Below are 121,896 nucleotides of genomic sequence, written 5' to 3'. Positions count from 1 at the left end.
AGATAAATTTCGTAATTATGGAGTTGATCTCCTTAAGGTAACCTGGAGGGGGAGAAAGCGGTAGCATAGAGAAAAAAAAATTAAATCGAGGTAGCAAATTCATCTTAACAGTGGAGATTCTTCCTTGGAGGGAAACGTTAAGATTCTTCCATCTTTGAATGTCATTCTTGACCTTAACTAAAATATTATTAAAATTGTCCCTGGCAATTTTATGAATGTTTTTATATATGGTAACACCCAGATAGGTGAAAGAGTCCTTAATAGGGATGAATGAGGGAATAGAAGAATTAACTTTAATATTGTTAATTGGCATTAAAGCAGATTTGCTACAATTTATTTTATATCCTGATAAGCTACTAAAATGATCAAATTCCTTAATTATATTAGGGACTGAAACATCAAAGTGGTCTAAATATAGAATAATATCATCAGCGTATAACGAAATACTATGATTATGATCATGAATCTTAATCGATACTTCAGACTTCCTGATGGCTTGTGCTAAGGGTTCAAGAGATAAGGGGGAAAGCGGACAGCCCTGCCTCGTTCCCCGCTGCAAAGGGAATGGGGGGGAAATAACATTACCAGTTATGACTGATGCTGCAGGTGAGTGGTATAATGTCTTAATCATAGAAATGAAGTGTTCACCGAAGCCGAAACATTGCAAAACTGCCCACATATAATTCCCCTCTAGCCTGTCAAAGGCTTTTTCTGCATCAAGTGAAAAGACTGCACAAGGGGTTGGGTGGGAGTCTGCAAAGTCAAGAATATGAAGGAGTCGACGCATATTATCAGATGCATTACGCCCCTTGATGAAACCAGTTTGGTCCTCCTTGATCAGACTATGAATTACCTTCTCCATACGGGAAGCAAAAACTTTAGCATAAATTTTTAGATCACATGAGATAAGCGAAATTGGTCTGTAGTTGGAACAATCTAATGGATCTTTCCCTTTTTTAAGAAGTAATGAAATCAGTGATGTTTTTTGATCTCTATGAAATACCCCATGTTCAATTGCAAAATTAAATGAATTAAGCATAAGTGTCCCTACCAAATCCCAAATTTCTAAGTATAATTCCGGGGGGAGACCATCTAGGCCCGGCGATTTGCCCTTTTGAAGGCTTTTTACAGAGACATGGAGTTCCTCCAAACTTAATGGGGCCTCCAAAGATTCTTTATCCATCTGTGAGATCCGAGGCAGTTCCAATTTATCTAAATACTGCTTACAGACTGATTCATCAAAATCTGTTTCGGCTTTATATAGATTTGTGTAGAAACCTTTAAATATTTCATTAATTGCCACAGGGTTGGTAGTGACCTGATCATCTGATGATTTTATTGCGCTAATATATGCCTTAGACTCGCATTCTCTCAACCTAAGAGCCAATAAATGACTAGGTCTCTCCGATTCAAAATAATATTTTTGCCTAGTCCTATGTAAAATAAATTCCGCCTTTGATTGTGAAAGCAAATCGTATTCTTCTTTTAAAGAGGACAACTGTGTAGCCTGCTGCTCCGTAAAATGTTGTTTTTGTAGGTTTTGTAATGATTGGATTTTATTTTCTAATTGTGTAAACTTGCGGGTTTTCGCTTTGGCAAGAGTAGAAGAGAAAGATATACAGAAACCTCGTATAGCGCACTTAGTCGTCTCCCACAGTTTTTGAGGATCCACACCAGAGGGCATATTAATTTCCAGAAACTCCTTAATATATTCTTTTAAAGAAGTAATGAAAGTCTGATTACTTAATAATTATACATTAAAGCGCCATCTAGGGGACTTGGCTTTAACATCGGAAAGAGGAACACTGCACAGCACAGCAGAATGATCAGATAATAAAATTGGTAATATAGAGATGGAGGAATCAGACGAAATTAAAGATGGGCTAAGAAATATGTAGTCTATCCTAGAGAAAGTCTTGTGTCTATTAGAGAAAAAAGTGAAGTCCTTAGATTTAGTATTCTGAATTCTCCAAAGATCGATTACATTAAGCTCAGTGATAAATTTATTCAGTAATTTAGAGGATGGATTGGCTGTTGTATCAGATTGAGATTTATCTAAAGCGGGATTTATGACAGCATTAAAATCCGCACCCACCACTAGAGGGCAATCAATCTGCTCAAGCAGAGTTTTGGAGATCTAATCAGACCCACAATTGAATCTAAACCATGTTATTTTGCAGCTAAAGTTCCAGACCAGCGTCTTTTATTCACGCTCCAGGTGCCAATATTTATTCACAATTGGTGTTTGGTGAGTTTCTGGGTTCATAGCTTTTGGATGCAATGAATTTTGGCATGTGTCTGAAGCTCCGCTGGATTCCATTACAGGCAATCAGCTCATAGATAGACGTGCAGCGCTGAGGCTTCAATGAGCAGGTAATGTGTTTCGTTGTGGCTGGTAGAGGGTCGATGCGATGTTCCTTTTCCTCTCTTGTGGCCATATTGGGGTCATCTCCATTACCCCCATCGTGTCGGCTGTGTATCTGGAATATATGTGTGGTATGAGATCTCCCACAGGAGAGCAGAGGTCAGGACCACTAAATTAGCTGTGTAGAGCCATTTCTCACCTCTTGCTTTTTTGTCTCTCCATCTCTCTTTATGTTCTCGTTCTCAATTTCCCCTCTGGAGATATTTCACACCGGAGGCTAAATCCAGTTAGGCAATTAGAGAGTCTCTCTGTGTCAGAGATGGAGTCTTCCCCCCGAGCCCACACATCATGCCCTGTGTAAGTGGGCCTCCAGGGCTCAGAGTATGTGTGATGGGAGATAAATGCGGTCTGACCGGGCCTGGGCCTCTGTGGGGATAATAGCTCTGACAGACAAGCCAGGGGTCAGACGGAGTCACTTCAAGAGACGAGCTGATAATTGGTAGAGCGGTTCAGTTGATGTGGTCTACCTTGGATGGTGTGAGGGTCTTTAGAACTTGACGTTATCAAATACCACAGATAGTGTGCTGAAAATATCTCAATCATTGACGTGATGCTTGTTTTTTTTACTTGATTTATTATTATGGCATAATCTTTCATTGTTTTTTAGCCCTTTATTGACTTATTTGTCCTTCTTTGACCAAATATTATGCCATAATAATAAAAGTCCCTTAAATAACAGATGATTTGACTTGATTTAGTTCAGGATTCCTTATATGTGACCACAAAACCAGTCTTAAGTAGTGCGGGTATATTTGTAGCAATATGGGTTAAAATTATAGGCCTAGAGTTTTCTTGTTTGCCAAAAATCATTAGGATATTAAGTAAAGATCATGTTCCATGAAGATATTTTGTAAATTTCCTACTGTTAATATATCAAAACTTAATTTTTGATTGGTAATATGCATTGCTAAGGACTTCATTTGGACAACTTTAAAGGCGATTTTCTCAATATTTAGATTTTTTTTGTACCCTCAGATTCCAGATTTTCAAATAGTTGCATCTCGGCCAAATATTGTCCTAATAAAGTTAAACCATACATCAATGGAAAGGTTATATTGTATAAATCTAAAAAAATGTACACTTAAGACTGGTTTTGTGGTCCAGGGTCAAATATACTATTATAGTATGTGTTAATATTATGAATTAGCTTTTAGCTAATTATTATATTTCAGTTAGTTGCCAAGGCAACATTTTAAGTTAAAAGTTAAGGTTTTATAATATATATAAATATTTATCTAATATTTACATTTTATTTTATTTCAGCATTGTTTCAGTTAAAGAAAAATAAAGTTTTAGTTAACAGTAAATTCTCATGTAGTGTGACTCCAAAATCTTGAATTAGTGTTTAAGAATAAGAAAAAAAGAAAAGAAAATTAGAATCAGACATGAGAAATATTTTTATCAAAAGGCTTATGTATATATTTTTTTGCTTCATGATTACACCTCATGGCATTTTTAGTCAATACAATTTTACAAAGTACATTTCTGAGAACTTGAGACTTCCAGCTAGATTTTAACTGTATTTTCATAATCAAAGCATAATATCAAGACAAGATTTTTTGATGCAAATTTCACGCATAAAGCTTTTTCAAGCAATTACACGAGAGACTGATCCATGAAATGCATGAATTGACTTTAATTTTTTCCACTGTAATCTTGACAGCACACTCTGGTTTTGGTGTGTTACTCTAAGCTCAACATGCATTAATATTAATCCAGTCCGACCACGGAGAAGGTCAAATCCATAGCGTGAGTTTAAAACAGCTAAAATGTGGTATTTCAGTGCATGACATGTGCATATTGCATTACACTGCGAACATGTTATTTATACAGTTGAACTGTTGAGTCTCGCTTGTTTGGAGCCAAAGCAGCTGTTTTTGTCTTATCAGTGCTTTGTGTACCACAGAAGAATCTCTGGCTTGTTTCAGTCTGTTCACAGGAATCAAGGACGTGGGGCTGGCTCACGGAGCAATGCTACATTCCTTTGAGGAATTCTCTCCTGTAACAGTTAACTCCAGAATGTTATTCTGTATATTTGAATTTGAATAGAAATGTTCTTTTAAATGGGGCTTGGAAACAGTGCATTTTTAAGATAATATTTCATTATAATGTCTCTTTCATTTATCCATACACAAATACAGGATTCACTGGAATACTGAACAAAGAAAGTATGTGTAACCTGAAATAGACAAGGATTTGAATGTGTTTTGGATGCATGTTGTTGTTATTATTATTGTCAGGCGTGAGATTGAGTATTTGTATCTAATCCCCTCCATGGTTATATTTATGCAGATTGAGGAGATTTTTTAGCATCTTAACATGGAGGGAAGGAGAAAGAAAAGCAAAGCACAGCATGCTGGAGCGGATGTTTTAGATTTGCAGTGCAGCCGGAGGAACTGATGTTATTCACTGCTTGATTGATGCTTCTTTCATGTGTCACTCAGTTTCTGAAATGCAGTTTATTTGCTGCTGTATCTCATGGATTAAAATGCTAACCCAGTAAATCACTAAAATCAATGCAAATCGGATGCTACGCAATTTATAATGGAACACGGATGTAGCATGTGATCAGTGTCTGGCCTGTAATTTGATCACTTCGTGTGTATTTCACAGAATTTGACATCACAATAGTTTCTCTTCTCATTGTCTGTCTTGCTCTCGCTTGACTGAAATCTTCTCTGCTTTTTGGACTTGAAGGGTTTTTCCTGTTTGGCAGGATTCGTTGTTTGCATGCCTGTGGGTGGCTCTCATAAACCAGGCCGACCGGCTCATTAACCTTCTCCGATGACAGTGTGAGTAGGATCGGCCCGTGTTAGAGCTGTTTACCACGCCCTCCGCTGCACCTGCTCCTCCATCCACCTGCTCCTGCTGGTTACATTGCCCGAGCTCTTCTGTGACGCCTTCAGATTTCATGAAGGAGCTTTGCTGCCATCTAGTGGTGACTGGTACTCAAAGCACTATACAGGAAAAGACTGTCTGCTTTGTTCAAGCCAGGGTGCATTATATCATGTCTGCTTGAAATGTTTTTTTTTTTTTGCAGTAACATCATTTGGCTTCCTCTGTTGACCTCAGGATCTACTGGTGGCGCTCTGGGTAATTTATTAATCATTTTTAATATCTTAACAGATATAAAGAATAATGAAAAGTTCTTGTTCTTGTGATACAGCTCCATCTCCTGGCACAGTGGGTCTTCTGGTGCAGCTACATTATTTTTATTAGTTGTAGTAGTAGTAAAGCACCAGGCCATTTAAAGCTGCACAATGTAACTTCTGGCTTAAGTCATTTTGCTCTCAATAACATATTGTTAATAATTTTGTTTGGTTAAAAAAAAGTGACAGTGTATCTTTAAAATGTATCAGCATATGTAGTGTTGTGTTACAGATGTTTTTTTATTCACTGAGGTTTATTTTTATTTTATATGTATACAGTAGCCCTTTAAGAGAACTGGATCTGTCTCTGGAGATGCTTCTGTCAACTGGAGATACTCTGGTAAGATCATTAGTCTGATGACAGTTTCATCAGTTAAACTGATAGAGCTCTATCTGTATAATAATGTGAGGTTCAAAGGTGTTTTTGTGCTCTGAAGAATGACCCAAGCTATACATGCCATAGACCAGACTTTTACATTTCCTAAAAGAATGGTGCTTGTCCATGTGAAACTCACTACCTCAGATCTTAAGGGTGTTTTAGTGCATTGGTAATAAGAGCCCACCTTCAAGTCCCTGTGATATTTCAGGATGCTTCCTTTAAAGTCAGCCTGATCCGGACGATGGAATGAAATATTAAATAGAGGGCGGGTTTTGTTTTAGCGTACTTCCTCACCATATCAAACTACCGGTTGGAGGGATTGGTTAAAAATATGCCATCAAACTGACTTAATCAGAGAATGAACTCCATTCCAGAGTAGAAGCGATTTTTTTAGATTTTAATTAAAAAAATTCTCAGTGGATTAATTGTTCACAAGACTATCAATGGGGCAAAGTGCATGATGTCAATTTTGATTTAATTTGGACTTTAAAGTCACTCTTTGGAATCTGCTCAGACCCTGAAGCACTTTTCCACGTCAAATCCAGTTTTTACAAATATGAGTGTTGACGTGGATTTAAGGGTTACGCACACTATGATCAAATCTGAGCGTACGCACGCTTTATAGGTGGCCCCAGGTGTCAATCAGTTGGCTCAGAAAAATATAAGCATCTAATATACAAACTATAACCACTAATCCTAAACATGAGCAATAACACTACTGCTTGCTCTACATGCTGCTAGCAGATTTGGCTTATGTGTATTGATTGTTTTTTGATGGCAAGTATTGACAAACAAACTTTAGGACAGGATTAGTTCACATTTTTTAATAACATGGCACAATTGACATACAAGTTTAACTGAGGAGCATGCTGTCGCCTCACCCTTTTTTTGTACATGATCTAGAAAGGACATTTTTTACGTACATGATAAACAGCAAAAAAGTTTCTTACAATCTCTTTGCAATACGTATTGACTACCCACTACTGATTCAGTGGACATTTTAATGTTTGATTAAAAAAAACAACAAAAGTAGAGAAAATTAAAGAAAAAAAAAAAAACACTGCACAACATCTGAATTTCACAGAGTTTAAAAGCGCACAACTATCCTTCCCATGGACTACTAAAATAGATCTCTGCTCAATAAAAACAAACAGTCCATAGCTTGTCCATTGATCATTGTGTAGATACATAACACTTTAATGCACAGCTAGACCAATAGAGAATTGTCCTGCTTTCTGTACTCCGACTTATGACATATTGTGTTGTACTTTTTGCAAATTGACACACTTTTGATTTAGAGGTAATTAATTCAGAGAATTTAGGTTTTGTTAGCTTCTTTAGGAACATTGGTGTATTTGTAAGGATTGTCAACACAGATCTTTATAGCTTGGAGAACAAAAGCATGTTTCTGGATCAAAAGTTAGGGGAACATTTTGTCAGATGTGTGAGTAAAACTTGCTGCAGAAAATCTCCATTTAGGAACAATCACAATCTGAGTAATGTGTAAGCTTGCTCCGCCAGGAGAAGGAGAGGGTTCAGTAGAGACTGGTTGTCCTCTAGAGGAGAGAAAAATGATACAGAGAGAGAGCCCACGCAAGAGTTGCATAGTTGAAAGAAGGGATGTGGTCTCTTGGACAATATGATCCTTCCAAACCATTAATATGCAGCATTAAACTAAAATTAGAGCCTGTGTGCTCGCTCCCCTTTTGATCATTGCCCACTATGTACAGGATTTTAAAGTAAAGCTTTCATAACATCCATTTGCATATTTGTACCTTAAATTTTTTTTCCTCAAGGAGAAACACACCAACTTTACACATATCTACAAGTTCTGCAATGTATTGAGGTACCTGTACATTCTAAGATTATCTTTCCATGTTGTAGATCTAGCGCTTGTCCACTTGCTCGAGATCAGTGTACTGTACATGTTTAAGAATACACATCAACGCAGGAGCGAACAGGATAAAAGAGCATGAAAAATCTCAGTCTTTTGTACAAAAACAAAACTCAACACAAATAAAACAATCAGTAATGCACAATCTATACACAGATATGTTACAGCCTCAAGTGCTTGCTTTTGAGTTCCATTACAGTCCATCGGGGTTCTCACCGCGCCTCGATGTCTTTATGTGTGTGTGAGGAGGGTCTGTCTCTAATGTCAGTGCCGAGTGGGGTAGTCCGTCTGGGAGACGTGGAACGTGCTCCCAGGGATGGGATAAGAGGGGGCGGGGCACTGAGCGATGCGGTGGGAGGGGTTTTGTTGAGGATTCCATTCTGGGCAGCCATGGCAGAGGATGGACTAATGCGGGGGTATTGCATGCCGGGAAGTCCAGGGGCCATTAGACCTGGGTGAGGGAGATGTCCGTCTAAAGCGGGGTGATGCATCGGGTGCAGACGCCCCTGCTCGTAGTCTTCTCTGAGCAAGTGCAGACGTTCTCGCTCCTCTAGGTGTGCCCGCTCTTGTTCCCGCCGCTGTTCCAAGGTCAACCCGTGAGGGTGGTCTCGGTTAAAGTCATGAGGCTCACGATCCCGGTACGAGCGCTCTGCATCGTAAAGCCGAGGCCCTGCTAACCGGTGCAGAGGGTCATTCCGCAGTAGCAGATCCCGAGCTAACGGATCCCTCCGGTGGATATCGAGTCCCCGGTAAGGGTCCCTCATGGGATCCCAGTGAAATGTGGGATAGGGGAACCTGTCTGCCCCTGGGATGGGACTGATACCCATGAAGGGGGCCACCATACGAGTCCTCTCCAAACTACTGATACTGTTTAAGGGATGCATACTGGCCATGCCCATGGGTACTGGCATTGAAGATGGAGGGTGGAGAGCAGCAGGAGGAGGAGGAAGAGGAGGAGGTGCTTGCGGTATGGATCTTTGTTCCGGGGATCTTTCCGTGGGACCATCCTGCTCCTCTTTCCGTTCTTCTTTCACCTTTATCTCACTGTTTTTCTTCTCATAGGTGATATCAGACTTCTTCTCCAGAACATCTCGAGTCAGCCCGCCGTTCACCCGATCTATGCCGCCTGGCCGCATGTAGGGTGATGCTGTAACCCGATTGGCCGGCTTGTCTTCAGAAACCCGGCCGTCGAGGATGACGGGAGTGTCCTTGTCACTGTGGTGATTCTCCTTCACCTTGTGCTCATCTGTGTTGGAGTCTTTCCAGTCCGAGTGCTCTCGTTCTCTCTCGCGATCTTTGGGCTTGTCCTTGTCCCGAGACTCACTAGAAGGGATGTGGTTCCGGGAGGGCTCAGACGACCGGGTGTGACTCGTCAGAGTGAGGGGGTTAACAGGAATCGGGGATGGGTGATTCTGGTTCCTCTTTTCCACAGGTTCCCTAGAGGTGAAACGGATGATTACATTAAAACGGATCATTAATTTTTTTGGGATAATATTCAGCTGGTCAAAATAAACTACTTCAGGGTGATACAAGACTCTTGATAAACCTTTCTGGGTTTATTCTACAATAATGACTGGCTGACTGTTAGGGGTGTTGAAATTAATTGTTGCATTGTGATGTGGACGTGAACGATTCTGCATCGATGCAGTAATAGACTGTACTCGATTATAGCCTGTGACGTCATTTGCATATGTGCTATTTTAAAATCTGAGCTTGGCTTTTTCCCGCCTATGGCACGTGTGTGCATGCGCTAGAGACAAACGGGGCTTCATTGCACAGAATATGCGCTGTGAGACACATGCGCATTGCTTGACAGTGCTTCCACTTGCTGTTGTTTTATTCTTTTACTTTAGATATGCTTTCAATTCTGCCGTTTGGAATGCAGTACGTAATAGTTGCACGAAACTCACGTACTGACAGACTTTCGCGTGCGCTTTGTGTTTGTCCTGAAGCTCGCGGTTGCAGTTAAATGCTCTTGCATCTACTTTTATGATATGAAATTGATGTAAACACAGGGGCGTAGATTACGCAGGGGACGTGTCCCCCCCACTTTTTATAAAAAGTAAATTCGTCCCCCGCACTTTTTCATCGGACAGTTGTGTTCTCGACATGTTGAGGTTTTAATTGAGCAATGTATATAAATGCAGAATGATTTAAAATTCAAAGAGACAAGATATACATGACGTTTACGTTTCCATGGCAACCAGTCACTCAGTTTGTGACGTCACGACATGCCCAGGCTCACGCCCGCGGTCCCGCGCTGTAGCCATCATTCATTAGAGGTCGAGATGAGTTCAAAGCGGCAAGAAACTCTTCACTCCTTTTTTACGAAGAAGTCAAGCAGCGTAAGTTGGCATGTAGTATCCGAATAGTGTTGCACAATGTTCAGTGACTCTGCCTATTGCTCTTGTTGAATAATTAGCAAGTTTTGATACCATTATATGGAGAAAAAAAAGCTGCCTGGACAAACATGCACTTATTTTCAGTGTATTTTTCCGTAAATCTTTTGTAACGTCTTTTATTTTAACACGTATGTATGTTATCAGAACCCTTCAGATAAGAATAAAGATAATGTTGAACTGAGATTTTACAGCGTTTGCAGCATTGTGACACTCTGCCAATTCTACATGATGTATTTCAATCAAGTATGCAAGCACTGATCTAGGACCGATCTTCATTTAGGGCTGCTCTGTCATTAGTGCACTATCTTTACGTTTTTATCTGTTAAGAATGAACAAGAAACAGTCAGCCTAGGTTTATTAGGACGACACGCAAGAAATACAAACTTCACAGCTGAGAAGAACTGATAGAGTGGCTTTTAACACCTGGCTGTTTTTATATTGTATAAAATCTATTAATACACAAGCGTTTGTAGGATTATATATGGACCAATCATAGAAAACACATAATTAGTCAAATATAGAAAAATAAAAAATAACATTAGTATGATGAACAACTTCTCAGCTGTCATTTTTAACTACAGTAGGTAATTATTAGCTTGCATATTGGTTGTTTATTAGTACTTAAGCACATATTAATTCTGTATTCTTCATGACCATATTCTGCATCCCATAATCCTAAACTTAACAACTACAACGACTACCTTACAAGCTATTAATAAGCAGTAAATGAAGAGTTTATTGAAGTAAAAGTCATAGTTAATAGTGAATGTGTTTATCATTCTAAAGTGTTAAAAAATAATTTAGTATACAAATGATTGGTTATTGTCCAGCAGTGTACTTAATTAGTTATTTTCTTCTGTATGTCACTATTCCCTGTATGTACATGTTTCAAACACTGCTTTATTTGCTGTAGACAGAGGCAGAAGTGAATACAGTTGAGAGTGAATGAGGCAGAAAGTTTCAGTGAGGCTTCAGAGTAGAGGGCTGCATTGGGATTGGGACCCAACGCAAATCTCGCGGGAGCGGGCGGTTTGAACTTTGCTGCGGGCGGGAATGGGCGGCTAAAAAAAAACACTGCGGGATCGGGAGGTAGCCTAGCGACATGATGTCATTGTCAACAAAATCAAAGTACTTGAAGTCTAAAGAAACGCGCGGTAGCCTAAGCGTTTTAGATGTCCCCGATAGCCCAGGCTATATTCATCTTCCCTACCAGTGCGTCAGAATACATGCAGGTCAGGGAAAGAAACAAACATGAATCTCTTTAATAATAGCAATACAATACGTTTCTTTTTTTCCTGCGGGACGGGAGAAGACAAAATCAATGCATCTCTATTATCGTGCGGGAATAAATTCTCAGAGTTTTGCGGGAGCGGGTGGGAGTGTAACACACACGTTGCGGGAGCGGGCGGTAATGGTCAGAAATTCGGCGGGCGCGGGCGGGAGCAGGATGAAGAAAACAGTCCCGCGCAGGGCTCTACTTCAGAGGTAAAGATTATTTACAGCATTGTCTATGATAAGATATGTCTTTTAACATAGACTAATCAGACTAATGTATAATAGAACAGAACAGAATAAAGGAGTATGTGAATGTGCAAGTATCCATTACTGTGTGCCATGTACTGTACATACAACACACACAAAATACAATTAGAAATATGTAAACAATAGTACCCTTATAAGGACATCTTTGTAACTTATACTCAAAAAGGTGCACATATAGAGTACCAATATGTACCGTAATGTACAACTATGCAACTTTTTGGGGTAAATAAGGTACAAAGATGTCCTTTTAATGGTACTGTCCCAGTGGCAAGCTGTTGTATTTCTTTCTTTTTCTTTTTTCTCTCTTTCTTTCCTTCTGTTTTATAATCATATATAACAATATAATCATAAAGCATATTAAGCAAAAAGGTATGATTAAAAATAAAACCTGTCAATTAGACAAGGGTTAACTGAAAAAAAAGAACAGGTATAACACTAGACATTCCGCCCCCCCCCCCCCACTTTTGAAATGATGGCTACGCCCCTGTGTAAACAGTTATGTTTTCAGAACAGGACAAAACATCTGATAGGCTATGTAGAAATAGATCTGTGCATTAGTGTGAATGCAGTCTATTAAAGTTGCCAGTATCTATGAGCTCATCAGTAATAATCAAATGACAATAATGCTGATTAAATAAGAAAAACCCATAACTATGATTAACTGTAAACTTTCAATACCTTAAGCACTCCCAGATACTGAAAGTGCTTTTTCTTTATCACTTGTAATTGTCTTTTCCCCTTTATTACTTTATATTTGCTTGTATGTTTTGAAGCTATATTTATTTTGAATTCCTAAAAATAATTAATATATTAATTAATTGGGTAAATTAAAAGTAAAAGTAGCCTGCTTATATAATTTAATAAAAATGCATAAAATAAATTTGATATTTAACCGTGATGCATCGTGATATCGAATTGAATTGAATCGTTGACAAGATAATCGTAATCGAATTGAATCGTGAAACCAGCGCCAATTCACACCCCTACTGATTGTATATGCCACTTATAAAAATATCTCACTGATAAATTATATAACATGACTGCTATGTTAATATCATCTACATAGCTCTACACACCTCTCTTTATCATCCTTGTTGACTGATGAATCCCTCTTGTCCAGGTCACGTTCTCGCTCTCTGTCCCTTTCTCGTTCTCGCTCTCTCTCTCGTTCTCTCTCATGGGAGCTGACTGACGCACTTCGTTCAGGGTCTCCAGGTTTGAGCCAGGGAGGTGGGGTGGGGAAGGACGGCGGAGTCCGGTGGAGTCTGTTCCATGGCTCGTGGGGTCCACTGAAGTGCTGTTGTGCGCTGGGTGCATCTTTGTGGCCAAATACAGAGTTGGGTGCTGGGATTTGTAAAACAAAACCAAAAACCAAAAAAAAAAACCCCAACAACAATATGGTGAGATTTTATTTATCTTTTCTATTTCATGCATGAGTACACTTTGATGTCAGAATATTAAATATGTTGTACTGACTTTTTAAACATTTAGTCTTGTAACTGCATTTAGTCTTATAACTGAAATATATAAATGCTCTGTATATCTGAATGATATAATGTTGACTGAAAGTGAATTTTCTAATGCAAAATAGCTGACGAATTGGCACTTACCAAGTGACGGGTTTCCCAGCCCTCCAAAGGCTACAGTGCTTAATGAGGCCAGACCTCCAAATGAAGACGGTCTGTTGAAGGGCTCTGTCAGTTACAACAGGAACAAGGAATCAGTCAGTGAAATGATTGTGTGAATCACCAATGAAGTATACCCCCCCCTTATAAACTAGCTTTAAAAATGAACATATATATATATATAGTCTTGCCAACTTACCTAAGTGGGGTGCTGGGGTAAGAAAATTGCTAGGATGATGTGGAGGGTGTCCGAAAGGTGCAGCTGAGGGATGCGTGGATCCTGAAACACACAGACAACGATGAAATTTGTTTCAGTCTTATTAAAACAAGCCTAATGTACAGTGGTTCTGACTTTTGTCGTGCCCCCCTTTAAACCTATAAAAAAATGTAAGTACCTACAGGCGAAAAAAACCCCACTTACATCACTTGAAACATTGAAAAATAGCATAGAGAGAATAATAAGTTATTCACTCTCTTATTTATTTTTGTATTTTTTTGTGGGTTTCATGCTGTCTGCTAAGGCATAGGGCACACCAAGGTTATTATAGTTTTGAATTTTTACATTTGTTTTATTTTTATATCGTTTTCAAATTTGCTATAAAATTCAGTTTAGTTTTTATTAGTTTCATTCAAATTTTTGTTAGTTTTTATTTTGTGAACATTTTTATTTAGTTTTATATGGTTTAGTTTCAGTTTCAAGTCGCGCTTAATGTAACGGTGTGTTGAAATATTTAATATGAAAATAAATGTAGCCTAATTTGGTTATATTAGATGTCTTTTTTCTTATTTAACCATAACAGGGTACCCCCAGGATCCTCCAAATGAAATTCAAGGCTTTTTAAGACCTTTTAAATACCATTTCAAATGAAATTCAATGCCAACTTCGTACCTATTCCGACAGAAGTATGAGGGGAAAATGTCAAATCTGTATAAATTTCGAACCCTAAATAATTATATACAAGTAGGCTACTTGAATTAAATAAAACATTTTATTTAAATTATCAGTTATATTTAATACATACGCAACAGCGTAACACACATTTGATTTTTTTTTTTTGCTCTTGGTTGCAATAGGCCTCGCGGTCATTTCCTGGCACAGGCTTGACCCAAACGTAATTCGGATTCCTTGGCCACAGCGGATTAAACCGACACTTTCCCATTTTATAAAATATTACGAAATATGAAATATCCCATTATACAATATTGTGAAATATTATTGCAATTTAAAATAATTGTTTTCTATTTTAATATACTTTGAAAATACTGCTTTGCTTCACAGGAATTAATTACATTTTAGAGTCACATGATCCTTTAGAAATCATTCTAATATGCTGATTTTTAATCAATGTTGGAAACAGTTGTTTTTTTTTATACTGTATTTTTTGGGACCTGTGATATTTAAAAAAATAAAGTTAAAAAGAACAGTGTTTAGTCAAAATAGAGATTTTGTGTTACAATATAAACTATTCAAAATTTGGGGGTCAGAAATTTTTATTTCTTTTTTAAAGATACTTAAAAAAAAGGTTTAAAGAAAGTTAAATAAACTTTATTCAGCAAGGATGTGTTAAATGGATAAAATTGATAGTAAAGACTTCTATTTTGAATAAATGCTGTTCTTTTAAACTTTTTATTAATCAAAGAATCAAAGAAAAAAGAAACACAGGTTCCAAATAAATATGAAGCAGCACACGTTTCAACACTGATAATAAATCAGCATATTAGAATGATTTCTGAAGGATCATGGGACACTGAAGACTGGAGGAATGATGCTGAAATACAGCTTTGATCACAGGAATAAATGCTATTTTATAGTATAGGTATTAAAATAGGAAACCAATATTAGAAATTGCAATAATATTTCACTATATCACTGTTTTATCTGTATTTTTGAAATGAATACAGCCTTGATGAGCAAGAGACTCAAAGTCAAACACCTTGTTTTTGAGTCTATAATATAGGCCTAACATAATATATTATCAAAACAAACTATTTAAACTGATAGAATAGAATACAAACTGAAGCAAAACTTAAGCTGAGATCTGTAAGTTAAATATAAAAAAAGTGAACATATGAATTCTTCTATAGCTGTCTAAACATCGTTATGAAGTACAGTTTGTACAATACTCTTCTGTGTGACTGTACATGTTTCAGAGTTTTGTTACCCATACTCCGCTATTTCCAGCACTTAATCAAGCCACTCTTCTCTAATACAGGAGGACGTTTTATTTCACGTCATTGTGTTTGCGTTGTCTCTCGTGTTGAACGCACCGCAACCATTGAAGTATTCAGTTTCTACAGCGACTCATTTGGTGCACATCGTTCTCTTTCTGTGAAACCGGTTCTAACTCTGTCGTGACATCAGCTCTATAGCGGTTTGCCCGAGCCTTGGTATTCTTTTACTGGCGGCATTCAATCAAATGCGCGGCCGCGGTGAAAGAAGAGCGCGGTCGCGCGTGCGCTCAGTTTAGAGGGAACACTGCGTGGGAGCCCTGTATTTAAGGTAGCCCGTCGGGCAGGGCAGTGATACATTTTGGTAGCCCGACTGGAAAACGCAATAGCCCCGGGACGTCGGGCTAGCGATTTTGCGAGCCCTGCATAGTAACGGGTGCGCACGCTTTCGCGCTTTCGGCGTGGAGCGTGAGGTGCACTCAAAGTTACGCTGCATGAATTTATAATTAGCCTACATTAGTAACAGTTAATTTTGTTACGGTATGAATTTAATCCTAGGAGAGGAAAAAAAAAAAGACCTTTGTAACGAAATCCAAGACTTTGTATACCAAATTCAAGGCTATTAAGGCCTTAATTTGAGATTATCAAATTTAAGGCTTTTTCAATGCTTTTAAGACCCCGCGGGTACCCTGCATAATCATGATATTGTAACTGTCGTGTCTTACGCACACTTTTCCGTGAACAGCCACGCATAGATCATAACTGGGTCTAATGAAATTCAACGGCAATCGTATTTAAAAGTAAAGGCTCATATTTGAATATGTTCTTTATTTATGAAGAATTATTAGCGTGTGCATGATGTGATTTAGCCTATGCATATTTGTTCAAAAGCCTGGCAGAGTGATCACAAGATGCTAGAAGTTTTGTATTGTTTACAGAAAGGATGTGCATTCTCATCTTTTTTTCTGTTAACTATCATGTTGCGCTGCGTGTCTGTTTTTCTTCAAAGCACCAACTTAATGCCTAATGTTGGTTTGATTGCTTGTGTTACATGAGAAAATAATGTTGCCCACCTGATGTTGTAGATTAATGCGCGTGCGGGTCTTTGTCAAACGGTTCTGGGGTGCGTTTCCCAAAAGCAACTATGGTCGCAAGTTACGTCGTTACCAATAGAGTTCAATGGGACTTACCACCATAGTTAGCTAATGATGCTTTTGGGAAACGCACCCCTGGTCTGGTACAGCATTAAATTAGTGCTGCTGTCGGATAACGGGTCGGGTGTTCTGTTAAGTACTGCTGGTGCATGTCTACCAAACAGGACTCGTGCTTTAAACTGCTTTGCGTTTCTCCGTCAGATAACCCCATGTCTGTGATGCGCCATTTACAGGTGTTTCCTTAAACCGCCACACAGCTCTGTATAATTTTCCACCAAGGGGAGAGAACGTATTAATTAATTAATTACGAAAACGATTATTTATTTTTGTTAATTACTATTTCATTTCAGTTAGTTTTTCAACAACTGTTGTTTCGTTTCGTTTTAGTTTTTCAAATATTTTGTCATTTTTATTTTATTTTATTTCAGTTTACGAAATTGTTTTTTCATCAATCGTTTTTGTCTTAGTTTTAGTTTACGAAAATAACCTTGGGGCACACAGAGGCCTTTCCTCCTCACCAACGAAAGTAACCCCGTGTCTACACTGGACGCGAGTGACAAAATAAGTTACAGTAGAACCCATTATAATAAGTGATGCTGTCTGCATGTTGGATGTGGCAACACGACAAATCCCCTTCATTAAACTGATGCCTTGACTTACTGACACAAAGTTAAAATGATTTGCAATAGTCGCTTTGTCGCGTCCAGTGTAGAGCTGTTGCAACACGGCAGTGAAGTTGAGAGCAAGAATGCATATGCCCCGTCATATTTTCTGCCTGGGTCTGTGCGACTTCGTCTATGGCTTTTCTCTTCCCTTTCGCAAAACAGTCCATCTCCCATTCTAAGTTGCGTCTTTTGGCCGTTTACTGTTTTATTTCTTTTCTTTTTCTGTTGATGGCCCGTGCCCCTCCTGCAATACTCGTGCGCCCGCCCCACACTTTGAGAATCACTGGTCTAGCTCAAGGTTCCTAATTCCAGTTCTGATGCCTCCCAGCTCTGCACATCTCTTATCTGACATGCTCAGTTGAGGGGTGGGCCCTATTTGACTGTATTGGGAATCCCTGGTCTAGCTGCAACCTAACAGGCAAAAACTGCCTAGACAATACATCCTTGACAGGAATGAAAATGCAATATATAAAAGTACAAACAACAAGATTAATCTAGAATGCAACCCAATCATAGGCTGCTTTTATTTGGAAGCATTTAGGTTTTGTTACTTCACTCGCTTGCAGTATATGTGGTGAGTAACGAGTATCAAGAAATGGCGACTAAAATAGTTACAAATTAATAAAATATTAAGAAAAAGAAAATCACTAATAGTCAGTCCAGACTACTCAGAAGATTTTGGAAGTTCTGCTTTTGATCTGTATAGTGACAGTGATCAGTGACTCACTTCAGTCAAGAATGAAACTCTATGCCAAGATATTGGTCGTCTGCTCACCTGCTGCTGAGAAAAGCGATGCAGGTCGTGCCAAGTCATGAGGGTGATGGATAGCTCCAAAAAAGGTGGGGCCTGGGGGTCGACATAGGAACTCCGGTTTGAGGCCAAAGTCCAGCTTGTGTGGGTCAACCTGCATCTGCTGCTGGAGAAGGCCAGGTACAAAAGAGAACAAATGTGATACCCCTCACAAAGGACCTCAAAAATAAGAAAGGCTGTATTGTATTCTGCAGATCAGAATTAACAAAGAGGAGAAAAAAAGAGAGGCACAAAGAGGCACATTTCTTTGCGTATGTAATGTTGATCCTGATTGGAGGGTGCGGTGAAAGTCAAATCAGGTTATGTACGCAAATCTCACCTTTACTTTCTGTTGGTGGTGGTAAATTTGCCAGGCTATATGGACATGCATAGCACACCACTTTCCTGGTTTCTGTGAAGACAGAAACACAAGGTAAGAATTTCATGTTCAAACATGACTATTTTATTCCTTTAAAACTTCTAAACACTTCTATTACAGAATATTGGGTACATCTGAAAATATCTTATGTAATATTGTTGAACATTTTATGAAATTTAACTTGGAATGTTAATATTAAGTTTCTTTGAGTTTTCCTATGTTTTGGGCACAGCTGCAAATTAATTAGGGAAAATGTCATTACAAAGTGTTTTCAGTGATAAGGGAGTCATATAGCGTCTCCTATAGACTCTGAGATGAAACCGTCAAGTCCCAGCGCACAGCTAATTAAAGAGACTGCGGAGCAGAAGGCAGGTGCTCGGTGTAAGGTGGGATTAAACTGTAATGAGCTTTTACTCTATTTCCTGCGGTGTCCTGTGGGGAAACAAACCGAATAACTGATAAAGCAGTCTTACCCTGAGAACCGGCCGGAACGGATCTGTCAGCTAGAGAGGAGAGGGAAAAATAGAGAGTGCGAGTGAGAGAGATTAGGGACACAAAGCTGTCACTCAGGACTTTTAATTAGCATCCGAGCATCACTTCATCACTGACCAAATTAAAATGTTAAAATTTCCCTTTCTAATGAAGCATTTCGTGGAATAATTAGGCCAGAATTTAGAGTATTCCCCTTCCTATCACTGCCTGCATACCAATGTGTACAGTATAATGTGACAGACAAATGCAATGCTTAGTTTGCCCATAGTGTCATTCAGAACTAGTTTGTTCGTTGCAAAGAGTGTGTTTGGGGTGCGTACCCGAGGGTCTTTCTGAAGGAGTGTGTGTGGGACGGCTCCAGGCCTGGCTGCCCCGTCTAGAGGGTTTGAGGTCTGTAGTACACAAAGACAAATCATAAGCATTTTCAACCAATCACACGATAGCTAAACCATCTAGTAACATCTCACATACTCTAGCATTACCAGTTACTCTGTTACACAGTTACGATGTGGTACGTCACCAGAATACTATTAAACTGCCAGAATTTTAAAAGACATCTCCGTTTGCATTGAACTTTCAGCGCCGCAACTTTGCAGATATCGTTTATGCTCAAACAGCAACTTTACACACTAACTAACATTAAAAAGGTGAAATCACAATCAACCACCCCTTTAAAGAAGAAACTGACTGTCTGAGATCTGTTTATACTTAGCTAGATCCATTCCATGTGTGCAGGAGTACATTTGGAACAGCACAAGAGATTAGTTTTGGGAGTAGTCTCGACATTCCAACATTTAGCGTTTGATATTGTGATACCTTGGGCTGGAACGCTCCCTGCAGAGATCCGAAGGGCCCCGTCGGTGGGATGACGGGCGGAATGCCAGACACCGCTGGGGGGTAAGAGTGGAACAGCTGAGAAAAGAAAAAGGATGCAAGACACAGTTACGCCATGAGGTTCCTGTTTGATCTTGTCAGCTGTTTACAGTTATACAGTGAGACCGGAGCCTGCAGGTCCCTGTACAAACTAACATCTACACAATACACACATGCTGCATAATATGAAAATACACACCATGTGAAAATAATTCACAACAATTTATGCTTAGTTTTTCTCTCTATGAATGAATAAAAGAATGAAACTACAAATCAATTATTCTGCTGCATATAATGATACAACCTTCATCTGACCTGCAACTGTTGTGACATTAAACAAAGATTAATGGTGAGATGAATTTACAATATGGGTCAGCCCCAAACCAGCTCTGATAGCAATGACTGTTATTATCACAGTGCACTGCATAATACATGTAATTACAGCAGTGCGTGTGTTCATGGGTGGGTGTCACAAATGAATCACTGCTAAATGGCAACGCCGTAATTGAAGGGCAGAGATCAAATAAATTAAAGTTGCGTTAACCTGTTGGACAGGCAGGTAGAATGAAACGCATTTTATCTCTAACAAGATCCCCAGTCACCAGCAAGGCTTTTCAATAATAATAATAATAAAATCTTTCATAAAATGTGATTAATACCTTTATATAGTAATGGCTTTTATAAAAACATTAAGGCATTTAAAGCCTATTGTATATATAATTCCAGATGGATTGCTTATTGCCCCTATTGCTTAAAATTCCCAGAATTCCAGGTATGATGAAATTAAATTATTGGAGCACAAATTAAAAAAGACAACAACCACTACAATAAGGAAGAAGAAAAAAGCCACTACAGCAAATGTCAAAAACATGACAGGTACTTACGCTGTGTCTGCAGAAGGGGTCGACTTTAGTGGGATATTTGTCGAACTGTGGAGGAAAAGAGAAACTGAGCTCAGTACACACAGGAGTCCATCAGGCCTACAATTACTCCTGACAAATATCTTGTGGAGTCATGAGGCTCAAAACAAATACCAAATACTTTAATGTGCTCTCCAGAAAAGTGTTTGGTTGGCAGTAAAATGGTCTCTGCCCTGATTAATGAATGTTAGCGCAGGAAATAGGCCTGCGTTATTTCTGCTGGCCCCGTCCAGGCTGTCGTTTTGCGATTTACAGTGAATTATGACAAGGTTAAAGTGTATTGCTCAGCAATTCTGTGAATGGTCAAATAGAAGCTAGTCGGCTCTCTAAAAATAGTCTTATAAATAGCTCATTTAACAGGGTTTGAGTGGTCTAATTTGGATCCAGAGAGAATGTTTCCCACTCGTGAGTAAACAATGTGGCTCTCGAACTAGTTTTATACTCTCATTAGCCAACAGAGCACCATTCTCAGAGGTTTTTGAGTCTGGAAAGGTTCAAATGCCGCTTTTAAGCCTCTGTGGGCAATGTGGTTACCGTCGAGCTGTGTGGGAGCCTCAACTCACTAATCAGCTCTGATGCCTGCCAACCAAAAGCCCTCAGTCAAAACTCCATCAGACAAAAATGATGTCATTAAACTGGGAATGAATAAACTAGTATTAAGTTCTCAAGGCTTGGCTGGAACAAAAAATGGATCCCCGGTGGCTCTGACTGCCAATTCGAAAATCAGGGCAGAGAACAGAGAGTGCTGAAGCATGCCAGAGAAAAACAGCAGTTTTTCAACAAAGAAAAACCACATTGTGGCGAGAGAGAAACACATGGTTACAATTGAGAGAGCGAGCCACCGCCATGGATTCCAATGTTTACTGAATCAGCATACTGTACTGCACAAGTTTAGAATTCAGCAGTCAGTGCAATACACATGCACAAATTTAGTAGTTACCTACAGCATTCCCAGTTTTTGACCACTGATTTCTTTGTCATCTCTTTTTACACATCATATTGATGGATTTGATTTGTACAGACTCGCTAATAAACCATCATTTGTGAACCGGCCAGAATAATTCATTAAAAATTTCCATGACCATGGGAACCCTGTATCTTATATACGTGCATTTGATTTTATTGTGTATGTATCTATTTTATATGTTCAGTCATCCATTTAATCACTCAAGCATCTCCACCTTATTTTGCAGTGCGGAAATAATCTGCTTTGATTGTGCAAGACTTCCGATTCATTAGCCTCTGTAGGTAAATAACTTGACTAATGAAAAGCAGTAAACTGTAAAATGATTTGAGCTATAAGTGTATTTATTATAATAATGCATTAAAATAATATCAAGCAGCATAATAGACTGTTTCTTGTACAGGTAGAAGCAAATGACACCAGAAACCTTGCCCAATTTACCAAAGGCCTCTCCCGCTCTTATGTTAAAAATATAGTCATTCATCCGTCACCACAATTGTTATTATTATTTTTTTAAAGTTGTGTTCCACTTATCCTCACATTTCTGGCTGGGGTACGCACCATGGGCGGTGCAGGCGTGGGCATGATGGCGTGGGGGAAAGGGTTGAAGGTGTGCTGGTGTGTGTGTTGGTGTGTGTGCTGGTGCTGATGCTGGTGCTGGTGCTGGTGCTGGTGGAACTCAGTCCGCAGGTATGGAGGGGGGCCCAGTGATGCCCCACGATCAGCACTCTGAGACGCCAGGAAACGAGTGTTTAACTCCTGCCGGAGAAGGTCTTGTTCTAGGAGAAGAAAAAATACGAGAAGTTATTATTAGAAGTTAAAAACACACATTTGAATAGTTACTTTACAAGAGCCCCTTTTCAGAAGTGTTTATCTAAATGCAGAGAGAACCATATGATGCATAAAATGCAGATGATAATTACACGATTCAACAGCTGGCAGTAATATCTGATCTTATTTATGCTATGCATTAAAGGACTCTGGAAGAGAGATTGGTACCTGAGTAGGCACTCCCAGCTGGGTGTCCAGGGACCGGCAGAGTGTTTGAGGTGAGAGGAGGAGGTGGAGGCAGAGCAGCAGGCGACGCAAACATATTGGTGTGATGAGGAAGAGTGGAGGGTGGCAGGGAGTGGGGGAAGGTGTGCGAAGCCGTGGGGTTTGCTGGCAGGGGGAAGGAGGCTGCTGCCCCAGTGGGGGCAGGTTGGTGATGGTGCAGATGAGGGGCTGGAGAGGGGCCCGGGGTCTTCCCTGGAGTGCTGCTTCGACTGCTGCTGTGAAGAAAGAGAGAATAAACGATTGTAAAAACTAGGGGTGTTCCCGACTAAGGATTTTCAAATCTTGCCGATATTCGACTGACAGTTGAATCATATGTTTGGGGGGGGGGGGCAAAATACATTACCAAGAGACAGTCATAATTATATATAAAATAATGTTTTATGTTTTGATTAAAAGATAGTTAACATTAAACGCCAGTGAAACCATAATAATTCAAAAATTTTTTACAACAGTGCTCTCATTATAACGTTATGTAGGCTATATGACAGTAGTTATTAATGTTCTGCATTTCTGTTTTGAGCTGCGCGCTGAAGATGACCAGTAGAATGAAGCATTTGATAGCAGTTTATTAATCAGTGGGATTTAACTCATTTATCTAATATAGAATACGCTTTGTTATTTCTAAAATATAACATTAATATTACGACTTGCAGGCTATCTGCACAGAATGCGCCGAATGCATAAGTGAACATGTCGGCGCGGCTCTGAATTAACTCCTTTTGTGGACACTCTAGAAATTCACAGCGTTTTATTATAATAGTGTTCTCATTATAATGTTATGTATATGACAGTCCCAGTCATAGTTATTAATATTATGCATTGTTGTTTGTACTGCTCGCGCTGCACGTTGACAATCACTGTACAATGAAGCGCTTTACTTCAGCGCAATGCATCTTATGCGAGATAAATAATACACAATATATAATCCGGCTGCCATGTTTTGAAATCACTTATACCCCACCTGATCGAAAAAATCCCGTCTTTAACTCTGCCTGTGTCAGTTTGAGTCTTGTTAAAGTTTTAAATCCTTGCCGCCAAGATGCTTTTCTGTTGGTCACGGATAATGAAAAGTGAAACTTAACTTAAATCTATAGGGGTGGTTGGATTTATTCACGTACGTTAAAATATTTATTTAAAGCTTCTTTCTTTTCAGATTCTTATTTACAGCATTATCGTAATAGGCTTTATATTAACTTAATGGGAGAAAACTCCCTTTCCAACCTCTAATCACAAAACTCCTTTGTTCACTAAATTGCTTTAAGAGTAGAAAGCGTCTGCTATAAATTTAGCAAAAGGATCCCGTTTCAGAAACCTGGAAACTGTGGATACAGTGCTGAAGAATGTGTTATTCCTGGAGGGATTTCCCAGCCGTACACGCTAAAGTATTTATCAGAGTCATACGCAATCTAACAAAGAGCTCATTTACAGGCCAAGTAATCATTTAAATGCTAATTATATTCATATTAAAAGCTGCGCACATACAGAATAACACAAAGTATAATTATCATCAGCAGTCCAATGGCAAGATACTGCACAGGGTGAACTACACAACAAATCTAAAGGACGGCGGAGAAGGGTAAGTGAAGGGAGGGGAAGATCTGCTTCTCTGCGGGATACTGGGGTGTCTTGAGTCGAGCAGAGGAAATGTTATCTACAAGCCACCGCCAGCTACAAGGCAGCAGCAACATCAACGTGGGAGGGGAACGAATCAAACCTTCTAATCTCTCAGCTGGGGTTCTCTCTGCGGTGCTGTCAGGCACACACACACTCACACACAAACAGGGATTTGTGGCTCATGTTTACTGGAGGATTGATACATTTTACATTTTAATACAGAAATCACGCTGTTCCGCTACAGTATTTAAGAGCTGGGTCTCTGAACAGCTGTTCAATCAGTGTGTGTAACACACCTGGAGTGTAACAGACACTTCCTGCTAAGCTGTGCTTATAAATTTAACTCCATTACACCCATTTGCTTCCCACTCACCTCAGGCCGTTGAGGGTAAGGCTGCTGCTGTAGGCCGAGATTGGGCGCGGGTGGCACCGTGAGGGCGGTCTGTGCTGCACAGGTTGGGTGGAGTTCTGCTGGGTCGGTAGCACTGGTGATGGGGGGTGGTGGTAGATGCTTGGAGTTCGAGGTGGCCTTGGGTGAGGTGGAGGCTCAGGTGGGTGCTGAGGCTGGGCTGGGGGTGCCTGAGAGGGCTCTTGGCCCTGGGTTTGAGGCAGGGTGGTAGGGGGTGACAGCGGTCTCAGTGGACGCTCTGGGCAAGGGTGCTGGGTTTGGGCTAGGCTTGGGGGCAAGGGTAACCCCCGGTTGGATGGGGGCGGCTGGATGTGAAGGGGGGCGGGGAGGGGAGGTTTGGGATGAGAAGTGGGCACCAGTGAGGGGGTGGCCGAGGAGAGTTCACGGGACGTCTCCTGGCTCTTCTCTTGACTGCGCTCTAGGCCTGACACCTTGGGAATACCCAGGCCTCGCAGCTCCTGGCTGGCATTGGTGGAGAGCGTGTCAACGCTAAAATCTGGAACTGAAGAGAAAAAACAACAAACAAAAAAACAAAAACAACAATGAGTGTTTCAGAAACCACACATGCAAACATATTATGGAAATAGGAGTCTATCGGCTGACTTAACACAAAACTAATTTAAACTAAGGAAACTCTCAAACGGCAGGTCTTTGCAGCTGCTTTAGTGTTTTTAAAATAGCAAAATGAATTCGTAATTCTACTCTGCCAGGTCAAACATGCATCTTACTCATAACCTGATTCTGAGACCTAATATACAATCATCATGAAGAATTAGAGCCTAACAAGCCAACATGTAAGTTCATGTAAATGCCTTAATGTTTTTTATTAGGGAAAGGTCATAAATTGTCTAAAGAAAACTTGACCGGCGCACCCAAAAGCGGATATTAGTGTTTTATTGTACAAATAAATGCACTCCATGATTGAGAAAGAAAGAGAAAGAGACTGTGAACCAAGGTTCAGTGTATTCTCTGGGACCAAAGACTCATGGGGGAACACAGTGCATGCATAACTCCTTTATATGTCTGCCTCAGAGAGAACCACACCCATCTGTCTTTTCTCTCTCTTCACACTGAGCCAGGCCTCTCCATTGCCCGCAGCAAGGAATGCTGAATGAGCCTGAATCCCATGGGTTTTGGAAACCCTGCTATAACAGAACCTCCATGGATTGCTGATCCTTCTCTCATGGGCCTAGGGGCCTCCCAGCATAGCGGCCCATGGGGCCCAGCTCAAAGCATAAGGTCCCGGTGTGCAGCTAAGAGGTAGTGTATGTGATGCAGTCATTAAGGGTCAGTCTGGCCTGCAGCACTCTACCAGATGATGATCAATAAACTGGGAGTACAAGGCACCCCTGGGGAATGAGTTTGTGTCAAACATCTGCCATGAGACATGGGGGAGGCAAGACACAAACACTCATATGTATGCATATACATGCACACAAAAGAACAAACTAAATGCGCACACACACACAAAGGCTGATAATTTCAATGCACAAACCGAAACAAATATACCCATTGAAGTGAGAGATGTAGGCTACCCCATTTGACCCGTGAAAGCTCACAATACCCCCAGGCTCTGGCACTCTAAGCACACTTCAACAAACAAGGGCAGTTCAGCCTCACAGCTCAGAAACAATCCGTCCAGAGGGTGCAATAAGTCACCCTTTATCCTGCCTGAATAACTGGATTTAAGGCCGAGAGGGCTAACAGCACTCAAAGAAAAGCCTTTCACACTTGTTTGTGTCAGAATGAGTTCCCTTTTATAAATGAGTTCCCTTCAGATTATATAGCTCCAGTAGGCCGTCAACGACTGACATGACACGCAAGGACAGACGTGGTCTCTTTACTAGACACACAAAACCGTGGGTGCCCATCTCTCTCTCTCTTCCCTGCACTGTGGCCTTCCTGTAGAGAGTTTTGATGGAAAATATCCAAAGCTCTTCTAAAAGGCTGAACCACAGACAGCTCTGCTGCTCCTCCCTGGAGCGACTCTCTCAATGTACTAACATGCCGGAAAAAAACAAAAAACAAGACAGAGAGTGAAAACACTGCTTATTTTTCCCATAATGAAGACTCCAGGGCCGGGCAGAGAGTTGTGGAGAAGTGTGTTTCTCCACCCTGGGGAGTTAATTTGTCAAGTCTCCTTGATCCCTGGAAACAAACAAATGCAGCTTTCTCTCGCCTCGCCAAAAAAGAGTGAAGAGAGGTGATTTTTATTCCAAATGGCAGCCGTGGAGGACGATGTTTATTAAGATAGTAGAACAGACCGGGAGGCGGACTTTGCAAAGTTCTCATCTGATCACACAAAGTTTATGTATATGTGTGTGTGTTTGAACAGGATTAAGGTCTACAAGGCTCCTGGAGCAGTGTGCTTGGGTGAGGTCTCAATGGACAGCAAAACACAGCTCATTATCCTGAGGTGAGTCCACTCTGAAAGACCATATTCAGCTGCTAAAAACCAGTCCAGGGTGCTCAAAAAAGGGGAAAACAGATATTATCCATATTTTTCCAGATAAAATCTCATTTACCAAGTCTGCATATTACTGCTATGAATTCTAAGGATTTTATTATTCTAAATCCAGCTAAAAGTGAGTGATAAATAAAATACACAGAACAAATATATACTGAAAAAATTAGGATGTATTAAGCCAAATCCTGTCTAGAAAGACATCTGGGGTGAAGCCACAATGTTGACCCAAAACAAACATATTAATCCTGTTTAATAACATGGCAATTATGTAAAAACACAAACTCAATCAGTTTATCTTATATATCAATTAAAGAAACAGTGCACAAAAGGTGGCCAAACCAATTCAAATTTTTATCTTCCCTCTGCTTTCACACTTCATCACTAAGGATGCAAAATTTGTTTGATCAATAGCAGCTACTTCCAGATTGTATTCACAGCATCTACAAACTCTACCATGGTTCCCCGTTCACATGGATTGGTGCTGAGTTCAAAAGTCATCTTTCATACTAGGGCTGTGCGATTTGGGGAAAATATCTAATTGCGATTTTTTTTTTACATATTGCGATTTGATTTGCGATTTTAAATTTGCTAAGTCAAGCTTCAGCTCAATATTGTCAATAATGTGCAGCACAGTATGAGTATCGTTACCCTGCTGAAAAAGAAATTCTTATAATCTCCATAAAAACCATTACAAAATTCCTTTTTGTTTTGGGCATTATTCCAATAGGAATTACTGTTGTTCTATTGGTTGCCATCTGCTAGATTACATCAAAGACTATATAAAGATACTTTGATTACATCCCACCAATAGAATGCATTATAGTTAGAGATCGACCCATATATTGATTTACCGATAATTTTCCCGCTATTTAAGCATTTTTTCATAATTGGATATCGGTTTTGTAATATCGGATTCCCCGATAAACGCCACCATCTTGTGGACGTTTTGAGAATTGCGCGCAGGATCGCAATTGCAGCGCATCTGAGGGGAGACGAGACGACAACAACAACGGCGTGCAGGTACTTGATTTGCTGTAGTTAGTAAACTATTTAATATTACAGTCATTAATGAACAAATTAGATGTATTACATAAATGCCTGATATATAGTTTATGCAACTTGGCTCTAAGAAATATGATAAATAAGATAATCTGTCAAGCCCTGTCCCTATAAAGATATAACTTTGCCTGAAATAACACAGCCATGAATTAGAGCATGTTGGAAATAAAAGCACTGAATTGAATTCTCTCTCTGTGGTCTATTAGTCTCGTGCAGTCTGAGTCACGTAGATAATCCGTCAAGTCCTCTCCCAATAAAGACGTAACTTTGCATGAATTAAATAATACAGCCATGAATGATTGCATGTTGGAAATAAAAGCATTTAATTTAATTCTCTCTCTGTTGTCTATATGCTCATCATTAGTCTCGTGAAGCCGCTTTCATATTGCAGTTCACTCAGCGGTTGATGCTCAAGAAATGCTCAGCACGGCCACTGCATGTAATTCACTTTTTTGAAGCACCCTAAATTGTATTAACACTTACTATATAACCATTATTTCGTTTATAAACATCTAAATTAATACAACTCTATGGAAATTAATTATTTATTATCTCTGCAATCGATGGCAGTTTGAGTAGCCTATAGTTCTGTGTAAATGCGTAGATAAACTACGCTGTCAGCAGCATAATTTAGAGCATGCCAGTTGAGAAATGCAATAAAATACAATGCTTGTTATATTCCAATATTCCAGAGAATATTATTCTGTGAATTAACATTATCCAGTGAATTATTCTTCACTCTTTAGCCTATTAAACAGCTTATAAACCTACTAAAACTGTAGTTAAAAATGAAGTTGATATGACTCCTGTCCTTTATTTATTTTCTCCATTTGAAAACATTAGACTTTCTACATTTATTTTGCTTACTGCTAATATTAGTGGTGCTGCTAAAGCTTTTTATAAATAAAATGTTTTTTATTGTTGTAATACGAAGATTAAATTTAACATGACAGGGCTCTAGACTGCGAATTTTTAAAATTAAAATTTGACGTGGTCGCATTTGTACGAGTGCATGGTCTGCGCTGCGCCAAAGCGTCTGCTTCATACAGCGCGCGCTGCAGAGCCGCGGCACATTATAGCAGGAGTCAGATTTCACTGATCACGTGAAGAGAGGTGCTTTCAGCGCGAGCGTTTCGTGGGTAGAGCCTGGTTTATACTCGCCGCGTCAGCACGAGCGCGAAGGTGCGCGTCGCGGACGGAGCGCAACGGAGGATTTTGTTTTCAAACTAAAGTAAAAGACCGCTTCTTAAACCAGAGAAGGTGAACATGGTGGTGTTCTTGTAGAAAAAACATGCAAGTCCTGTCAGCGACAGCCAGTTTAGTTTTACTTTTCTTTTTGTTTTCGTTTTGAGAAGCTTGTTTTCTTTGCCGTTTACCTCACGTTATGCTATGGAGGCTATCCTTAATTAAAAAAAAAATATATTAATATTTATTTGCTTCCTCAGAGTTTGCTAAACATTCTGTAATATACTCGGTATATAATACAGCATGTGATGTGTCCTATGCCATGCCTCTTCTTATTATTCGTTTTTGTTAATAAATGTTATAAAAGCTAGTTTGTCATTGTCAACGTACTGTTTTATTGTTGTTGTGCTTTTTAATTAAGAATAACAATGAATCCATCTTTTGTTTTAGTCTTAAAAAATGACAGGTGTATAGATATAAACAAAACACAATGATCTTTTCTTGTAAAATGTGACACCAAGATCGCAAATTTGAAAGTGAAAGCGCATGAAAAAAGGAATTCCTGTTCACAATTTAAATCACAAATAATACTGATGAAAAAGAACGAGTTGAATGTTGAACACTTTCGTTAACATATAACTATAAACTATGATAAAAGTTCATCAGCATGCATTGATTAATCAAATGTTGTAGCAAAAACAAAAAAGAAATTGCAACCAAATTATGTGCTCGTGCGACCAACTGAGAAAGTTAGTCGCAAAAGTGAGATCAGTGGGCAGAATGAGTCTAGAGCCCTGCATGAAAGACTCCTAATTCTCAAAACATTTTTTGTTAAGATGACTGAAAGGAGGAAAAACCAAAGTGAAGTATGGACTTACTTCACGCAGTCATTTATTTACTTTATAACAGTAAATAAATATCGGTTCTCGGGCACATAAACATGCAAATAATTGGTATCGGTTATAAAAAAAAAAATCAATATCGGTCGATCACTAATTATAGTTTACATTAAAACCAATACAATTCCCATTATAACCCTTAAATCCTTTACATTTTCTATTGTGTTTTGGGAGGGGTTCTACTGTTTTTTGTTTGTTTTGTTTTTTCTGCAGGGAAGATTATAATGGTATTACTACTTTTACAGAATTACTGAATTTCACAGGAAAGATTTGTTTATTTTTTATAAATAACTGTATTTCTTTAGTCAATTACTGAAGTATTATATGTTACGCAGACTGATTCATTCATTTTTAAAGTATTTGGGATTTTAAGAAACAAGTGGGTAATGTGCTGAATGTTTAATTTTATCCCTGTGAAATTGGCAAGTAGTTATTTACATTTGTTTTAAACGCGGAGCCAGGCGCGAGTTGACACAGGTTGTGCGCGTGCGTCAGGCCTCGTCCATATTGCCAGATGCGCTCGTGAGAGACTTGCGTCATAAATGCCTGCTCGGGCGTCTGATTGCACAGACACATCAAAAGCGTACGATTTGACAGCAAACCGCACGTCTTGGATGCCATGAAAACGCGCGTTCTTAGCTACCAAAATGTATCACTGCCCTGCCCGACAGTTTTTTTTTATATTTAACTTACAGATCTCAGCTTAAGTTTTGCTTCATAATATATGTTAGGCCTATATTATAGACTCAAAAACAAGGTCAGTTATTTATCAGGTTTTTGACGTTGAGTCTCTTGCTCATCAAGGCTGTATTCATTTAAAAAATACAGAAAAAACAGTCATATAGTGAAATATTATTGCAATTTCTAATATTGGTTTCCTATTTTAATACCTATACTATAAAATAGCATTTATTCCTGTGATCAAAGCTGAATTTTCAGCATCATTACTCCAGTCTTCAGTGTCCCATGATCCTTCAGAAATCATTCTAATATGCTGATTTATCATCAGTGTTTAAACTGTTGTGCTGCTTTATTTTTTTGGAACCTGTTATTTTTTTCTTTGATTCTTTGATTAATAAAAACTTTAAAAGAACAGTATTTAGTATTAAATAGAATTTAAAATAGAAATATTTTCTAACAATAGACGTATTTGCTATCAATTTTATCCATTTAACACATCCTTGCTGAAGAAAACTTTTTTTAAAGTATTGTTAAAAAAGAAAGAAAAAAATTTCTGACCCCCAAATTTTGAATAGTTTATATTGTAACACAAAATCTCTATTTTGACTAAACACTGTTCTTTTTAACTTTTTATTTTTAAAAAATATCACAGGTCCCAAAAAAATACAGTATATAAAAAAAAAAAAAAAAACAGTATTTTTATCAAATAGATACAGCCTTGATGAGCATAAGAAACTTCTTTAAAAAACTTTATTGATCCAAACTTTTGAACTGCAGTGTATTGTACAGTAAAAATGTTTTCTCAGGTAACCTAAAATATACATCATTTAGTTACATCAAGGGTCAAATCAAATATAAATAGCACATTAAAGTTAAAAGTTACACACTTTTTTTGTGTGCATGCTGTACAGGTCTGGTATAAAGAATGCTTTTGATCAGGTGCCCGAAATGTCTGCCCAATAGAGAAAAGTTTTGCTTAGCAAGAAAACAAATTTGAGGGAACATTGCTCCCACAACTAAATTGAAGAGTTTTTAAATACGTTAAACTGTATAAGAAATCATTTTTCAAATTGCTTTAAATAGATTTTTAAGAATTCTGCAGATACCTTGTAAATAGTAAAATAAAACTCTTTCCTTGATATTTGTTGACATTTGTGTATTGAAAATGTTTTTGATTGACATTTATGGTCTTTATTTTATTTTGGGCTAGTTAAATTAATTTTCGGGCTACCAAAATCTGAAGAGTACCTGCCCGAAGGGCTACCGGGGATTTAGAAATTTTGCAAGCCCTGAGTATGAATGTATGTGTGAGAGACAAATGGATTTAATTTAGATAGTGCTGCTGATGAATTGATTTTAGGAGTCTCTGGGTATATAATCATGAGAGCATTTAAAGTCCCCCTGTAGTCAAATATTTTATCCTTTAAAACTTATCTTTGATCATCAAAATTACATATTTAAATGTTTTTTGACTGATATAACTGTTTTTACTAGCGGACAACTACAGTGAATACTGTAACATTCGTTGCCGTGGGTTGTAATGCAAGTTAGCGGTCCAAATTCACATTAAACCACGGCTTCATTGTTTTTTTTGCTCTAATTTATGTTTGGTTTTGTGCTGGTATTGGTATATTTTGCATGCTAGTGATAGGAATCGAACCCTTGACGTGAGTGGCTATTGGTTTGTGACGTAGCAAACCGAGGGCTGTTTCAAGCCGCATTTCTGGGAGTGCCATTGGGAAACTACTGTTTTAAGGAGAAAATACTCAGCAATGGTGTTGATTAATGGATTGGCACATGGTTTGTCTAAAAGCGTATTAAAAACACCACATAGACAAATAAACAACATAAAAAACATGATTTTCACTTCAGGGGGATTTAAATGCTCAGTGCCATCAGAAAAGGCTTACATCTAGTCCTGTTCTTCCTTAAAACAGACTAGTTGACTACCCATCCAGACAACCCAATCACTATTAGATTGAAGTTTGACTACTTGATGTAGTTCTGCACAAAAACCAGCACGAACATTTAAGTGAACAAAGTGTGCTTTGAATTCTATCTCTCTAAATAAGCTTGTGTGCTGTCATTTGTAAGTATACTCAGGGACTCCAGACTCATTCTTCCCACTGGTCGCTCTTTTGTGACTAACTTTCTCAGTGCGTCGCACGAACTCATGATTTGGTCACAGTTTTTTTTTTGCTCTACAACATGGGATTAATCAATGCATGCTGATGAACTTTTGTAATAGTTTATAGTTATATGGAAATTAAAGTGGTTAACATTCAACCGGTTCTTTTTCATCAGTAGTATTATTCGTGATTTTGTGAACAGGAGTCCCTCTTTTGCTATGTTATAAGTTGGGCTTCGGATTCGCGATCTTGTTGTTACGTTTTAAAAGAAAAGATAATTGTCTATTTTGCTTACATCTATACACCTTTCACTTTTTAAGACTAAAACAGAAGATGGATTCATTATTATTCTTAATTAAAAAGCACAACAACAATAAAACAGTAAGATAAAATGACAAACTAGATTACAAAATGTTTATTAAAGTACCCATATTATGCCTTTTCGAATATTACCTTTCATGTAGTGTGTCATGTAGCTGTATGTGAACAAACTGCAAAGTTGTGAAGCTGACAGTGAACAATAAATAAAGTTATTGTCTATAAAAAAAAAAAAGTTAAAAAAAAAGAGTCTGCTCGCAATCTCTTAAACGAGTCACCAGGAATTTGAATCTTAGTCTGTTATGGCTGTACGTCACAAAGTAAAACATTTGCATAATGTCTGCCCACGTTCAATGTCGCGAAAAACTTGCTATCACATCTTATAATTACCACAAACTTGTTAACACGACACCACTGAGAAACGTCCTGCTCCAGTCGTGCTTGCAAATCAGTCTCTTGTCGATCAGTCACTTCAACGTTTCATCATCAGACTCCGGCTTGATTGGTAAGGTACAATTGATATCATCTTTTCTATGTATTGACAAGTCTCCAGGGCTGTCATTCCATTATGGCAATGGGCGTTTCATTTCCGACACGCGCTGTACGTGGTAGTCCAATCACAAAGGACTGCGCCATCTGAGCAATCACAGCAGTGAGGGCTCACGGAAAGGAGGGGTTTAGAGAAGTCGTTTACGAATCATTTAGAAATGAGGTAAAATTAAATCTATTTTGAGAAAACTAAAATTTTTTTGACCTTGCATGCCTGTTTTAGGAGACTCATAAAGCAATATTATCAACCTTAAAAATTGAATAATCGGGGGACTTTAACAAAAATAAATAAGATAAGGCATGGCATACACCACATGCTGCATTATATGCCGACTAATAATTTACAGAACGTTTAGCAAACATAAAAATGTAAAACTAAACTTGCTTTCGGTGACCGTGCTTGCATGTTTTTTCCCTTCAATAATACCAACATGTTCACCTTCTCTGGTTTAAGAAAACCATCCGTTGTTTCCTCAGTATTCGTGTCATTTTTGCCGTGTGCACCTTCACGCTCCTGCTGACACGTCAAGTATAAACCAGGCTCTACACTCTAAGCTCTGCGCAGTTCAAATGAGTAGTGTGGTTTCGTTATGCTTTCAGTTCATTTGCCGTTTGATGTTTCACATATGCAACAGAAATTTTAGCGCTTATAAATTGAACATTGCGGTGGTCACGCCAGTGCGACCGCACACAAAATTTCTTCGCACAGGCAGAAAAAAGTCACAAAACGCAACCATTTGGTCGCAGTCTGGAGCCCTGATACTTGTACCAGGATACTTACTGGGCCTCCCTGGGTGGTATGTGCCGATAACCTATCGTTCTGGCAAATGCCAGTCATGTGGTTACACTGGACTTCAGGCATCCTGACACTTCTATATCCCTTCCGCCCTGAAATAGCCCACATACTCCTGTCAAGCCAGAGATGAGGTCTGGGGATATGGGGCCTTCCCTTATTGCCCCCAGGCCTGTGTTAAACTCTTCCCTTCATTGTAACTGACAGCCCTGCACGTCTTCTCCACCTGACGGACGTTTTACTGTCAGATTAGCTGAGCTGAGACTTCAGCCTGTTGGTAACAGCTTAGAAGTGGCTATTTGTGATCACTCGGAGCAGAAGAGGGGACAGGGGGCTTTACAGAAAGATGATGCAAGGAACACAGAGGGCAGCTTCAAAGCCATGGCTGAAACAATGCAGTAACAACAAGCATGCAGCCTCACATCTTCACGTTTCAGAGATTAGTAACTTTAACCGGCTCAAACCTGATGATGACAGCAGCAATGGGCTATTCTTATTGTCTTTGAAGCCTCTTATCTCTCATCAATGACTTTATCTCTCCTAATACCAGAGTAAACATCTTGCATTACAAATAGATTAGTTTAAGGCAGAAATTCCTAACTAAAGAGGATGTCATTATGCAATAAGAAGCTGCTGAACTCAACAGCTGACATGCGCATACTACAGTAACGGTGCACCTGTGCTAGGTGTTCAGAACAGGTGTTTGGAAAAAACCAAACCTGTTAACAGGGCCATTTAAAAGAACATCGCTTGATGTAATCAACAGTAAAACACTGATTTGAGGTGATGCAATAAAATTAAACTGCCAGATCATGCGCACAGAAACACGTTTAACATTTTCAGCAGATGGAAAGCTGATATACTATGACTTTAAATACGAACTGAGGGTAGGTAGAGGGAATGCTAACACAACTGTGATTGAGGTGCTGACAGACTAATCCCAGCTGACAGTGGCCACATCTGTGATGTACACATGCAAGATCATACACAAACAAAGGCAAGCCACCACATTATCCCCATGCCAATTACATACACACACAAAAATGCTTGCACAACTAGGCCTGGGTGGGAGAACGATAGAAAATATTGGCAAATACAGAACAAAAATAAAAATAGTTTTGTTATAAAAACAATAATAATAAAACAAAATAATAAAAACAGAAAAAAAGTGTTGATTTGTCCAGATTAGATTTTGGCCCTTGTGTTTGTCTCACATTTTTATGATGTTGCGAGATGTTGGTTGCGGTTAACAGTATACCAGCAACTACATCAGCCAAATATTGCAGAGGCGATATTTATTTACACTTTAGTGGAAGGAGATCACTCCTGATCCCTGATCGAGCCAAGCTCACAGCCATAATCAATCACTGTAAATGACAGACAGGCCAATCCGCCTCTTAACCTTTGGGCTGAAATAACACACTCAGGCAGGCTGCTGACCCAGGAGTCTTCATTACGCATTCAATATCAGAGTGAGCTAATGCTGCAAATACTCAGGGACTCCATCCTAACAGCATGAAACAGGGATGTAGATAGTTATTTTTTCTGAAAATCCTTTTTAAATCAGTGACCGACACAGCTGGAGAATGGTCGTATAGTGACAGGTAGGGTCCCATGTAATGGACCAATAAAAGCATGTTTGTAATTAGAAGAGCCTCATGGATATCATGTGAGATCATGAATACTTCATGTCAGCGATAATCTAAAAGAGGAAATCAACTGGCATACAGATTCACAAGAGACAAACAAACTAAACCCGACATGCCATTCTGAGCATACATGGGACATTTTTGAGGAGGCTGAGGAAACACAACAGCAGATGTCTGGGTGTTTATATTGGCCGCCCATTTAGTGTCACAATTCACTCTGCACTCAGCAACTTGTGCAGCGTTTGTTGCTTCTGTTGATGTGTGTGAATCTGTGTGATTGTTCAGTTCAGTGGATGTGTGAGGGTTCGTCTCCCACGATGGCTAAGGTGGTAACTGCTGCCGCCGCTGTTTAAAGCTGGTCAATCTGCTGTAATTACTGTGATTAACACAGAGATGTTTTTCTAAGCACTTGTGACAGACACACTGCTCCCCGGGGCCCTGAGAACACACACACAACTACTACTATCATCCCACCCTCACAAACACATTACCGTCAGCTCATTCTCACACACACCTCATTCACTCTGTCACACGCCACTTTTCACTGCCTCTGCTCCAAGCTGGCAAGCTCCTGCTGTTGTTACTAGATTTGCTTTCTGTCTCTGTTGAACACTTGCTTTTTAGCACACCTGTGAATGTTTGTGAGAAATCACAACCCAATGTATCAGATTTGCGTCTAGTTATTTCAAACATGCCTATGATGCCCAAAAGTCATGTCAGCAGGTTTTGAAACACATCCTCTGTCTTTCTCAAACTTTCTCTCTGATCATGGGGCCCATGGCAGAGGTACATGTCAGAGTATGTTAAGGAGTCCGTTTGTGTGTGTAAGATATAGGCTGGTTAGGCTCTGGCAGAAGGATAGATTTCATCCACGGTGAGGACAGTGTTGATCCCTCTGAGAACAAATCTTTATATATCCCTGAGGACTGAGATCATGTGCACGAAACCAGAGAATGCTCTGACAGCAACTGGGAATGTGTTACACACACACACACACACACACAAAACCCAGAAGGATGTTAACACACTTGGTGCAAGTGTATAGAGTCACTCAAGGAAAAGGCATAACTCAGTCTTTTTTCATCAGTCACTATAGACCTTAGCCTGTATAAAAACCATATTTAATTTGACCCTGGATAAAAATAAAGCTGAGGGACAGAAGTACAGACCACTGACATCACTGAGGCCACACAAACTAATTAATTATGTTAACCAACAGCTAAATAGCTTTGTTTTGGCAACTTGGTCTGACTTCACCTGGGAATTACTGGATTTTTCATGATCAATTAAATTCCTCATGGATAAAATCAATTCCTGTCCTGTTGTTGAACGTCCTGTTTCACATAGATAGACATCACATTAAGTAAAATGCAAAAGGCAATTTATATTCACTTATGCTTAATGTTAATGTTTTCCAGATTGAAGAAAGACTCATTTTCAGTGTAACAGTTGAACAAATGATACACAGGTACATAAGAGAATGATTTACTGAGCGGACTGAACTTCTGTCCATCTTACACTAAATCAGCCATTTACTCTGACAAGCCTAGCACAACAAGCAAAGACTATACTTGAGTGTTCACAAAATTATAGCTCTGTAATTTGTTTTGAATGAAGGGAAATTGTTACATCTGATTGTGAAATGCAAATGATTCAGCTGTTCAAAGAGCAGCTGCAGTGATAGTGAATACTGTCGTAAACATGCCAGAACATAGACAAAACACCAGCAGCACATTCAGCCTCCGAGAAGACTTAAAACACTCATGGAAAACCAAAAGAGACAAAGGTGATGAGGGAGTCAAAGTCATGTCTATCAGCACTACATCTTCCTATTTTAGCTGCACGCCTTCTGTCAGTGAGCACAACATTTAGGCTATATTTTAATGTCTAGACCAAGGATAAGAAGTTCACACTATCTATGACCTCGAAAGCACATTTTAGTTCCACCCTTAGAATTAATCTGACACATCAGAGGTCACATGCAAAAAAAACAACAACAACACCCATATTTATCCGTCTAGACTTCTCACAGGCATTCTCTGTTAAAACAAATCCTCTTTCTAAAAAAGCAGGTAACTAATGCTGTGGGTAAATGCAGGCAGGACTGTAAATATCTGCTGCTTTTAAAGCATTCATGCAAGTCAACATCAACTGAGAAACCAAACCTGAACTGTGAGTCTCCATGTGACCTTGTAGTTAAAGATTTTAATAGAGGACTCAAGAGCATTATGTCGAACAGATGCCCACTGTAAAAATTGAGACAGTTGCGGCAAGATCCTGTTGCAGTTGCAGTGTTCAAAGTATACACACACACACTTTCACACTAGCAGATGGCGAGCACACCATAACTGATATGTACACCCTGCTTATTCTACAAAAAGGATTACAAGACACCTGTTTACTGTCAGTAACTGAATGGAACAGAAGTCAGAGTCTTTCCATCACCCTATCTCCTTGCTACTATTTCAGTGATTCATGAACTAATGAAGTAGCTCTAAACTCAGTATCATAAAGGAACACACCAGCAGAGATATATTCATACACACACAAACACACACACCTACCCATCTAGCAGGTCCACCTGCCGCTTGTAATGGTTGTTTTGCCCTGCCATATAACTAGTGTCCTATGCAGTGGTTGAATGACACACACAGCTTCATTTGGCCCCAGCGGTGAGCGGTTTAACCCAGTGGGTTGTACCATAGTGTTTAAGAAGGTGGGGATCAGTGTGTGTGTGTGCTTTGAAGACAGCGGGGTAACAGCTATTGCTGGAGAGAGGGAAGGACCTGACACACAGTGAAGAACAGTTAGAATGACCGCCCACCCAACGGCACCCCCTGCCCCCCTTGAAGGTCAAGTTAATTTATTTTTTCCATAGTGCCAGATCACAACAGATGTCATTTAAAGTTACCTTTCCTATAGAACAGGTATATACATTGTTCTTTTATTAAACAAACTAAATAGCCTTATGTTATTTATCTTATTTACGTGACCGCATGTCATTTCAGTCTACGCTACATGGTCACGCTCTCTGTATCGCGCACAGCGGAGTTCAGCCACGATGCGCACACACACACACACACACACACACACACACACACACAAGTGAGCCCACTCCCACTAGTATTTGTAAATATTAAGCCGCAAAACGTCTATTTAAATATGAATTCTTTTGTTTACATAATATATGTATGTGTGCTGTGTATATTATGTATATATAAAAACACACACATACATGTATATATTTCAGAAAAATATGTTATGTTTATATACAAAATATATTTATAATATAAATTATATAAATATAAATATAGACATGTAAATACATGTAAATATTTTCGAAATATATTCTGTTTGTGTGTGTATTTATATATACATAATAAATATACATAGCACACAAACATATATTACGCAAATAAAAACTTTTATTTTGGATGCAATTAATCGTTTGACAGCACTAGCTACTACTACTACAAAAATTATTAAAACCTTATTTCTAAGGAATAATCATACAATATTTCTTCAATATTTTAATTATAATATGAAATCCCCTTTATTTTTCAAAAGAATAAGATTTGTTTAATTTTCATTATTTAAAACAAATTAATTTGTTAAAGAATGTTAAAGAAAACAAAGAATGTTTTATGCCTTAAAAATGTAAATACACAACACAGAATTTCTGAAGGCGGCTATTGTAAGAATAAATGAAACTTGTTTTCATACTTTCAAATAATTAGACATGCTAAAACAGAATTTGGTAACAATAAAACACGGGCCCGGTTTCACAGATAGGGCTTAGACTAAACCAGTATTAGGCCATAGTTCAATTAGGACATTTAAGTCATTTTCATAAATTTGCCTTAGAAAAAACATTACTGGTGTGCATCTTGAGACAAAACAAAGGCACTGATATATTTTAATTTCAATCAGTGCAAGTTTCTTTCAGTTGAAACAGCTCAGATTTACATTTTAGTCTGGACTAGGCTTAAACCTTGTCTGTGAAACTAGGGGATAAGGTTGGAAGAAATTAAACATTTCATTGGGCCCTAAACATGTAATTTTTGTTAAACTTTTAATAAATTGATGTTAAATTGTTTAAGTTTCTTGATTTTAATTAATTAGACATGCTTTTTGATTTATACCATTTTATTTGACTATTAAAAAGATAAACGGAACACTAAATTTATAAACAAACACTAAACGGACAAAACGGAAGCCCCAAATTTATGATCAGGAAATATTCCTGTATCCCCCTCTCTCTCTCATAGCTACAAGGTGTGAGTAGATAGGTCCAATCATTTTGACTTAAATGTGTTAAAAATCTGTGTGTAACTAAGAAACGTCGCTACCGAACACCATTTTTCTGCAATTAAGCACACGTTTTTGGGAGTTATTCCATAATATTTAGGGTAAACGTACCTATTAAGCTCACCAAAATCTACAGTTTTAGTGCGCAAGATATCGGTTTCAGTACAAAAAAAGTTATGTTAAAATAAAATATTAATCTCTCAAACAAAAATATTTAATTTTTTAATTACAAAAGCATTTCAATTAATACCTACATCATTAAATGCAAAAAGTCTGGCTGTGCTTAATGGCACTTTAAGCACACCCCTGTTCCCATTAAGCTCACATCATGTTTTATTAAAAATTCTTGTATATTTTAAGGAACATTTTTAAAGAATAATTGTAAAAATATATTTTTTTGAAGGTACAAAGTCAATCACAAAAAACAAAACAAAACAGAACACTAAAATCAAGCAACAAGGCATTCAAGTCCAACAAGTCGATCAGTTATATATCCATAGTGAAGTGTCATCTAAGCACATTGCAACATATACTAGTCCACATTCAGCTAAGTAACACATTCAAAAATCAAATAAAACAAACTAATAAAACATGAACACAGAAACTAGCCTCGTTATAAAGTCTCTTATTAAATGGATGTCAACTTATCTATAGTCTCTTATGGCTGGAATACACTACACAAGTTTTGCTCTGATTTTCCACAGATTTACAGTCTGGAGTAAAGATCAGAGCCAGTCGGCAGACGTTCAGTGTGGAAGAGCTTAAAGAGAGCACACTGAGCTTAATTGGAGTAGCAACAATTTTTAATAAATTTTATGTAATATTTATTAAAATGACAGGAGTTTTGCTAAATAAATATTCTATGTCATGTATTAAGTTCATACATATTTTAATATGAACAAATATTATTAACAATATCTATGAAATTATACTTTTTCTTATTGATGTCACACTGAAGCTGTGTGATTTTCATAGTAGTGTACCCTTTAAGCTCACCTTAAAATAATATGAAATCTTTAAAAATTACAGCACTGTAAAACGAGAGACCAGCAATAAACTGTCAATTTATAATATTATGGATGTTAAAGTACAAGCCAGTAATGCCTGTGAAGTAATATGTTAGCGTAGCACACAATCTTTGCACGCACTGTTCTGTAGCATCTAGATCTAAAAGATAGTTTTAGCAACAGAGCGCAATGTAATTATTTCCCACATCCAAGTTATAATATGCAAAAGTCTGAACATTAATCTCTTAATTTTACAATAAGTAGTGAAATTTACCCAAAATAAAGGCTTAAACATCTAAAAACGCCCATTTAAGGGGCTCCTCTTTTGGTGAAAGTTTTTAGACAGCTTTCAAAATGGCCACCAGACAGTGTGAACACACGGAGACTCATATCTCAGTGTGCAATGATCTGATTGACTTGAAATTACAGGAGGTATGTAGAAACAAACACACCAATTGGATAATAAAGTTGGATAATAAATTATTTTTTCTTTTTATAATCTGATCTCAAAAATGGAAGTGTGCTTAATGGGTACGTAAGCTTAATATTTATATTTGAAAAAAAAAAATATATATATATTACTCATATAAATAAATTATATGTTATAGCTAAAATAAAAATATAAATAAGTTATTATTCTGACAAATATACTAATCATGGCCTATATCAGTATGGTTGCTAATATATCGGCATACCTACTGCTAACTGTTTTAAAGCACGTATTTGTGTGCATAATCATAAGCGAGTGGCTGCAATCTCTACAATGTTAACACTTTGACACCAGCTGAATTCTGCCTCTTTAGATCACCATTAGTGGCGTGTCCCTCGGGGAACTTAAATCAGTCCTGTAGTTTTTTTCCTCTCTCACTCAGGTTTCATAGATGAATGTTTTTAATCCATTCAAACAGGGCAGAAATTGCACTCAATGCCTCTCTTTCTCCCTGAATGTGTGACACAGGGGACAGAGTTCTGCCCTTCACTGAGATCCCCTGGAAACATAAGCCCTCCAACAGCCCACCAGAACTGGCACTTACCAGCTCACACAGCCTGTGTGTGTGTAAAGCTCTCTCATTACCCAAGGCTCATGTTTCAGTAAGTTGGGGATTAGAGACACACATGCTGTTTGTGTATGTGTATGCCTAAGGGGTGTTAGGACTGAGCCACCTGGAAACTCAGCCTTCCTAGGGCATGGCCGTAAACCAATCCTTTGGCTCAACCTGTTGCCAAAGAAATCCAGAATCCAAAGCAGAGTCTCTTTCTTTCCCCTCATTCCCCTGTTAGGATCTCTTTCTCCTTCCCTTCCTACTATACTTTAACAAGTTCATCCTTTAAAATCAAACTCAATTGGTTGTTCGTGTTGATCGAAGGAAACCGGGGCTTTAGTATGTGACGCAAGGCTGCATGTGTGTTCTTCACGTCTTCATTCATTTATTTGAAGTGCTAAGGGAAGCCAAAACAGCCAGCTGCCTCGGGAGTCTCTCAATACGCACTTCAGTATGACTGAGGTTGGGAGAGTCGTTGGGCAACCCAGGACCCCCTCAGACCCTGCGAGTCCTTGAGTTGGGTTACTATGAGAACAAAGCCGGCTCTGTGCAGGGCAGCACTCTCAGACGGACACATTGACACACACATACTTGTTACGGGACGTAAGAATCATATATCATGTCTGAGGCAGAGGGGAAGCAGAGTCTCCCATGTGTGCGAGTCTCTCGAGTGCATGTTGGTAGGCGCTAGTGGTCAGAATTCAATGCATTTGCGTGTGTGTTTTTGTTGTATCTAATCTAAACAGCAGCCCTCAGCAGGGCGAGTTGTTTGCTTTTCCAGTGTCCCTTAAGCCCAAGCACTGAGGCCCAGACTGAAATGTCTGGTTTAGGATGTCACTGTTTGAATAAAACTTGATGCACGGGATAAAGACTGCCATTTAAAACTGAAATCAAACAGCGTCTTCTCAGAGCAATGTAATCTGGAACAGATGGTGACAATCCTGCGAATGGGACAGCTCTTCATAGAGCTTATGAAACCATGGCCCGGGTGTGGAATCTCCCATAAATGGAACCAATGGTGATAAAATGGAACATTTCACACTTCATTAGTGCTTATTTATATGAAAGCACACACTGGATTTTCCCTTCAGCAAAGAATTCTCTGGAGCAACCACAAGCTGGCCTGAATTGAGCAAAGCCTCTAGGCGGCCTCATTTTGCTCTATTCTGTAGCCCTATAGTGCCACACTTATCAGAACCAAGGTAGGCTAGTCTGTAAAATAATCAATCATAAATACTTTCTAAAAATTAATTAATAATATTGTATTTTTTGTGGGGAAGGCAATCTCAGCAAAACAATATTGAAATAATATATAAATTATCAGCCTAAATATTCTACATATTCATAAGTATAGGTGTGGTGTAGACTTCGCTATTCCTAATGGGACAATTATTAAAATATTATAGTTACAGTTCACAACCTTGGTGTGAACGGCCCTCAATTTTGCTTTATTTGGCACATGCTCTAAGGGATAGTCACGGATCATGTGATTGCTCAAATGGGGAGTTAAGAGACTTCTGACTATCATTTCAATAGGGAACTGTGATGGAAACAGAGAGAGCCAGAGGTGAGGAGAGGTGTTCCTAATCCTGGCCTGCAGGGCCAAAGGTGTTTATTTTTACCCTGGATAGGAATGAGTGAGTGTCAGCAGATGGAGGGAGGGCTTGAGAGAGTGAGTTAGGAAGCATCAATTCTTTAGGGAGCAATTAATACTCTGCTTTTCCAAGATATGAACACATTCTGCACTCAGTCTGTTCACCAGCTGTGCTTCTACACTTGTATTTTATCCCCCCTTTCCAACTGAGCATTTCAGCGTTTGCATTTCACTATTTGAGTAGGGAGCTCTCTCCCTGAGGGACCACAGGGGTGGCAGAGAGGCAGTTATCCCACCCAGAAGGTGGTCCGTCAAAGCGTCTATCCGTGGCTACCACCATGGGTGTCCACAAGGCATCTCTCTCTCACTCGCTCTTTTTATGGGTCACAGCTCCTGACCAGCTTGACCCTACTTGAGGCTAGTGCTCATCTGTAAACCCCCCCCCCCCCCAAAAAAACCATCTAGCAGCTATATGGTGGAAAACTGCTTTACCTCTTGGACTTCATACAGCTCCTCGTTCATGTCTTAATGGCTCAAAGTTGTGTCTGTCTGCCTTTGAATCTGAGACTTAACAGGCCACTAACTGGTGTCTAGAGACTTGAATAAAGATACAGTAGACCTTGTGCTCATGATAAGAAAATCTGTAATCTGCAAAAGAGAATCTAAGACGATTCAAACTGTGATGATGACCGAGAACCCACAGGCATTTAAACTCTCTTCAAGCAGCTGGACTTTAGAAGACACTGATGTTTCCCTAATGTTATAAGTTTATTCCAAGAAAGTCTGGGTTTGACAACTTAAGCCAAAGATCTAATCCTGAACCGGCTAAACACATGGGCTGGAATTTTAATCAATATTTCAATGGAGTACTGAGAAAGAGATTGAGGGGATTACAGTTATCTACACTGTAGGGCTGTCGCGATAACCGCCCTATTGACGAGCATAACCGCAGAGAAATGCAACAACCGCAGCAACAGTGATATTTCCAGGTTTTATTTTTCTTAAGGTTACACCCTTCTCGTTTTACACTTCGTACACTTGCATGTGTACTGAATATTGATAACAATGTGTACCATGCTGATTTGTACAGAGGCTAAGTAAATTTGCACTTAACAAGCCTAAACAGACAGCGAATGAGAGAGAGATTGACTGATCGCATGCGATTACCTGCGTCTGTCCTTCAGGCCAAGTCATGTATATTTGTGGAAACAAATCTATATTTGTTGTCATGTCCAAGGAAAGCGAAATCTGTCTTAGCATCAATGCGTTGCTGGTCAGCTGAGCCTTGAAAAATGGCGCTCAATGATTTCAAATGATGAAATGAGTTAAAATGATTTCAACAGCGCATTTCATTACATCTCTCTTTGAATGAATCAGCATTTTTGAACGTGTAGTTGAATGAACGGTCTCAAAGACTTACTCAAAGACAGTCCCTTGATGCCACCCTGTGGTCTAACAATGAATAATAATACCGTATTGAGCCACTGAAATTTACCGCAAGGGAAATTCCTTCACCGCGTCAGCCCTATATACATGCATAGCCAGGCAAGAAGACCCACAAACACACATCTGCAGATTTGCAAAGGCTCGTCTAAAATTTGTTAGAGGCGCTGCGGAGAACACAACATATGTGAAGTTAATACAGGATCAGTTCCGCCAACAATTTAGACTGGCCAATTTGAACCAGATCAGCAGGAATCGGTGATAAACACTAGGGGTCGACCGATTATCGGCCTGGCCGATTATTGGCACCGATATTAAGCATTTTTATGATAATCGGCATCGGTCATTTTCAAAACCGATGTGCCGATAAAATTATTTAATTTTGAAACGCGCTATTTGGCTCTGATGCAGCCTGTCGGAACTCACCACTCTGTGGCCTAGAGCAGTCTCCGCCCACCGCGCATCTGATTTGTTGAGAGTCAGGAGTCCGACCAATCAACGTGGAAGACTAAAGGCACTCTCACACCGAAAGCGCTTGCTAACTGATGCTGCTTCATCACGCATCAGTTCTCTCTCAAAGGCAGCAGCAGACGTTGCTCAAGTTGCAATAAATTACAATCCACTACACTGAACTTATAAAAACCTCAATATTATCTATTTATGGTTTCCGAGATGGGGGAAACGCAGGGGGAATCGCGGAATCCAGTCATATAAATGGAATTTACTGTATAACGCGGAGTCACGAAATTTGTCAAAGTTTGGATGAATTAATCAAAAGTAGGTCAGTACACTTAAATCGACTCATGATATGGACTAGCTGTAAACATTAAGCTGCAAAAAGACTATTTAAATATGAATTCTGCATGTTCGGCGTGTCTCTGTATATGTGAATGGCACAGACGCGCGGTTTTGACACACACACACACACACACACACACACACACACACACACACACACACACACACACACACACACACACACACACACACACACACACACTGAAGTGCGCGACGCTCGCAGTGTATTCCGCATCTGCCATGTCACTAAATGAGGACATAAATACATGAACATCATCCCCAGAACTGCTCTGAGAGTTACTTCATGAGCATTTGACTGTTTCGTTTGAGTAAAACGATCGTCATATCATAGATGGGCTACAGAAACTTAAGAGGTCCACATGGCAACCCGTCAAAATAAAAGTTCGGTTTATTTACTAATGCTACTACAATTATTACAACTTTTGTTTAAAAGAACAATCACACAATACGCTATTTCTTACATGTTTTAATTTTAATAGTAAACACATTTGTTTGACAAAAAATAGTTTAACTCATTTGATTAAAAGATAAATTAAATTAATGTTTTATGCCTTCATTTGCACTGCTCTGTAAATGAAAACTAATGGAAATTACTGTCACATAGGCCAAGATTAAGTTACTGTCACATAGGCCAAGATTGTGATGACGGAAATTGGGACATTTCAATAGGCTATTGAACCAAGTGAGCCTATAACAGGCTATTAGTGTTATAGTTTCATTAAAATAGTTGCGGTCTTCTTCACAACTTCTACAATGGAGCTATGAAGACAATTAAATTATTTACACTTATTATATACATTGCGCTTTTTAAATGAATCAACTGATGTGCATTAGATGATGAATAGTCACCTCTTGTAGGTTATGATTTAGTCAACCGAAAATAATTAATGAAGAATTATGAGAGGTTATGCTATTACACATACATTTCTAACATGTAAATTATTGAAGCCAAATACTTACATTTCCCCAAGCTGTTTAGCTGTAGTATTTATTATTCATAGGCTTAATCATGAAGCATGCAGTGGCCCCACTTTTAACTCTCTCTTTATATATTACCCTTATTGTAGATGGATGCATGGGGGAAGACAAGAGTAAGAAGTGCAACCAACACTAGGGAAGGCCGTTTTTGTCAGAGCCCTTGTTATTCTTAATTTTGACATTCATTTTCATTTTTACACCAGACATATATATCGGTTCAATATATCGGTTATCGGTCTACTTGGGCTGTAATAATCGGTATCGGCATCGGCCCTGAAAAACACATATCGGTCGACCCCTAATAAACACCGAAGCTTGACCTTCAACCTAAGTGACCTCTGACCCTGAGGGCAGGGGCGTGAACTTATCTAAGTTTAACATGGTCAGGAGAGTGTGTTGCCGTATCTGTGCTCTCTTTATCCCATGATTACGCACCTCTCTGTCTCTCTCCAGCTGAGCACTGGCCATCCAGAGGCCTAATTACTGCTTCTCTGAGGTTTTGGGTTAAAATATACTTAAGCACACACACACTTGGTCGAGATCTCTGCACGCTAATCACCCTGTTACCGCCGAGACCTCGAACTGCCATATGCATAAATGGACAAAACAAATTGACAGAACTGGGAATAGACGAAAAACTGGGATCTGGAGGGAAAGAGAGGGCAGAAGAAATAAAATAAATGTTCATCTTATCCAAACAGAGGGAACAGGAGCTACAAGGTGATGTCATCACAGCTGTAAGGCAGGGTTTCAACCACAGGGAACCTTTTCACTTCGGCTTTCAGTTTCTGTCACTCATTTATGTCAGTCAACCATGGTGAGACCACCAGATATTTTACATACACATACTTTTCAGATTAAGCAGAGACAAAGAAAACATACATGTCCACTTCAAATAGCTAATGCATTGTGAAATTTGTTCCGAGCAGCATATCATTTATATAAAATACAGTGACAACATTAGTTTTCCATCATATTATATTTTAAAACTCCTTTATTCCTGGGATGTCAAAACTGAATTTTCAGAATCATTTTCAGAATATTTGGTGCTCAAGAAATATTTCTTATTATTGTTAATATTGAAAACACTTGTTGCTTAATTTTTTGTGTTAATTTTAATTTAAAAAAAGATATTGACCTCAAACTTTTCAATGGTAGGATATAATTAAATTATATCAGATAGATAGATAGATAGATAGATAGATGGATAGATAGATAGATAGATAGGTGTTTTTACAAAGATACAGTACTCTATCATTAAATAGCATAATACTTTTATATAACAGGTCTTTTTGAGACTGTCTCTTGCACTGTATTCATTTCAACATGGCTGAGCTCACCATGGCATCTGAGCTAGACAAATTAGCATCTAGACTTAATTGTATTACATTCCCTTTTCCACTTATAGACTTAGGAGTCCAAATTCCAAATTTAAGAATTTAAAAACTTTTCTCAGTTTCTCTGATGAGACAATGACATGTAAAATGAAGTCCAAAAGTGTTGCTAGCAGTTGCCCTGTGCCCCTCAGTAGGCGCTACTTTTATCTCTGGAGTGCGGCCCATTAAAATGTTTGCGCTTGACTTTCATTTAGCTTGATGGTTTCCAGACTCCCTGCGTTTAGTGTAGCATGTCGGATATAGTAGTGTTTACACAATCTCTTGTCTCCCTGGCCTCTCTTTCTTCCTCTCTCTCGGCACCCTCCTCTAGTCACCAAGATGAATGAATTTACTTTAGTCCTTCAACCTCTGGGGTTTGCGAACAACCTCAGAATGACCTCTTTGAGAGAGAGGGACAGATTGAGAAAGAGTGTAGGAGTGCAGTCGTAGCTGTGTTATGACTACAGGCGGGACGGACCGAGATGATGGATAGTGTTAAACGAGTGTCTGACTTCCAATTCATCACCAGTTACACGGCATCTCCACCTCTTCTCCCAGCACCGTTAGTGTGTGGCTCTAGTTAAAGCTGTGTTTTGAAACACACTCTCGTTCCCCGTGGCAGGAAAACCACTTATAACAAGCCTACTGGAAAAACAATAATCATATGGTTATGATTCACATTGCTTACTCATACGTGAGGACAACCACACACACACACACTCATGCATCACTAGGCAGGCTGTAAAAGTGGGTGGCGCTATTGTTTGCTGGCCTTGGGGAGTAAATCAGGATGTTGCTCATGGTGTGTTAACCTCTGTGTGTTTGTGTGTCAGGGGATGAGACATCGCTGCAGACTACGAACCCAATGTGCTGTGAATTACAGCCCATCTCTCATCACACACACTCTCTCACAGAGCAATAAATTACAGCTAGTCTCAATACAAACGATAAAGACTAACCACAGAGATATGCTGGGTTGAGATGGTGATTGTTCAGTATGAGGAAGGCTAGCTGAGCTGACTGAGAACAAATAACCAGTTACTTCCCCCAAAACAGACAGATTGACAGATGTTCATCATTGATCCTCAAAGGAACAAGAAAGAAAACAGGAAACTTTGACTTCATCAATCATTAATTCCAATTCATTGCTCAACATAAAACAAGACAACACAAACAGACAACCTGAGATTGCGTATATTATTGACTAAAGATGAAATGTTAAAGCAATAAGCCATGAGAATGGCTTTTACCAGACCAGTAGTGTAAACAGATTTGTCAATTATAATGCTTAGGTTTGTTACACTGTGACAAGACGCCCATTTCCAATCTAGATTTGGGTGTTAGCTTAACTTTATGCTGTTGCCAAGCAATAAAATGACCCAAGATCATTACATCACTTTCCAAATTAATAAAAATTGTGCATAAATAACGTGTATGGATTTCCGTGTGTGTAGCATACCCTTTTAATTGCCCTGTTTGCAAATGGCTTCAAATGTGCCTCATTCTACATACATCTGTTTTATCCATTGGTTTGTAGTGCAAATAGTTTTACAGCATACTGCAGTTTGTTATTCTTCTAGTAATTTACCTATATATACCTATACATATCTGCACAGTTTTGGTTTATTTAACTGGTTTGCACTCCATCTATTCTGCCATGTGCCTTATGTCACTTTATCTATCTTTTTTTATTTATTTTTTTCTACAATGTTCTCAGATTGATAAGCTCTTTTTGCACTACAAATATATCTGCACAGTTTTGTTTTTATTTAACTGGTTTGCACTATCTGCCATGCGCCTTATGCCACTTTATCTATTTCTTTTTTTTTTTCTACAATGTCCTTACTTGTATAGCTATAGAGTTGTATGTACATATGTTTAAACTGTATTATCTGTATTTGAACGTGTTTAATGTTAACTGTTTACACCAAGGGTCTGAGGGTAACGCAATTTCAATTCTCTGTATGTATGTGCTGTACATGTGGAAGAATTGACAATAAAGCAGACTTGACTTGACTTGACTATATAAACAGGCAGTCTTGTCTATTCACAGGAAACAGTTTATTTCCATGTTGCAAAATAAGGTGAAAAGCATGCATGAAATGCAAAAAAGGCTTTCAAGCTAGTGTCAACAAGCACACAAAATCTGGTATGCAAACATTCATACAAACACACACATACACTCCCTGAAGCTTCAGCCATTTGTGAGACTACAGCACTCAGCGAGCGCTCCGCTATCTCAAGAGCTCTCCACATCCATCCATCCAGCTCTTAACAACTCTCATCTGCCTCAAACTTCATCTCACTGCCTCTTCTTTCCTTCTCTTCATCCTCTCTCCCCTTTTTTTCAATCACTCGACAATGTCATCGTCAGTGAAATTACACCTTCTACACAGGGCCTCACCCGAGTCCTGCTCTTCAGAGAAGCGCTTCACTGCCTGCCTTCATGCTTGTGTGTCTGAGCTGTTTATACTAGGGATGCAACGATACCATTTTTTCAGAACCGATCCGATCCTGAAAATTCTGAGTATCTGCCGATACCGATCCAATCCGATACCAGCAGTTTTTTTTAAAATCGATGTAGAATTTCTATACTTCTGTGTGTGTTACTCTTTTGTGTGTTAAACACAATCTACTACATATAGATAACTTAATTTGAATGAAAAATAACAAATTAAAAAATATGTAATCATAATCTATGACAAAAATACTATTATAAACTTGGTTTATAATACAGCAAAAGATACTCTAGAAAAATCATGGGTGCACAACTTTATAAAACCTAGTGAAACATTTTTATTTACAAATAAAAGTAAATAAGTGTAGGACTAAATCTGGTGAAATTATACACATTGCTCTTTGAATGGTTGTAAAATACATTCATGAAAAAACAAGCAAATACATTTATATATAAATATATAGGCTACTATAAAATTAAAAGACATTTCTTTTAAATCTATAGCACAGTAATGAAGGCAGCAACATATGATAGATAGGACAGAACAAGAAAGACTGTTAATAATCATTCATTGCGCAAAAGTATTTTAATAAGTAAGACTCCAATATAGAGCAGCAGAAAGCGCTTATGCGCATCCCGTGCGCATAAGCTTAACAATAGTACAATAACACAGCTTAACAATAACACAGAATAGTATGCACACAATATCGGATTTGGATCGGTCTCTCTGACCGATACCCGATCCGCAGAAAATGACCGTATCGGAGACGATACCGATCCTGAGTATCGGATCGATGCATCCCTAGTTTATACAGTACTCATTCATTCAATATTGTAAAAGATTATATTTATATATTCATATATAAGCAACCAAGCTATGTACTAAACATACATATTAAATTGTGCATTTAGATGTCCACCACAGCAGACATTGTGTGACTGGCGGCAGTAGCTAGATTTTATTCAATGCGTGACCAGGCATAAATAAAACAACACTCACAAAATGGCTACCTTCTGTCTTATGAATGATGCTAGAAATGAAAACAAATTCCATTTCTGGGAATTATTGCCAAGCAAATCAAAAACAATCTGTTTAGTGATCTGGGCCTATGTTGAGGCGCTCCTAAGTGGGACACTGACAGCATACTGAGAGAGAGAGCGAGCGCATGAGGTATCTGGAGTGGAGTCTGCTGTAGTGACAGCTCTGTCTTATCATACAAGTCCAAATGTGGCCAATACAATGTCAGACTCAATTTATACTCCGCAACAAACAAGATATCAGACATTTACATTGAAAAAGCATTTAATTCTTGAAAACAATTAATGTTCCCTCTAATTGTTTATGCGGAATAAAACTAATTAGCATTGGACAGACCCTTCAGAGACATCTTGAAGAATTTTTTGTCGATATAACTTAGTATAAATATCTCAAGTTCACAACGACACCAAACTGGAAGCCCACCGAAGCAATGCATTTACACTTTTTTTGTAATTTTCTCAAGATCCTGAGGTAATGACAGAAAAATGATTAAATACAAAAACTATGGTCTGCTCTGTGTTTGCAAACAGTTTTATCTCACATTGAACAGCACGGAGGGAACAACAATAGAAAAACACCTCTTATTAACAAACAGATAAACAAAGATAGTGCTACGGGGTCTCAGAATCCCTGATGAAACAGTTACATATCACAGTAGTTAACTGGTCACAGTTCCTTGTTGTTCTCACTCTTGCTTCGAAATCGAGCAAAAGGCTTCTTACACGCACAAGATGCAGGCGATGAATACACTAATTGAGGCAGGCTGGTTGGCAGCCACCTGCAGGCTATGTGAGAGAGACAGTAATTAAGTCAAACATTTAATGATTCTGCTTAATAGGAGTGAGAGCCAGAGGAATGAGGAGGGAAAAAAGAAAACAAGCAACAATTACACAAAACATCAGGAGGGAGAGAAGGAGAGGCGAGGAGAGGGTCTAATTCGGCAAAGAACATGTGAAGTGGGCATCTGAACAGGTCGTCACTTACAGGAAACTTCCTGTTTGTCATACATTTTACCATCCATAAAGCAAGACCAACTCTAGCACATTTTTAGTGCATAGTTGGATTATGACTAATAAAATACTTTTTGTCTACAAAACAAAATTGTTTAATCTTTAACTGTCTTTTTAACCTTACAATTTGCCACAAATTATGTGACAAAACTGACAATGGCATCTGTTTATCCCTTCTTTTTTTCCCTCTCTAATGCTCAAAATGGCCTACAGCCCAATAAATTATCCAAGATCAGTTTTGCTCTGCACTTTTGGAGTTTGATCTATATTTTCCCCTCAGAGGTGACTCTTCCCTCTCATCTCACTGTTGAATGCGAGGCATTTTGTGAGCGTCAACCACCCGAGCGTGAAAAACACAGCAGCTCGTTCTAGGCTCCAGGCAAATATTGACAGCTTTTCTGTTGCCTGTCTCTCAGCTCTTCAGTTCTACGTTCTCTTTCTTCTTTTGTTCATAAGGGTTAAAGAGTCTGAGCGAATGGTAATCCTCTGTAACAGAGAGCAGCGTTCTGTGTACACTCGCTCTCTTTCATCTTCCTAAAATCCTCCAATAAAAATACCACAGCGCCTAAGTTCATTCGCACCTGTGCTTTGGAGGACTATCCTCTTTTCTCCATCCCTTCTGCCAATGGAAAGATTTACATATGGCAAGGCGAGAAGGGGACAAGGGGAACATGAAGGAGAGAGGGAAACGAGAGAAAAAAGACATTTAAATGGAAATAGAGTCTGAAGGGAGAAGAAGTGGTCTGGCAGTCAGTGAGAAGAGAAAGCATATTTGTGTACTGTTTCCCAAGCGCCAGCTTTTCAGAAGCAGAGGAGGCGGGCATGTGTTAGTTTAAGGCGCACAAAGGAAGTTTTAATCCTTTCAGAGGGGTCGTAATGGCCACGGCGAGGCATCTCCAAGAGGGGAAGCCTTTCCGAAAAAGGGTCGCCATTCAGCACCCCTCTGAACCTCACAAATCAAACCTCGAAAGGCCTTCAAAGAGCAGAATGTGGGAAATGTGTTTGGGGTCCCAAAGGAGTGAAGCAAGGGGGAAAAGGAGGAACAAGGGGCTTGTCGGCATCAATCAGTCGCTCTCTCTCACCTCCTCCCCGGGGTCAGATCTCTTTCCAGCCTCCGTCGTCCCCCTCCCCACCCCACCCATCACGCTCTCCATCCTGGTAACGCACCATTACAGAGGAATGTGGATTCACAAGGCTGGGCTCCATTATGTTGGCCTGCCCAGGGTTTGTAAAATGGGGGAGCTCAAATTCCAAAGGCTTTAAAAGCAAATTAGCGGTGTGCTGATGGGCTGCTGCTGTCTAAAGACACTGAGGTTTTAAAAGCAACTCAACTGACTCCCTGGATCCTTTGACTCACACGTTCTTACCACAGACTCCACACGAACCAACTTCCTACGCGCATGGCGGGACGTTAACATGCACACAAAGAACAGACGGTGCGCTCTTCGCAGCTCCTCACTGTATAAACACAAAGCGAGCTTTTAAAATAGACACGGCAAACAATATCACACACGCGGAGCATCAAACCAGCAGGGTACAATTGCTTCTTCCACTACCGTCTGTGCTGCAGATCCAGCACCTTTATTTAGCATTTCACAACTAATCAATTTCCATAACAGAAGCCAGACGCCGCTGCACATGGGACCCAGTGTGTGGCGTTTACACATGCTGCGCGCCTGAAATGGATTTTCTCATTCATCACTCAGCAGCACATTGGGATCTGTTTAACAGAGTGGCTCAGATGGATTTCTCCCAGCCCATACGCTGTGAGAAAGCACGGATACAACACACTGTGCCTGTCAATGGAATCGTAGTCAGCCTTGAGGAAACGAGTTATTTCCCATGCCACCCAGGAAAGCAAAACACATTAAATGTAATCTGAATGCAGTATTGGTAAATAAGGTTACTTATTTACTTATTTAATAATGTGACGGATTCTAGTTTATCAAAGATTGCATGCTTCACAGTTTCTCATGTAATATTGTATAGACCAGGGTTATCCTCACATATGATGATAGTATTCGTTTTTCTAGATCAATTAGTAACATTAAAATTACGTGATTCCGTCTTTAAAATATATTTTAACAGTAGAGAACAACCAAAACCGAGTATGTCCCTCTATAGGAAAACTGTGATTTGCACACCATATAAACATACAAGCAGAATGGAATAAAGAAAATCCACCACGTACCTTTAACTGCAGCTGTGCTGAAGAGTTTCTCGGAGTTGGCATCCGAGCCCTGAGAGAGAGCGAGAAAGAGAGAGTCAGTACATCTGCTTCTGAACCAAGCAGGTGGGCTTCATCATCAAAGGTAGCGCAGCACTAATGAGCGCAAAAATGCAGTCACTTCCCAGAGCGGCCACTGGATGGCACTGTGGCTCCATGCGCCAAACGACGCGCTGCACTTGAGACCGGGTTGAAAGCATTAACATTGCTATGTTATTGTGCAAATATCCACCGTTGCAATTTACACAGCATTTAGGTAATGAAAGCCTATTTAAGTGACAATGTGATGTCAAAGGGGCATCGGCTAATTCAACTGGCTAAACAGCAACAAAGATAGAACCATTACAGTCTATCCATTAGCATCTAACCTGACTCTCCACTCAGTCATTCGAGAGGAAAATAACACACGAGCTATGTGCTTTTTTTTTTTTTTTTTTTTTTTTTGCAATTTTACAATGATTAACCAACACACTAACAAACAGAGGAGCTTCTGTGTGGATGTAACTTCGTCTTACAACGGGACATTTTTATGTCTTTCGTTGGATACATAACTATGATTGTATTATCAGAAAAACAGCTCATTGGAAAGCAAGTATTCTGACAGATTTAGCAACACTAACATTATTATATTCATATACAGCTCGAGGCAAAAACGACAGACCAGGTGCGACAACCCACTCAAATATGCCCATTTCAAATACACTTAGCTTAAATTTGCAACATAAAAAACGTTCACGACATTTTGACAGCTGAAGACGTGAATAATAATAATAATGATAATAATAATAATAATAATAATGTGATATGAATTCATTAACACATGACGTCAAGAGACATGGTTTCGCGCGACCGCTTTATTCAAACCACAACCGAATAAAAACATCTGGCAACATTCACTGCAGAAAATTCAACTACAATTATCCACAACCAGTGCTCCACATCCTCCAGCCTTCGAGTAATCCACTGAAACTGCTTTTATTTCCCCTAAAACGTCGAATGATATTGTGCTCATCGAAATATGAACTAAAAAAATCAATTTCTGAGGGATATGAAGGTGCGGTGTACCTTTTGATGTGGCGAGGTTGGCACGGACGAAAAGAATAAGTCAAGAAATCACTTTTAGGAGGTTTAGTCAATACGCCTTTTCACATTCTGCTTGTCAAACAACGTAACCTTAATCCACAAACAGGCGGCGAATTCCTCTCGCTCCTTTTGAGCGACTGACACCCATGCACAATAAGAAGCCTTTCCCAGGGAAGAGGAGAAAGAAGAAACCATCCAGAGCTCAAGGCGAGAGAGGCTCTCGGACAAAGGCAGCCATGTGTCTGGTCCCCAAGAGCGCAGAGAAGTGGAGAAATCCTTCAGTCCTCCTCTTCGCGCGAATTGGCCGTTTGAAATCCTCGCTAACCGTCGCTTAACGGACACGGACTTAAGCGCTTTTGTGTCAGGGGCGCGCGCTCAGTGACAAACCATCTCCCGTGCGCTCGTGCAGAGCAAGAAAATCCAACAAAGCGTACAGTATTTTACTCCTATCGGCAGAATGGGTGCAGTAAAGCCGCACTAAAACCCCGACCGGCGCTTCATTTTCTCGAAATCGTCGCTGGTTTCGAGCTCGTGTCCTGTGGTTGGCTCCCGTTCCTCGCGCAAGTGCTGCCTCTATCCACACACACTCTCTCTCATTCACCCACAGCGAGACCAGGTCCTCCCACTTCCTGATTCTAACCTGACTTCCTTCAGCTCCTACCCCCTGCTTGTCTCTGCCTCACACACACGGAGCGTGCTTCCTCCGCTCAGCTTCACCGGACAGACGGTGTGTGTGCGACGCTCAATGAGAGCTACTGGCAGAGGAGTCCAGACAGAGAGCAAACGGGAGACGGGGCGAGAGAGAGAGAGGAGGGAACTGGGATAGAATGATATTCTTTCACTCTTTGACCGGATTGAGATGATGTCAGCTGCTAATGAATTTCCCAGTAGGGTGCAGCTACTGTGAAGGGAGGGAGACAGAGACTCTCTTCATGAGCAGCACACACCTCTCTGGTTCCCTCAGCCACAGCCTTCCTTCACTGGGGTTAGAATCACCCAGGCTGACCCAGAACAGCACCGTTTGCCCTGCTGAATAATTAGTGTCAATGTATGAAAACTGAAGTCACTTTCAAAGTAGAATACTGTTCTGGTCAACACGTGAAACCTGGTCAAAACCTGAACCCGATGCAAAATCTGTATGGGGAAATGTTTCGCTTGCATGGATTGGTTTCTAAATGTGACCTCATCCTTAAAAAATAAGAAGAGGGAGAGAGCTGCGCTGTGTATTGTTGGGACTATAGAGGCTTATTTAACACCAAACCGTGGTGTAATATTAACCTGCTTCGGGTTTGAGGAAAAGCTTGAAGATCTAATTCCACTAACCTCAGTCCATGGTCACTCAAACCCAAACAATCCAGCAATCTTCATATAAAGCCGGACATTCCTGGAAAATCTCCTTAATCTGACTGATTTGGGGTCCCTTGGTTTAGCAAACCAGTTTTAACCCTCTGCACTGCGGGTCAATGGATTAACAAGGGACTCGCATTGCAATGACCTCTGACCTTGAATGCCCCCAACAGAGTAAGAGAATGAATTAGCTTATAGCTGGATGTTTATCTTTCCTTCTCTATTTCTCTCACCCCTTCTCCTTTGAGCCATGGGGAAAAAAGGAGCTGCACGCTCCATCAGTTTACAGTAAGACCACGCTCAACCGCCAACAACTGCCTCAACCAAATAGATGAGTTTATTTTTCTCTGTGTGGATTAAACTGTTTCCACAAATTCAACATATGTAATATAGTGAGTACAGTATTTTAGTATTTTCATATATTAAAACTGAAATTTGAATCTCAGAATTGCAAAATAAAACAAACAATTTAATTAAAATGTTCATTTTAAGTTATTATTAAAATAGAATTACAACAGAAAAAATGGCTCAGAAAGGCATACAATGAAAATAAAATATTAAAATGATTATTTAAAAACTATTTTATACTGCTACTTTATATTACTACTGCTTGTATTAAACATATTATTATGCTTCTATTTGTAGTCAAATATTTATTAAATATTATTTTAGTACTATAATATTATTATGCTACTTACACTAAATTAATAGCTGAAAAATACACCAAATTGTGTACAAATATTTATTTAGAGTTTACATAAAATTGTCTTTTTCTCTTCTCACATTTATTCGTCTTAACTTCAGATGAACCCGCAGTAAAAAAGTAATGAAATGCAGTAAACCATCTTGGTAAGGGACCCCTGAGAGAGCAGACAGGCTCTTAACACAACATGCCACTCAAGGGAGAGGAGGGGGTGGACTTTTAAAATACTTCCACTCACACATTTTTGCCCTCCGCTAATTTCTGTGTCACAACAAGCCTGAGGTAATCTAGGATCAGCCCAACAGGCTTTAAGGATCCAGAGGCAGCTGAAGCTTATTAGGCCTATGAGACTCTAAGTGCAGGCTGTGGAGAACAGGTTCAGCACTGTTCTGGGTCCCAGGATCAGGTGGTCAGCAGGGCCATTATCAAACACCCTTTGAGAGTCTCATGGAAACATCACTGGTAATTAACTACAATGTGCAGTTCTGGATACTTATATGAGCAATGGGTTCTAATGAAGTGCAACATTGTGTAACCAAAATAGCAGGACAAAATTGTAAAAGAAAGTTTCATTTAAAATTAAAACAGATCCATGTATGATATTACTTTTTTTTTTTTAATTTGAGGTTCACATTTACTACAAAATATATGATGCTTGTCATTTTTTCCCCAAACCGCATAGTATATTTTTATTTAGATGTAGAGTAACTGTGGCAAAATTGATTTGGCTATAAAAAAGGTCTCTTTTTCATCTATATTTGATTAAATAGATATGATTATATTATGATTACATATATGGAGCATGTCAGGGTTTGGATAAGGTGCACCAAAGCAGCCTTCGTCCCCGAAATCAGAGCTCGTTTTCCTAAATGCCTATCATCAGATTTGAGCGAAACCTCAAGCCTGTGATTACCTCTCTCCGCTCCACAATCAACGTCCGGATCTCTCAGCGCAGATTATTTTTAATTCAAATGAAACGCTGACAGACTACAGAAAGCAGGCAGAGAAAGAGAGAGAAAGAAAGAAATGGAAGGAAATGCAGTGAGAGAACATGTCGTAGAGCTGCCAAGAAACTAATTTGAAGTGGCAGTGGGGTATGGAAAAGCACTTGGTGAAGCTTGCCAGAAAAGTGGAATAGGAGATCAAACATTAATATCTGGAGTTATGCTATGTATGCCAGTAATTGCTGCCTGTGCCTGTAAAATTCCGCCTATAGACCATAAGTCCTTTCTGCTGTCGTTTTGTCATATTTTATTCCTTTTTCTGGCCTTGATCCTCTGCTTCAAAGTAACCAGAGCTGCATTTTGCCTTTCTACTTTATCCCTCCCTCCCATTCGCTTCTCTGCTTTCTTTCCCACTCAAAACGCATGGTTTAATTTCACAGGAACTCTGCGCTAGATTGCAATCACAGGAGATCGGCGCTCTGTTATGGTCTCTATGGCTATTACGGAAACAATCTCTTGTTCTCATTCTCCCTCACTCTCTTTTAAAATATTGCTGTGCATAAGTGTAACCTGAGGGGACTGGATATAATGTGTTAAATAGGGTAGCTCTGACTGGCCCTTGTCTGTAATCTCCTCGCTTGTATTCTCTCTGTGCTCTTTTCAGCTGGGGCCTTTGAGAGACACTCAAAAGAAAAGGTCCATTTCTAGTGACACTTAAAACTTCGCCAGTCAGGAGGGAACATTGACCAGCTCATCTGGGAGGCTTTCGGGATGGTATTAGTGGTGTGTAAAACACCACATCAACAATGCCAGCGCAGAGGAGGGGAAAGAGTTTTTGTGAGACAAAAGAGCTGTGGACACAGTTGCAAAGATGGTGTGATCTTCTTTCCTCGCCTCTTTTCCACAAACAGAAATTCAGAGCGACAAGTCTCCTCCGGTCCCATCCGCAGCTACAGTCTGCAATCTGCAAAGCGAAGGTCTTTACACGGCACTGTTCACAAGAGGAATGAATGGGAAGGTGTTGCCTCTGGAGAGACCATAAACCACTCAGTTGAATTTATACCAAAAAATTGTTTAGTTAGCACGTTGGACCCGTGGCTTTGTGGTTAGCATACATTTAAGTCACATGGCTGTAGCCACTATAGACATGACCGGCCTTTTAAAAATTCCTTTTAAATATTTTTTACATTTACATTTACTCATTTAGCTGACGCTTTTATCCAAAGCGACTTACAATTGCTATATATGTCAGAGGTTGCACGCCTCTGGAGCAACTAGGGGTTAAGTGTCTTGCTCAGGGACACATTGGTGTCTCACAGTGGATTCGAACCCGGGTCGATCACACCAAAGGCATGTGTCTTATCCACTGCGCCATCACCACCCATTTTTTGATGTTATATTATTACCAAATGTTGGATTCAAAATTTTGTTAACCTGTTTTCTTCAATTAGCCCAGGTTTTGCAAATCTTTTTTGGAACTGATTGGTCATAGGCCTAATTGATCTATATTTACAGTATACACCTTAGTTTTGGAATGAAAAAAAAAAGCTCTTATCAGTGAGGCCTATGACCAAACAGTTTCAAAAGGAGAAATACAAAACCTGTGCTAACTTATAGAAAACAAGCTGATAAAAAATAAGTACAATATTTTGTAAAGATATAGCATAACAGGGAATTTCTAAGCAATATTTTATAGGATTATTTTTGACTGAAACCACCACAGGTGTAACACAGTGGTTGAAAAAATCCCCAAAGTTTTCTGGGAAGATGTTATACACTTTGTGAGGAAAGTCATGATATTTTAGTCCAATGTGATTTCATTAACTAGTGTTTTCTGTAAAAGGAAATCCTCTCAAAATAACTGGAACACAGTCTTAAAGGAACAATTCACTCAGAAATGTAAATTCTGTCAAATTTAAAACCCCTCTTGTATTCTGCAGAAAAAAGAAAGAAAGAAAGGCATACAGGCTTGGAATAACATGATGGAAAGTAAGCAATGGCAGAATTTCAACTATCCTACCTAATTTTAAATATCCTATCCTAAATTATTGCATTTGGTTTCATCCTTGCTCAGACTGTATATGTGACCCTGGAGCACAAAACCAGTCTTAAGTCACAGCGGTATATTTGTAGCAATAGCCAACAATACATTGCATGGGTCAAAATGATCGATTTGTTATGCCAAAAATCATTAGGATATTAAGTAAATATGTTCAATGAAGATATTTTGTACCGTAAATATATCAAAACATTTTTTTTATTAGTAATATGCATTGCTAAGAACTTAAAAGGCGATTTTTTTAATATTTTGATATAATTTGTTAGGATGTCATATCCTAACAAACCAAACATCACCAGAAAGCTTATTTATTCAGAAGTATATGTGAAGTATAAATCTAAAAGAAATGACCCTTATGACTGGCTTTGTGGTCCAGGGTCACATTTGGGGGATAAAACTTATCGAGTCTAGCCTAGCAATATTTCCTGACCTTGTTTCCCCTGCTTCCCCTCATCATACCCTGTCTACTGTATGAATAAAAGTGGAAAAAGAGGCAAAAATAAAATTGATTTGTAGAGGTATTTGCGTGCATTATTAAATAGCCAAAGATGTGAACATTTTGAAATGGAACAGTCAACAAAACAGGTGATCCTTGAGCGGCGCACACACAAAACTCTAAACGCAAAACTCCAGATAATCTTGCATCTCTCGCTCCCTGTTTTCAGACAGCGGTACAACACTTTTCACTGCTGAGACTTATCTGTGTGAGACCGCTCAACGCAGCCTATGACAGCTCCTCTAATCTCCCTCCTCCCCAAACACAGCACGCTGACAGCCGCTCTCTCTTCCTTCCTCAGATTCCCTACCATACATATATTATTCTGTCATTCACACAGCACATAACAGTAGGGGGAAGATGTACAAGGCCTACAGTAACACACACAAATATGTGATGTGCAACACTAATTCACACACTGATATTATGTGTAAACATTCAACACACTCGTTCAGTGATGTTTTAAAAATATACTGACAGTTGGACATGTGATAAGAATGGAGAAAGTTAGGTAACACGAATGTGAGAGAGAGACGGGAGTGCGAGACATCCATCAGATCCACAGAGACATTAGGAATTTTAAAAGCAGCCTATTCAGACTAAATTATCTTCGGCTTCCGCGCTTTGCGATATGAACCTCACTTCGTGTATGGTTTCACACAGGTCCAGGAAACACAGGCACTCAGCTTACCCAGCGGAAAAAAGAGAGGGCGAGTGTAACTGAAGTATTATCAGTTTATCTAGATACTATCTCCCTCAGTCAAAAGCCTGTTTAGAGCAGGCAAATGGTATGCGCAGTACAATGTTCAACATTATCTCCATCTGGAAGCCCGTAATGACACGGGCCAGAGTTGAGCCAGTTGGCTGATAAGCCCCAGTGCAGGTCTAGCTGCTCTCTCGCTCTCTTAAAACAAACTGGACAGGAAAATTGGTTTATCCCTCCTGTCTCAAATGCTCTGGTTACGCCCTTAATATGTTTTCGTCTGTCGCTCGCTCTACATATTTTCAGCGGGAAGGAAAGGAGAGAAAAGCAGAGGGCCCTTTTGGTCCAAATTACAGGCATGACTGAGAGCACGGGTCACCGTGCCAAGAGTAATTTCAGAGCAGTCAGTCACTCCGTGTGCTGTAGTCACACAAAAGAGCCATAAAAATCAGCAGAAACACCAATGCATGCATGAGTGCAAAGAAAATAGTGGTTAAACACATTCAGGATCCATTGATTCAAATAAACCTGTGCCATATGGATGTTATTTAGCTAGCTATAGCTTGAAATTAATGACGCACATGGAAACACACATAAGTTTCTGAATGAGAACATTGTCATAATGTGCACCATGTTAAAAATCTAATTCTTCCTCAGTATCATGAAGGTGTAACTGCTCAGAGCTCAAAACAGGGAAACAGCACACTGATCTGGTTTGTGGGCATTTTGGTTCAGGCTTTATGAATATCCCCTATTAATACCAGTGTTGCCAAATGCTTTCAATTGAAAGTAGCTAAAACTGGTAGCTAAATGTCACTAGATGACATCATAATGGCAAATTCACTGATCTATATAAAGATGAATATAGATCAGTGGGCAAGATGAGAACTTGCAGTTAGAAGTTGCTATATTTGTCCCTAAACTTTTGAAAAAATTCTCAAAAGGGGTGGGGAAGTCGCTAAATCTAGCTACGAAATTGCTAAATTGGCAACACTGATTAATACCCATGCCCAATGGCGGCTCAAACTGGCTAGGAAAAAAAATTCAGGAAATGCTGCTCAAGGCTGTTTGAGATTGCTGAATGAGTGACCACTTTGCTGCATGCCAGTTAATTGTTGTGGTATTGTTAGTGATCAAATTGTGTGTTATTCATTGATTGATTGATTCAATCATTCCTTGATAGTCAAATGCCGGGTTTAGAAGAATAATTATACCTGACCATTGAACACAGAGTGAAAATGCTACAGCTAAATAATAATAATAGTACATAAATGATAATTCTCTGTGCATTTAGTTTTATTGCAAAATCATATGCTATTACACCCCCACCCCCCACATTTCATCTTCATAATAATTTTTGTTAACAATAATAACCTACCATTCAAAAGTTTGGGGTCAGTAAGAAATTAATACTTGCATTCAACAAGGACATATTAAAATGATCAAAAATGAGAGTATAGACAATGCTACAAACTAAAATCTATTTCAAATAAATGCTATTCATCAAAGAATCCCAACAATATTAACCAGGAAAACTGTTTTCAAAATTGGTAATAAAAAGAAATGTTTCTTACGCACCAAATCAGCATATTAGAATGATTTCCGAAGGATCATGTGACACTGAAGACTGGGATAATGGCTGAAATTCAGCTTTGCAATCACAGGTAATAATTACATTTTAAAATGTATTCAAATAGAACTGTAATAATATTTCACAATATTAATTTAGATTTTTTGATTGCTTTTGTTCATTAGTAGGTTGAGGTTTGCCTATATACCTATATTTGAAATATCGAAACAAGCATGGGACAGAGAGAGAGAGAGCAGAATAAAGGGATTATGAGAGACAGACAGACAGACACAGAGGGAGGGAGAGCGAGACAGAGAAACGTCCCGCTGCGGCTTTAAGGTGAATCACTGCAGGAAATAACCGGGAAACGCGGCATCAAAATCTGTCTGACCTGCCACAGATCGCTGGGGCCCAGAGCGCTCAGTATGGCAGCAGAAACACTAGGCCTCTCAAACGCTCTGTCAAGACCTCTCTGTCAGTCCCAGCACGCAGGAAGACGACTCGGCCCCTCCCTCGGCCTGCCTTGGCAGACTCACTCCGGGCTTCTTTGGGCTGAAATGTTACAAAGTGGGCGTCTGATGACCGGCTCTCTGGGGATCAGAGATGGCCTCGAGACTTCAAACGCCAGCAGGCTGACAGGCAGCAAGGGAGGTCTCTCTCTCGCGACCCCCCTTCCTCCTCTCCATCTCTCTAACTGCATCTCACCCCACAGACCCTGGAGGGGTTTCTAATTGCGTTTCACAGGGAGAGCCGAGCTAAATAAGGTCCTTGTTCTCTCTCTGGCTACCACCCTGCTGGGGGGGCAGAGAGATGGAGAGGAGGATGGGAGGAGGTGTGCCTCCCCTGTGTGACAGAAAGCTTTAACATGTCAGAAATCTTGTGGGAGAGAAAGACAGAGAGCTTCGATTTCCCTGCAGGTAACAGAAGAACGCAGCAGAACGAGAGAAATGACAGGGGAGACTGAACAAAGAGGGTGTGATGGGAAGAATGGAATCGTCTCTAAAGCGCTCTTAACCCTTTGGCTGACACGAGCGCTTGCGTACGTATGTGTGTGTAATGCAACGAAGCGATGAAGATGAAAGTGAAGGCTATGGCACATGAGGATCTACTTTGAAGCTGTCTGGATTTAAATATTTCATGCTTGTCTCTGGACCCTCCCCCCGAGAGCGCCCACCATGTTTGTGGCGACCGTGGCCTTTCATTATCTCCCCTTCAAATTGGGTCGGCGGTGGCAAATCACAGTCCTCGCCCGCAATCTGCTCTAGCCTTATCTGTGACAGCATCTCATTAACCGCACATGGCAATTAAAACAATTACTGATAAGAGAGGTGTATCAGAGCCCGCAAACACACAACAGATATGAGATGTCTGCCCTGATTAACATGTGTCGTTATCAGGAAGCGCGCTAATCGCTGTCTTATCTCGAGTGTGCCGACTTGCCTGCACAAGCGGAGACTGACAATGTGACACAACATATCACCATCTATTAGGAAAGGTGGATTTACTCATTCTGCTTGAGATTCCTTCCAGCAAATTAGTTAAGGCTGGTTATCTCAGCATCTTAAACATTACATTTTCTGCTCTAGGTTGTACAAAATATTGTATAATGTGACAGAAGTTTACGGAAGCAATAAGGCAGAAGATAAGAGGCATTACAGTGATTTTACCATGGTGAAGGGGCAAGAGTGCAACATAAATATTATTAAAGCCATTAAAAAAATTATTCTATTTATCTATGGCTGCAACTGTTGATCAATAAAATTATCAAAAAGATAATGAAAAAATCAACAATGAGTTTCCATAGACAAAATGCATTTGAAAAACAGAAAAATAGCAAATCGTACATCAAAATGATGATCAAAATGATCATTAATTGCATCAACAAAAATGTATGTGTGTGTGTATATATATATATATATATATATATATATATATATATATATTATATATATATATATATATATATATATATATATACACACATACATTTTTGTATGTGAAACAAAAAAAATACAGATTTTTTTTTTGTTTGTTTTTATAATTTAAAACATGTTAATATGTTTTAAAATGCCATTTATTCCTTTGAAGGCAAAGCTGTAATTTTCAGCGGCCATTACTCGGTTGAAAACAGCTGCGCTGCTTAATAATTTTTTGTTGAAACATGACACATTTTTTAAGCTTCTTTAATTAATGGAAAGGTCAGAAGAAAAGGATTTATGTGCTTTTGAAACATAATAAGTTTCTTTACATTCTCTTTGTATCAATTTGCTGAACATGTATTAATTACAAAAAGTGTTAAGTCTTAAGATTATTAACTTTGAACAAATATATATAGTATATTTACTGTATATTTATATTTACTTGAAAGGTCATGTTTACACACACAAACTAACATTACACTGTCCATCTTGCCCGCCATAAATCATCATCTGCCATTAAAAAAACAAACTGATAAACCACTATTAACAGCAGTGTTGAATGTGTCTAATCCAATCAGATTTTAAAGCCGGAAATGTTTCATAAAGTTGTTTAAAAGCTTTAGAGCCACTATATCATGTTAAATCTCTTCTGAAGAAGGCCATTCAGAGTGTGTTTGCATGTTTACGCTCAATCTCCTGGCCATACTGATTTGTAGAGTAGATTTCCAGGTGGTTGCAATGCATATCTCTGTGTGTTCTGTTATAAGGGCCTCCTGTCTGGCTGTAATAGAGATGCCTTTGAGAAGGCCTGCAATGAACCTGCGACGAGGAATTCCTCTCATTCTCAACACACTTATATCCCTCTGACGAGCTAAATGTGCACTTTGTGAGGCCTGTGCCCCGAGAGGAGAGAAGCACACATTCACAGTACGGTGGAGTTATTCCACTGCACAACACACACACACACACACACACACACACAGAATGTGCACACCGCACAAAGTGAGTCTGGGGGTGTTGATTTGTTTTATATAGATTTGCACAGCTTTGAATGGGTGAGAAAGTGTATGCGTGTGCATGATGATGTGAGAAGAGTGTTAATATATGTGCATGATGAGTGTGTGTATGCATGTAGAAATGTGTGAGTAGGTGAGTTTCATGTCAGGTTGATCTGTGTGTGAAAACTGGCTTTGTGTAGGTAACACTGCTCAATGGTACGGACCATTAATTAAAATTATTACATGCCCTGCCAATATTTCACTGGCGCTGCCACAATTGTTTTTTAATTATTATGAATTTTAGCTACAGTTATGTACTGCAAATATGCCAGAAAATGTTGGTTACATTTTCATTAGGGTTATCTCTACAACAAGAAAACAAAACTAAAACTAGTTTTTTAATTTGCAATAATACCCAGAAATTCCAAAACTACGATGCAATTCCATGACTGATAAATATTGATTCTTTTTTCATTTAATAATCAATCAATCAAATAAATAAATAATATAAATGGATAGATGTACATATGTATGTATTCTCATATGAAATATTTCCCAGCAAAAACGGCTATATTTATGAACAATACAGAAAAATTCATAAACACACACTTTTTTTCTTGAGAAATAAAAATAAAATATATCTATAAAATATTATATAAGTCAATTTAAAAAAACATATACAGTATATATTTATTTATAGATTATATATGTTCATGAATGGCAATTTAATCCATCATTTTAGTCTGGCAGAAGTAGGGAAATGGGATAAAGTGTGACTTTTGTGTGACTTGTGTCAGTCTGGCTTAGCCTGACCTCTGTTTAACAACACAAGACTGAAAAACACAAAAACAGAGTGAGAGAGTCTGTAAGAGGATTTACCTATGAACACATTATCTACACACACTGACTTCCTAAAGTCTCACAGCACACACTGATCTAACTGGAGTGAGGGAAGGATAATCTCTAGAAGAACACTGTAAACCCAGACTAATACACATACAAGAGAGTACGCTGGATATCCCGGAAGATATGCATCTTGAAGCTTCAAGAATAAAAAAAATAAATAAAAAAAAAATCACACCGACAGTTATAACCTTAATGTCTGACTGCTGCTACAAACCCTTCTAACAACACACACAGCCATCAGAGTCCAGATGGTGGCTCATAAAGCAAACATGATCTGTGCCAGAATAAAGCTCTACTTTTCCAGGTGCTCTATTGAGAGTTACAACCAAATGGCACCTCAAAACACGGACCCTGAGGGTATTAAGAAAACAGGAGTGACATTCACACTTTGTGAGGTCTCAAAGAGCGAGACTGTTACATCGAAATACAGGGAAATTCAACACTCCTATAATTAGCGGTGTTTGCTAAGGCAAATAGTTAAGCAGAGATGGGAATAGTAAAAAAATAAGTAAAATAATGAAGTGATTTTGAAGAAAAGTGTTTTTGATTTGCTGGAAAGAACAAAATCATAAGAGTAATTCGTTTGGGAATCAAACTACACTGGCTGCTGTTTGTTTTGATTTACCACAAATAACTAGCTCCTATGAGTCTATAATGGTGGTCTAAGCCATTTTCCAAAACTTCCACAAAGAATTTGACGTGTGAAATGCAACGTGATCTCATGATACTTCGTATGTATTTTTTACGTAAAATGTGGTTCTATAAAACGTACATTTACTTACATTTTTACCGGCACTTAAACGTACAATACTGACGTATTTTCAACATCTAAACGTACAAAACTGACATGTTGACAACACCTAAAATTGAATCCTTATGAATACTGAAATCGCGGGATTAATTTTATTATAATTGTTGTTTTTAGTTGTCATATCAATGACCTTGTTTTCAATTGCAATATTAAATTGTTTACTCGTTTAAAGTTGCAGTCCGTAAGTTTTGCCTCTTTGTCGCCATTTCAGTTTGAAAACCTGGAATTGCAGCTTTTTGCGTAATTATCTTCCTTGCCCGGGGTTGTGAGTCTCCAGCGCGGATTAATCTAATGTTTTGAGGAGTATATGCGTCAGTCAAAGTGGACATTTAATGTATTTATCACAGATTCTAGCCTACGTCTTTGAATATATGACCCAAATAAGAATTTTCACCGTATATTGTCATCTGAACAAGTAACAAGTCTACCACGTTTGTTCTGACCAACTGAGGAAAAAAGTATTACCATAAATCGCGCTACCAATGGTGATTTAATCTAAAGATCGGTTAGCTCATATCACATCAAACCGTGCAAATTATTATTACTATTATACTTTATTATCAAATTATTAATGTTAACAACATCAGCATTGCGTGACTATGAGTAGCCTATAGTGTGTATTAGGGTGTAGATTTCAATTTCTGTACTGTCTATTAGTGTCTAACCTAATTGTCATGCCATTAAAATTTCATATTTAGAAATTCTTTTAACCCAAAAAGCAAATTATGCTCCCTTCGAACTGGTTTTCTTTAAAATACAAATCTTGTGTAATCCCAGGCTGGATCTGTAATCAGAAACCCATTTAAAACTGGAATGTAATTTAATTTCATTCACATGTGTTTCATAAACACGTAATACTTTCTGGACCACAATCCGCCATCAGAATGATACATTTAATTATTCTAGCTACTGTGAGAAAAGGCTATAAAGGATCTGCCACCTGCAGGGTCCTCACATGCGGTAGCCTAGTAGCCGGGACAACTTCTTTATGTTTACAGACGTGACGTAATGAGGCAGTGCCATGCTCGAATTTCCCTCGAAAACCTACCCGTACTACTCAAATTAGAAAACATTATTATAAGCTAAACGTTGTGATAGTTTTGAACACTGGCTGGTTATGTACTTGCTCAAATATTGATTTTGGATAAAAATGTACAAAAACGTACATTTTGTGCTTGTAAATGTTACGTATTAATACCTACGTATAAACAATGAGACCAGGCTGGTAAAATCATAAACCTGCAGTGTAACTGCTTATTTTTTTATTTGTCAGTGGCAAAAACAAAAATCAAACTTAAGAACTATTTACATTTGATCAAGCTTTGAATTAAAGTCTGTCTAATAACAAGCCTCTTGATTAATAAAAAATAAGAACTAACTATTCATGCATATGTATTCCATACGAAACAGACTGAAGTCATGTAATATATTAATGTATATTAGTAAAACATCACTTTTAATAGCCAGAAAAAATTACAACGCTCTTTGTGTTAGTTATGGCTCTAACAGTGACATTAGTTTGGAAAACAGATCAAGCTGTATGTTTATGATTCACTAAAATAAATTGACTCACAAAATGAATTTGTTTGAGAATTGGACTACACTGCTTTCTATATATTTCTGATTCACTAAAACCTCATAATAGTCATTCATTCAGCAATCAGACATTGCATGCATCATTAGGGTTATGGTACTGATCAGTAAAAATAATGTAAAAATCATGTGATTTAATTTTAAAGAAAGATTTCTAGTTATTTATTTTACATCAAAAGTTATTGAGAAAATAATTAAAATAGACTTAATAGATCAACTTAAGCATCATATTTCTGCTGTATATCACTCTCCAGCACACACACACACTTTTCTCTCTCTTACACACACAAAGAGAGCCACTGTCTGTTCTTCCCCAGCAGCAGCGCTGTGTATCCTCACGGGCCCTGCGGTGGGGACTGTGGTGTCAAAACAACATTGTCATTTTTTCCCTCACTTTTCCGTGGTGTTGCTTTGTTCAGTTGGCCGTGTCTGATTCCCCCTGCTCCCATCCCGATGCATTTTTCAGAAGTTACGCGGCAAACATTGTGTTCCAACGCATCAAAAAGACTATTTAGAGCCCCCAGGATTAACAGCTCTTGTTAAATCGAAGGTTACACTCGGCACAGCCATAAAAAATTGAGCAGCTAACTATATTAACCAGGCTGAGCGGCGTGAACTGCATTTAAAAGATAACACGGTTTCTTTTAGCATTACTAATTCATCCACAAGGCCTGCTGGTGAAACACAAAAACACTGGGATACAGAAGCTCAGACGAGGGGAGACATGAATTGAACATGCTCTCTCTGTGTCTGTCTCATCCCCAGCCCCGAAACATCGATTTCTCCCCATAGTGTCGATATGTCTTCACTCACAAAACACTCAAAACAAACTCTCCCACCACAGAGAGTAATTACTCAATCACTGCCTCTGAAACTGATAGAACAAATGCTGAACAAGTGTCTCAGGATGCTGGGATCCACCTTTGCTGGATTACATTTGCACACAAACTAAATGTGTGCAGCAGGTCTGAGTGCTATAAACATAATAAACAGAACATTTAATAGAGTAATATTTGGAATAATTTCATTAATAAATGATAAATAATGTGAATGACGGGCAGATTTCTGATAATGGGGCGTTGACCCTGACTGTGATTTGTAACGATGAAGAAACTTCAAATCAACCACCTGATCCAGTAGTCAGTGTGAACGCACCTTAAATCTGTTCTCTTTAACAAAAAGTATCATGCCTGCAGGCCTGTCTTCCAGTCTGTCAGCTGTTTTATAGTTTGTCCTGGGGTCATGCGTTAGAGACAGGTCAAACGTTACATTTTAGGCTTGAGATGGTCAGCTGTAAATTCTTCAGGGTTGACTGACATGCGTGCGACCCTTCGTGAAGCAGGCCAAGTCATGGACAAACAGACAGAAAGAGGGACGCAGTCGCACATACAGATGCTTGATCCTTCCCAGCATACAATTGTTCCCTGATTACTCAAAGCATTCCAGCAAATGGCTGATTACACAATCAGAGGCCTTTGAAGCAGAATGATTCTCCTGTGGCTTCTGTAATGGAGGCAAAATGAAACCTGTCCACTTGCCTTAGAAGAGCCGTCTGATGAGACCTTCATCTGGGAAAACGAGAGCAAGAGAGGAAAAGAGAGATGGAGGGAGAGAGACATGGGGGAAATACCCTACTAACACAGCACATCAATCACTGCATCCATGGGGAGAGAAAGAGAAAGAAATGCGTTTCCTCCTTCCGTTCCTCTACTCTCTCTGTGGTCTTATTATTTCTGTAGAGCGTCTGGTTGAGGTGCACAGGGAAATGTGAAGGTGACTGTGGTACCAGACCAATGACTGATAGAGCTGAAACAATCAATCCATCTATCCATCAGTCTATTCACTCACTGTTTCAACACTGAGTAATTATCCACCAGGGATTTTTTACATTTGTCCACCTTGGCGAGACTGATTTTTTAATAACTGTATTTAATAATAATAATAATTATATATATATATATATATATATATATATATATATATATATATATATATATATATATATATTTAATATAAATAAAAACATGTAGTCCAGTGTTATTTTAGTATGAATAATAGGCTTTTATAGTTTTCATTAGCATTTCACTTCGTTACATTGTTATATATTTATTTGTTTTATTATACTGTTTCTGTTGATTTTAGATTTGACATTTTATTAATTTTTGGGGTTTTTTTTAATACAGGTTTTTAGAAATTTTTATTTCAGTTTTGGTTTTAGCATTTTAGTACATGAAGTTAAAGTAAATTAAAAAAGAGAAAAGTTGCCTTGGCTAGCTGAAATAAATTTTGTTTTGTTTTATTTTATATCAGTTAACATATATTTTAATTACTGTTTTTTTGTAAAACTTTTTTTTTGTTAACTGTAAGAACCCTAATTTAGTCCAAAAGTGTTCCACAGCATGCATTTGTTACTTAATATAATGATGGTTGAGTTTGAGTGACATTATAACAATCATCTAAGTTTTGGTTTTGCATGCTACAAAAAAGCAGCCAATCAAACGTGTGATGTCATTGCTCATTAATATTTGTCTGGCTGGTGGTCCGTGGGCAGAATGTGAACGTGTAGCGCTTACTGATTTCTCAGCCACTGAGTTTATGCAAATGACAGAGCACTTGCCTATGCGTTTTGCTCATGGTTACCCATCACAATACCTCTCACTTCTTCTGAACGGCCCACAAGAGTGCCTTTAATTCACTCTTGTGGGGCGTTCAGAAGAAGTGAGAGGTATTGTGATGGGTAACCATGAGCAAAACACGTAGGCACGTATAAATCCACACAAACAGCAGGTGCACAGAAGTGTATACATTTGCTAAAGCATGCGCCACTATTATTTGAACAAAACCCAATGTATTACACTTTTGTAAATGGTGGGACTTGGCCTATCATAGAGACATCTTTTGACTACCTTAGTTGCGCCCTATAGCAACAACACAAGACACCTTAGAATTGTGACGAAGAGTTTTGCATGGGTGAACAGCAGTCATATGTGTTCACAATGTGTTCTTTACTCATCCGTTTTGTTCTGCAATATCTACTCCTGCTCCTATCCGTCTTTCCACCCCCACCTCTCTTCCCCTTTACTGCTCCTCTGGCTGTCGGGAGGATCGATGCCAGGTCGCACTGTCAGGGCCAACAGATGTACAGTTCTCATTTAACACCTGACAAAGAAGAACACACCAGAGAGACGAGCACAGGGCAGGGGTCAGGGGTCAACCTGCAGCTTTGTCAGTGCTAAGCATCAGGCTTCAGGCCAGTACGAGTGAAGCAGAGAGTCGGTAAAACACACAGGGAGATTATAACCTGATTCGGCCCATCCTAGTTTGGTTGGTTACAAAACAATTACTGCAATATATAATTATTTTTGGATACACTTTATTTTAAGGTGTCCTTGTTACAGTGTAATTATACATTACAACAAGTACTGAGTTATATTAATTAACTACATGTTCTTACTATATGGTTAGGGTTAGGATTAGGGTTTGGTTTAAGGTTACTTGCATGTAATTATGCATAATTTATTATTATTAGACATGTAACGTGTAACACCTTAAAGTCACCTTACCTTATTTTTCAATGTACTCAAATACATGCATTGTACAAATGTATTAAGGCATTTAATTACACTGTAACATTATGTTCTGATGTATTATATATTTAAAGAAATGATTCTGAATATTATATTATATTATAATGATCAGCTGGTCTTCCATCACCTTTTGCAACAATGACCAGCTTCTTATAATGCTTATTAAATTACTATTTTTTATTATTTATTTGGGTTTAAATTAATAATATGAATTTTAATAACATAACATAACATTATAACATTATAAAATACCATTTTATAATATAACACATATTCGTGGTGATTTATAAATAGTGAACAGTAATGGATAGAGAGTCAGACTTGTAACCCGAAGGTCGTGGGTTCGAGTCTCAGGTCCGGCAGGGATTGTAGGTAGGTGAGACCCTTGAGCAAGGCATCGAACCCCCAACTACTCCCCGGGCGCCGCAGCAATGGCTGTAGCATTGTATGTTCACTACTGTGTGTACACTTGGATGGGTTAAATGCAGAGCACGAATTCCGAGTATGGGTCACCATACTTGGCCGTATGTCACTTCACTCACTTCACTTCACTAAATGTTAACTGGAATAAAAAACAAAATAAAATATAAAACTTTTTAATATTTTATTTCACCTAGTTACAAGGCAACATGTCTCATTTTAATTTTAGTTTAGATTGGAGTACTAACTAAATAACTAAAATTGAAATACAAAAATAAAAACTATACACATTTAAAAAAGGACAAAAGCAAAATGACTAAAACGTTAATTACTAAATTTTTAAAATGCTAAATTCTAAATATATACAAAAACTATAATTGCATCTCAATGATACTAGAATAACACTAATTCATGGTTAAACCAATAAAGAACTGGAGTATATTGCAAACACAGGCTTCAAATAAAGAGCTTCCAAAACCTCAGCAGTCACAATAAGCATGATATAAGGAAAACTGGTCATTTTTCTACTAAATTTATGCACAGTGTGGTATTTCAAAACGGCATCTGTTCTAGATGTTAAAGAACTTGGACAAGGGAAGTTAAAATACAGCATCCTGTCTATGAGAGAGAGGGAGAGCGAGTGAGAGCTGTGTGTTCCTGTAGTCAAGAGGGTGTGTGTTCAACAGGCAACACTCAAGGACCATCGTGCACACTTCACTTCAGCTCACTTCAGGGCCAAGTGCATTAAGCACCCCACTGGTGAGCTCCACCAACAGAGGAAAAAAGAACTGGGGGGCTGGAAAAATAGGAAATAAATGAAACAATCTGAGCTGAATGCCATGACTTCTGAGAAATTGCATTTTCATTTAGATCATAGAGGAAGCATGGCGACTGAGGCTGAAGCCTATGCCAGAATCAAAAGCAAATGGTTCTTTATTTATTATTTCTGCATACGGCTGGGCAAATATTCACTTGTGATAATCAAAATACTGAGTATCACAATGATTTTAAATGCTAATAATTTTCTTGTGATTTGTGACTGTCTAAACATTAAAGCAAAGATGTAAAGGCTTTAAATTTAAGTGGCAAAAATGGTGGTCGAGCTGAAAAGTTTGATTCTTTTTGTAATTCAAACCACCCTTTTCAGTGAATTATTAGTATTACTGAATTATAGTGAATAATGTTACAAAAGCTCTTTATTTCAGATAAATGCTGATCTTCAGATCTTTCTATTCATCAAAGAATCCTGAAAAAAATGTACAGCAAAACAGCTGAAAATTTAGCTTTGATCATTAGAATAAATTACATTTTAAAATGTATTAAAATATTAGCACAATATTACTGCTTTTGCTGTGTTTTGGATCAAATAAATGCAGGCTTGGTGAGCAGAAGAGAATTCTTTAAAAACAGTAAAAATCTTACTGTTCAAAAACTTTTGACTGGTAGTGTATATATGGGATTATATTTCTATGCAAGGGAGAGAAACCAGCACAGGGACAGAGAGAGAAAAAGAGCAAGCACGATTCTTTTTGTCTAATAAATGATTTGGTGGTTTGGTGACAACATGTGAAAGAACAAAACAGCTGTGTATCCTGTGATTTGAGGAAGTGGTTTGTAAAGGTGTGAATATGAGTTTGTGCGCGTGTCAAGGGGTAGAGTTGTACATTATTTAGACTTTAAATAACGATGTGGAATTGCTTAGCAGAAATGATTTGATTAGCATGCTGGGCTCTTAAAACGAGCTGGAAGTTAACCAAATGAGTGCAGAGAGATAAAGTGAGCAAGAAAACGAGAGAAGGTGCGATAAGACCCTTAATTGCTGTAACTGCACCTAGAGACTTGATGATCTGTGACATCTTCCCCTCCACCACGTGCAAACTCTGCTAACAGTTAATTAAGTGTTGCAGGGATGTTGGGGAGAGATTGCTCGGCATTGGCACACTCCCTGGATCAGAGAGAATTGTTCTCTGGAGAATACACTGACTGCGTTATGAGGCGAGGTGTCGGCCTGCTTCATGAACACTTTGAACACTTATTGAGACCAGAAATCTTTCTGTCGACCTCTGTCAAGACTAGAGGCTGCTGTACTAAAATCAAACGCCTTCATTTACTCCATACCAAAATAACTAGTGTTTGCATTCTAAGTAAAAATTTTCATTTTCAAAGCAAAAAAGACAGCCTACTAAAGCGAAATCATGTCAATCAATTGTTTGTTTAAAAGTATGAAATCCTTTAGTGCTCTAATATTTATTCATGAATCTGGCATTGTTATTTTAGCATCATTGATACTAATATACACTTATATTTTTGTTAATATTTTCAATTATTCTATTTTGTGTGCACTGTTTTCATTTTAATTTTAGTTAAAGTTTTTTTGTGTGGTTTTATTATTTTGATTATTTTTTTACGTCTAGTTTTTGAATTAAATTTGTAGTTTTAGTTATTTTACCTCTTCAACTTAAACAGGTTTATTATAGTTATTACTTGAAACAAAATTAACTTCAACTGTATTAAAAATTTGAAAAATTAGATTAAAGTTTTCGTTGTTTTAGGAACTAGATTAAGTTATATTAGTGCTGTCAAAATTAGCGCATTAATGCAGGCGATTATTTTTTCAGTTTATATATGCATACAGAGGGCAGCATGATGGTTCAATGCTAAATGGGTAAAGGGCTTCCCCCAGGTGATCAGCATGTCTGAGGCCCTCCAGTGAGGGACACGACATACAACCTGAGCCTCGGAAAATATCAGGAGACAGAGCCATCAAATGTCACAGGCTGTCAACCTGTCACCCATAGTCAGAGTAACACAGCGGGACGCAGGACACACATGCACACATCCCCCAGCCCTCACGCATGTACCCTGCAATAGCCTTTGTTTTGCTGCCGGACTGCCTCTGACTGCAGAACCATCATGGGAAATGTCACTCAGTCAAAATGTCGAGGGAGGTCTGCCATTCTGACACCTCTGAGCTTTTCAACAGAGTTGAGTGTATTAGACTGGAGAACACACACATACAAGACTTAGTGTGACTGCTTCACTTCCTGACTGTGTATTATGGGGGAGTAAACTATAACAAAGACACCTTAAACAAAATTTTAAATGCATTAAAAGCATGTATATATTTAAGGTGTAACCATAAAATTCCTTGTATTTTACTAATGGCCTCTGTGTCTTCCATTTGAACTGAACATTTTTTCGGAATAAAAATGCAGTCTTTTTGAACAGAGCGCATCTGTTGTATTTGTAAGCAAACATCGTGTTCAGTGATCTTAATGTTAAAGTCTATTTACTTCTAACACTTCAGCATCAACACGTGAGCAGACACCGAGGCAGGTGTCTCCTCTGTTTGTAGGCATCATCTGCCTGACAGAGCTGTTTCTCCCCATATTTGTACACAGCGTACACAGGCTGTTCTGCGCGCTGCTTTCTATTCCGAGACGCCGTTGACGTCTTGACAGACGCAAAGATGCTGGCACGCAGCCTGTCTGCCATGCGGCTCGATTAAAATGGGAACTTATTTGTAACAAAACCAATTATAGGACAGCTAATGAAGATGCAGCGTCTCCCCGCCTGTCTCCGTATCTCTCCGAAGACCTTTTCGCTCTGAGAAAGACAAATTAAAGAGCATCAAAGCCACGGTTTAGAACAACAACAGTCTTGATGATGTAAGACATGGCAGACAAAGTGGAAAGTGCAAATCATGAGTTTCCGAAGGTGCACAAAACTGACATTTACAGTGTCAAAATCATGGTAAAAGTGCTTTTTACTCCAAGACCACCAGCAGATAAATATCTACTCTAGTATATGGTATATAAACAGTGTTCGGGAGTTACTAGTTCCATGTAACGGAGTTACGTAATTACAAAATAAATAGGTAGCATTTTATTTTAAGGTGTCATTGTTACACATATTACATGCACTTACTATTATAATAATAATTAATTATGCATAACTAGATGCAAGTAACCCTAAACCAAACCCTATTCCTAAAACTAACCATATAGTAAGTACATGTAGTTAATTAATATTAACCCTGCCTGGTTTAAATAGTTGAAAAAGAATAACCGTTTTGAAAAGTAATCAAAAAGTAACCAAATGTAACAGTTACATTACTTTAATAAAGTAATTTAAATAGTTGCACAATTTATTACGTTAATCTGTAATCTGATTTGTAATCTGTAACCTATTACATTTCCAAAGTAACCTTCCCAACACTGAATTTATATAATATAAATAATAATCATATGTTCATTCGACTCATTGCCCTTGAGGAAAAACAAAACAACGAGGTGAGATGCTGATTTTCAAATATCCTTGATTGAAATAAGCAGTACATCCTTTGACAAACACCTCATGCATACACGATCATATACATGGCACAGTATTGCCTATTCATTGATGCTGTTTTTCCTTATATTCCATCATATATCCATGGCAACAAGGCTCAAATCTGTAAAGTTTAAAGCACGATCCGAGAGAAAAAGTGGGCGTTTTCTCTTTTACTCTTTAACATCAAATAAAAAGAACAAATAAATTGCACCACATTCATCAAACATCTTCCCTGAGAGGCGCAAAGTTTTGCTGCAGAAAAACAAGCCCTAAATCAAAGCAACGGCGCCTGTCGTCAAGCTGCCGGCTTAGAGAGAGATCTATTATTTGGAACGGAACAAGAACGCCAATCCAAAGCAAAAAGAAGATGGGGGCGTCTCAAGCTGTTTCTGTTCAAACAGATCTCTCTTCCTCCCCCCTCGTTTTCTCTTCAGGCATATGTTTGGCCTCTCACCCGTGCCTGCTATGCTGGCTAACCCAGTGTTTGGCTCCTCTGAACCCCCTACGGTCAAGAGAGTCATCCGGGGTGCAAGAGGGCACGGCAGTCGGGAAGAGAGGCCAATAACACCTGCTGCTCAGCGTGATAGCAGCCTCGCTATTAGATTCTGGCCTGTGGTCACACACACTATTACTTCTGCTGTGTGGCTTCTGCCTCTTTTCTTTCTCTCAAATACACACACAGAAGAAAAAGAGGGATGTGGCACAGACACATTCACCACTGCTTTCTCCCCTGGCTGCATACTTTGTCTCTCTCAAGCAGGGCAGCACAACGCTGGTGCAGGGAACGATACCTACCGCATACTTTCAGCTGCTAGGGTGCGAGTGAGTGATTGTACACGCATCTTAAGATATATGTTGCATGGTTTGGCCTTTAAAGAAATACGGCAAAATATTCAGGCTGTTCAGTTAAAAATGTTCTCTTATATATGCAGTGTGAACTTTAACAACTGTTTATTATAGTTTTTTTTGTATTTTGATGAATATTTACTTTAAATGTAGCCAATATTTCATTGTCATATTCATTCATTTGTCAGATTCACTCAACTCTATTCAATTTTAGTCTGAAAAGAACATTTTAGTTGAGAAAGAAAAAATAATAAAGCACACAATCAAAAATTTTATATATTAATATATAAATGAGTCAACAAATTAATCACTCGATCAAGCACTAGAATCGATTCATTCAAAACAACAGAACGATTTGAATCAACCAAATCGCAAATGATTTATTCAAGAACAAATGAGTTAGGTAATCATTCTCACTAATCGATTCATACAAAAACATTGATTCATTTGGGAACAAACTACAATTCAATGGATTATTCACTCAACCTGCGACAATTAGAAAAAAATACATGCTATACAGCATGAATGTGTGTCATCCCGTTACTTTTATTTACTTCTTCATGAATACCATGAATTCAGACACATCACTGTTATCGTTTCATTTTCCCTAGAAGGAAGGAATGCATATCTGGATGCGTCTGTATGAGTCAATGATTCATTCACTTAACACAACTGATTTGTTCTAAAACCTTTGTTCATTCAGGAACAAATCAAATGACTGTCTTTATAAATAAGTAATTGAACCATTCATTCAGTTGAATCCAGTTGTTCAGAAACATTGATTCATTCAGAAAGTGTCCAAAACCCCCCTAAAACCACCAAACCTGACCAACCTAAACGGTTCGGGCAGACTGGTTGCCCATGAACCATCATAGGGTGGTTTAAGCTATGTTTTGATCAGGGTTATGAGTGCTTCTCATTGTGATTGCTGAACTGAATACCTTCAGTGGCCTTTTGCTGGCATTGGGACGTGAAACCAAAACACGAAGTACAAACTTCAAGCTGGCTGTACAAGGCTAGCCGACCTAAAACAACCATGTCAGCAACAAAGATTGCACCAGCACACAGTGGAACTAGTTTGTGCAAGCTGCGGTTCCCGCCCTAACCACAAACAGGAGTGTGACGTGAGATGATATCCCCCCGAGGGGCTGGCTTAATCAATGAAAGATGCTGAACTCTTGAACTAATCCTCCCCTATGCCACAGTAAAGCTGTGCGATGTAATTGAGAGACAAAATGTATTTGAAAAAGATGTGCTTGGTGAACTCAGGATGTCTCGCTAACACAGCAGGGCTCTTTTTTGTCTGGCTGGCTCGGCGAGCGTTGCTTTTTAATCTTCAAAGTCCTGTTTTATAAGTACCTAATGAGAAAGCCCCAAAACAGAGAAATAAAACATTTATTTTCCCCGCGGACCAAAACAGAACCAGCTGGCCTGACTGGGTCCAATTACATGCAAAGTCATGACCGGCTGGTGGTGAACTGGAGAAACCTTGGCCGCCCTGGCAGAGCCCGGCCCTAATGGAAACACACAAGGAACATGCTCTTTCTCTGTCCGACCCCATCACGGCTCGTTTTCTTTCTGCTGTGGGGAACGAGGGTAATTGCTAATCAGATGCAAACAGTCGACAGAACCTCCAAACATGATGTGGAGCTCTAATCACTAACAGCTGGATTCTCAGTACCGAATATACTGTACTGAAAATGATGGGAGAGGAAAAAAAGACCAAATGCTTGGTGGTTTGAGGTTACAGGTAAACACTTTTCCTGTCTATTTGTGTTACACTCTCAAAACCTAATATATATTACATTTTCTAAACAAAACCTGAGTGGTGATTGTGATTAGTTTCCAAGGTGTTACTATGCCACTGATAATGAGTGGTTTTTATAAGATAAAAAGCTTTATTTATGCCCAATTGCAATGACATAAGACATAAAACAAACTACTAAGAAACTGCATGCTCAAGACTTGAGTATATTAACCTGGAATGAAATATTTGTACGCTTCCGAGGTTTTATATTGCGCTCTTTTGAGCAATAAACCCTTTTGTGAGTCGAACTGTAAGAAAAGCTCTTATCGTACCGAGCAGGGTGAGGTTAGGATTTGCCTCCTCCGGCGGTGAGTTTTTAAACAGGGATTTACACTATTTTTGCACTAAGCCAGTCTCAGATTCTGCACTAAAGGCATTAAACACACACAAGCAAGCTAAGGCCCAAAGGCAGTATTCACTAATCATGTTCTTTAACTTACTAACGGTTTCTGATTCAGTTTGTTTAAAAAAAGCGCAGGGATTTTGATCAGCGAAAAGCGTGCAGAGCCTGATCTGAGATCAGCCATCTTTTATTCGGACTGAAGCAGGGATCAAATACACAGCATTGACCAAAGTAGAGAGATTGCAGAAGCTGATTTCATAAGACTAGGATTGTCGTGGGAATATAACGCAACGAGAACAAAAAGAGAGAGCGTTACTAACTCAAGGCTAAACCCCTGCACTAATGCCAGGGCCTGATAACACCAAAGAAGTGTTAATTAGGAGGCTCAACTCATCCTCCCAGCCAATCATGTTTTCACGGTCGCTCTGAACATACTAATTTACATGCCCCCCGTCCAATCACGCCAACACAAGCTCTGTGGCTATGCTAATACTGTTGTTTGGAGCTAAAAGCTAATGCTAATCTGCTCATTTATCTCTGAGGCGGACTGCAAGGCATGATGGGAGCCGGAGCTGTAATGACCTGATCAACCTTTCCTTCTCTCCTAGGGAGATGAGTGTGCCCCCAAGCTATCCATCGTTCTTTTGGAGTAATGAGGAAGGCAGGAACAGCAAGACAGAGAGATGGGAGCAGGGAGAGAGTAATGATGCCACTGCTCTCTGGGCACCGACACACACCCCGTGCTGGGCACCAATTACACTGCCATTAATAAACAGGGCTAATCCCTCTAAATGTGGTGCCTGTGGACAGATGTGTGTGTGGACTGACCTTCAAACACACACACATACATTCACAGCAGGGATCGCAGACAGGCCCAGATCGGCAGTCTTCTGCACCTCCAAACTAACTTCCCAAATGGAGCCCCTGAGATGAGCAAGGATATGGACTATCTCCTTCATTAGAGCCCGTTTAGAGAGCTGCACAAGCAAAAGAAAAAAAAAAAATTATTTAAAAGTCTCTGGAACAGATGGAGGGAAATTAATTGCACCATTAGGCCCCAACAGAAAATACCACAGAAGCTTCCTCTTCAAAATGTGCATGTGTGATACAAAATACTTCAGAGAAAAAGCCAATTACCGCAACACTTGCTATAAAATAAAGGTTTCTTTAATCGGCAATAAACACAAAATTGAGATTTACATTGGAATGAACCTCAAAAGAGCCATGGACACAGAAAGCATGGCATTTAGTGGCTTGTTATGTCTTAGGTCTGCATACGTATGAATGCAAAAACTTGCATTCATTTCTGAATGGTAGGTCATTCTGCCAACGGCCATCCACACACTCTAAAAAATGCTGGGTTAAATACAACTCAGTGCTGGATAAATATTGGACAGAAAACATGCTGGGTTGTTTTCAACCAACAGTTGGGTTAAATGTTTAACCCAACCTTCTGAGCAGTAACCCAACTGCTGGGTCTAAACAACCCAATCGCTGGGTTCGTCCACATTTTACCCAGCGCTGGGTTGTATTTAACCCAGCATTTTTTAGAGTGCACATATTTCATACTTATTTTTATTTACATTTGTTATTAATATTTATATATAAATATACATATACAATTTACATAATTACATAAACTATAAAAACTTATATATTTCATTTTTATATTGATATATATATATTTAGTAATATTTATTTAGTAAAACAATGACCTGCACTCTTTAAAAAAAAAAAAGAGATGCAGACAAAGGGTGCATGCCATTGTTTTACTCACAGCATCAAAATACATGAGCCATCTCTTGAAAAACCACACCAGTCTCAAAAACTGCAGACGATAAATCATGATTTTGTTCCTAATATATTAGTTTAGTTGCTTAATGAGTGGCATATTCCACATATGTGTTGCCATATGGAGTTCTGGACTTTAGACATCCGAGACAAACTTCTCAATTTCCACCCACTGAATGAAAAACTTTTGAAAAAAAAAAAAAAAATGAATAAAACAGTTGCTAAATGATGCTGACTAGTCTCTGAAATTCTTGAAAGCTCAGTTTAGTAGAGATGATGAAACATAAAGAGAGCTGGACTTCATTAGCAAGACTATTGAATTTATTACATCAGTCTTTTAAAAATCCAGTTTAGGTAACAGTACCCAGGGGTTCATAGCCAGAGATGATTTCACATTTGGGCTTTGTGCCATGAATTAAACTGCAACAAGTTGTTTCAGTCGCTAGCACCTCTCATCATGTAGAGTTAAAGCAGACGAGCGAGAGAAACCCTGATCTCTGAACTCAGACTCTCACAGCTGTGAGCTCTTCTATCACAGTGAGTTCAGCTCAGCTGCCAGCAGATAGAGAGAGACAGAAAGCCAGCGAGAGAGAAAAGAGCTCTTAAATCACCAGTAATTTCCCATCAAATATTTGTGCATGTTTGCCTGGGGCTAGCAATTAAAGTGCTTTCATCTGGTGGCTAATTGCTCCTAATGTATCACACAAGAGATGCAGCTCAGAGAGGGATCACAGCTCCAAAGAAACCAGTTGATGAGTCTTAAAGGAGATATGCAAAGAGAATAGGAAAGAAATATGTCCATGAGAGGTTCATTGTGAATCCATGAATCAGAGATTTCCTGGACTCTGAACGAATTAACACTTGGTCACTTACAGCTATCTCATCACAAATGCCCTCGAAAAAGCATCCGATTACTCAAATAAAAAAAATAATATATATATATATATATATATATATATATATATATATATATATATATATATACACATACACATACATACATACAGTGGGGCAAATAAGTATTTGATACACTGGCGATTGTTCAAGTTTGCCCACTTACAAAGAATGGACAGATCTGTAATTTTCATCGTAGGTACACCTCAACTGTGACAGACAGAATATTTTTTTTAAAAAATCCAGAAAATCACATTGTATGATTTTTGAATAATTAATTTCCAATTTATTGCATGAAATAAGTATTTGATACAATAGAAAAATAGAACTTAATATTTGGTACAGAAACCTTTGTTTACAATTACAGAGGTCAGACGTTTCCTGTAGTTCTTGACCAGGTTTGCACACACTGCAGCAGGGATTTTGGCCCACTCCTCCATACAGGTCTTCTCCAGATCTTTCAGGTTTTGGGGCTGTCACTAGGCAACAGAGTTTCAACTCCCTCCATAGATTTTCTATTGGGTTCAGGTCTGGAGACTGGCTAGGCCACTCCAGGACCTTGAAATGCTTCTTACGGAGCCACTCCTTAGTTGCCCTTGCTGTGTGTTTGGGGTCATTGTCATGCTGGAAGACCCAGCCACGACCCATCTTCAGTGCTCTTACTGAGGGAAGGAAATTTTGCGATACATGGCCCCATCCATCCTCCCCTCAATACGATGCAGTCGTCCTGTCCCCTTTGCAGAAAAGCACCCCCAAAGCATGATGTTTCCACCTCCATGCTTCACGGTTGGGATGGTGTTCTTGGGATTGTACTCATCCTTCTTCCTCCAATTTGAATCCATGACGGTGTAGTGTGTTACTAATGGTAACCGTTGAGACTGTGGTCCCAGCTCTCTTCAGGTCATTGACCAGGTCCTCCCGTGTAGTTCTGGCTCATCCCTCACCTTTCTCAGGATCACTGATACTCCACGAGGCGAGATCTTGCATGGAGCCCCAGTCTGAGGGAGATTGACAGTCATCTTGAATTTCTTCCATTTTCTAATATTTGCGTCAACAGTTGTTGCCTTCTCACCAAGCTGTTTGACTATTGTCCTGTAGCCCATCCCAGCCTTGTGCAGGTCTACAATTTTGTCCCTAGTGTCCTAGACAGCTCTTTGGTCTTGCCCATAGTGGAGAGGTTGAAGTCTGATTGACTGAGTGTGTGAACAGGTGTCTTTTATACAGGTAACAAGTTCAAACAGGTGCAATTAATACAGGTAATGAGTGGAGGATAGGAGGGCTTCTTAAAGACAAACTAACAGGTCTGTGAGAGCCAGAATTCTTGCTGGTTGGTAGGTGATCAAATACTTATTTCATGCAATTATTTAAAAATCATACAATGTGATTTTCTGGATTTTTTTAAAATATTCTGTCTCTCACAGTTGAGGTGTACCTACGATGAAAATTACAGATCTCTCCATTCTTTGTAAGTGGGAAAACTTGAAAAATTGGCAGTGTATCAAATACTTATTTGCCCCACTGTGTGTGTGTGTGTGTGTGTGTATATATATATATATATATATATATATATATGTATATATGTATATATATATGTATATATGTATATATATATATACACATACTGAATATATATATATATATATATATATATATATATATATATATATATATATATATATATATATATATATATATATATATACTGAATATGATGCCATTCTGTGGTATTCCGTACTGTCCTAGCAGGAGTAGTTTTGCTCTCTCACTCTCTATAGATTTTTTTCTGGGAAATCAGAGCTTTTCTCTCTCCAGCATCATCTTCTCTCCCTCTGGCCTCCTCTCTCTCCATCCTCTATAGCTGTTCTCTTTTAATGAGTAGCTGTAGATGACAGCTTTAATCACTGCCTGTGGCTGTCAAGAGAGAGAGAGAAAGAGAGAGAAGAGAAGGCTGTTAATGATAGAAGAGAAGAGAGCCATTTGCATCTATCATTTCCAAATCACTCTTTATGATAATGCAGTGGAGCGAAGGGAGAAGACACACACACACACACACACAGATGGCATGCATGGTGATAACCTGAGGCCCTGTGTCCTTCAACATGTCTTCATTGTGCTTTTGAACACAAACACAAAGACACACTTACGGTAAGCCACAGGTGCAAAGAATAAAAAGTATTCAATATTGAGAGCATAAACACTGAATCACACACTGGGTTGTAAGAACAACTGGGTTGTGAGTGTGTCCTTACAGCTCTCATCTTTATTGGGAAATAAACACGTCAAGGTTCGATTGCATGAATCGATGAAAAAACGTTTGCTTTCAAAGCAATGGAAGTAGCTTTGGATGAAAGTGTCAAGTGCCAAATGCATAAATGTAAATGTAAGATTATAAATCGATTACTGATGGGTTTGCAGTCTTCAAAATGTCTGTGGGACTAAAATCTGATTAAAATATGAAAAAAAAGACAGTTTATGGTCTAAAATGAACAATAAATATAAGGGTGTGCATTATGTGAACTAAATGTCAGATGTTCTTTGGATCATTGGCAATTAATGCTAGATGAAAGAAAAAAATAATTACATAAGTACATATATATAGAGAGAGTAGTAGTGGACTTTTGTACACCATTTCATACTGAACATCATTTTAAAACCTGAATGCTAATGGTTATAGACTTTTATAGTTCTAATTTACTGTCAATCAAAAGTGCTTAAACCCTCCAATCCAGTTTAAATGCAGAATTGTAATGCCAAAGTTAAAGTAAAAAAAGAAAAAAGAAAAATCAAGAAAAAAATAAGACACCAAACAAATTAAAGATAGCAATCGACAAATGTACATCAGTCACAAGGTCGCATGATGTGTAAACAGTAAGAATGCACTGTAAATCTTGAAACACCTTCAACACACACAGGGCAGCTTAATTAAAAATACTCTGTATGTACAAAAAAACACATGTACAAAATGAATTTTTCAGTCTTGCAGTGATTCTTAAGAATAATGAGAAGATGCTTATCCAAACACAAGCTCTTGATTAAACTCCAAGCGATCTATATCCAGCAGACGAGACATCCAAAAGTGTCACGAAAACATCACAAACGTCTGTCAAAGCTACTCTGCAGAATGCAGAATCCTGGGCTAGATTAGAGTGACCTTGGCTGTTCAAAGACATTAAGCTGGAAAGACTTCAAACTGCAGACAGGACAAAACAGCCCAAATCTCAACAAAGAGAACACTGGCGAAAGAAGAATCCTAAGCAACGCACACAGACAAGACAATAGCCCTTCAGGCAAATGCCTCCTTTCTCTCCCTGGTTTTCCTCAGAGCCCTTCTCTGCACCCTCCCTCTTGCTTTCTTCTCCTTTCTTTCTCCCTTCCCAGCCCTTTCCCTCCCTCTCCCTGCAGATGGCTGAGGAGGGAGAGGGTTTTGCTTCAGTAATCCCCTGCCACACAGACGGAAAAGCTTGTTACAGCGTTGCTGATCACTGCAGAAAGTCAAAGTGGAGCCAGAGAGAGGTCAGTCGGAATTAGGCCACGTTTTAACTCCATGGATTTGACTAATTCCCCCATAAGCCTTTTGAAACCCAACCTGTTCTGGTGATGCCCAGGGTTCAGGCTCGACTCAGGCACCGAAAACTTCGAGAAAATCTGCCTGGCACAATTTACACTGGCACAAAGAGAGTGTGCGGTCCAACACACACCTGTACACTTGCATGCTAGCGCCAATATTTTTACACACACACTCTCACGACTCTGGCAAGAGCGCTAAGCTTTACCCAAAGACCAGGCTGGAACAATCGACCAAAGAATCATTGATTTTCAATGGGAGTGAGGGGAATTTGAGCAGGCCAAACATGACACCAGAGCTCTGGGTCTCAGCTGCTTTAGAGCTCAGAGACTCTTTGAAGCTCTATCATGATAATAGGCCAAAGACTCAAGGCCTCTGCGCATCAGGCCCTGTTGTTGTCAGTTACTCACTTTGAAGGGAAAAAAGAGCTCAGAGCTGAAAAGAGCCGAACAAAGAACACAAGAAATGAAGGTTTGAAATTTCTCACTGCAAAAAGCTGCATTATTAGAAAATGTTGGGTCTTATAGGTAAAGGTTAGTAAAGAGGAAGTGGTTATTTCATTAATTCAGTCTTATATAGCATGTTTCACACTGAAAGCCTTAGTATTTTATAGCAAATACTAAAACATTGACGTACATGTAACATTTTACACTGATAATCTTTGGAATTTGATAACAGACTTTCAGACTCTATTATACTTGTAACTGCAAGATGTTATTTGATGAGAGCTTTAATAAAATATACTATATACAACAATAGTACAATACAGTCTGAAAAAAACATCGTTAATAATGATTAATAATGTTAATACTGTTAATTGCAGTGTTAAAATAATGTTAATTGCATGTGGTTTTCAATGTATTAATAATGTAGCAACAATGCTTAATAAATAATAAAATCTGTTGCTGCACTTGACTAAATAGCCACCCAGGAATAGAATGCAAAAATCTACACAAACTGTATCTGAGCTTTATAAATATTACGAGGTGGTCTCCATTTACGAGGTGGGTTAATCTTACTGGTCCAAGTCTCTCATGCTTACCCAAAATATCAATATTTTGAACTATTACTACAACTTAAAAAAAACGGTTTATGTTATTATATTTTAAAATGTAATTTATTCCTGTGATAGCAAAAGCTGAATTTTCAGAATCATTACTCTAGTCTTCAGTGTCACATGATCCTTCATAAATCATTCTATTTGTTGCTCAAGAAATCAATGTTGAAAACAGTTGTACAACGGTTCTAGCTCTGAGAAATATCACACAAGAAACCAAAATCACCATCACTAACACACAACGTTTCTCAAATACTATTACTATTATTAAACACTACCATCATTTAAATACAATATTATTTTCAAATCAATAATGTTTAATAAACAACAAAGGCCATTATAAATGTTTCAAAGCAATTCAGTCAAAAGTACAACAGAATTAAAGTTATATAATAATATAAAAATGTATGAACTTTGCCCTCAGCCCTCTGGAGCAAATAATAGATTAATGAGACCAAAGATTGCATGTTAGATTTCCAAAATATTTATATAAATGATATAAGTATAAATTACTAAATGTTCGCCTAAAAATTCCTGATACTACATTGGTAGAGAACCGATGAGTATAAGGTAATGATACTGCATGTTGAGGGCTCAAACTTCATTATGTTGATTTCATGGAGATGACCCTAAATGCACTTTTCAGTCAGCATGAAACTGACCTTCAAACAAAGTGAATTCCAAGAGGTTATTAATGGCAACTGCAGAGGGTCAGGAATTGATTTTCACAGTTTGCATGTCGCCTTAAGCACAACTTCAGCCTAAAAAAGCTATCATAAACAGAAATGTTAAGTACTTCACAGACAATGACAATTACCTCCTCTGGGATTAAAAAAACTAAACAAATGTCTTCATTAATTCCCAATTGACTCTGGAGTTGCAATTTCAAACAGCAACATGTTTGCATTAATTCATACAAATGCTGTCTGAATTGGTGATCTGCATACACAGGCAGCTCTTAATCCATTCCTGTCAAAATCTGACTAAAAACAGATCTTGTGAGTATTCATTATGATAGACTAATATGGATTGGATTGGATATGCACCACATTATTCAAATGAGCTGCTGTCATACGTTCTTGTGTGAATCTCCACTAGTGTGATCATTTGTAAAGGACTGTTTTCGTGTCTGAGGGTTTCTGTCTAGAAAAATATGAAAACATGTGTTTGATCTCAGTGCTGGGCGACAGGTACCTCATTCCACTCTGACAGCTCAAATATCCATCAGTTGAAGAGAGTAATAATTACCTATCAAACCTGCATGCTGCCAAGCCACATAACAGCTCAGACACAAGAAGACTGCACAGATCAATTAAAATTAAAATGTGGAGATGAGTGCATGGGACACAGATACATAAACGAATGACACACAGACTGACAACACATGGATTTAGTGTTAAGAGCAAGGTCTCTCGCTCTTATCCTACAGATGAAGTGATAAAACCAGCGTTCCAGATAAGAGGCAACACTTAACACCTGTGCCGATGAGTTTTACTGGGAGAAACCTGTGTGCAATGAATGAGTGAGTCTACATTTTAATGAGTCCATTTAAATCTCTTTACTAACAACCAAGGACTGAATAAGATTCCCATAAACCCATTAGATTACAGAGATGTTAAAAAAACAGCAGTCTGGACTGTGTTTGTGTGTGTTTCCTTTGAATCTTAAAGGTGAAGTGTCATTTCTACAGCATTATATTTTATATTTATATTTCAAAGGACTTTAGAAAAACACTCCCCCATCTGCCCCCAAATTAACACTGCTGTTGAGTCAACCTTTAAAAAAATCTATCTATCCGTCCGTCCGTCCATCCATCCATCCACCTATCTATCTATTTCAAAATTAAGATTTCTGAAAGATCATGTGACACCGAAGACTGGAGAAATGGCTGCTGAAAATTCAGCTTTGCCACCACAGGAATAAATTACATTTACAAATATGTTCAAATACAAAATAGTTATTTTAATTTGCAATAATAGCTATTTCATAATATTTCATAATATATATATACATAGGATCAAATAAATGCAGCCTTGGTGAGTCTTAGAGACTTCTAAGATATAATGTAGGAACAAAGCTTAATAAATCATAAAATGCTTGACTACAGATGCTTAATTATGATTAGAGAATACCCTTATGTTTCACATAAAGCCAAGCACGACACCATTAACTCACTGGAACCACCATGCAGAACAAAATAGTCCTCCTCAATCCTCCACAGAGGAATATTCTGTGGTGCTTGTATCTACACAGTCCCAGTCATGAACAACAACATGGCACTACATCAACACAGAGACCAAGTCCAAAAACCAGAGAACTTTTTTCAAAATGTTGAAATGTGGATATTTTGTTGTTTATCCATCTGTTTGTCTGCATGCAACCACGGTTCTTCTGTATGTGTACGAAAGTGTGTGCAAACTTTGGCATGGTGGAGTGAATCTGATTGTGTGGGCACATATGAGCGTGTGTGTGTGTGTGTGTGTGTGTGTGTGCGCGGTTGTGTGCAGGGCTTCCCACAATCCCCCTCATTAACAGCTCATGCGGGTTGGCAAATGACTGCTCGAGCCCTGCCTGTCTCTCTCTCTGCTTGGCTCTCATTAGCAGCTGGCAACACCACATGAGAGATGAGTGGACACTGGCACAGAATGGTATTACCCGCTTACTCGCTGTCATACGCTCACACACAAAGAAGTGGATGGAAACGGTGGAAGTGATAAAGAGAGAGAAGAGAGGGAGAGATAGTCCTCATCTCGGTAGATTTAATTAAAACTGGGGTGAGCAGATGGGGGGAGATGGAAGGAAGTCCAACAGGAGACAGCTCATCTGTCTGAGCCACACTCGTTTCCCCCCATTTCTCCTTCTCTCTCTCAGTTCCCTATCTCGTTTCTCTCTCTCCTTTTTTAATGAATCCTTGGCTTTCTATAACCTTCCAATTTAAAGCTTCCACTCTGGATGGATGACAGACGGCCAGTCCAGATCAGCAAGAATGTGTGTGTGTGTGTGTGTGTGTGTGTGTATGTATCTGACTGTGGTAGGTAATTAGTGTATGGAACCAGGTTTGCTCAGGCTTGTTGAGCTGGACAAAAATTCTGTTTTACAGTCCAAATTTAGTATCTAATACAAATGGCTTACTTACAGGTGACTATATATTTTCAATTTTATTTTTATAGCGTTTTATGCAATACAGATTGTTTCAAAGCAGCTTCACAGAATTGATGCAAAATGAGGCAGATCGATAGTTCTGCTGTAAAGCAGATGTACCAAGACAATAGTGCCATTATTCAGCTCCAATCAGTTTAGTGTTGGTTAAGTTCAGTTCAATAATATGTGCAAAGTTCATTATGTGAAACAAGTTCAATTCAGCGATAAGCAGCACTACTTTGGACAGGAGTCTCGTTATTCAGCTTGAGTCAGTTCAATGTTGATTCATTTCATTTCAATTACAGTATTGAGGTTTCAGAAATCATGCATAATCAACACACCTGATTCAGCTATAAAGCAGAAGACAATAGGGTCATTATTCAGCTCAATTCAAGTTCAAGTTCAGTTCAAGTTTTTTCTCATCCGATAGTGTCACTGCCGTCAAATCGCTGATATTACTGAATACAAATAAATAAATAATGATCAAAGTGCCTTTCAGACCCCAACTAAGCAAGGAACCCAAATTCCATTATAGGTGACAGAAACTGAAAAAAAAACGCTTTGGAGAAACCAGGCCTATTTAAAGGGAAAGTTCAAGCAAAAAGTCATCATTTAGTTGCACATATTGTTGTTCCAGACATTCTTTCTCTAGTGGAAGACACAAGAAGATATTTTTGAAAAATCTTTTATTGTATGAACATTCTTCAAAATATCTTTTGCATTTCAGAGAAGTCATACAGATTTGAAATTATACGAGGGTGAGTAAACGATTACAGTGTCTTTGTTTCTGGGTGAATTATACCTTTAGACTTTGACTATTTTAAAAGAAAAAGGCAACACGGAGAGTGAGTGCCGAGTACTGTCTGTTTGAAATGTTTGTTTGCTTTTATTTACTAGGGTTTTGTCTCACTTTCACATTAAATGACCTTTAATTAGATTTGAAGTAACATAACCTTGTTGCTGAAGTTTACAATGAGCGAATCTGAGAAAAACGATGAGGTCAGGGTAATGAACAGCCTGTATAGAATCTCTGTCCGTAGAAATCTGCAGAACGCAAATACTTGTCATTCGTACAATTCAACACATCCTTCAGCCCTTGTAATTGACTGAAAAAATTCAAGATTATGATTGCTGCAATTAAATCATTCAGGAAAGTGTTGATTATACCAATCCATTAATACTCCTGCTGTGTCACAATGATCCGTTTACAAAAGTACATATTTACAAATTCTATCAATTGAAATTAAGACTCAAGGGGACAAAATATGATTTTTGATGCAATTATAATTACAGTAGCCCCATTAATACATTTTAAAAACATTTAAACACATTCAGCAGAATTCTGTAGTTTTTCCCTCAAAATCAGTGCAGATAATGTGAAAAACATACAGATTCTGTACTGCTCCATTTAGCAGCTGGTACAGCATTCATAGATCTCACAACATATTGTTAGCAGCTTTAAAAAAAATCATTGTACAGTGATATTTAATACGGTAAATTATTTCAAAAGTTATGTTCTTAAAAAAACACCTACATGCTAAATGTAAAAACAAATAAAAAAGTGAGTGACTGTCAGAATTGATCATAAATGAATACTTGAATGAAATGTCCATGCATCATTTAAAATGCTTTTCCACTTTCTAACCTTTTTGCTTTTCTTTTCTTTTCTTTCCTTTCTTTTTTTTTTTTGCTTAGCTTAGTTCTCTACTACATTAATCTCATTATCCTTTGAACCTTTTCACCGCTGATGGCAAATGCAATTTGTATTCTGCAGCCCGGCAAAGAGCCCTAAACTGATTATCCCAGTATAAACCGTGGCAGTCCTGAATATTGTAAGGCCTGAAAGGCCCTTCTAGCCTGTGAAAGGGGTTCCCATATGCCCTCAAGAGTTTCATGACACAATGTTGCGTCTGCTTTGCAAGGAAGAAATTAAGCGTGTGAAAGTCTACGCAAAGCCCTCATTTTCCAGTTAATCAAATCTCTGCCTAATCAAATTAGCGCACATAATTCAGCTAGATGCGTGGCACAAAAAAGGCATTATCCCCTCTCTCCGGAGCTGAAAAGAAGGGAACCAGCGTGGTATCTCTCCCTGGGCCTCTGCATCAGCCGCAGTCAATAGAAGAGGCTGGGAGACGGGGATGGCCTCTCAGGGGGTCAGAGGGGAGGATTTCAATGGGAAGGGGAGGTCCAAAAAGGGGAGGGCAGGGGTGTTAAAGTTGGAGCCGCTGGGGTGAGCAGAAACTGCAGGGTGGAGGGAGACTTTGGCAGCGATTAAGTTCCCAGCTTATTAAAAGGCCTGGCTCAGTGCTCTCCTCACGGGAGCAGCCCAACGCTTGCTAATGAGGTACTTGTTTAATTTTCTATCAAAGGGCTGGACATCTGTGATAAACTCTCTCTCTCTCTTGCCCCTCCCTTCACCTTACTCGGCCTCCATGTGCGCACAAAGCCTGTCTATCAATAGGCCTACAGCGCCTCCCTGGTTTGATGAAGTGTTTTCCATTGTATACAGCAGATAATGTGTTCAGAGTGCAGCAGGACTATCAGTATTACCTCTGACATCTCATGCCAGTCAAAAACCCATCATGAAAACTCAATAGCGCTGTGGGTTCAATGGTGAAGCGGGCAGAGCATCTCCTCCCTCTCTCTAATTGATTTCCCCTCTGTGGATGATGCATACGGGAGGGTGCGTGATGGCGGGTCGCTGTCCTTCACCTGAATCGTAAGGGCTTGTGATGTGCACCGGAGCTGTCATCTAGAATTTAGTTTTATGACTTGAGGGACCTGATCTTAGACCATAAGCTGCAGCATAGATCAGCTTATTTGCTTGACTGCATTGACTAGAAGCACTTCCTCTGGGTGAGCAAGACCCAGAATGCAGTCTGGTGGTGGACAGGAGGCCCTAAAACAGAATTGGAGCACACTTTTCCTGTCTATACTGATCTAAACCTGATTATTCCAGGCTTTCAAACATCTTTGCTGAATCAACAATCTATTCAATTTTCAATTTTAACACAGAGTGAGATATTACTCTCGATATGACTCTCGATAACACTCGACTTTAAAACTGTTGAATAAGAAAGGATTTTGACATTAAAAATAAATAATATACATTGTTTCTTTTTGAAAAATGAATACTTTTATTCAGCAAGGACTCATAAAATTTATCAAAAGTTACATTGTTACCAAAGATCTCTCTTTGAAATAAATGCTTAAAAAAATAAAAAAAATAAAAAATATCCCAAAACAAAAATATTAAGCACCACTGTTTTCAGCAATGATAAAAATAAGAAATGTTTCTTGAGCACCAAATTAGAATGTTAATAATTGATAATGAATAATTTCTGAAGAATCATGTGACACTGAAGAGTAGAGTAATGGTTGCTGAAAATTCAACTTCAACATCACAGGAATACATTACATTTTCAAATACATTAAAAAAAGAAAAAAAGCAGCATTCATTAAACTCTATAAAGCACCTCAAGACTCAATAAATGAAGAGTTACACGTTATGCTGTTGATCTGTGTCTATAAATGTTTCTGAGAAGTTTCCACCTGAAACAACTATACGTCAGTTTTACAATACAGCAGGACCACTGCTAAGAAGAAAAAAAAAACTAGCTTTGGGCCACCAGTTCAGAAACATCATCATTATAGCAGATAAACAACATCATAAATAGCTACAAAAGGTTATATATTTCTCTCTATTCTAGTTTAGTTATATTTTCTCCCTCCTCTCTCCATTTTTCTCTTCGGCCTGTAATTGGTATTCAAAGGAGAATGTCTTGTCTCTTGCTGACGGTCACTTCTAGTTATTTTATAATACGTTCCCCCCTCTCTCATTATGAGAACTGCCAGATTCATATTTGCACTTTGATACCCACCCTAATGTGTGTAGACACACACGGCATACCAACATGCTTCTCCCTAACTGCCTTCACCTTTCTTTATCAGAGACACTAGTGTGCGTGTGTGTGTGTGTGTGAGAGAGAGACTGCCAGACAAATCAAGCACTCGAACAGCTTCAATCTGCTCAATGTAAACAGGCACTAACAATGGCAGGAGGTCAGAGGTCAATCCCATGGATCAAGCCTCAGCTGGAGCGTGGTTATTGCTGGATTCAGTCCACAGTGGGAGGGGCGTTGCTGGGGACAAAGACATAGGCTTAGCACCCAGAAGCCCTAAAGTCAGATCATAACTAAACTGCACATTATTATAGCTGTGCCTCTAGAGAGGGCCATCTGTGCCGTCTAATGGGCTTCAGTGAGGCGGTCAGAGCTCAAGTTCATTTATGAAAATGATGATGATGATGACAATGTTAATGGTGTTACAAGGAAACACGTCTTGCCACTGGCACCGGCAGAAAATCCAACCGAGATACCGGCCATTCGTTGCACCCCACTGTTATATTACGACAAGCTTTATGAAGTGCTTTTTATGAAGCTTTTTACTGTGGGGCATTGTTGTTGCAAGTTATGGTTTGGCTGGATTTCGTGTTTATTCAACAACATACTGTATACGAATACACTGAATGTTTTCACCTTTTGTAACAGTTGTGTATGAGTCCCAAAACTGTCCTTGGTGTGAAAATAAATGGGATGGTTTCAAATATGCATAAGATGTTAGAAAACCAAAGACTGTGTAAGACCTAGAGGATTTTTCTAAAGAACATCGGGCAGTTTTACTGCTCAGGACAAACAAAGGACTCATAAAAACATAAAAATCAGTCAAACACAACAGTCATACACAACATACAGTATTAAGATTCAAGAGTATGTACACTTTTGAACTGGTTAATTTGTGTAATTCATATATTGTTGACTATATGTGAACATCTATTGTTTTTTTTTCAGGACAGTACAAATTTTTTTTTTTGCAATATTCTACAAGGGGTATGTAAACTTATTAAACATTAAAATACATGCATAATAAAGTGACATACTTTTTTTTCCAGCTTTTTTGCAGAGAAATAAAGAATAAGCCCCAAGGAGCTGTGGTTTCCAGAGAATTTAGAAGAACTACGAGTCATTGTTAGGCACAGTGTTTTAGTAAAATGGTTAGTATGTGCATAACTCACCCATGAACTGAAATTTACTACAACATCTGACATTATGAAACAATTTCAGATCCTGGAAGCCAATCCGTTTAGTTCTACAACATAAACGACACATGCATAATAGTGTATAATAAATAACTAGATAAGACAGTTTGGCTGTGAGTGTGTACAGGTTAGGCCATAAAACAAACAGTCAAAGCATTGTCAAGTTATGTTTATAGGCTTTACTCATAAATAAAAAAAAAACATTATAAAATGGGCAAAGCAACACACAGACGCAGCGGCACTGATGTAACGAGGTCACAGGTATATGTTGCTAGAGTAATTTACAACGGCTTCGAACGAAGCTCAACCAATCATCAATTACCTTTTGAAAAAAATAAATAAATATGTAAAAATAGCTCAACATGGCAGATATGAAAGAAAACGGAACTGTCTCTTCATCAAACACTGCTCAACATCCCAGAGATGTTTGTTGTGCATGTTAGTCCAGTTGACCCTGAGGTGGCATGACTTAGATGTGTATTTAGTGTGTTTGTGTGTTTAAGTGGTGGCCATGTCTTCTGTTGACCGTGAGGTGATCAGTCATGTGGTGCTGTGCGAGAGACAGGGCCAGATAAAGGCAGAACAGATAAGGTCAGAAAGAAAAAGAGAAAGAGGGGTCAACACCAGATTCATTAAGATCACCATTATCTCTGACTAGCAGTGAACCATGGTGACAAAAAGAGGCAGACAGTAGATATAAATATACTCAATGCAAGTATGCACAATGAACAAATGTGCATTCCCATTTGCATGGCATTCTTCTCTATTCTTACATTTAGATCACTTTTGCCATCATCTAACACTGATTTAAAGTTCATATAATAATGCTCATAAGTGTAGTCTTTAGCAAATTATTTTTATTGCTGTACAATAAAATTTCATGTCTAAAATCACTTCAGCATTTGAAACAAATAGCATTTAAAACTAGAATTTTGTTCCTAATGGTCAATTTTTTATTTATTTTTTTACCCAAAGATGAAAATTCTTTGTTGTTCTAAACCTGTATGACTTTCTCCTTACCCTGGAACAATATGAAGGTGAATAAATGACAGAATTTTCACTTTTGGGTGAATTATCCCTTAAAGTTTTAATATCACCATTTATTGGTTACCAGATATAACATGAAAATAATTATTGGTCAGCCAGCCTAACTGCAAACACAACAGCGTTTGAACTCAAGCTTTTGTAGCTAAATGTGCTTGCATTCAAATATCTTCAAGCTTTAAGTTTGTGTGTGTATAATACTACATATAAATATTTTGTGGTCTAGAATTACCACATTTGTTGTGGACTATTTAACAGCTTTCCGTAAAACAAAAAAACAAACCACTAACACTGCATGTTCTCAGCTCATCATTAAAAGTGCTTGTAAAATCAAACTCATCAGTGGTAAACAAATCTGGCAAGCTTTGCAAGGTACCAAGAATGATAACTAGCTACAGTAGCTAAAAAAAAAAGAGAAAAGCTTGTGGAGGTGTTTTTCGCAGAAATCCTGCCAGCAAACTCTCTGCCCTGGTGAAATGTGATCAGAAAAAGCCCTTCAGCTACACTGCTCCTCCAACTTTCCCCTCCTGGATTTCCTCTACTGTAGCAGATCATGTTTTTTATGTTGTGGGTAAACTTTGCTCCTGGCTACACCTTCCGCCTCGTAGTGAGTCATCATGCTGAGCCTTGGAGGTGGCCTTGAGAAAGCCGAACATGGGCAGAGTTTTAAACCGAGCCGTGAGGGTGGATGGGATGAAACTCCTGACAGGCACCGCTGCTGGCAGTTACAGAGCATGTTAAATCATGCATGCAGGTGTCGGGGGCCTACAAACAGACTGGACCCATCCTGCCAGGCTGAAAGTGAACCACAGTGTCTACCACTCAAACACTGACATGGAGGAGAGAAGGCCAGGCTAACCTCCAGCTCAACAATTTCATTTCTGTCAGGTTTGGTGCAAAATGTTGGTGCTGTATATAGAAACACATTCCCACCGACAATTTAGATATGAAAAAGGTACCACATTTAATCTTATACTAAAGAACATTCGTGTGAACGATGGAAGTGCACTTTGATACAATATTTGTCACAAAAAAAGGAATTGTGAGATTTAAACTCAGAATTCTGACTTTTTCTGGAAATTAAAAGTTTATACCTCACAACTTACTTTTCTTAAAAAATAGGTAATTGCGACTTTTTATCTTACATTTCAGACTCTTTTTCTCGCAACTGTGAATTTATATCTCGCAATTTAGACTTCTCTTCCCAGAACTGTGAGTTTATATCTCACAATTCAAGAACTGAGAGAAAAACAGTCCAAAATATGAGATATAAATTCAGAATTCTGAGAAAAAAAGCCAGACTTGTGAGATAAAAAAAAATGTTATTCCATGAAAGAAATGGGCCTCCAGTTTTCCTAGAAGAGAAAGACTGTCAATATCTTCTCATTTTGGTTAAATGTTTGTGTATACTAGCAGAGAGACATGAACTAAATGCTACAAAAATCCAATTTTGAGTCTTTAAAATATGACATGCGCTCCGATTAATGTTGATTATGGCAGCTCAGAGAGTGACCACAATCCTTTGCAAATGCCGTTTCAGAAACATGCAATGAGATGACCTAATTTTTGAAAGAATTATGAGCTGAAAGGAATAAACATTCAGTTTGATCAGTAGTTGAACATGACATATTAAGAATACACAACTGTGAGAGAGCCAGCGCTCAACAGGATTTAACTGTCATTAAAATATTGTTGACACACACCACGGCAATGATACACTTCCTCAGCTAACGGCATTACAGTCCATTAATCCTGATAGAGCGCTTAATTCATGCAGAAAAGCAGTAGGTGATGCATACATACAAATGCGCACAAATATACTCTTATGTCATTTTTAAGAGCACAAAATGTGTTAATCTCATAGATTAGGATTAGCCTGTGACATCTCAGAAACAAAAGTGAGATGAAAGCAGCACTGAGCTGCAACATTTTGCTGCGGGAATCCCATTTGCTTCATAATGATACTACTGACGAGCATCTAAAGCTTAGCTGAGCTTTGCAAATGTAAACAAGTAATATCTCCTTATATTTCGGATGTGTCAACATGCAAAAAGATGCTTTACAAAGAGACAATTCCTGGAAGTACAGATACATAAATACAAATGTGGACCATCCACTTGGGCCCCGATGGACATGTCAGACCTCCTAGCCAATGTCCACTGTCCAGTGGCACCCTAGTTCTTAGCTCCAAACTGACCAGACTTTGCAGATAAATTCAAATGCTGATCAAGGATTGTTTCACGCTAAGCAGATATGACAACAATAATTCCAGCTTAATTTTCTCCTAAGGCCCTTGAGTCCTGAGAGTAGTGGCAGTAGTATGCTGGAGCACAGTCCTGCCCGGTGCCTGCCATCTGTGGCTGATGCATTATTTAATTTGCTCAGCCACTGATTAGCATTAACGCTATGGTAATGGCCCTCCGGGCTCCTCCAGGTCTACCTACCTCCCAGCACACCCTGAGGTCTCTCTCACTCAGCTGATCTCTCTTTCACTCACTTCCTTTTCCCTGAATTTCTAGCCTCTTAAATGGCCTCAAAAAGGTGGCTTTAATTGTTTATGTCATGTATATTCAGGTGAGGGACTTCATGAAACCAAAATAATTTTTTTGGCTTTTAGTCCATGTCTTTGAAACCATCTAATATGCTAGTACTGTGGTTAAAGTAGAGACTAAACACTATGTGTATGTATATATATATATATATATATATATATATTAGATGGTTTCAAAGACATGGACTAAAAGCCAAAAACATTATTTTGGTTTCATGAAGTCCCTCACCTGAATATACATGACATAAACAATTAAAGCCACCTTTTATATATGTATATGTGTGTGTGTGTGTGTGTGTGTGTGTGTGTGTGTATATGTGTGTGTGTGTGTGTGTGTGTGTGTGTGTGTGTGTGTGTGTGTGTATATATATATATATATATATATATATATACACACAGTATATTAAGGGTGGAACGGTAGGCTACATGTATTTGTATCCAAAATTTTCAATACGAGTCTTTCGGCTCATTGGAAATATCCAGTTTTATAGACTGTTACTTTTGATAAGAAACAGTCTTATATTTCAAATTGTCAATTTTTTCAGGAAATTCAAACAATAGATGCCGTTTTGGTGCTCTGTGATGTGGCGAGACAGATCGCTGTATAAAGACCTTAGTTCAAACGGCAGCGCGGAGAGCGAGTGAACGTGATCATCCCTTCCTCTTTACTACTAGTTTTAACACAAAATAAACATAAATGAGCATCTCATGCTGCACGTAATCACGCAATCTGTACTTCAACCATGGAAAGACGTCAATAAAACAGTTTGTAAACAAAATGTCAAAGCATTTACCTCAGGCAAGTCATCAGTGTCTACAGCTTGTTAGTTAGCTAGAGAAATGAAGAGCATTTTGCAAAATATTAGACTATAAACTCATTGTTTTACTTTATCGGTTTACTTTACCTGATGTCTTAATTATTTAATGTATGTTTAAATAAATCTGTTATAAATCAAGTTATGACAGCCACTGTGTAAATGAATGTATTTGAACAACACATTATAATTTTTATTTTATAATTTAGATAATTTAAAAACTGCGCAATTTCCATTTTTACATAAAAAATGTTGGTTATTTTTGTAGTCAATTTTTTTTTTTCAATAATAATTTTGGAAATTCTTCTTTCATGGATGTGATATAAAAGCTTTTTTTTTTTTTTTTTTTTAGCTCAAACCATCTGTTTCAATAGGAAATACTCCAATAAATAAAACTGCACTTACATGTGAGGTCTTTAAAAGTAGCCAATTATATTGAGAGAACAGTTAAGGCAACTTCCCAAGAAGCTTCTTCGTTGAAGCCAATCCAGCAGGTTGGAGTGTGTGTGAGTGTCTTTGATAAGCTTCATTAATAAACATGACATTCTCTAATACACAGGCTGCGGCATATGGTAAAAGGCAGAAAGAGGAAGGGAGTGATTTGCTGTTTGCTCTGAAAAACAAACAAGCCAACAGGTCCTGCCAGATGGCGGCAAGAGCTGTTTGGGAGAGAGCGAGCAAGAGAACAGAGAACAACAAAGAGAAGAAGAGGAACCAGATAAAGGTGACAGGAGCTTTAGGAAGGATGAAGAGTCGTCGACGGTCGCCATCGGCTGCTCAACTGGTAAACAAATAAAAATGTAGTTCTGCTGAGCTTTTTATACACATGCTGATCCTACTTCACAAATTCAGCCAAGCAAAAAAGAGAAATAAGAAGAAAAATGTACAAAACATGGTTTGGGGTGAATAAGAACATTGCTTGAGGCCTGTAATACTACTGAAAAACAAATATAACACAGAACATCAAGCAACTCATTTGATGTTTCTCCTCCTGTGTGTGTGTCTAAATTAAATGCAAGCTTAGATAGGAGTTCGCTCACTTTGAATTATGGTAATTCTCATTAGCATAACTAAAACATTTCACATGGGCTGCCCCAGTAAGTGCACTGTGATTTATTTCTGCTAGTTCAGCCACACGGCCAACATTATCACTGATCAACCTGTCACCCCTTTAAAACATTTACACCCTAATTGGGTGTTTGTGGCTAATCATTTGCCTGTAATGATGCTGTAGATTATTCTGTGGCAGAAGGAGCCAGAAATGCAGCACAGCGCGATAGCTTTCTCATAGTAAAAAACATATAATGTGTGCTAAATCCTCTTTCATAAAAGTACTGACTCAGGGATTCAGCTTTGGTATAAACATTTCATAAATGCTGTATCAATTCAAAGAAAATATGCAAATTTTGCAAATCAGTAGGTCAGTAAGACTTTTTAAATTTTGTTGAAAAAAAATCTCCTCACCAAAGCTGCATTTATTTGATCAAAATACATTAAAAACTGCAATAATGTGAAACACTTACAATTTGAAATACCTGTTTTCTATTTGACAATATTTTAAAATGTAATTTATTCCTGTGACCGCAAAGCTGAATTTTCAGCATCATTACTCCAGTTTTCACTGTCACGTGACCCTTAGGAAATTATTCTAATATGCTGATTTGCTGCACAAGAAACATTTCTTATCATTATCAACGTTAAAAACAGTTGTACTGCTTAATAATTTTGTGAAAACTGTATATTTTTATTTTTTTTGTATACATTTTTGTTATATATTTTTGAATAGAAAGTTTAATAGAACATTTATTTGAAATGGAAATTTACTGTATTGGAGATTTCAATAAATTTAATGCATTGTTGCTGAATTAAAACACACACACACACACACACATATACCGTACATTTACATTTCACATGGGGGAAAACATCCCCCACACCATTACACCACCACCACCAGCCTGCACAGTGGTAACAAGGCATGATGGATCCATGTTCTCATTCTGTTTACACCAAATTCTGACTCTACCATCTGAATGTCTCAACAGAAATCGAGACTCATCAGACCAGGCAACATTTTTCCAGTCTTCAACCGTCCAATTTTGGTGAGCTCGTGCAAATTGTAGCCTCTTTTTCCTATTTGTAGTGGAGATGAGTGGTACCCGGTGGGGTCTTCTGCTGTTGTAGCCCATCCGCCTCAAGGTTGTGCGTGTTGTGGCTTCACAAATGCTTTGCTGCATACCTCGGTTGTAACGAGTGGTTATTTCAGTCAAAGTTGCTCTTCTATCAGCTTGAATCAGTCGGCCCATTCTCCTCTGACCTCTAGCATCAACAAGGCATTTTCGCCCACAGGACTGCCGCATACTGGATGTTTTTCCCTTTTCACACCATTCTTTGTAAACCCTAGAAATGGTTGTGCGTGAAAATCTCAGTAACTGAGCAGATTGTGAAATACTCAGAATGTGAGCCTCTTATGAAAATATGGACTACTGAACTTGATGAAAAACTCCGTATTTTTGCTTCTAAATGCAAGAGCATATGCGCCCATGATATGCTAGTGTCAGGGTTATGTCAGTCCTGCACCAACAGGACTTTCTTTCCAACAAGCCACTTTATGTAGCTTAACAGCCGTGACAATTGCAGTGATGCATTATTAATGCCCAGCGAGGACTTGCGCTCAGAAAGACCTCCACTTGTACAGCTTCCTGCCCTCCTGTCTCGTCTCTCTAAATTTCTTTCTTTATTCTACCAGCTGAGACACAAGTAATGCAATGAAAAGCACAGCTGACACCCAGGACTGAATGTGGTGTTAAGCCTGGTTTATCGACAGCAACTACTTGGGGAAGTCGTGGCCTAATGGTTAGAGAGTCGGACTCGTAATCCAAAGGTTGCGGGTTCGAGTCTCGGGCCGGCAGGGATTGTAGGTGTGGGGAAAGAATATATATATATATATACACACACAGTGTATATATATATACACATATACACTGTCAAATGATTAATTGCGATTAATTTAATATATGTGTACTGTGTATATTTCTTACGTATAAAAAATACAAACACATGCATGTGTATATTTAAGAAAAATATGTTGTTTATATATTAAATATATTTATATATAAAGGATATAAATTAATAAATGTATATACATGTAAATAGTTTCAAAATATATACTGTATGTGTGTTTATTTATATATACATAATATATCTGTGTACTGTGTAAATAAAAACTTATTTTGGAATGCGATTAACCATTTGACAGCTCTAACACACACATATACATATATATACACATACACATATATACACTATATATACACACTATATATATATATATATACACATACACACACACAGCTGTGGATTCAATTACACTTTAAAATATATTCAAATAGAAAACATCTTAACAATACTACTACTTTTCCTGTATTTTTGATCAAATAAATGCAGCATTACTGATTTTGGCTACACACCCCCTGTATCCAAGACAGTTCCTTCCATGTCGGAGGTAAAACTTGTAAATGTAAAGTGGCACTGCCTCAAATCTCAACACAACCAGTACATTAACAATGCATCTGCTCATTCATTCTCCTTCATTCAGCTTGTCAAGGGGCCGTTTTAAATAAGAGAGAGAGACAGAAAGAAAGGAAGAGAGAAAGGAAAGTGGAGGTGAAAGATGAAGCGGTGGGCCTTGCAGGCATGAATCACACTCTTTTGAAGATGAATAATCCTTTTGAGGGCTAGCAGGCTAAGCTGATTTAGAATTCTGTTTCAGCCTTCTCCCATAATGCCTGTCTGCAGCTCCACACATACTGGAAGTTAAAGTGAAGGCACTGCAGATCGGCCGACTGCAGGCGAAACCAACAATGTTTAGTCGTTATCATGTACGATAACTGCCAGAGCAAACTGCAACATGACTTCCCAAGAACAACCAAAACATACTATAAATTTTCAAAACTTAATGCATGCCAAACTGACCTGAACACAACAAGAGGGTTAACCACCAATGTTATTTTTGTTCTGGGTAGTAGGATTACAAATCGAGATTTCATAGCTTCAACTGTTTGTATTTTTAAGGCCTTAGCTGTACTTCATCTCTAGAGAAAATTCCATCGACTACATGCTACATGTAATGTAGTTAATAAGAGTCATCAAGTGTTTTTCTCTAGACAACACACATTACACAAAAAATGACATTGGAGACAAAGCCCCATGCCCTTTATATGCCTCATTTTTCCAGTTGACGCCTTCAGCTCGTTCGCTCATGTCAGGGTGTAAGATTCCATCATTTGCACTCGAGACGGACGGCGATCACCTTCCTCTACACGACAATTAACATACATGGCTTGCTAATGTTAGTGATTAAGACAGAGGCAGACACTGATTAAAATATTTCCCCTTGATTTGCCAACGGTAAACAACTTCCTGAAGACCAAGGTTGATGAACGTGGAGCTGCAATCAAGCTGCGACAGGAAGAAAAACAAAAACCAGCTCGGAGGTGCTAAAAAGAGCAAGAGAGAAATAAAGACTGAATGTTGGGGGAGTCCAATATTCTCTTTACCCTCTGCACCTCTCTCTCTTTTTTCCTCCCGAAAGAAAAGAACGCTGACTACTTAATTGGAGGAATCAAATTTAGTCAAGCACCCTGTTGGCTCAGACCTACATCATTAAAGTTGCCAGCTAACAAACATCAAAAACCAGGCAGCATTAATGAGGCAGATGTATTAATTTCCCATTTATGAGCAGCTAAGCAACTCTCCTCCACCTCTCCCTCTATCTCTCTCTCCTCTCGTTCTCCCTCTTTCATTCTGACAGAACTATTAATGATCTTTAATGCCCCACAGGCAGTAATAGGCCCCACTGGGAGAGCAGAAATACAGCGATTTGTATGGAGGATTTAGACATAACTGGGAAGAGCGATGGGGAGAAAGGGAAAAGGAGCTCCTGGGAGAGAGCGTTTGATCAGGCCGTGGTCTCTCCGAGGAGTTCGGCCCAGCGCTGGGACGGAATAATAAACGACGGGATGCAGATGAAATCAAACCGGCTGTTCGGGGACAGACAGAAAGAGAGAGAGAGAGAAAGTCAGGCGGCTTCTGATTGTCACTAACAACCGACGGCTTTTACCAAAAGCACCTTCATCTCTGGGGGCGATGGAAACAGATGAACGTAGGAAACGGGACCCGAAGGGTGGAAAGTACTGCCACAAACAGGTTTAAAAAATAGTTTGCATACCATCCTAACCGCTCTACGGACGATGCAATTTCCTCCACCCGGCTCTTACCCACCTAGAAAATAAAGACTCCTATGTTAGAATGCTGTTCATTGACTTCAGCTCGGCATTCAACACAATAATCCCACAACAGCTCATAAATAAACTAAACCTGCTGGGCCTTAACAATTCCCTGTGTAATTGGATCCTGGACTTTCTAACCGGAAGACCTCAGTCAGCCCTTGTCGGCCACAACACCTCGAGCTCTACCACACTGAGCACAGGTGCCCCACAAGGCTGTGTGCTCAGCCCGCTGCTCTTCACACTGCTGACCCACGACTGCACTGACAAGTTCAGCTCCAACCACATCATCAAGTTTGCTGATGACACAACAGTGATAGGTCTCATCAGCAGTGTTGGGGAGTAGTTAACTACAAGTAGCGACGCTACTAACTTAACTACATTTTTCAGTAGCTTGGCAGTAGCTCAGTTGCTTTTTAAACAGTGTAGCTTTTCCAGTAGCTAACTACTTTTTGCAGCAAGTAGCGGTGTAGCGCGAGCAAAAGCTACATTGCGTTTTGTCGAGCCTGCGCGAATCAGCGAGATGCAAGGATATTCTTCTTGTTAGATTACAAACTCATTTTTTGCCATTACCGCCACCTGTTGTTTAATCACGCATCTTGCGGCTAACAGTTCACTGACGTACAGAAGTGGGTTGACACACCCATATTATCCATGATGGAGCAAGACGTGGCGGCAGATTTGGAGGATGGAGAAACAACTAACGTTAATTACCCATGGCCTTATTTGTTCAAGTTCATGTCTCTCAAAGAAACGACAAGTAAAGGTTACACTTTTTGTAACAGTCTGAGATATTTGAGTGTTGTGTGTAATAAAACAATACTCTTTGAAATCATAATTGTATTGCATTGTTTTAAACACTAAATATTTTACTTAAAACATTCCTCAGACACTTATTCAGTTATTTATAATATACGTTGTTCAAAAAAATCTAAAGTAGTTTCAATGTAGCTAGCTACTTTTTGATAGTAACTTGTAGTGTAGCTAACTACTTTTCCAAAAGGGTAGCTTGACTGTAGTTTAACTACTTTAACTTACGAGTAGCTTGTAGCTTGTCAAACTACAGTTTCAGAGTAGCTTCCCCAACACTGCTCATCAGCAACAACGATGAAACGCACTACAGAGAGGAAGTGGCACAGCTGGCTGTCTGGTGTTGCACTAACAATCTGTCCCTCAATGTGGAGAACACAAAGGAGGTTGTGATGGACTTCAGAAGAAACTCCGTTGACCACCCCCCACTGACCATCGACAGCTCGACTGTGGAGAGAGTCAGCAACACTAAATTCCTGGGGGTGCATATCACAGAGGATCTCACCTGGACCACCAACATCATGTCACTCTCCAAAAAGGCACAACAGCGCCTACACTTTCTCCGCCGGCTGAAAAGAGCAAGTCTCCCTCCACCATGTATTTGTGAAGCATTCGTATAGTTTGTATTTTTTATCTTCTATTTTTTAGTTTGTATAGGGTAAATATTTATGTGAAGCATTCGTATAGTTTGTATTTTTTATCTTCTATTTTTTAGTTTGTATAGGGTAAATATTTATGTGAAGCATTCGTATAGTTTGTATTTATCTTCTATTTTTTAGTTTGTATAGGGTAAATACTTATATATAGTATACTTATAGTTAAATCTATCAGTAGGTTAGTTGTGTATAGGTTTATAGTGTTTTTTACTTCATTGATGTATGTCTGTATTTATGTAGCACCATGGTCCTGCGAGGCACCACATTTTGTTCCACTGTATGTCCCCACATGTAGCGGAATGACAATAAAGCTCAACTTGACTTGACTTGATAGATTTACGTATTTAAGATGTCTTAAATAGTTCACCCAAAAATGAAAATTCTGTCATTAATTACTCACCCTCATGTCGTTCCAAACCCGTAATACATTAATTCATCTTCAGAACACAAATTAAGATATTTTTGATGAAATCCGAGAGCTTTCTGACCCTGCATAAACAGAAAAGCACCTACCACGTTCAAGGCCCAGAAAGGTAGTAAGGACATTGTTAAAATAGTCCATGTGACATCAGTTCAACCTTAATTTTATGAAACTACGAAAATGCTGTCTATGCAGGGTCAGAAAGCTCTCGTATTTCATCAAAAATACCTTAATTTGTGTTCTGAAGATGAACAAAGGTCTTACGGGTTTGGAACGACATGAGGGTGAGTAATTAATGACAGAATTTTCATTTTTGGGTGAACTATACCTTTAAGACCTGCTAACACCAAATACGTTAACTATAATGATAACAATAAAGTTTTAATAATCATTCTATTCCCTTGAGAATAGAGACTTCCACACCACAGTTATAAGAGTAATGACACAGAAGAATGATATGGTTGGAATCACTCTCAAATCAGTTTTTTCCCAGCTGATGAATGATAAAAACAAAAATCAGAATACAACAACACTTAGAGGAAACAGAGCATTTTTGTGCATTGGTGTGGACTAGAGGGCTGCATTGGGATTGGGACCCAACGCAAATGTCGCGGGAGCGGGCGGTCTTTGCTGCGGGCGGGAATGGGCGGCTAAAAAAAAAACACTGCGGGATCGCAGGTAGCCCAGTGACATGATGTCATTGTCAACAAAATCAAAGTACTTGAAGTCTAAAGAAATGCGCGGTAGCCTAAGCGTTGTAGATGTCCCCGATAGCCCAGGCTATATTCATCTTCCCTACCAGTGCGTCAGAGTACATGCAGGTGAGGTAAAGAAACAAACATGAATCTCTTTAATAATAGCAATACAATACGTTTTTTTGTTTTCCTGCGGGACGGGAGAAGACACAAAATCAATGCATCTCTATTATCGTGCGGAATAAATTCTCAGAGTTTTGCGGGTGCGGGCGGGAGTGGACATACATATTGCGGGAGCGGGTGGGAGTGTAACACACACGTTGTGGGAGCGGGCGGTAATGGTCAGAAATTCGGCGGGCGCGGGCGGGAGCGGGATGAAGAAAACAGTCCCGCGCAGGGCTCTAGTGTGGACGCTAATATAGTTACTTTTATAATTATCGTTCTTGTGGTGAATGGGCCTTTACACTCAAAGGATGTGACATTGCAGACAAAATGTGATGTCATGAACTCAGTTTGAACCTTTTATGTCAGACCTCTATTTTGAAGAAAATCCATCTATTTATTAGACTAAAGAAGATAATGGAAAACAATCATGTAAGATACATATTAATAGACATTCTGAGAAATAATTAATATGTTTTTTTGGAAATAAGAAACATAAGAAAATGGGTTCCCTTGCATGGAATGTTTTTACCACTGCAGTGCGAAACAAGGTAGTTTTCCATTTAGATTTAATTTCTACTAAAAATAATTTCCACTCGTGTGTTTGTGAGCTAAAGCTTTTAACAATTCCCCGAAGTGCTGAGAGAAACTAAACACACAAATCTCTCGCTGCCAGAAAACAGCTTGTTCTTTATTGGTATTCTCATGTTTGCTGTTCTACAATAAACCACACCACAGATTAACCCAGATAAATAAGCTTCCTATCAAATTAACCTACAAATTATCCATGCAACGCAACACACAACATGCTCCAGAACCTCAAGCCTTACTTTCATTTTTTTTTTAAAGCTCTGTGCTGTAAGCCTTTTGTTTGTTTGCGTGTTTCGGTGTTATTGTGCTAATTTAAGGCTTGCTGTGGGTCTCCGGAGAGATGGAGAGCAGATCTGAACATAGTCACAAGCTTATTAACAGGACAATGATAATGGTTTTCTTCCTCCAACAAGGCTCTTTGCATGATATAATCAACTGCCGTGCAGACAATTGCACAGAAAAGAATGTTTTTGTGAATTTGATCAGTGATAAACATTTGTTTTGGCTAAATTATTACAAAACTTTAAATTATTCAGTCATTCATAATCAAAATCAAAACAACAGCATTTGTATTTAAATGTCACAATAACAGAAACAACTTGCAGGTTTACACCATGTTTTGGACTCAATTATATAAATTTAGTTTTTAAATGAATTCAAAGAAAGTTTCAAAGAAGCTAAACCTTGTTTTCTGAAATCAACTATGCTGGTTGGGTAATGTTCTGACACACACGCGCACACACACACACACACACAGTCCTGCAGTCATGGCAAGACAATATGGCTGCCTATCTAGATAGTGGACTAATTTCCTGAGTGCTATGTGAATCTCCTGGTTGTCTAAGGCTGGGTTCAGCCCAAAGCGATAGTGAGATAGAGCCCACAGCTGGGCCACAGAGATAGCGGCTTTCAGTGCGATAGCCTCGACCTGCCTGACTGCCTGTATAATGAGGAACGAGCGAGGAAGGGGGGGGGGGGGGGGGGGGGGGTTGGGGGGGGGGGGGGGTATCATAACTATTGGTTTCAAATCAGTTGTGTGATGGTTGAGATCAGGATTTGGGTATAAAAATCTGATTAAGGATCAGTGCTTCAGGGAGACAAATAGACAGAGCTGAAAAAAGATGGTGGACCCCAAAAAATGTGTTAGAGGTCTATTCTGCAGGAGAAAAACAGACAATGACAAATTAAATATAAAAATACCAAAAATACCCCAACATAATTATGTATATAAGCAAAACAAACAAGTAGGTTTACATTCATCTGTACAATTAATGTTTGTGAAAGAAGTCTCTTGCTCACCAAGCCAGCATTTATTCGAACAAAAATACAGTAAAAATGAATATTGTGAAATATTATTACAATTTAAAACAACTGCTTTTTAGTTGAATATATTTTAAAATGTCATTTATTCCTGTGATGGTAAAGCTGAATTTTCAGCATCATTACTCCAGTCTTCAGTGTCACATGGTCCTTCAGAAATCAATATGCTGATTTGCTGTTGAAGAAATATTCCTTATTTTTCTACATATCATCTCAATATTTTTGTAAAAAAAAAAAAAAGACATAATACTTTTTTTCAGGATTTTCTGATGAATAGTCGTTTTTGATTAATTTAATGCATCCTTGCTAAATGAAACAACTAATGTTCACTTGCCCAAAGCACATGCACATGTCCAAAATACTTTCCAATTTGAAATGTGGGAACAATTAATTAAAACCAGGAAATGGTGTTTTGTTGTACAACTGCTGGCGTGTGTGTTCCTGTGCTTGAGTGTGTGGTTTAATAAAGAGCAATGGCTTAAAAACTAAACTCACTGTCAACCACAAAATAAAATATTCATCTCTGGCATATGACGGATTCGTATCCAGATCTCATTTCAAATTCGTTCAGCTTTAAAAGCCCTCAAACACAATGTCATCTCTCGCCCTCTCCAGAGCGACGGCATCCATCATCATTCCGCACGCCCTGATCGATGCCTTTTTTATCATGATATGTTACGAAAGTGACTTATGAAACTCCCCTCCCCCCAACACCCGACCATTTCATCACTGCGGTATTAGGATTGATGGCACTGCAGCTAGGGGAGATTAATCAAGCCCAGAGCACCCTCCAAAGCGTTCTGCGCTCGGCTGAGGCTGGCTGTGAGAGACGTGAGGGCACGGAGCCGGAACAAGCCTATCATTGGAACCGCTTTCTAGGGGACCTAGATTCATTCCGCCTGCAGGCTCTTATGATCAAAAGAGCATTCTTCTTCACCACTGCCCACCCATACTCCCCTCGTCCACCGTTCATCTCTCTCTCTCCCCCCTCTTTCTGGGTCTCCTCCAGGACTCGTCTCCAGAATTGATTTCCCAGGGACGGCACCTCGTGCTGCTGCGAGCTGCTGTAAGGGCTCTAACGATCAGGCTGTGGATCATTAGTTTAGAGCACTGTTTTCCACTGCCCAGAACCCTGAGGCTCATACATCTTCCCCTCCTGCGCCTGTAGCTCAGCCCTGCGAAAGCACCTCATCACACACACACACACACACACACACACATACCTTCCTCACTATTTGGCACAGGCGTATCATACCCATCAATCTTTGGCTGACTATGCCACTGCATTTAAGTAGAAGAGGTGAAGAATGCAAGAGAGAGACAAAGGAAGGAAAGAGAAATGATGACGGAAAGAAAGATTAAAGGAACATAAGGGTAAACTACATATTTTCCAAATTGACTAGTTGGTGGGTTGCTGATGAATTGTTTTACTTAATCATTTCGGGCTCACCTGACCCAGATTGGACACATTCTTGAGGGATGTTTACATAAGACACGTTCTTGCGTTTAATAAGTGAACGAGTGCAACAGAAAGTATATATAGAGGTTTAAAATATAGAGGTTTTGAGAGACTTTTTTAACCAACTTTAAAAAATCTTTTTTAGACTAAGGTGCTTTTTAAAATAATTGTTAAAAAAATGCATAATTATATAAGAAATTTAATAAAAATGCACATAAAAATGTGATATTCAATATGGCTGTCAAACATTAATTGCGATTAATCGCATACAAAAACGTTTTTGTTTACATGTGTATACTGTGTATATTTATTATATATATATATAATTATCTATATATTATATCTATATATTATATATTATATATACAAACACATGCATGCATATATTTAAGAAAAATATGCCATGTTTATATATTAAACATTTATATATAATATAAAATATAAGAATAGTCATATAGCATATAGAAGTTTCCAGGATGAGAAGCAGATCGATACCTAAAGATCGATACCTCCCATTCTTACTTTTTTACGGAGCCCTGCAGATGACTTGCAGAAAAAAATAAAAAAGATAATGTGGCCAAAAAATGATGACAACATTTTATAATTAGTTCCCTCATTTTAAGTAAATTATGGCCGTGTTGGATTAATTCGTCCACCTAATTTACTTAAAATTACTTTAAACGTGGCCTCCGTAACTAACACGCTGTCTTAAAATGCAATGCGCATAAAACACATTGAGATGCAACACAATGGAAAAAGATGTCTATCTGCAATGTGTATGGTATCCACACAAACTAGTCGACCTTAGCTAACAGAGATTAACTTTAAGTTAAACTGGCTGACACATTCTTAAAGCATAAATTCACATAATTTCTCAGCGTTCCACTAGTTAATAAGAGTAACCTCTGAATCTATGTAGAGTCAATGTAATCAAAGCTGCTAAGAGGCATCACATTGGAGTACAAAAGTGAGGTTAACTGCACAAGAGAGACTGAAACTGATTTCACAGAATTCAAGTTGGCAATTCCAGTCCTGCATAAAATATTATGGCAGTAAAAAAAACTTCAAAGATTCTAGCAACCTCTAGTGCTTCCCGACCTTCACGTACGCTACAGATGATGCCCGCTCCATTAAACGTGGGAATAAAATGATAAAAATGAAAGACATGATCCATCTCATAGTCACAGCCCCCAAGAAGATGCGTGTCTAAAAGGTCTTTGCGTTTGAGAGTGCAACGGTGAGTCTCTCAATGATGAGGGGCATAAAGAAGAGATTGTCGCCACTGCCGAGGTCCTTATTATCTTCAGCTCAGGAACAATGTGTTCTGATTTCACCCACTTGCAGCCTGTCAATGAGCTGAATAGAGAAGCTGATTGGACTTCCTCAGGCACGGTCGAATCCACGTATGCCAATCGTCCACTGGGTCTCAATCCCTTGTGCTCTGTCCAGCTCATTTTCTTTCTCATTTGTTCTTCTCTCTCACTCTGTAATTCTGTGCTGAACAATAGAGCAGCTCTCTGGACTGTGATCCGAAGGGCCATAAGCGGTTCGGTAATGATGATGTGTCACTCTCTAAACACTCTGGCAGAGGAAGTCCATCTTTAACTGGCCTTCATCAGGCGAACACTAAATCAACACCGCCAACTCTCAGACGCTGAAGTAATCAGCTTTCCACTGTTTTAAATCACATTTCCAACAATGGAAACAAACCCCATCCAGCTGCTGCGTTAATGTTGAAACAGAAGAAATGGCGTTAAAAAAATACATTGAATGTGGAAGATAAAACTTGGAAGTAATTGGATGTGACCAGATTAGGGAAATTCATGTTTTAATTACAAATTTGTGATTTTAATTTCATCCGAAGAGTGATTTGAAGAAATAGCAAACCAAAACAAAAACAACAACAAAAAGGATGACAGTGCTAAATGGAGTTCAAATCAAGCCGCCCAGCTATAATTTAATTTCTTAGCCGTATTCAGCCTGGCTAACTGACACGTCCTGGCTCAGGAAGTTTCTGGAGCGCTGCTGGGTTTGGACTTGACGCTGATTTACAGCTGTGCTTTAGTGGATCTAATAAGCCGGGCAAATGCCTCCCCTCGGCCTGGCACCAGCCCACTGCCTTCGCCCTAATTATTCACATATTTTGGCAGCAGATCCCTTCCCTGCATCCCTCCCTTCCTAACTCCCTGACGCTCTGAGCATAGAGAGAGAGACAGACACAAAGCTCTTAATCAGAGTATATCAGTTAAAATAAATGAGAGCAGAATGAAAAGAACGCTTTGCTGAAATTCCCTGGCTCAGGCCAAATGAGTTGAGTCTGGGCCAGACGGGTGAGATGGGAGTTGGCTGTAGAGAGATGTCTCTGTGTGTGTGTGTGTGTGTAGTACTGCCAGTGGCTAGGGGAAATCTCTCACTGGATATAAAATTTAGGCACAATAAGTGGAGAACAGACAACACACTTTAACACATACAAACACACACTTGCCATATTAACATTTATATATTGTCAAAAAACAAAAACAAAACAGGGATGCATAATATATCGGCACAGTATCAGTTATTGGCTAATGCTAATTTATTGCTATTTCCAATTAAAAAAATTAAATCATAATTTGCACACAAATATTGGGCAACAAATCAGCATATTAGAATGATTTCTGAAGGATCATGTGACACTGAAGACTGGAGTAATGATGCTGAAAATTCAGCTTTGCAATCACAGGAATAAATTACATTTTAAAATATTTATTTAAAAAAAAACTGTTATTTTAAATAGTAATAATATTTCAGAATATTACTGTTTTTACTGTATTTTTTTAACAATACTGTAAAAGCAGCCTTGGTGAGCATGTGAATATCACCAGTATTCAATATTTAATCAAGTACACTATTTCTTTAAGATTATCTTTGCTGTTATGTAACTCACACTTAAAAGTTAATCAGTAAAAACTAAAATTATTTTTTAAATTTTAGTGTAATTTAGTGTTTCATTTTATTGAGACATAATAGTAAAGAATTTTAATATTGGCCATAAAACAAAAAAATATTCATCATATTAGCCAATATATTAATATTGGTGCATCTTTAACATAAAATGTCTAATCCCAAAAATTTCAGAAACTGGACAACTAAAAAAAACCCAGATTAATAGTGTGCCGATTTCTCATTTTCCTTTTTCCCTCTTTAGATTTTTTTGTAAACATTTCTTTAGAATTGAACTTGGCTACCTGCATGAGCACCAAGGCTCAACTTGTTGTTCGCTAACCGTTAGGCTACAGCTTCGACAGGTTCTATATGTCTCTCCTCTCTGTCTCAATGATAGGAAGCTTGAGCTTCTCTTCAGACCTTCTGAGCTCTGCGCTGGGATGTCATCTGGACCAAAGCTCCATCAGACTCCTCTGATAAGACCTCTGCATGGAAATCCCCAGTCCCTCCCCCATCTGTCGGCCCTCTGCTCTCCCAAACACCAATCAGAGACTGAATCTCAAACGCTATCGCTCTTTGACAAGGTGAACAATGCTGTCAGTGCACGATACAGGAAGATGCTGTTAATTTCTGGTGAAAGAGAGAGACAAAAGAGAGATATGCAAGAGAAAGCGCGGCGATGGCTTGATGTGTGGGGAGAAATATGGTATCACAGCTTGCCTAAGGGAAGCCTGCCACAAAACTGCCTTAGTCTTTCTTGATGGGCCTGAGACTGTCAGAGGAATCTTCTGATGTCACTTCCTCCCCCGACAGCATTGACATGCGTACGAGCCGCGGGAGGGATAGAGAGAGAGGAGGACTGCTCCTCGCCGCTGTATTCTTTAATGTCGGCTCTTTTATCGAGGATTCAAGCTGTCAGCTGTAATCAGAGGACTACTGGTGCGGAGCAGAGGAGATAAGACCTGCCTGTCAACAACCCATCATACACTCCACATATGCTTGCACTCATCCCACTCATCACACCATCCCCGCAGAGAGTGAGAGAGGCAGAGAAAACACAAGAGATACAGGTAGAAAAATTAAAAAGCAGATAAAAAAAAAGAAAGGAAAACAAGGGGACAGGAAATAGAGAGGCGGTCTCGTGGCAGATGACAGGGATAGGCTGCAACACGGCACTTGTTTGGTAGGTTTTTTTTTTTTGCTGTTTATGTGACATCAGTGAGAATTAAAATCAAAATCAAATTCAAATTCGTAGTGGGTAAACTCTAGGGCATGTCTTAAATGACACTTGATTATGTCCTATCAATATCACTGCCTATTCCAATGTTTCCTGGGAACCCTGCTGAATCTATGGTGTCTCAACAAAATAAATTGTTGTGCAGTGTGAATTGAATGGATAGAAAAAGGAAACACTGTTGAATCCATTTGCACCAAACTGGTAAACAAGTTTTAAAACGAGCAGCATGGGTAATATTAAAAAGGCTTTCGTCATTTGCTAGTCTGTTTTTTTTATTTTGCCCCAAGGAACACTACTACACGACTTAAATATCTTCGAATATACCACTGCAAAATTATGTTTAATTCTGCATATTAAATCAAATAATTTAAGATTTGATTTGAAAGTATAAAAACACACTAATCACACACTGCAGCTAGAATTGATTTTGTGTATTTCCCTCTACTGAACTCATTACCCAAGGCTTTAGGGCATTACTGTGGTACATACATACACAAACACACATGACTTCACCACAGCAGCAGCTGTTAGAGAATAACTAATAACTATTCGTGCAAGCAGACAGGAGTCAACTAGTGTTTGGTTACCAATTACTGCACAGCGTCCTTCGCTGTTTACTGCAAAATAATACAGCTGATTGATAACACAGCATCACCCCATTTCCCGCAATGCCTCGGTGACTGATGTCTGCTATAAATTACACGTTCACTTGTGGCCCCTATCAAATGTGTGTGAAAACACTGGCTGACCTAAAATGAGGATACAAATCTGAGAATGAGACAGACCGAGAGAGCGAGAGAGGTGTTAAGATAACTCCATGACCATGAATAATGGATATCATGTCACTAGCCAAGAATATAGAACTCATATTTTTAAAATATCTACACACATATCCCTGGGTGTTATACTTTGTTATCTTAAAGGGATAATTCACGCAAAAAAATTTAATTCTGTTATTAATTACTCACCCTCATGTCATTCCAAACCCGTAAGACCTTTGTTCACGTTCGAAACCCAATTTAAGCTATTTTTGATGAAATCCGAGAGCTTTCTGACCCTGCATAGACAGCAATGTAACTACCATGTTCAAGACCCAGAAAGGTATTAAGGACATCGTTAAAATAAAGTTAATGCGGTTCAACCATAATTTTACGCTTAAGAAAAACTTTGTGCGCAAAGAAAACAAAATGACATTCTGAACATGAACTAAATTCTACACAATGAATCTTAACTAAAAGTAAAAACATATTTGTTTGTTTTTGAACTACGAGTAAAACTTCTTTAATTTGTCGCACATGTTTAGGTTTAGGTCATTTTCAGCTCAGCTTCAATGAATGGCTAATATAAAACAGCTATTTTCAGGAGTGCCTGATTGTTTATTAACTGTAATACATTCTATGGCAGATTCAATAGAAACATAATGGATAATGGTGGTGTTATTGCGTTCCAGACCCCTGCTGTGATTCTTTGAAATGGCGTGCGTGAAAGATTTTAGAGCTGGAGAGATAGATGTGTTTAAAAAGTGTTAATTGTGTGAATTAGTTTGGGGTTTGGGACAGTTGTCGCCCTGGAGCTCAGTGATTAGTATCAGTGTTTACTTCCTGTCTCCCGCTAACTCTCTTCTCCCATGCTTACCCAAACTCACTTATCCACCTTCAAATGCCTTAAGCTACTACTTTGACGCAGCAATGCGACAGTCGCACACACACATGCATACTCACAGACACGTACACAAACAGGGGCTATGCTAAGGCAGACTGTTTTATTGAACTCTTTAAAAACCAGACCACACATTGCTCCCTCCTCTCAAACTCCACATGCTTGCACCCCACAGCGAGTGTTGCCACATAATCTCATTGATCCCATTTTCTTACACAGTTTGGGCTCCTTTAGCGTGTGGGAAACCAGCAGCGAGCTCCGGTGGTTTATTTCATGTATCTAATTATGTCTAATTGACTGAATTTTCTCGTATTAGTCTCTCTCTCCCGTTTATTATGGTCTCACACTTGTTTTATGCAGCCTCACGCCTGTTTTTAGCTGCTCTTTAGTTTGTTTAACCAGCCGGTTCAACAAAAATCCAGATTTCTGAGGTGCAATGTCAAATGAATTATTATTAGCAACCATCTAACAATATTACAGCTATAACAAGCAAACAAATGTTTTCAGCATAGCAGCAAATCAGCACATTAAAATGATATCTGAAGGATCATGTGACACTGAAGACTGGAGTAATGGCTGATAAACATTTAGCTCTGGAACGACAGGAATAAATTACATTTTAAATAATGCTGCGCAACGCATATTTGCAAAGTTTTTGTTGATATATGTGATATGTGTGTGAGTATATTTATTATTTTTATTTATATTTATTTTACTGTGTACTGTATATTTAATATGTATATGAAGACACACACATACAGTATTATATTTTGAAAGTATGTACATGTATTTACATGTATCTTAAATATATACATGCATGTGTATAAATAATAAATAGCCTATACACAGTACACACTATATGTACACAAAAACTTTTATTTTGGATGTGATTCATCGTGAATAATCATTGCCCAGCACTAATTGTAAAATATATCCAAACTGAAAACTATTTTTACAATATTACAATTATTATTGTATTTTTAAGTTAAAAAAAAAATGCAGCCTTGGTGAGTGTAACTTTAAATAAATAAATAAATAAAATAATAAAATAAAATAACTGGAGCAATTCCAACAGGGTTCTCGCACTGTGGTGCTTGAGCCCTTAAAAATAAATTAAATAAATAAAAACCCTTTTGATCTAGTGTATGTCAGGATATAATCCTAAAGAGATCATCACTGAAAGTTGCATGCAAAAAGGCAAACACAAACATGTTTTTTGACGTCACAATATACTGTATCTATACCCTCTTTGCTCTTTCTGTTCCATTCCTTCCTGTATGTCACACACACCCACATATGCAAGCACACATCATCTCCCTCTCCCCCAATTACAAATGAGTCCATTAGTGCGTGTGCAGTGCGCCCTGTGTTGCCGTCCCATAATGGCAGCTGAGATTTCCATCATGATCATAACGGTTCCCTCGGCTGCCATCAGCACAGATGGAAGGTCTCTCTTTAGAAATGAGCTATCTACCCACCAAAGGGCACATTGCAGGCTTTGTTATTTAGCCCGCTGTGCACGTAATAGTGCGAGTGTGTGCGTAATAACGTGTGTGCAGCCACACATGCCAAGTCTGCATCGTGTTTGATGAGCACTGAAAGGTAAATTGGTGATAAAATCGCTCTATACTCACGCAAATGATGGTAAGACATCCATATTTCACAGTCACCTCTTATGATGCTTTGTAACAGTGAATGAATGCCATTAATTTGCATAGTCAATTATGTTTTACGTTTTCTTGCTTCGTTTGATTCCGAAGCAAACCAGAGTGCTGGATTCATTACTGTCTTTGATTATTTTAAAAATACGTCAAATGAAAAATTGGAAACTTCATAGAAAACGCAACACATTTATCAGCTTTTTAGCATACAACTGCATTGTAAAAATAAAAACCACCCCAAAAAATTAAATCACCCACAGACGCATTAATGTGAACAGTCTAATTAGAAGTGGTTAAAAGTAAATGTGAGAAATGAGAGCACTCTACTGCTTTCTATTTGTCTTGATGTGGAAACACGGGATTCTGGGTACTAATTACCTTGTTACAGATAAACACATGCACACACAGCACTGCTTTCTTCTGTCACAGTAAACGCCTTTATCTTCAAGCGTTTGTTGTCATATGTCTCAGTAGGGGTCTAGTCTGTGTAGAGAGGATGTTTTCTCATGATTTACATTTGCGAAAATATAAAGATGTGCAGAGAATAGTTTCTTCAGCTTACAGACCTTTACAAATTGCCTGAGGCTTTTAAAAGCAAAGGAAGGGCAAATTGAAAGGAAGAAAAATGCATCTTGAAGGACCACAGCACTGAATAAT

General features: G+C 38.7%; 1 protein-coding gene across 1 annotated transcript; it reads right to left on the bottom strand.

Annotated features, from left to right (window-relative positions):
* Window positions 1-7,068: 7,068 nt before the first annotated feature.
* On the bottom strand, window positions 7,069-55,940 carry LOC306865839 (autism susceptibility gene 2 protein homolog). Its single transcript, XM_079410668.1, has 14 exons — window positions 55,897-55,940; window positions 24,866-25,403; window positions 22,822-23,090; window positions 22,363-22,601; window positions 20,823-20,867; window positions 19,882-19,977; window positions 19,386-19,457; window positions 19,047-19,076; window positions 18,535-18,606; window positions 18,180-18,321; window positions 13,616-13,696; window positions 13,402-13,485; window positions 12,868-13,135; window positions 7,069-9,284 (listed from the first exon to the last, which is right to left on the bottom strand). Exons 3-14 carry the CDS (start codon window positions 22,913-22,915, stop codon window positions 8,060-8,062), a joined length of 2,448 nt encoding a protein of 815 aa, XP_079266794.1. The 5' UTR covers window positions 22,916-23,090; window positions 24,866-25,403; window positions 55,897-55,940; the 3' UTR covers window positions 7,069-8,059.
* Window positions 55,941-121,896: the final 65,956 nt, after the last annotated feature.

This window comes from Barbus barbus (assembly GCF_936440315.1).
Source record: "Barbus barbus genome assembly, chromosome: 47".
Classification (NCBI taxonomy): Eukaryota; Metazoa; Chordata; class Actinopteri; order Cypriniformes; family Cyprinidae; genus Barbus; species Barbus barbus.
Note: the sequence above shows the minus strand (reverse complement) of the source record. Positions and strands in the feature narration are given on the sequence as shown.

Bases quoted from the DNA above. Each gene is read 5' to 3' on its own strand.
- LOC306865839 (XM_079410668.1), bottom strand. From the start codon at position 22,915: ATGTTTGCGTCGCCTGCTGCTCTGCCTCCACCTCCTCCTCTCACCTCA. The intron at 13,486-13,615 runs GTAAGTTGGCAA...TGTAACTGACAG, and splicing joins TACCCCAGCACCCCACTTAG to AGCCCTTCAACAGACCGTCT. The intron at 9,285-12,867 runs GTGTGTAGAGCT...TTTCACCTCTAG, and splicing joins AACAAGGATGATAAAGAGAG to GGAACCTGTGGAAAAGAGGA.